Genomic DNA, 115,659 nt, shown 5'->3' on the forward strand with positions numbered 1-115,659 from the left:
GGTTACCCCAGCCTAATTACGGCGGATGTTGGGCGACAGATGCTGGGCCCCACACTAACAGTAGTAGAAGTGAAAACTGTTTATATATATTTTTATATACAGTCGGCCTTTTTTCGGTATTCGCGGAAGCCGCTGTGGTGGTCATATTGACCTGAGGGACTCAATCCGGGTTCGATTCCCCACCGGTGCCACAGTGGTTCCCAACTTTCTTATTCTTAGTTACTATAATATAAGCCTTGTTACTATACTCCAACAAATCAACTGGAAATTAGAAGAAACGACTAATAGACATTATGTTGTTCTTTCAGAAAGCATCGCCTAGAATCACTACCATTACTAAACCACAGATGCACCTCGTCCACATTTTCTAACGAATTGGTACATGTTGGAATGTACGTGCGAGTTGTGAACCACGTTTGTACTGTGTAATAATGCTTGTTATGTGTAGTGCTGCCATCAATTTTTCTGAGTGAAATGCAATGATTGAAGATTTGTACTGTTGTAAGTCTGAGTCTGTTGCTCTCTGTGGTGAGGTTTTTTAAAAGAAAGAGCACCTCGCATTCACCCCTTGAAGCTCCACAGAAAACCAACTCCTGCTGAACACCACTGTGGCAACGGTTGGGTTCGAACCTGGGTCCTCGCGTGAGTCCGTCACGATGACCACTCGATCACCACAGCAGCCGCCTAGAATCACTACTACTGAACCAGGCATGCACCTCGTCCATATTCCTCTGCGAAATTTCTAACGAACCGGTACATGTTGGAATGCGTGTGTATGTGTAGTGAACCTGCCGTGAAGTTTGTTTCAGTGTAATGCTGGTTGTGTGTAGTGCTTCCATTTGCCATCAAGTTTTCTAACTATGAGTGAAGTGTAATGATTGTATTGTTGTAGGCCTGTTGCTCTCTGTGGCGAGACTTTTTATCGGCTCGCATTCGCGCCTCGAAGTTGGGAACCACAAAAAACCAACTTCAGCCGACCACCACTATGGCGACGGTGGTGCCTAGAATCACTAGACACCACCCACCCCCACTTTCTACTTCTTCCACACAAAGTAGATACTGTAAAAATGAGATGCTTAAAACAAAAAAAATTAAGGGTTTGGGTAATTCACGGATTTTCCATATTCACGGTCACCCCTGGAACGTAACCTCCGCCAATAAGGAGTGACGACTGGTATAACAAATACATAATTTTTCTTTTTTTGGTAGTAAACTAGTTGAGCTTCAATTGATTTAAGAGAGAGAGTTACCCTTGTGGGATTTTTCTTTCATTAATTTTGAATTTTCATATACGTGCTGGGATTATATCTTTGAATGATTTCCCTTTTTTAATTGATCAGTTCTAAATTTTCATCAGTTCTCAGATCATTACGCCCTAATTTAAATTAATTTTGAAATTATTTCTTTCATCAATTTAAAATTTTCTTAATTTCTGAGAGAATCTCTTTATTGATACAAAATTTTCATTAATTTCAGTGGCAATAAAACATTCAATTGTGAGTACATTTTTTTGAGTGGATATTTTTCAGCATTCTTCTATACTCTGTGATGATTGCATGAACCTTTGGATGCCGATTACCCTCTCCCACAAAATATGTATATATAAAGTCTAGGCTGAGTAGCCTCGAAATTATTTTCGCACCGGGCCCTGCCCTCAATAAATAATGATTATACATTACAATGAACGGATTCATTCCGCTTCCTGCGGTAAAGGCAGGCTCTCCTAGGAAAAGGTTTTCTACGGTGCGCTCAGCGTGAAATCGCTGATTGGTTAAAATCCTAAAATTCATGTTTTTTAACCAATCAGCGTTTTCACGCTGCAGGTAACCTGCTCCTAGAAAAACCCGGCTTAAGGGTTTGAATCCCATATTTGGAGGAAAACTGGCGATTTGCAGTCGTCAAACACTTCAATGTTTTTTTTTCTTTTCATGTCGGTGCCTCTGCGTCAGCTGAGGCAATCACGCATTTTGGAGCCCCATGCAATGTAGGAGGAGCAGTTGGCGGATGAATTCGGTGCCTTTCTGATTCAGTTCCCGGTACACCAGACCCGCTTGCTCCCCCCCCCCTCCCACCGATTGCGGCCCTGCTTGTACGCATTTTTTTGCGGCTACACCATAGTCGTAAACTTTTATATCTGGCCCATAAAACTAAACCTATATATTTTCCATCATATTTATTTGCACGGTATTGTTCGCCGTTCAACTTGATTGTTCAGTTCCCCCGAACATTTTATTCTATCGTCCCTTTACTAATGGGCGTACCCAGCAGCGAGGAGTAGCTGCCACCCCCCTAAGAAGAGAAATTAAAGTGTAGTAATTGGTACACAGCACAGACGTATCAGTTTAGTATCGGTGAGTTGCCCCCTCCTAGTTCAGATCCTGTGGGTTATCCTAGTTCAGATGGTACGCCCTTGTCCCTACTTCAGAAACTTTTTTTCCTCATCATCAACAACTTTAAAGATCCCATATTATAGCAGTTCTCAAAAATGTTTCACCCGTGGCCCCTTGCCCCAGCATAAGCGGTAGGGGACAACCGAATTCCTCAAGAATTTGTACTATTAGTATAAGCTAGAGTTGAAAAATCCGCTTCCCCCAGTTCACTATTGATCTTCACCCTCGCTCGTAGATCCTGTATCAGCTCTTATGTTTGTCTGTCATAGATTACCTCTGCAGCTCCCCAGAATAGTTGAATGCATGCATAAAAGAACCGATTTCAATGCACAAACATGCACACATATTTCTCCCAGGGGCCAGAGAGACACCCCCCTCCCCCGACCATTGCCCACTTTGGGAAGCACTTCTCTACTACATGCACTATGCCCTCCACAAGGGTGGGGCTGAAAGGGATCTAGCCCTGGGACAATTCCTATATAATTTTTTTTTTTCATGCTATAAATTCACTATAGAAGGCCCATGAAAAGGCTGGCTCACCAAAAATCCCATCCTAGGGCCCTGCTCTAGGATGTGTGGGCTATAAACATTTACCAAACGAATTTCGTATGCTAAGTAACTTTATAATGTATTATGAAACACGCAGAGTATAATTTTTATGAAATACCACAGTGAAATATAGGGGAAAAAAGTTCTTAATGAAACAAATATTTATCACACACAACATCAATAAGTTCTGAATACCGACCGAAAAGTGCACCTGGAAACCCACCCGAGTTTATTTGACGTCGACTTTCGAATCCTTCATCAGAGACTGTCGTAGGCTTTTAACGCTTTCCTCGGAAGAGTACTCACGTCGATACTCCTTCGGTAATAAGTACACTTCGCGGACGTCGAGATGCGACAGATTTCCAGCGTAACTGACGAAATACGCCAAGTCGTCCAACTTGAGATAGACGCGATGAAGTTGCACGAAACTTATCGGGTTCTTCGTCGACCCTTCCTCATCCTCGTCGACCAACCGCCTGAGAGCCTCGCCGATGTCGCAGGGAAAAAGATCTTCGAACACAATAGCTTTCAAACTCCGCAAGGAGTGTTTCCACTTCCGCAAAATCTCGGCGCAGACATCGCCTGGACTTCCTAAACTTGAGCGTAGGTATTCGACTTTCTGGAGCTTCCCGGATGATAATTTCAATGCTCCCATCAGAAAACGGTTCGGGGTATCGAGACGACGCAATCTCAACGAATTCCCGACGATCAGGTAAAGTTCTCTATCTGTCAATTCGCTGCAACAGGTGAAGGATTCCAGCATCTGCAAACCTGCAGGATCTTCGTCGTCGGCGCATTCGAAACTAACGTTTCTCAGGGTCAGTTCCTTCATCCGCGGACAACAGGCTTTGAACTTATGGATGTTGAACTTAAAATCGGGAATCGGAAATAAGCGGCGGTTCAACAGCTGCAGTTTCTCTAGACCGGGGCAATTAACCGCGACGTCCGTCGAATCTATACTCAAACCGACACCGTAGACGTATAGGTCTTGTAAACGCTGGCACTTACTGATGATCGCCTTGAAGTCGTCTCTCCCGAGCCGGCAGTGGTTGTCGATGACCATCAGGTTCCGAGTATGCGACAGCAAGCCTTTCTCGGCGAATTCTCGTAGATCTACTACGGAAGTTTCCATTTGCTTGTGGACTTTGATGTCACTCCACAGGGCAGGCATCAGCGCGGCTTCCCTCCATCTGAGGCAGACGTTGGATACATTGTCCAGCAGATTCTTGTTACCTTCGGACCTGACGTAGTACGAAAATATGCGGAAGAGAATTTCACTCGGGATGTCGTCGATTGTTGTAGGAGACATCGCAATGGGTTGGAAAAAGGCAGCGAATGATACCGGATCGACAGATTCAGAACGTGTTTTTTGATCGTCTGCCCTTCAGCTAAAGCGATGGTAATGCCTTTGAAACGCCTATCACTATAATATGAAACTAATGGCTGCATGTGGCTCGAGTGACCGTATGACCGACTGATTTTGCAGAAAAATTCCCATATTTTGCCTAATGTTTGGTCGTCCCACTTTTTAAAATTAAAAATTGCCCCGTTTATTCCAGTTTTCCTCAATGAAGATTACTTGAGGAAGATATACTGTATATCCGGGGTGTTCAATCTCTAGGAGAGTGCAGCCCACTTCACATTGATTTCAAAACGTATCCCGAGTCACTTGATTAAGTGATCTGGAACAGAGCCGCAGGTCACTCAAGTACCCTCACAGTGGTGTTCGGCTGAAGTTGGTTTTCTGTGGTTCCCTACTTTGAGGCGCAAATGCGGGCCGATCTTCCCGATAAAAAGTCTCGCCACAAAGAGCAACAGGCCTACAACGATACATTTATTTAATCACTAGGGATACGTAAATTTCATATTTACGAAATAACCGCGATAAATGCGAAATTTGTCAATTTGACGAATAAATGCTAACATTTGAGTTTTTACTACTTTTTAGCGAAATCTAGGTAATTTACGTTTTCTGAAATGGGAAAGTCGTAATTTTGTCCAGTACTTGTGTCCGTGCTTGAAAAGGAAACTACAAGCATCACTTCTTTCTCTCTCTGACATTGTGTTAGATGTAAATACAGTCAGTTCTGTTATAACATACCCCCCCCCCCTAGGTGATTCGAGAAGTGTATGTAATAACCGACGTGTATGTCATAAGCGAGAGGAGTTGAAATTAGTGAAAAATGCGAAATTTCTGATTTTAAAATTTTTTTCTTGTGAAATTTATGTATCTCCAATCAACACACTTCGCTCATAATTAGAAAAATTGATGACAGATGGTTGCACTACACATAATAACCATTACACAGAAACAGACTTCACGTTAGTTTCACAATACGCACCAATTCTTTAGAAGTTCCGCAGAGGAATATGGACGAGGTGCATTTGTAGTTTAGTAGTTGTAGTAGTAGGTCACTTAAGTGATTTGCAGATGTGCCGCGGGTCACTAATACAATTTGGGAATGTGCCGCGGGTCACTAATACAATTTGGGAATGTGCCGCGGGTCACTAATACAATTTGGGAATATGCCGCGATACGGTGATTTGTAAATATGGCACGGGCCACTTTAATGATCCCACGATTCGATCTGTACCGTGGTGTTACTTAAATATGCCGTGGGTCACTCATGTGAGCTGTAAATGTGCCATGGATCACTCATGTGAGCTGGAAACGGAATTTGGTGGATCCGAGGCCACAGCAGTATAAATTTATTAGAATATAAATGTGTACGGGCAGAGCAGAGTATACCCTGGAGAGAGTTTGGGGGGGGGGGGCGAGTGATCTCATATTTTTTATTTGTAAATGGATTTTGGTCCAGGTCAATTTGATGACAATCACCGTAAATAATCACCAAGGGAACACATAAACCACACATGCACCTCGTTCATTCCTTGGCGGAACTTCTAACAAACGGTACATGTTGTGAACCTAACGTGAAATTTGTTTCTGTGTAATGCTTGTTATGTGTAGTGCTTTTCTTTCTTTCAAACCGAGCACAACTCAGGTCTATCACCATCTATAGGTGGTTTACTATCTAGTGAGTTGTGCGGGAAGTGTGACTGTGTGTGTGTATACCTAACAGTCTTTGAGTGCGTATGTAACGTTTTTGATTTTTCAGTGCTGCCATCTATATTTCAGAAGTAAAGTGAGTGATGCGTTATGAATGAATTACATTTGTACTGTTTGTAGGTTCTTTGCTCTCTGTGGCGAGACTTTTTAAAGGGGAGATCGGCTCGCATTCGCGCCTTGAAGTTGAGAACCCACAGAAAACCAACTTCAGCCGACCACCACTGTGTCGACGGTGGGGGTATGTGTAGTGCTACTACTACTAAACCATACATGTACCTCGTCCATATTCCTCTAGCGAATTGGTACATGTTGGAAATGTGCGTGTACGTGTAGTGAAACCTGACGTGAAGTTTGTTTCTGTGTAATGCTGCCACCTGCCACCAGTTTTTTCTAACTACGAGTGGAATGTAATGATTGAATAATTGTATCGTTGTAGGACTCTTGCTCTCTGTGGCGAGAGTTTTTAACGGGGAGATCGGCTCGCATTCGCGCCTTGAAGTTGGGAACCACACCAACTTCAGCCGACCACCACTATGGCGAGGTATGTGTAGTGCTGCCATCTGCCATCAATTTTTTTAAGTATAGTTGAAGTGTGATGATTGAATAATTATATCATTGTAGGCCTGTTGCTCTCTGTGGCGAATCTGTTTAACTGGGAGATCGGCCTGGATCAGCTCGCATTTACCAAAGGAACACTGCAACACATCCCTGAGGACATGAAATATCGAGTGGCCGCGTGCCTTCAAGAAAACGGTACCCATGGCCCCCACATCCTGGAGCAGGGCCCTTAGGCTGTGATCTGCTGCGGGGCCCCGCCCACACTTTCACGGGCCCCTTTATGATGAATTTATACCTTGAAAAAGCAAAAAAAAAAAAAAAAATGGTGAAAATCATCCCGGGCCCCAGGGCCGGAGCCTTGTCAGCCCACCCCTTGTGGGGGCCATACGGTACCCACCCACTTTCAACACCTGCTCTAATCAAAATGAATGGAATTGGAACGTACAGTATAACAACAATCAAAGGTCAGTTATATATCAAGCAAATAATTGTGTGCATGGTATCTTTTGTGGTGTACCTTATTTTGTGGGGCCGGTTCTACTATATGAATCACACACACCCTGTACTTTTTATTAGATGCAGTGATGGAGAATTGCAGTATGGTTCAGAGCGAGCAAATAACATTCCTGCATGCATTATTAATAACATAAGAGAAGTGGGAGGAAAGGGAAAGGAGTTATATACGCCGCTGTCTTGGAAACCTGCACTGAAACAAGAGCCCACCCAGCTACACTCAACTCTATTGGATATCATTTTTCTTTTTTCTTTCGGTTTTTTTTTTCATCAATCATAAACCAAACCACGCATCCATTGCTTTTTTTATGTAGTTCTATTTCAATTTGGTGAAGGAAACAAAAAACTGGAGTAAGTTCACAAGTTACACGTTATTATGATTCAGTAATGGCATTTTCTGAAGTTTGATGATGTTCGTTTATTAATATTCTATGGGGTTCACTCTCCATAACATCGTATTGAATTTTTTTCTCTACAAAAATGGATGTAAATTAGCGCTTTTAGCATGTATTTAACTGATACGGTAAGCACAAACACAGAAATTTAATCAATTAGAATTTTTTTTTAAATTAGTTAAAACGCAGGACCGCCATTTCAACTTTTTCCAGGGGTGGGGGGGGGGGAAAGAACATATACTCCATACATGTATGCATGTATGTGTATATATATACCATTTATAGTATATTTTTTAAAGCCAAACCCCCCCCCCCCCCAAATGACTGGCCTGTTAAAATGGTTAATTAAGGATAAAATATACTGTTTGTCTTTATTTTACGGTTTTCTATGAAGAAATAAAATTTTGCTTAGCAAAGTTGAATAGTTTTTACCTTGAATGCAATATCTTCAATTTGGTGAGATTTTATAAATCTTTGAAAAGAGGTAAAATTTCAGTAGCTCTCAAAAAATGACACCGACAAGGAATCAATTCGTTCTAGATAAAGTAAAGTATTTTTCTTGTATAGTTGTATTTTGTAGTGAAATAACATGAAAATATGTGCTTTCTAAAATAACCAAAAAATTGAGAAAAGAAATCGGTATACAGTAAAAGCTCGCTACAAAACGATATTTTTTCAAATTTTGTTGCCTATAATGTGAAACTCCTCTCGATACAACGGTATCCTTGACTAGGATATAAACCTATATTACGATATTTTTTTGAGGTTATTTCGGAACTGCTACACGATATTTTTTATATTTTGGTCAAAAAATCGTCTTCAATGTGTTTTTTTTATTCTTCACCAGTTCTTTCGAAGATGTCTAGGGCAGGGATTACATTATAAAAGTTTTGTAAACGTGCTTTTATAAAACTTAAAAATTCAACCAATAAACTGATCGGTTGCATTTGCTCGAACGTAATCGATCAGCTTATTGGTTGTATTTTTCAAGTTTTATAAAAGCACTTTTAAAAACCTTTACAGTGTAATCCCGGTCTTAGGCTGGGATTACACTATAAATGTTTGATAAAAGACCTTTTACGAACCTTGAAGAAAAAAAACAACCAATAAGCCCATTGGTTACATTCGCTCGAATGTAAAGCGATGCGCTTATTGGTTGCATTTTCCAAGTTTTATCAAAGACTTTTTGCAAAACTTTTATTGTGTAATTTCGGCCAAATAGTATTATGATTTTGCACTACCTACCTTTTTAAAGTGTTAATGAAGTTGCCGTGAAGCTGTTTCCTGTGTGGTACACAAAACATCGATAAACTACTTTAAGGGTTAAGCAACTACAGTCGAGTCTATTTAACAAAATCTCGTCGTTCCAAAACTTCGTTTGCAATGACGGGATTACACTATAAAAGTTTGATAAAAAGAGCCTCTACAAAACTTGAAAAAAAAAAAACCCCAAAAAAAAACCAAACTAATAAGCGTATTGGTTAGATTTGCTCCAATGTAACCGATAGGCTTATTATTGGTTTCATTTTTCAATTCGTATAAAAGAACTTTTATTAAACTTTTATAGAGTAATTCTGGCCTAAAGAAAATTCGTTAAATAGGAATTTGTAAATTAAGTAATGAAACGCTTCAAGTAACAAACTGAAACTTACCTATCCGCTTTATTGACTTTAACACGTGCAGTATCTCAAACTGTAATCCCACTTTGTTTATCGCTCTTTTGCGAGATAGCGAACTTTACACCATTTCAAGTTGTTTTTATCGTATAACAAAAAATCTCTACAAGAAAGACAACTTTAAGGAGTTTTTCTCTCTTTCTCAGTTTACCATGAATACATTAACTGGTTAGGGGGATCATTCGAGTATTACGTCGGCATCTATGGGGAGGGGGGGGGGGAGGGAATTGCTGAAATTTGATGACAAGGGGGGGAAGGGGGTTTGGATAATTCTTACGTCATCAACCACCCTTTATGGAAATATGAAATAATCTTAATGGCATCTTACTCGATGCGCCAAAAACGAGAAAAACCTTCCCCTAGTTTGTGGGCACCTGAACTAACATTCCCCCTAATGATAAGGTCACTTTTGATTATATCTAAATGTTTCACGGATCCAAGTGATCTGGAAATATGTTTGGGCCGCTTAAGTGCTCTGCAACTGTGTCACGCATCACTCAAGTGATCCGTAATTATGCCGCGGATCAGTTAAGTAATCTGGAAATGGGCCGCGGGTAACTTGAGTGATGTAGAACCGCACTGGATGCCGCTTAAGTGGTTTAAAACTATGCCACATGTCACTCAAGGGATCTCTGAATATGCCATGGATAGTTAAGTTTTCTGTAACTGTGTCACGGGTCACTTAAGTGATCTGTGAATGTACCGCTTACTTCATTTTTACAAAATTAGGGGGGCAAATTTACAAAATTTGAGGGGGCAGGCCATATTTGGTCCGCGGACCAAACGTTTGGCCTATAAGCTTAGAGGGTGGGTCGCAATGAATTTCTTAAAGAGAAATTTTGAGTTCTTAGCCTTCAAATAGCATTTAAATTAACAGAAATTGATTATAATAACATAAAAAGGTATTTTCTTACAAAATTTTTGATATTCGGGGGGGGGGGGGGCGTACGTCTCTGATCCCATCAATATGCGTTAGGAGGCAGACCTGATGACGAAATTTTGCTGACAAGTGAGGGGAGTCAGAGTTTTGCTGTGTGTATGACTTTTGCTGACGGGGGAAGGGGGGTCAAAAATGGCTAAAAATTTGCTGACGTAATACTTGAATGACCCCTTATTCACCCCTGCTCACGACTCTGTGGTTGTTGCTTTTTTTTTTGAAACTTCGACAGATGAGAAGTCACGAAACTTTGCAAAAAAAATGAAAATCAACAAAAAAACACAACAAAAATTTAGAGGGAAAACTTTGTTATAAAGAAATTAGCTTTCGTAATATGAAAAATAAAAATAGCATGTAAATGTCGTTCAAAGTCAAGGTTCTGTAGAAAAGTTTTCGTCAAACAGAGAACTTCGTTAAATGGAAGAAGTTCGTTGAATAGAGATTCGACTGTAAACGAATTTTTTTCATCAACAAATCAGTTGCAATTTTTTGCTGTGAATAAACACTCTTAAATGCATTTTATGATGATACTAACAACGCCAATGCAGAAGAGACCTGTTGGCGGCACCTGATGATAATGCTACCTCTCGATATAATGATAACCTCTCTGCAACGATATTTTTTCTAGATCAACAGAGTATCGTTACATCGAGGTTTCACTGTAATTGGTTTGTTGACCATGTATTTCCCCATGTATATTCAAATATACAGGGTGTTTATAAGTACTAATGCGGCCTCCATCTCATCAACCGTTCATCGTAGAAGCATGATTTCAATTAAAAAATGCTTAAAATGTATTCAAAAATTACCCTGTACCAGTTGAGAGTGAAAATACAGTTTGTCAATTATAAAAAAAATCTAAATTTTTATACGGTCTGCCTGTTCTCTAACTTCCAATTAGAAAGCTATTGTCCTGCCTCTCCTTAAGCCAACAAAAAAAAAATACCTAGCTTCTAAGTGCAATATTCGCTGAGATATTCAAATTCAAAATCAGAGAAAATTTGAGAAAGGATAGCATAAAGAGGGAAAGGAGCGTTGTCCGTTAGTTTTTTGATTCTTTGACAACTTTTCTCCAATTTTTTGAATTAAAATATCTCAGTGAACATTTCAGTTAAACAATATGGGATTTTTTTTGTTTGGTACAAGAGAGCCAGGGCAACAACTTTCGAATTGGAAGTTAGAAGATAAGCGGACCGTATAAAAATTTAGATTTCTTTTTATTTTGTGACACAATGTATTTTGTTTCACTCTGAAAACTGGTAATTTTTGAACGCGGTTGTTTGAGCATTTTTCAAATTGGAATCATACCTCTACGACGGACGGTTGGTGAGATAAAAGTAGCATTATCTCACTTACAGGACACCCCGTATACGGAATTACAGAGCAGGCATCTTCAACCTGTTGCTCGCGAGCACCACGATGCTCCCTGAAGTACCCAGAGTGCTCGATGCTCTTGTCTGATTTGGTGCTAGCGAGCACTTGATCAACGTTCCAATTAAACACCATTGCATTCAAGGATTTAAATTAGTGGTTCCCAACGTGGGCGATGGAATGTTTCAGGGGGCGGTAGAAGATACGGGTATAACATAAGATCCTATGGGTTAGATTGCGTTGGGGAACGATGAGAGAAAAAAATTTCTGAAGAAGGGGGCGATGGGGGAAAAAAAGGTTGGGAAACTGATTTAAATCATCTTGATTTCACGCATTCGTATGTTAAACTTGCCGTAAGAGTGCTCTTTTTTGTATCACACGCACAGGCAGTGCTCGGGACTGGAAAAAGGTTGAAGACCTCTCTCTCTCTCTCTCTGCTACAGAGGGTTTCATCCGAAAAATTCATTCAGTAGAGAAATTCCAGACAATATCCTTTACAAAGGCCTCGTTTTCCCGAATTTTGTTTTTTATATTGTACAAATGAAGTAATAATTCTACAACGCTCTGAGCGGCATCGCGGTCACGTCGTTCATATTTTTTCTCGTAATAGGAAAGAAAGAAACGCTCTCGGAAAAATTGTACCAGAATAAAACAAGTAACAATTGTAAATTAAGGAGGGGGAAAAAATTCCTTATTTTTTTGGAAAAAACGCAGACTAATCAGTAAAGACTGTATTTCGGTGAGTTCCAAGATTACGCACATACATATGTTTTGGCTGTTATTAGTCATAAGCAGCTGTAGAATTTATTTGTATAAGGGATATGTATATGTTACCACCAATGCCCGAAATTGGCGACTTCGCGAATTCGCCAATTTCGTTAAATATTGACCCGGCCTGTTGGCGAAGTAGCCGGTGATCACTGGCCAAAGTCCGATAACAAAAGATATGATTCGGGATCATCGTCAAGTTGGCGTAATTTTTCGTGATAATTATGTCCACGTTATTTATAGCAACTCATCAAGCCGCAGTCATGATGCGATAATCATTTTTCTCAAAAATTTAGCAGTAAAAACTATTATGAAAAAACTATTATGTGTGTGTTTATATAATTATTTTTATAATTTTTCCTCTCAAATTTCACTTTTTTCTCTCTCGTTACATGGAGTTAATTCAATACAGCTGCTATATATATAGACATGTATCACACGTTGGCGATTACAAAAAAATGGATTTGGCATGGTCTTGCATCGAGCACATCGAGCTTTGGCCAGGGATCTCTGCACCTCCCAGAGATACGTCCAGCACCTCCCCAGCATGCCTCTGCACTGTTTGCCATAAACGTCATTCGGACCACCTAGCAAGTTTGCTACATTTTGAAACAGCATCTTATTTCGTTTCTTCTTATTTTGGGGTAGAGTCTTCCTGATTGGCTCACAAATACCGCATAGTGATTAGATGTGGGACATAGAAATCGATCGCCAATTCTGAGCCAGATCATTTCTTTTCCTCACAACGATGATGCAGGGAATTTTTTTCCCTCAATATTCTGAGGGAAAATGGACTACTTACTGACATCACAAGCAGTCTGCGGAGGCCTTCTATCTCTAGGAGGTGCTGGCTCGTCGCGAAGCGACTGTACTTTTCCGGGCTTCAGCAGTAACATGTATGTTCTCAATACATTTCAAATAAAAAAATTATCAATTAATTGGCTTACTGAACAGTCTGAATGATCTACTTACTATAACTCAGGGGTTCTTAACCTATGGGTCGCAGAGACTTCTGAGGTGAGTCTTTAAAATCCACATACAATGTGGTTAAAAATACACTTGTTGCTGTGCCACTGGTTTCAGGGGCATCGTAACGACGTCGGTGGCTATGGTCCGAGACCAAAACATTATTTCAGGCTCTTTTGAGCCATGATTTCATATATTTTTTGAGGAAATATGCATGGCCTCCACAAGAGTAGGGCTAACAAGGCTCCAGCGCTAAGGCCCAAGATGATTCTCGTTATTTTTGTTTTTTCACGTTATTCAAGGGTCCGTTCTATAATAAAAATTCACTATAGAAGGGACCCTTTAAAAATCTGGCCAGAGACCCTACTGCAGGATGTGGGTGAGGACCATGGAAATCTGCATTCAAAAACGCATAACAATATTACAGGTGGAAAAATGCGTACAAAAAAAATAGGAACACCCTCCAACGAAAATTAATGAAGATTCAGAATTGACGAGAATTTGATATTAATGAAAGAAAAACATAATGCCAGAACAAGTGAAAACATTTCCTTATTGAAATGGAACACGGAATGTAAGAATTAATGAAAATGAAGGATTAATGGAAAAAATAAAAGAATTAATGGAAGAAATGATTTCGGAAATTGAAAATTAATGAAAGAAATAATTCTAGAATTAACAAAAATTCAGCATTTATGAAAATAATAATTCCAAAATTTGTGAGGGTTTTCAAAAATTTGCCCCTCCCCCCATTTGACTCAGGGCTCTAGCTCATGCTAGAGCTTAGGGTCAGCATCGATGGGGGTAGGGGGGTTCGGATTCACTGACTTTTGTAACCGGAGCGGTTTGCAAATGCTGATTTATGGTTTTGCCGCCAGTTGGCTAAACAGTGCCCGAGTGGCGCAGTGGTAAAGATGCTCGTCTTCCACTATGAAGGTTGCCATCAAGGTCCATGGGTTCGAATCCGGGCATAGAACATCAGAAGCAAGTTCTTTACCTACCGAACCTTTAAAACCTCCAATGATCGCCCTAGGGTGATCATTGGAGCCTTCATTCCCCACCCAACTCCACTGGTTGGAAATTGCTTTATGGCGATATATGACCGGAGTTGGTGTGCGGCAAGGGCGTAAGATGTAATACTTGAATGACCCCTTAGTACGTTCTCCTGAAGATATATCCCGACTGATTTGCCCTTTTGTGGAGGAGGGGGAATGGTCCCCTACGACTTTGGACCCCTATATATACCTTGGCATGTACAGTACATACACGTAACAGCTAGTTAGAAGAAGGGTGGAAAAATTTGAATAGCACGCAGGCAATAAAACCATAATCCGTCTCTCTGCCTAGAGAGCGAGGAACTATGCCAGTGAATGACGAAACGAGTAACCCAGAGAGTTTGCAAGAATGTGAATGAACGAGAGTATGCAAGCGTGTGGATGACTAATAGCGTGATTTAGAACTGCGCAAGCATGTGAATGACTAAAATGCACCTAAGGAGTGCATAAGCATGCGAATGATCAGACGAGTGACCTAGAGAGTAAGTGTCCAAAAGAGTAATCTAGATAGTATGTGAGTGACCTAGTGTGTGAGAGAAAGAGTGAGTATGGAAAAATGACCTAGAGTGTGCGGCGACCATTGGAGTGACCTAGAGTGTGTGTGTTGAGCATGGGAGTGACCTCAAGTGTGCAAGCATGTGAATTCTTAAACGAGTGACCTAGAGAGTACCGTAAAGGGGGGGGGGGGTCAGTGAGTGACCAAAAGAGCGACCTAGAGTATGTGCAAGCATGTGAGTGGCCAAAACAGTTTGCGAGCATGTGAATGACCAAAAGAGTGACTTAGAGACACGGGAGTAGTTACAGGAGTGGGGGAGGGGCAAGCGGGTTATAACACAGGAAACGAATTCGAGGACTGAGTGGTCCAGAAAATCAGACTAGAAAGAGAAGGGCGGCAAAATTCATATAGCCCACACGCAGAAAAACCATAAATCGACCTCGGAGAAACAGCGAAAAGATGAGAAGTTTGTGGCAGTCACTGGATGTGACGTAGGGGGCTCATCTGCAGGGAATATGATATACTTCATGTCCACTCGTCTGCGTCACTAAAAATTGGTAAATGTTTTGTTTCACATTTTTGCTTTCTCATCAGGTAAGTGGTCAAAGATGGATGTCGATGGGAATCCACGGAGGGGCGAAGTGGAGATGGAAACGATTCAAGCAGAAATAGAGCATCTTAGGCAAAGATTCAGGCTGCTGCGTAAGTGAAAACTAAAATTTTCGTCGAAATCTCTTTAATGGCAGCCGAAATTCTCAAATCATGCGAAAAAGTTTTGAATTTACTCACAGGCGTAGAGTTATAGAAAATATTAACAGGGCTCAAACTGAAAATACGTATTTCTACAGATAATTATGGTGACCGTGAACAAAAATTTGAATTTTTTTTTTTTCCGTAGTCCAACCAAAAAATAACTTTTTCGCAAATCGCATTCAAATATATCAATTCCTTCAATTTTTATGAATTTTTTAACTATTTACGAATTTATGGGACATCCTGTATTACGTACTGTGTATATATGCATCTTTTCATTGTACTACAGAATCGGAAGAGAAAGCAGTAAAAGAGGCGCAAGAAGATATAATGAAGCAGAACACTGAACAGATTCGTAATCTTCAGAAAGATGTCGACTGGCTTCATGTTATACTGGAAAAGGGTAGACTGGTAAGTACAATTCAATTCAATTCGCCGACAATAGCCCCGGCAAATCGTCTAGGGACAATTTACTGCCGAATCCCTTTCGGGGGGGCTAATGCGGGTTTTTTATTGTTTATGAAAAAATATTTACAAAGCAAGACAAAAGAAAAATATTTACATGATATATACATTATATACATAAAGATTTCACGCCGCTATGTAAACCGACATTTTTCATTTTTTTTTTTTTTTTTTAATGCACAACCATTCATAGCCCTGATCACAGTTTGTCCCGGGGGTCTCTTGGGCCGTGACTTGGTCGCTAACTTATTGTTCAATGGCGCCGTGTTGCTGCCTGTGCTGCCAGTCTGCTGGATCTTCTCGTAGGCTGATCTGGTCTAGTTGTGTGGTTGCCAATGTCTATTCTCCTCCGGTGGAGTTTTTCAATGCCCTCTTTTTCGAGATAGCGCACGAGATTCTCAAGAGTTCGTGATTCTTTTTCGAGCCGGCTCATCCTCCTAAACCACTCCTTCACCAGCTCTTGCCTTGGTTTGATCAGGTGGAAGACTTTTGTGTAAGGGCAGCTGGTGGCATAGTGGAGTGGTGTGCCGACTTCTCCGCACATACATTTGTTGTTGTTAGATATTTTGAATCTCTCGAGGTAGCTGGGGAATGGTCCATGACCAGTAAAGAAAATGGCTTTCTCTCGGGACCATCCCACAGCCCTCCATCCGACTCGAGGTAGGATATCGTGAATCAGTCTGCCTGGGTGTTCAGGTTCGTCCCAGTCCTCCTGCCACATTTTTAATAAGTGACTTTTCAGAAGTCTTTTGGCATGGGAAGGGGGAAGCTTAATTAACATTGCGCTCTGAGCAGATTTGGTGGTTTTCTTGGCGAGCTTATCCACCAACTCGTTGCCATGGATACCAGAATGACCTCGCACCCAGTGCAGACTGACATTTCTGTTGGTGGTCAGGTAGTTGCGGATCTGTCTGGCAGGTGAATCATCCCCCCCCCCCCGTATAAAACGAAATCACTTCTTTCATGAAAAAAAAATATTATTTACAGAGAAATAATTTCCTACGCATAATTAAGGCGGGGGTTGGGTAGGTGCGCACAAATTTCACAAAAGAAAATGTCCTTTTCAATTTCTAAATAGAACTTTCAAATTTTGAACAGTTTTAAATGGCGCTCCAGTTAAATGCGCTCCAGTTAAAAGTATTTTTCAAGTATTTTAATGCCGTATAAACTGCTGGCATTCATTATTTATGACAAGAGTGCTCAATCTTCAGGAGAGTGTGGACCATTTCATTGGTTTGAAAACGTGTCGCCGACTAATCAAGTGATCTGTAAGTGATAAGAACTGTACCGAGGGCCACTTCAATGCTCTGAAACTGTTCCGTAGATCACTTATGTGATCTGTAAATGTATCGCGGGCTGCTTAAGTAATTTGGAACTGTGCCGCGGATAACTTGAGTGTTGTGTAACTGCACCTCGGGTTGCTTAGGTGCTCTGGAGCGGTGTGGCGGGTTAATCAAGGGATCTTTAAACGTGCCGCGGGCCACTTAAGGGATCTGTGAATGTGCCGCTTAGTTCATTTTTACACAATTAGGTTTGAGGTCACGGGCCGTGGGTTGAGCATGTATGATTTATGCTAATGTTTCTCTTTAAAATGCTCTTTTCTCAAATCTATGCTTTTGTCAAATAAGGAATTTTTTTTTCAAACATCACTTATTCAAATGTCTCGAAACTTTGGGTGCCTTTCAGCACTGAGGTGTTACATGCTTGTGAACGAGAGGATTTTTTTTTTTAATTACTTCAAAAAATTTTATGGTGCATTTACGTTGGAATTCCAATGCTGCCAAAGATGCTCACGAAATCCAACGACGGGTAAGGAGGCAACATCATGTTTGGGCCAAGAGAAAAGATAATAGTGGTCACGGAGCACGGCCCATTTCCGGTCTATCTGGAACGCTCTACGCGCTCAACTCACTGTGACTGCAATCAGAGGCGTATTATAGGTTTTGCCACCCTTCCCCCCTTTTGATCTAATTTTCTTCACTACTCTTACCTCGAATTCGCCACACTGTGCAACAACCAGCTTGGCCTCCCTCTTATCCTGCAAGTACACCCGTGTTTCTAAGTCAGTCTTTTGGTCACTCCCATGCTCACGCACTCTTTAAATCACTCATTTAGTCTTTCACAAGCTTGCACACTGTTTTGGTCACTGACATGCTTGCACACGCAGTAGGTCACTCTTTTGATTGCTCACTGACATGCTTGCACACGCAGTAGGTCACTCTTTTGATTGCTCACTGACATGCTTGCACACGCAGTAGGTCACTCTTTTGATTGCTCACTGACATGCTTGCACACGCAGTAGGTCACTCTTTTGATTGTTCACTGACATGCTTGCACACGCAGTAGGTCACTCTTTTGATTGTTCACTGACATGCTTGCACACGCAGTAGGTCACTCTTTTGATTGCACACTGACATGCTTGCACACGCAGTAGGTCACTCTTTTGATTGCTCACTGACATCGTTTCTTGCTGGGCCACTCTTTTGATCATTTACACATGCTCTAGGTCATTCTTATCGTCACTCACGCTCTAGATTGGCTTTCACACTCTCTAGGTCACTCTTTTGGACATTCACATACTTGCACGAAATCTACGTCACTATTTTGGTCGTTCCCAACTTTGAAAACTCACCTTTTGTTCCCTGTTCAATGACCTAGCCTCTACCTATCTTGGCAGAGGCAGATTTATTGAGTGAGGATTATACACAAATTTTGCCGCCCTTCTTCCATTCTACCAATTTTCCTGGCCAATCATTCGTCAAATCTGCCGGCCCTCTGAACTTACCGCCATGGGCTATGAGAAATACAACTTGTATTATAGGCTATGAGAGTTACAATATAGGGTGAGAGCTATAATATAGCCCATAACCCTGGGCTATGAGAAATATAATATAGGCCGCCCTGGTCCTATAGTAAGAGAAATATTTTGCGAAAGTTAGAAATTCCTTGCAGCTTTTTCTGCTACAGGGTTGATCAAACTTTTTATTCTTATTTAACGCTTTGTTCGCCCCCCCCCCCCCCAAATGCCCTGTGGGCCTCTTCCCACTACGCCTCACTGCAAATACGCCACTGCCTGCAATTGTGGAGCTTCAGGACCCCTGTGGCACTATGCAACTGTCCAAAGACGGCCCAGTTCAACTTTGGTAAGAAGCCCGAGTCTCAGACTGTAACCTAGAAGATTAGGACTCTTGGTATCACGTCTAACTGGTCTTGTCAGGTTCCTGGGAGGGGGAACTCGCATAGGCTGCATGACAAGACTAGGGGGAGTATACAAACCGAAAGGAGTTACCGTCACCACGTATGTGGCTTCAAGAGAGTGTAGGAGTCAGGTGAGGGAATACAACTTGCGGTCAAGACGACGTCGATCTTCATTAAAAGATCGGTCATCACGGCAGCGATAACAGGGCGTAATCATAGACGAGGACCTGCGACTACCGATGACGGTAATCGGAGGTACTTAGCCGCACACATGCACTTCATACATATTCCTCAGCGGAATTTCTAACAAATCAGTACATGCAGGAACGTGCTGTGTGTGTGTGTGTGAGTGGCCCAAAACGTATTTATGTTGTTATTCTCAGTGCCGTGTCTTAACGCATGGGCCCACTCGGGACCCGAACAAGGCCCGGGGGCCTCAAGTGCAGAGAGTCGTGAAAATGAGATCTAGTTAAAATTTTCGAAAGTAAGAATGCAAATTGGTAGGAAGGTATTTCTAGCCAGTGGGGGAGGGGGGCTCTGAAAAATCACTTCGCCCGGGGATCAGATCGACGATTACTGATATTTCCGTCTGATGCGGCTATGTTTCTTTGCTTTTAATACAATTTCGAGATACACCCTTCCTTCGGGAACACTTCGATATTCCTCCGAGATGTGAAGTGGGGTGTGTCCGGTCCCTCAATGTTCAACGATTATATAGTTATTAATTTCGTTTGTTGATATAGTTACAGATGTTTCCTACATGATAAAAAGTAATATAGGCGTGAAGTTATTGGAAATATTGGGAGGGGGGAGGGGGTGGCTCAAAATCATATATTTCTACAGTTATCATGGAGATTATGGCAAATATTGGGGATACTCGGGCTCATGGGGCCGAATATAAGTTTACGGCTACGAAAGATAAAAGCTTCTCATAAGATGAGAGTGTTACATAATTTATGACATAATTAAATGTGTGTGTTGATCCTGGGATTTCTGTTTATTAGTTGTTCTACGCTTTTTTCTAGTCTGATGAGAAAATCATCAAGAAAGCTTTTCACAAGTTCCCGTCGGACATGGGTCTGATCAAAAACAAGAGCGCCGACGTAAGTAAAAGTTTCATTTCAAATTTTATAATGTACAGTAAAAACTTTTCTGAGCCACCATTCGTCTCCAGAAAACCGACTTCTATACAGAGGTTGACTAATAAGCAGGGAAAAAAATTTGGAGTATAAACCCAAATTAAATTACTGTAATTAGAACTCTGCATATTTTGAACGGTTTTGATATTAGTTTCCGCTGGAAAAACCCTTTCAGATCCGAGAATTCATTTTTTGGATTTTTTTTTATTTGTTTTGCATATTTTTTTTCAAAAACTACAATAAAAACCTAAATTTCGGCAAACCTTTATATTTTTTCCAAATTTCATCTACAGGACCCACACAAATATGTAGTCTGGGTCTCAGTTTGTGGAATTTATTTATACAAACATCTCTCAACAGGCAAGAACTGCCCAGTTATAGAGATGGACAAGAGACGAGAAATACAATAAAATAAAAATACATACTCAAATGTAATGACCTATATTCAAACATTCAATAGTTACATATTATAACTCTTTTGAGAAATTCTCTTATACCTGAATTAAACATATCGGGTTTCACGGAGCATTGATTATATACATTACACATCTCAAAAATAAAGGACCGTCGCAAAATATTTGTTAGAAGGCAGATTTAGACAGGCGAAAAGTTCACCGAACAGACCTATTTTGGAACTGGCACAGAAAACTCTACAAGTTGAATATCACATGCATGGCCCCCACATCCTGGAGAGGGGCCGGCAATTCCATTGCAATTTTTGTTCACCTTGATGCCTACTAACAACCCTCTGAGTGTGTCGAGCACCATTAACAGAACACCCTGTGTATATCTACAGTCAGAAAAAAGCAAACCCCGTGTTTGTGCGTACAGGGTCTGAAAAGGTTATGGAGTGTACATTTCAGTAACGTAGTAACTTGATAAAAAAGGTAGAAAGTCAAAATATTCTGAATCGAATGCTGTAGCTAGCGTTTTGGTCATCGGAAGGCAAAACTTATTTCGCCACCCACTCTCCGTAAAAGTCGATAATTTCATTACTTTTCAAATTGCGTTTTGAAGTGAAATCTCTTCTAAAGTTTGTCACCCGCTCAAGATTGTTGACCAGGGCACATGTTCCCTCCCATCTAGTTTCGATCCTGTCTTAAAACATAGCCTCGTATTTTTTTCTCCGTTATTTCTACGGTACGGTCCATACTTTTATGACAGAACCCTGTCTTTCTCTCTCTCTCTTGGAAGGTGGAAGCAAGAGTACAATATCGTTATTAATATCGTATTTTTGCCTGTTTCTGTGTGTGTACTTTTGATTCATTTTTCTTTTTCAATGGCATTTTCAGGAGGTCATCGACATATTAGAAGACAGGGTTTTCGATCTCACCAAGAAACGGGACGAGCTACTAGCTGAGATACGGCAGAAAGAGAATACTTTCCAGCGTATGAAGGTAGATCTGAAAGACATCGAGAGGCGTTGCCAGTCTCAGGATGAGGACTGCGATGAGAACTTCGCGGAAGTAAGTTTAGAGATTCTCATTCAATCCCTTTCAATACTGAATCGAAACGTTAAATATGTATACGGGGTGTACAGGAAAATCCCGTTGATTCTAGAAGCATACTTCCAATTGGAAAAAAGTATCCAAATAACGTGTAGATCTCAGCTACGTCATTCGTATTGCAAGAGGTTAAAACTTTCCTATTTGGTCACCATGCCCAAAAAATCCAATTACAAAGTTGTTTCTCTGTCTCTCCGGAGCTTCCCCCCCCCCCCCCACGCCCGAAAAAAAATCCAGTTTCCCAGTTCAACAAAATCGCTAACAGTTTGCGAAAGAACGCATAACACCAAGGACTCTTAACCATTTTCAGTCGTGACCCAAAATCAACAAGATCAGCTTTGCGACCCATGAGACTGTTTGTTCTTCGAAATTAGTGAAACCAGTGACCCAATAAGTGAATTTATAATGGAATGGAAGTGGATTCAAACGACTCATGTAGGAAGCCCCTTCCAAATTAGGTTTGGGTCGTGACCCATAGCTTGAGTCTGGCTGTAAGTGAATTTGTATGACCCCTCTAGGAAGCTCCTGCGAACCAGGTTTGGGAACGGACCCGTAGCTCAAGAGCCCCTGACTGCTAGTGGATTTGAACGACCTATTTCGAAAGCCCCTGTGACCCAAGTTTAGGTCACGACCCATAGGTTAAGAACCCTTGGAATAAACTAACTGACAAGGCTTCTCTCTCTCTCTCTCTTTCCCCTCATTTTCAAATACAAATATCTCATCGAATATATTGTACTCAAAGATAGAAAATTTTTTTACTTAGAGGAGAGATAGGGCAACATCTCGCTCTAATTGGGTTTTTTAGGAAAGGGTGGCCAAATAAAAAGTTATTTTCCTTTTATTTTGATAACTCTGCATCCCCTTGCAACATGAATGACGTACGTAGTGTACACGTTATTTGGATACTTTTTCTCATTCGAAGTATGCTTTCAGCAGGGGCGTAGCCAGAAATTTCGTTCGGGGGGGGGGACCACTTTCATTTCGGGGGGGGGGGACCAAAGTGACAGAACAATGGATTTGGTCATCTTTTTCCTTTTTTCGGTCATTTTCTCACATTTCGGGGGGGGGGCAGATCCCCAAGTTCCCCCCCCCCCTCGCTACGCCCTTGACTTTCAGGATCAGCAGTTCGCGAGCTATCCTTAGATAAAGGGTCTCTATGCATCCTGTATTTGTATAAGGCACTACTGTATGTAACGATAAAGGGGAATCGTGTGCAATAAATCATGATTTTTTTTGTTTATTTCATTCGTAGAAAGTAGAAGACGTGCATATTGATTATGAAGAGGTGAAGACCAGGGTAGCGGAAATGCAGAACGTGGAAAGGTCTTATCAGAACATCTTGCAAAATCTAACCTCGGTAAGTTTCTCCGCATTGACTATAATTCTTTTTTTTAAGCGATATCTTTCCTTAAGGTGTCCTCTGACAAAATAAAAAAGACTTCAGTAATTAATAAATTATCGTTTTAATATATCATAAATTGATCATTAAATTTATTAATAATAATAAAGTATCAGCATTCATAATTCAAACAAGTGGAAAATGCACTGTCTAGCCGAAAGAAAAAATTCGTATACTCTACTACAGGTTTCTTCAACCTGTTTCTCACGAGCACCTGAAGTGCTCTGTGATGTCCGATTACATGCTTGCGAGCGCTTAATAAACGTCCTGATTAAACACCTAATACAAATTGCATTTAAAGATTAAAATAATCTTGATTTTTCATGCATTCGTGTCTCACACTTGCCGTAAGGGAGCTCTTCTTTTGATGATAGGTACAGGCAGTGCTCGCGATTAGAAAAAGGTTGAAGACCCTCTGCTCCACTACATACGTAAAAAAAATGTGAATCAGTGTTTGTAGCACTATATACAGGAAAGGTTCCAACGCATTTCTCTGAGTATGCACACATTTCTACAAGGCAACGTCCCCCAGGCATCTCTAATGACACTTACACCTGTACATATTTCAGAGACACGCTAGCATCTTACACATTGCATTCATCCTACACATTTCTAGGGCTGAAAGAACATCATGCGCATGCATAGGAGTAAGGGACCATTCAAGGACATAAGCAGAATTTTGGTTATTTTGACCTGCCCCCCATTAACAAAAGTAAGCAAAAAGATCTGCCCCCAATGTCAGCAGAATTTAGTAACCTGGGCCAAAACCTCTTAGACTGGTACTGGTCTCGACCTAGGAGGCATCGACCGCCTTCCCACCCCCTCAGAGGAATACACCGGGGGCGGGGGGGGCGGAAATAAGGGACTCCCCTCCCTATTGACAAAAATTATTTTTGTAAAAAACTTGAAATATATATTCAAGAAAAAATGACTTTATAACGTTATATGCTATTGTAATGAAAATTTCTATACATTTAAAATGTTTTTCGAAATTTAGTGTCCCAAGATTTTTCTGGAAGATTTACCCTGTACACCCCCTAAAATCTTCAATCCTCCAGTGTGCTCCCCTCCATAGGTATTCCTGCGTGAGCCCTCTTTCTCTCTCTTTGGATCAGTGGAGGGGGCGGGGCGGCTCTCTTTTCTTCTTCCACTGATTGGAAGCACCCTTGGAGAATAAACCTGGTCTTACTACACTGCTGAGGTGAGAGCATTACTACGTGCACGAGCATACAAGCGAAATTATTAATTGCATGCCGACATTTTCCTCACATTACAGATGATTTAAATACGCTGTGTTTTTTTAATTGTGATCATTGTGCCAACACCAGCTAAAGCAGAAGAACCTTTGAAGTTGTTTGATCAGCCGGGGCCAACACGCATTTTGGCGGCCCCTTGTAATGTTAAAAGAGAGATTAAATAAAGGATGAAATTGGCGCCCTCTCTGGTCAGGGGACGCTAGACACGCCTGCTCCCCCTAGCTTTGGCTCTGCAAGGGAGAGTGAGGGAAGATAATAATAATCTCGGCTGAAGGAGAGAAGCACGCGGTAGTGGGTTCATTGCCAAGGCTACTTCATGTTTAAAATTTAGGAAACTTTACTTTGTTGGACCTCTTTATCACTTATTTCTAGAGTAATCTGCACCCTTGTTTTCATAATATCCTTGTTGGATAAGGGAAGAGACGAGTTGAACCTCACATTCCTCTTAGATATGCCTATAGGCTCTTAATTTGATTTGAGTCGGTACCAAGTGGTGGCCAATTCAAGTGCGCGAACCACGCCCCCCCCCCCCCGTATCTCCGCCCATGGTTTGAGATCACCGTGTCTCGGCAGTGACATCTCATAAAAGAACGTGTCTATTGACGGATAAATATGGTCAAGCTGAGAGACTCCACCGGCTCAGAGTCTATTCTAGCTCAAGGATGAACACAACTCTAATCATATCATTTCCACTGAGAATTGCACAATGGGTACAGTGAAATTTTCCCATTCTATTTGTGATCACCAAGTTTATTTATAAAACTCATTTTCTTTCAATAATTGTGTACAGCTTTTTGAAAATAAATAAAAAGATATCTATCTACATACAGTATATATAGCGTGGAAAAAAGCATTTTAATGATTTCACTCGTTGATGTCTAGAATGTTCTGACTATGCCGATGAGGTTGGACCTGCTCGAAAGCGAATACAACAAGCAGCAGGCAGAAATCGAGCAGCTCCTCAAAAGAGAAGAAAGAGCTGGCGAATTCCGGGAGAAGGCAGTCACAAAGTACCAAGAGGTCGAAGCCGAGGCTTTTAGCGGTCGACAGGAGAAAGACAGGGTCGTCTTCGAACTGAACAGGGTGCGACAGCAAAAACCGAGTTTAACGTACGAAGAAGACATGAAGGTGATGAATTTTACATGTTTCTGTACATTTTTATAGTTACTATTCAGCATAGGCATGAACTTGTATTGGGCCTTAGCCTCCATAATACCCATAGAATGCCTTGAAACGCCTCGCACCAGTACTTTTAATAACTTTACGCTTATGGTATGCAGTCTAAAAAATGTTGTTCCCACTTCAAAATGTGAAGACAAATTGGCATCACCAGTAGAATACACACGAAACAAGCATAATTCTGACATCATAAATACGTTAGGCTATGCATACATACACACATGCAAGGGCGTAGCGAGGGGGGACTTGGGGGTCTGCCCCCCCCCCGAAATGTGAGAAAATGACCGAAAAAGGGAAAAAGATGGCCAAATCCATTGTTCTGTCCCTTTGGTCCCCCCCCGAACGAAATTTCTGGCTACGCCCCCGCACACACGTTCCTGCATGTATCGATTTCGTTGAAAATTTCGCACAGGAATATGTACGATGTGCATGTATACGTTTCAGTAGAAGTAAATTAACATGAGAGTTTTAATTAGTAGGAAAAAAAAGTAAAGCTGATCTCAGGCTATAGGGCAAGAGCCCCCGTCAGTATCCACCAGCATCTATCATGATGGGATCATCACTCGTATGATCATTTTTTTTCCCATAGCGACAACTTCTGGAAACATTTTTTAAATATATGAATGAGGCTTTTAGACGTCATAAATATCAGCATCACATTGATTTCTATGGGGATCATCCTGTGCCTGTCCCTCAATGTTAAAACTGCCGATTTTACCGTGCAAATGCGTAAATTTAGTAGTGTTTTCCTCCACATCAATGATGAATTGAATTCTCGATTTTCCAAATATTGGGTTTCTTACAGATACGAAGCTCAGAAAATTAAATATAAAATAATTAGCCGGACCCTTTTTCTGAGGTGGCTATCCATGCAATAAGACATATTGATTTCAACTTTTTATTAATATCTTTTGAAGCATGAAAATAAAAATTAATACGTCTCCGTATTGTTTTAAAATATTCAACTGCATCAATCCATATAGTTTAGGTCCTAAATTAATATGGACATAACATCCTAAACTTTAGGATGTTTTGAAATTAGTTATGGGCCCATAAATTACATTGAAGAAATTCCGCAGTTTTTATCAAGAATTTTTTGGAGCAAAAGTAGGCAGATCGATAACTTGAACAAGAAAATTTTCGAAAAATATCTATCATCCCTCAAAAGAAGAAAAAGATTCATTTCCACGTTTATTTAATTTAGATTTGTGTCTTCCATGAGTCACCATATTGGTTACCTTATCTACGGTTTGTATGTTCCTCAAGAAAGAGGGGAATATCAGGTGATCCAAAAAAACCTCATTATCACGTATAGGCACCCATCTTTCCTTTTCCCCTCACTTGTGTGACCGAAAATGCAATATAATGGTGACGCATATTTTGATAGCGTACTTTGAAGTTGAAATTTAATACAATTTATTTCACAGGAATATTAAACACTTTTAAATATAATAATGAGCTGGTTCATGCGACCGACTGGTCTCGAGACAGTTAAGAGAGTGCATTTATCTTTTGTCGCTTGCTGGAACCCATTGAGTCACCTCAATGGTTTTAAACACCAACTGATTTCGAAATATTGTTCCAGATAATTTTTCACAAGTTCTTGAAATAAGCAGAGGAGGGAAACCAAATCGTATTAATAATTTAATAATAGTCTTTAATACGCTTTGAGGGAAGCACTTTGCAGAACGTCATAAATGTATTCACAGTTTTGCAATTTTTACATGTATTTACAAGCAGACACACGCTAACCAGACCAGAGTTCTCTTAGCGCAGTCCAACAACTCTGTCTGACTCATCTCTTGATCGCATCATTTTTATAGACTCGTCGAACATTTGAGAAATAGAAGATTCCAGCATCACTTCTAGTTCCCGGAGAGTGGTGCTTCATGACGGGAGCAGACTTTTGCAGGAATGTTTTCGACCAATAGAATGATCTCTTTCTTCTTTTCCTCATGGCTTTGTTAACTTGAGGGGGTCGTCAGCAAATTACGCTACCGATATTTTCCGTAATAATGTTTTTCAATTAAAATGTGATCTACCTTAATTGCTTTATAAAATCAATAGAATAATAATTAGGCCATGACATTGGACAATATTCTCAAACTTTGTCCGTCAGTCGAGTCTTTGTCATCGATTTGTTACAATCAGCCATAACTACAATTAACATGAAACAACATGTTCAACTGTCTTTTGTTTTATGATTAATCTTCTGACTTTACTTTAAAAAAAAAAATTTTTTTTATTCACATATAGCGAGCATCTACCAAAACGACTCCAGCTGATGAGCTGAATAAAATGAAGAAAGAACAAGAGAGCCAGTTGAATCGGTACAGAGAAGCATTCGAGCAGATAAAAATAGCAACTGGAGTGACAGATATAGAAGTAAGTCACAAAGACACTTCATAAAAAAAAAAATCTTAAATATCATTCGTCATTCATTATAACCAGGGAAAAAAGCATTTAAAGCATAAAAAATAGTGATTGAATCCCTTTTTGAAATTTTTTTCTTTTCATAGGCATGTTTTGATTAATAACTATGTAACACGATTTTTGTCCTTGGTTAGTAAATCACATTTCCCAATGGCTTACAACTAACAAAGATTGAGCACAGCAGTTTTACACTTTAAATTTTGCTTTTATGATCAAAAGAGCTTATTTTTTGTTATTGTGGGAGGAGGGGGGGGGGGGTTGTCAAATACCTGGAAAGCAGGACTACGTGAGTTGTAAGGAAATATGAAAACATTATGCAATAAATGACAGTTCATCCTTTATAATTGCCAGTTACTGATGTCACAAAACTTCGATACCCAAGAGCGACCATTACCAAAAAACATGCCAAAGAAAAGAAATAGCTGATTTGAGACCAAAACTGCAGATATCCAATATGCTATAATCATAGTATTTCTTTATTTGGCATAGTACCATGTGCAATATTAAAATTTTTTCAAAATATTAATATTTTAGTCATTTCAACTGATTTTTAAGAAGCACTAATGCCACATTATACATAAAAATTGGTTACATTAAATAGTCTATCACAGTCCTATAGAAAAAAAACCAGCAGCAGTAAAACACATACAATTTGTTTCCTACATTTTCTATGATAAAAATAAAGAGGCTGGTTTCATTGGATTATACAGTAAACAACGTGGAATACGAAGAACTTCACAAAAAAGTCAAAGACTGAAAGAGAAACTTTGTGGAAAAACATAAAAATCAATACAAAAGTGAAATGTCTAATGTTTCTCCAAATGGCACATCGCATCCTCCATGCTCACCTTGAGAAATTCAAAGAAAGCATGGATGCTTATCTAAAAGAACACCTTTACCAAAGACTTCTTGATTTGGAGCATCTACATAAGAGAGAACACATCGAAAACATCATGGAGATTACTTTTAAGAGCTAAAACATGAAGACGAAGTGTATATGGCAATAAATATGAAAAAAAGTCCCATTGTTTTCTCAATTTAAAATTTTATTTCAACTCTGATTTTATTTTCTGTGAAACATACAGTTTTTTTAAATGACTATCAGTGAGAACTGAAATGATTATTAAACAAACATTCTAGTCACCCTATCAGCCAATGGTAAATCACAAATATTGATTCCCTCTTACCACAAAAGCAAAGGTAGAGAGGGGGAGGGGGGATAATAATTTTCATCATTATTCAGGCCAAAAGCAAACACAACACAGAAATAATAACTTTTACTCAAGGACAAAGAAAACGTTTTTGTTTGTTACATAGTGTAATAGGCCTAATATATTTTCTTTTCCCCCTTCTATCCTTACATAAAATAACTCTAGGATGCTGAGAAACGATTCGTCTCACAAATGGCTATAAAAGACAACCTTATAGACCTCAAAAACCGTTCACAGAAACTGCTCTCAGGCCTCATGAAAGCCAAAGAACGATTTGAATCCCAGAAGCAGATGATGCTTGGTGCCGGTCTTGCAAATCCAGAACAGTAAGATACTTGCCACTTACAACTTACTCTTTTTCCTGTCTTTAAAGCAATTCAATTATAATAACCATTTTCTTTTTTGATTATCAAAAAGCATTATTTTTTCTTAAAAAGTAACAGGAATAAGTAAAGTAAAAAACCTTTCAAATATTCAGTAGGTTATTTTTATAATAATCTACCTCTTTTAATTTATTAATGCGATATAATTGTTTATTGGTACCTAAATTCATTTGAGAACAATCTATTTCTCTTCCTACAAGCTACATCAATGGCCTTCACTGCAGCTTTTCACTTCAGTAGGGAAAGAATTCTTGAGTAAATTACAAGAACCTCGAGCATGAAAAAATTATTTTAATTGAGAATTAACGAAAAAAGTAACGTGTGGGATATATACCGCATCCTCGTCCTAAGGGAATGCTTTGTCTGAAGCTAGGACAGGTTCGAAAAAGAAATTTAAATTTTGCCAGTGAAATTTTTCTTTCATCTTTAGCTGAGGACTGAAAAAAAGAGCTTGACAACAGAATTCTCATTAAAGATGAGAGTGGCGTACTCTTTGGTCTCAACTAAGTTAGACAGTAATCAATTACCTGACTTCATTAGGTCAAAACCTATAAAAATTTATACTCTACCATGACAGAAATTGAAAAGTCAATCATTTTGGAAGGTACCCTAAAGGCAGTAACTACAAACTTGACAAGCATGCATATTCAAAAATATTGAACACTTATCGCAGAATGTTGATGAATATTTTGATTGTATAAGCGGTTTGAAAATTGAATGAATTTTGATTGTGTGCGCTTGTATAAGCCATGCTTGCTTGAGCAAACTGAAGGTATTTACCATGAAAGGTAGCTCTTCAGTGAGCTCTACTGTGTGTTGGTAATATTTATTGGCATTTTTCTTCTATAAACAAGGACAAATCGAGTGTATCATTGCCCCCGAGCTCGACATATTCTAAGTATAAACTGGTGCTTGTGCACGCATAGTTGTACAACATGGTATAGAAAGGGCAATTGTACATTCCCGTGAAACTGATTGAACCTGCATGCTTGTCAAGCTTGCAGCTACATGCCATCTTAATAACAGATACAGTAGTTACTAATGGAGCTGTCAATATCTTATCATACTTCTAACATAAGTAATTCTCAGAAAAAGAAAAATATCCATTTGATTTTTTGCAGCTCTCATCATTCATAACTTATTTTATTAATTTTTCATGTTAATGAAAACATGACTTGAAGTGATAAATGAATACTCCCTAAAGGTGTCAGTTTTTCGTTATTTCATTAATTGAAATAACTGATTAAGGTATTATTGCAATGAATGATGCAGAGCTATCTAATTCTATGATTAATTTAAACTATCATGACAGGTAAATACAGTGATAACTCTGCTAACCAATGACTTGGCTTATAAATTGTTTGACTAACAAAGATGGTTTTTTTTTACGTTTTCCTGCTTTGGCTAACAAATACGGATTCGGTAAACAAACATTTTAGTTGATATAGAAGCATGAGCCAACATGAAATAGCTGATTTGTGAGCTCAATTTTTGTATCAATCAAAATGAATATAATGAGTAACTGTCACTTGAGCCAGATTAATTTATTTCCATCTCCGAATCACTTCCCAGAATCACCATTTCTTTCTCTTTCACAAAGATTTGAAGTCATTTCGTGTAAAGAGAATGATCAAGTTGAGTGAAAATGCATTAAAAAAGCCTCAGACTAGCATAATTTCAGTGCATATTTAAGTCTAAATACTAAATTCTGGACATTCTAGCAACTTATCTTTTCCATCTGCATGTATGCAAAAGAGAACTGAGCTGACTATATCACATAGCCCACCCCCTCACAAACTTTCTTTTTTGACTATGGTTCACAAACGTGACTGCATAGCGTACATAGTTTAAAATGACAAGATGTTTATCTCAGCATTCGGTCAATTTAAATTTTTTTACAGTGCTTTTCTTGGTACATTGTGAAAGTTACTTTGAAATTTTATGCATTGCCTGTGGAAAAAATTAAATAATTTTCCATAGAAACCAATGGAAAATCACACTTTGGCTAACGAATGTGATTTTAGAATGAATTGTCTTTGTTACCAAGGTATCGCTGTATATAACCACAGCGCACTAATTTATCTAGAGAAGGCAAGTTCCAAATAACAGTATAAACATTTTCAAATTAAAGAGGATTTATTTACACCAAATTCAGTATTTTTAGTCTGTGGCTTAGTCCCTTTCTCTAACGCCCTTTCTCATTTCATACAGATTTCACCAAAAATACAATGCCTATTTGCATATTCTTGAAAATTGTCATTGTCATGTTAGTTCATGTATGTATTACCAGAAAAGTGAAAGATCTCAAATGTTGCTCGAGTTCATGTATGTATTACCAGAAAAGTGAAAGATCTCAAATGTTGCTCGAGTTATCTTCAGATTTCTCAACTTTTTGAGAGTAATGTATGGACATATGAGTTTTCAAATGAGAGTTACATCGGAAAGACTTTTGACAAATAGAACATTTAAAAGGTTTCAGTCCTAGGTGGACAAACTTGTGTCGTTTCAAGCTTGAATGGTACTTGAAAATTCGATTACACTGATTGCACTCTATCACTTTTTTAGCGGAATGCAGGATCGTATGGCTCTTTAAGATGCGTCTGTTGAGGAAAAGCTCCCCACAGATTTCACATCTAAATCTTCTCGTAGCTGGAGAATGATACTTCAACGTGTGCCGCAGTAAACTCGTTCTATATGCATATGCGCAACCACATTCTTTGCATTCAAATTTTTTGTCATATTCATGAACTTGCAAGTGACCAGTGAGTTGATATGGTCTGTGAAACTCTTTGCCACAAATGTTACATCTGTGCAATTTTTTTTCTGCATGTTTCAGTTTGTGCTGGTGACAAATTAGCTTGCTTGAAAATGTCGCTCCGCAAATCGTGCAAACATATGATTTCTGGTGCGAATCTGAATGGCGTTTAAAACCACTGTAAAAACGAAAAGATTTGCTACAAGTGGTGCAATGAAATGCTCTCCTTTTGGAATGGCTCTTCAGATGTTCTCCCATCAATTCCGGAGTCTCAAAATGACTGTCGCAAATGTTGCATGTCAAAAGATTTTTCTTACTCAAGACTTTAGAATGAGCCATAAAACTTTCCTTGTTCCAAAATTTCAGGCCACAAAATTTGCAATGATATATTTTCTGACAGAAGTGCTCTAAGCGATGGACATCAAGTGCTTCTTGTGATTCAAAGTTTGAACTACATAAGTCACATGAATAATGTTTGTGTGTTAAGTTTAAAGAACTGTGTTGTGAGTCTGAAGGTTTGAGCAGCGAATCACTGTCACCATCTGATGTATTGTCACTAGGATTATCAGCATTGTTCTTTTCATTCCAGTCGTAAATATCACTGTTAGATGATGAAACTGTGGTCTGTGATGAATCTGATGAAGAGAAGAAGCCCAACTCGGATGAGTCACTTTCAATATGAACAGAATGAAATTCCATCTTCTTATTGATAATAGTCACTCATTCACTTTTTTTCCCAAAAGGTCAATATCAGCAACTTTTCCCCGAAAAAAAATAATTGCATAATAATGTACCCAGCCTTAAATAGTGCAGTGAAGAAGTCTCTTTAAAGAGGAAACACTTGCAGAGTGCAAGAATAATTCACTAATTCAAGGTGGAGGTCTTATCAGCACAATGAACCTACAAGAAAAAAATACTAACAGTGAAAAATAATTTAGAAGCTTATTTTTAGACATTTTACTGTGTAAATTATATTGAATTAAACTTGCGAGCACTGAACCCTAACATTTCTTCGATGTGCATGAACTTGGAATTCAAGTAATGATTTCACAGGTGAGGTACATATACAGTATAAGTATGATTATGATGCAATAATGTGAAAACTGTAATTTACCAACCTTAATGAGGGTCTAAAACTATGTACCTGAACAATCATTATCATCAGTTTTACATATAACATTTCTACCAGTGAGTGAGTCTATTTAAATAGTGACAATTAGAAATTTGAAGAAATTTGTTTTAACCTTTTACCCTCATGTTTTTATGAGAATACAGTCGAATCTCATTATAATGAACTCCAAGAGACCAAAGAAATCACTTCGTTATAAAGGGATTTCAGGTTTTTGCATTGTTCCTATGTAAACTTATCTGGGAGATTACAAAAGTGTTTGTTAAAACATGATTTTTTTTTCTTTGCTATAATGGTATTCATTAAAACAGGATTCGAGTGTATAACCATTTGTGTATAATACCTATTGCAAATATCTTTATATAGAATTTAAAAGTAAGTATTTATAACCAGTATTCTATGCATAACCTTTAAAGATGTCATAAACCCTTGCTCTGAAGCTAAAATTACGTAGGTCGTTTGATAAGTAAGGTAAATCTATATGACATTGCAGCACAATCATTTTCAAATTAGTGCAACTGTAAATATCATCACGCTTCAAAACCTGTCACAAGAAATTAGAGTACAAAGAGCTTTGAGGTTTATTTTTTAGTGTTATTATAAGTTTGAGTTGTAGCAGTTATTCTGGAAAGTATAATACAAATAGTGTTGTGCAACAAATTTTTTTTTTATCTTAAAGCTGAATAGGAATGAGTTCATGAGGATTCTACACCATCATTATAAAGACCATTTATATATTTTTGGATCAATGAATTTAAACAGACCACATGTTCACAGAAGAACAGCGAGTGCCCTGAGTGTCTAGTTTAGGTCACCACCTTGGAAATTATTGGAAAAGTCTATGGTATCGAGATGGCAGATAGAAGTTGCTTGAGATAACTGATATTGTGGGCATCCCTTGTGAGCAAAACTTCGTCATCAGCTCTGCCCCTCTGAATCCTAACGCATATTGTATTGGTGGGATTAGAGACGTACACGGAAGGGGGGGGGGCATAGATCAAAAATTTGTTTTTTTAATGCAAAAAATAATTTTTTTTAATTGAAATTTCAGAAGAAAATACCTTTATATGTTGTTATAATCAATTTCTGTTAATTTCAATGTTAGTTGAAGGCTATGAACTCAAAATTTATCTTTAATAAATTCATTGCGACCTACCCTCTAAGCCATATAATGGTAAATCGTATAAACACCCTTGGCCCACGGACCAAATATGGCCCTGGGGGTTATCTGATGCGGCCTGCCCTCCTCAAACCTAATTTTGTAAAAATGAACTAAGCGTCACATTTGCAGATCACTTAAGTGATCCGTGGTACAATTCCAGAACATTTAAGTGGCCTGTGGCATATTTTCAGATCACTTAAATGACCCGAGACACAGTTGTAGAACACTTAAGCGATCCGCGACACATTTAGATGTCCTTAAGTGACACGTGACGTCGTTTTAGAGCACTTAAGTGGCCCCCAGTGTCGTTCTACATCACTCAAATTACTCGCGGCACATTCTCAGATTATTTAAGTGATGCGTGCCACAGTTCCAGAGCACTTAAGTGGCCTGGACACATTTCCAGAGCACTTAAGCAGCCCGGACACATTTCCATATCAATTGGATTCGAGAAACACATTCAGAAATCACTAAAGTGCTCTGTAGGGTACTTATCAATGGGGCAGGGGGGTGTTACTTCAAGTTCCCACAAACTATCGAAAGGTTTTTTTCGTTTTTGGCACACTGAGTAAGATGCCATTAAAAATATTTCATATTTTCATAAAGGGTGGTTGATGACGTAAGCATTATCCAAACCCCCTTCCCCCCCGTCATCAAAAGTCAGCAAATCAGAAACCCTCTCCCCCATCGATGATGACATAATACTTGAACGGCCCCTAACCCTTGAGACTTTCAGAGTTAGTTTTTGGCTGTGGGTGAAACATGTATTCACCAGCATACAACAGAGACAAAACAACAACAAAAACAGTGGATGAAGTTGAAACGGCACCAAAAAAGCAAAGGCTGTTTTGTCTACTAAAAAAAAGATAACCACATTTTTTGGGGATTCTCTCAAACTTTGCAGAAATCTCTCATACACTAAATTCTAGGGATTTGACCCTGTGCGACTTTTTCCTGCCCCCCCAATATTTAAAGTTTTGCTTGGTGAAAGAATTTTTTCATCAAATGAAGAGACCATTGCAGCTGCAAATGATTTTTTTTTTTTTTGAAGAGTTAAAGAAAATATATTTTTCTGATGGGATAAAGAAATTCTAACATAATTGAAGAAAGTGTGTGGAGCTTGAAGGAGACTATGTTAAAAATAAAATAGAACTTTTCCAAAAAAGGGAGGGGGAAACACCTATTTTACCTTACTTATCAAATGATCTTCGTACTCTAATGACTAGGAAAGAAAAATGATAAGAAAGAGGTTTTGCCATCGACCGAAATAAGGATTTTGATCAACCTGTTTTAGATAAAAATCCAATTAATTATAAACAACAAACATGCATGATTGCAAAATGCTGACTAACTGCACCTAAAAAACTGCAGTCACATCCTCTTTGTTCTAGAGGTCTACATATAAGTATGTTTAGGTTTAATGGTTTTTAATGATTATTTTTAAATATGTGACCTGAGGTACACATGTGTACCCAACTTAAATGGTCATAGTAAAGATATTGAACCAAATTAATTTATTTACTACATTTTTTTTAATGAAATTTGCTTTTTAAGTGGCATTTTGACATACAATAAACAGTAATCGATCTGAAAAAAAGTTTTTTAATAGCAGTTTTGGTTCAGGGGCGAAGAGGATAAAGAGGATACATTCTATTAAATTTAAAAAAAAACTTTACAGAATTATGCTGTATGTTATAAGCAGTGTTGTTCTTCTTTCTCTCATTAAATAAACACTAATTATGTGATTTGTATTAGGGCAATCGAAGATAAGCTGGCAGATTGGGAAACAACTTATGAAGAACAAAGTAAAAGAAAAGAGACAGCCTATGTCGAATGCAAGCGTGTTTCAAGAACTGTGAACGATGTTAAGATATCTTTATGGCAGTTATTGCAGCTGATGGAGCATCATTTGTATGGGGTATGAAACAGTTTGACTTCACTAACATTTTGATTTGATACACTTTAGCTATATACATGTGATATAGCAATGCCATTTTTTTTATAAGCGCTTCAAAAAATGATAATAAAAATTTGAAAAAGACCTGAGCCTGAACCATTGAAAAAACGTTTAAACAGTGGATGGTCGTTGCAATTTATTTTGTACTGCAAAGAAACAATGATTTCTACTTGGATGACTTTTCAAAAAGACTCTTAACTGCCTTCTTTTTTGCATCATGGTAACATTGTCTCCTGAGATTATTTTCCGGCTCGAGATTATTTTCCATGGTTTTGAGCTAATTCAAAATTGAGAATTTTTGTACCATTTTCTTCGCAGTGGAACTTCTGTCTTTACATCTCCAAATAATCCATTCGTTCATTTCATGATATTTATACATTTACTATTGAAATATAGAATAAATTTTTTTCGTGTCTACTCGAAACGAACACACACACATCCACAGAAATGAAAGTTAATAAAAACTAATTATTTCCTATGGTATAAGCAAAACTCAGAGGAAATGACTTCAAAATATCTCAGATGAAACTTGTTCTGACTACACTGCACTTTTATCAAGTGTCGCATATTATAATAGGAAAAGAGAAATTGACAACGTTTCACTTGCTGTCCGAGTAAGGATAATCCGGCTAATAATAATTTAGATGAAGCCACTGCCATGTTAAGATATCAGGGAGTGACGGCCTGTTTTTCTAAATTGGAGTGAGGGCAATAGAATAAGAATATTTATCCCTACACTTAACCCCAAAAATCTCACGCATCCTATCATTATTATTTTCCTAAAATGAACTGAAATCCAAACAATGCCACTTCAATGTAATTCAAGAAATATAGACAATTAATTACAGGCAGAGTAAAATACTTCCAATGGTAAAAAACAAATTCAGGGATTATTTGAAAATTGTAAAGATGCTTTTCACAGCAGTCCCGCACTGACTATGCTTTAATATAAGCTTCAGTGCTGAATTGACTAGCTCAATTTATATCTGTGATGCGTGTTAAATGTTGTGTACAAACTGAGTGGAATGTGGAGCCTCTCACATCCGTATAAAAGCATATATCTGCAGCAGTAGATTTAATAACAGCTCAAATGTAACTAAAAACTTGGCAAAAGATTGAGTATCATTTAGACATCAGCTTAGCCACTAATGGTGTTCACGTTAAGCTTCATTAACCTGCAAATTAGCTGACAACAAGGAGTTGCCCTCTTTAATGCAACTAAAATTGATAAGCAATCATGAGTAGTTATGTCATTATAAACAATTAGTTTTGGGTACTTTTAGCCCCTGTCAGTCCAAAAAACTGCCCAAACTTGTCACCAACACTATCAATCTAAAAAAACAACTAATAACATTCTTGTGTCTTTCATAAGTGATTGTGACCTTTTATTCCGTTTTTTTTAATTAGCACACATCTTCCCATTTTGAAAGTGATTAGAAAAGTTTGTATGTACTACACAATGCATAATGGTTCTAGCCTCCTATTACACTCAACAATATTTAAAAATGACAATTTCAATAAACCACAGGAGATGGTTTTTTTTAGATAACAGTGACTTGATTGGTAATTTTCTTCTTCATTAGTATGACATGATTCCTGCCTCAACAATGCCTGATATACAACTGCCTGATTTGGTGAAGCTTGTGAAAAATATGCTGGAAAAAATTATGGATGACTTGGAAAGTCGAGACGTCAATGGTTTGATTTGTCGCATCAAAGAAGAGCAGGTGAAGATTTTAGGAGCTATATAAACATCATTTACCACTCAAAAACTACTTCGTCCATCTTGTTGCAAATTATTTCTATGACAAAGGGAAAAAATGGAATGTCTTCTAATCCCCATCTTATTTCTGCCACAGACTTATTGATTACGCAGTACAGTGATACCTCAGTTAACAAATGCTTTAGCTTACAAAATTGTGGCTAACAAAGATTTTTTTTTTACATTTCACTGCTTTGGCTAATAATGATATTCGTTTGCACCAATTATGAGAATTACTGTCACTCGAATTCAATTAACTCATGTCCACATCAGAATCTTTTTCCAGATATACCATGATTTCTCTTTCTGAAAGTTTTCTAAGCATTTCATTTACCCTTGTCAAAAACGGGATAAAATGAAAGATTCAGCTAATAGAAAATGCATTGGAAAAAAGGGAGCATATGCCTTTCAAAGCACGCCTGCTTTCAGTGCTAGACTCTTAGCATCAAACTGAACAGTCTGGACTATCTAGGAATTTATCTTTTCCATCTGAATGTATGTCACAGAAAAATGAGCTGACCAAATCACAAATAGATGGGACACCAGCAAACTCAACTGGGTTGTGTCAACACCAGCCTTTAGTAGACTAAAGCTGGTGTTGGTTGTGTACATTAGTGTAAAATAAAAATATCATCAGTGTCTAATCTTGTTGTAAATTCTAATTTGTTTAATTTTGAAGCTGTTCATTTTAGTCTTTGGTCAGTTTTTTAGCAGTACTTGGAACAAATTAAACTATTTTCCATAGAAACCTATGGGAAATAGTTATTTCGGCTAATGAATGATCACTGTATAAATCTGTGACAGAAGTGAAATAAGTGAAAGACTTAAGAAATTTTGATTGGATTTTGATACTTATCAGAATTGACAGAGAGCAGAGAAATATTTATTTTTCTCACAGTTTAACATATCTCTGCATTTCCTACATTTATAACAACAACAATTTGCACTTGAATACAGCTTGCTGTATTAATATATGTCTAAGCAATATTTTCAGAAGTTATGGAGGTTATATTTGTATGTTGAGATTATAATCTTTCAAATGCCTGACAAACCTCTGATTGTAAGAAGCCATAATGCATTTGGGTACATGCAGGTTTATTTATTAATAAAGAAAAAAGATTGAAAATATCTTTAAATAGAGTTTATCACATTTATTGATGTGTTTATTATCTTGCAGCCTTTCATAAAGGATCTAGAGAATGGGAGTCTTGCTGAATTATCTGCTTTTAGGAGATCAAAGCTCAAACCAGGAGGTATCAAACACATTTCAACTGTTATTATTATCAGCAATACTATGTGCATTATAAAATTACAAACAAAAAACTCTATTTTCAAAATTTCTTTTTAAGCAACAAGAAAATATTGTAGAATCATGCTTCACAACTGAATATGCATTAAGACAGGGCTGGACAAATCTCAGATGCCAGGTCATCATGGCAACTAAAATATTGATTTTGGCACAAACAATTTTTGTTGTTTAATTATTAAATTTCAGGCTGAGAGCAGCACAAAATGTTTGGAATTAATAGCAGCATATCTGCCAATGTGAAAGAGGGTCATTAAGCCTAGAAAAAGATAAAAGAAGTATTATTTTGGACATTTTTCTTCGGGTAAAAGTTTTTTTGATGAGGATTTTTTTGTGATTTGTCCAATCCTGCTTTAAGATGTGCAAATCTTCATTATTGGAGTCATTATCTCTTGCTCAGATGGCAGAATGCTATAAGTAGATTTTTTAAAATTTCACAATGGGAAATTTGTAACTAATATTTTGCCAAAATGCGATACAGTGGCTTTTTGAGTTATTACAATTTGCCTCCATTGCTTCCTCATAAACTGAAAGAGAAAGACAAAATTTGCCATCTTAAAAATTTTAACGAATGAGAACTTAAAATGCAAACCCATTTTTTTGGAAAAAGTGAAATAACATTTCGCCATCAAAGCACAGATCTGTAATGAAAGAATAAACTGAAACATTAAACTTTCCCCCCAACATATAATTTTATATAATAACTCATTTACTGCATCCCCCTTTGCATTAGCCGGCATACTGTCTGATTTCCGTTGGCCGCAAAACAGAGTGCTGCCCTGCGTCGTGTCGTGAACGCGTCTCAATTTGTGCTTTGCCTAAAACGCAACGGCACCAGCTTTTTGAGTGTTGGGTCTGGTCCATTCCCAGCATGCCAGAAAAAGTGAAGTAGAATAAGAATCACAGCATGCATTCAGTCTAATTCAATGGATTTTTAGTATAAAGATATTTAAGAATTTTTCAGAATTTGTAACTCAAATTTCCCAGCATGCTGGCTTCCCTCTATGTTTCCCAGCATGCTCACTAATGTGGAGAAATACAGTAAAAATAACATTTTTTTTGTAATTGCTAGAATCTTGGCACACCTAAAACATTCTGCATTGGCAGGGGGGGGGGGGCTAGGGCAAGCGACAAGGCATCCCTACCTGGGGAGACATCAAAGTTTTGAAGAGAAAGTACGAGAACTTAAAAGCATTTATAAAACCAACTTAAAAGCAACTACTAAGTAATATGCTTTTTCTTTAAAGTAAAATTTTGATACAAGTAAGGGTATGGAGGGGCACATGCAGATTTTAAAAGGTTAGATCAATAGTTCTCGAAGTGGACATCATAGTAAGCTGTTGATATTGATGTATGCCTGTTCACTACTTCGGTAATTCTATTTTGGGTTGCCATGTGTAAACTTCAACCAAAGCAAAAGAACTGTGGAAGACAAAAATTTGAGAACTACTGGCTTAGAGGGAGTTACTGCAACCAAGCTTGAAAATGTGTAGGGTGCAGCAGGACTTGACAAGTTCCTGGCTCCAGGTTGCCATGGGAACTAAAAAAATTGGTGTTGACATCTAAAATTTTTGGTTTTTAGTTTGAGAACAACACAACATCTTTTAATGCATATCATTGTATCATATCCGGTCACTATGTCCTGGAAAAGTTGAAAGAAAAATTACTTTTTGGTGTATTTTCAAGAAAAAAAAGTTTTTCTGGTGCCGAGAATTATTATTTTTTGTAGTAATATATCAAGTGTATTTTGACTCATTGTTATAAGCCACAATTCCTTAATCTTCACAGCATATAGAAATGCTGGAGAATGCCATTCAAAAATTTCTGCTCTATAGTTTATTAATTTATATATCTAAGTGCTGTACTAAAAATTTATTCCCACAGAAGTGGAATCAAGCAGTGACGAAGAAGAAGAGGAGGCACGAAAGAGAAACATAATGGAATCAAAGAAAGAAGATCGCAATTATGCCACTTTGAGGGAAAAACAGAAAGGAAAAGGCAGAAGTCTCAAATTGTAACATTGAGACTGAAAAGAAATGAGAAGGAATATAAATAAAAAGTAAACTTGATTCTGACGGAGTACACAAGCATATCTAAGGCTTGAATATATGCTTCATACATCATACAAGTGAAATAGCAATTTCTTTCTGATTTCTTGTATTATAAATTATTTATTCAGAGTTGATGTAATAAAATATTAAAATCACCATAAAAAAGAAACCGATTTTAATTTCAATTGCTTTGTTCAGTCTTATGAGCATGATCAATACAAACCTTTAACCTTTTTAATTTTTACAAGTAAATATAATTTGTTCATTATGAGGTTGCATTAGGTCTATGCCATTTTGTGATGGAGCAATTAAATCCTGATGCAATTTTGATTTCATTCCGAACAGCTACACAGGTAGGCCTTTCACTAATCCCTGAACTGGGAACTTACTGATTTTGAGCAGGAGCCTTCCCATGACATGTACGGCAAGTGGCCAACTGAGCTCTTTTGTAACATTGTGTATGTGTGTGCGTAATGCTCACGGGCATTGATAAAATATAAATGTGGCTCGTGCTGTGTCAACGGTTGAAGACTCCTGAATCATTAGAATGTGATAACTACTTGGTTGACAGATAGCTTGACTTTAGACTCCTTACATAAAGTCTATTAGCCTTTTTTTTTAATTCACAAAGTTTTCTGTAGAAACTTTTATCCTATGTTACACTCTACTTAGTCCCTTCACATACAGGCTTTTGGCAACACATTTGAATGATACATATATAGTTGAACTACCAGGGATGGATCTCTGAAACTGGTATCTTTGTTAATATTTAGGAAATAAAGTGGGAGGAAAAAAAAGTGGAGCAGGTTCCCCTTTCTCCTACATACGTGATACTAATTTGTTTTACTCGCAAAACCATAGTGAGAGAGAAAAGAAAATAATATTAAGGTAAAGGGGGAAAAATCAATTTCTACTCTTAAAGTTACCAATAAAGTATACATTTTGTCCATCTACTCTAGGCTGAGATATCTCGCCCTTATATAGAAAAAAAAAAAGAGAGGTTACAACTTTAGATTTCCTTAGCTAATCCCATATATTTCTTAAAGCAACTCATGGTAATGAAATAACTTACCAAGCTACACATTTTAAAAGATAAAAAAACGAGAAAAAAAAACCTCTTGCATAATATTTTTTATACCCTGGCCAATATTCGGGGTTTCTTACAATGCCAAATAATTACAAAACATTTTTTTAATTGGCTCACTCACCCCTTCCCCCCCATGTGCAGCTACACATGTAGATCATGCCTATATATACAGCCATGCCTATTCCTTACCAAGGTTGTATCAGTTTTGACTGAGGTTGGGCTAAAACTATTTTAACAAGCCTGGCCAGTTTTAACCACTTAAACTCAAACCTTATAATTCTTTCCATTAATTCTTAAAGAGTAGTTTCATGAGACTGCCTCAATAACCCAATTCAATTTACAACTGAAGAAATAAAGTATGAATATTTAAATGTAGATTAGTATAAATACAAGCATGTCAAAAATAAAAAAATAATCAATACAAATCAGGGTTGGCAAGATTTTGGACATTATAACATCAAAAACCAGAGTATTTACCATGTTGTCCAACAGTCCATATCTAATCACCAGGGCTAGGATTTTTATGACCTAAAAACTGTTTGAATATGCTCCATAAAAAATTCAATTATGCCCTAAAAAAAGCTAAACTAGGCCTTAAAAAAACCTAAAAACATGCTTTTATAAATAGGCTGACCATATTTCCTCGAGAAAAATACAGGAAATTAAAGGAAATATCCAATCACAGTTAAAAATTATGACAAAGGTTCACAAATAAAATTGTCAACACTTGCTAATATCACCAAAAAAATCATGAATCATTGCCAAAAACAATGTCAAAGGTTAGTAAAATTGCCAATTACAAAGCTTATGGAAAAAAATCCTTGTTCATTGTTATGCTGAAATATATAAAAGGATGCTCCAAAATATGACTCAAATTCTGAAGATCATGAAAAATGGCCTAAAATAGCTGAAAATCATGAAAAAATATCTCAAAACCCCTGATAATCATGAAAAAAATGCTATATTGTGTAAAAAATATTAAAATATGCGAAGTCATAGAAATCCTAGCATTACTAATAGCTGTATCCAGGTCATCATGGCAACTAGAAAATCGATATTGGCACCTAAAATATTCGATTTGTGATTGCTAAATTAAGAGTCCAAGGATGACTCACAAAATTTGCTGAATTCATCACATAACTCCTTTGCATGTTGAAAAATTTAATCAAGTCCCAGAAAAGACGAAAAATATTTACTAAGAAAATTTTTTTCTTAAGCAAAAACCATGGTTAGGTCCTAGGAAATTTGGCTGTCACCAAGATATTTTTTTGATTTTGCCTTTTTTCCAAAACGTCCACCTCATAGCCATACAAGAAAATATGGATGAAGTTAGAATATATATGAGCAGATAAAGAATGGTGTGAAATTTAAAAAAAAAAACAAGCTAAATAATGGAAAAATTGATTGCCGTTCATTTCAACCATTTGAAGATGCTTATGGTAACCCATTCGAAAAGGTCTGAACCGATATCTACCAGGATGGTTGAAACAGGTTACTTATTTCAGTTTTCAGAATCAGTCTTTACTTGTTAAAAGTAAAAACTGATTTAGATTTAAAATGTAATATAAAAGAGAAACAGTTAAAACTATCACTACATCAGTTTTAAAAGAATTTCAATATATTTGATAGTTTTAATCACTTTTGGTTAGTTAAATCCATTTTAGTCAGTGGTTTGGACAAAGTTCGTTTTGGCCAGCTAAAATTACAACCCTGTTCTTTACCAAACAACTGCTCTATCCATTTTTTTTCTCCGGACACAAAAATTGCCTTGCTTCTTGTTATTTCCACAAGACACGTCTGATAATGAAGTAACTCGTTCATTCTATCTTAAAATTTAAATATGTGTTCAAACAATAGCATTATAATATGATTTCTTTAAATTTAAACAATTCCTTAATCATTTTTTTAATGTTTTTACAAATTAGATGTCTTTCACTTGTGTATAAATATTCTGAACAGGGACTATTGCAATTGTTTCTACTTCTCGGAATTGCAAGTATTTTAAAGTCAATGAGAAATAGCAATCAGAAAGTTTTATGTTTACAATAAAAGTTTTGTATTTTTCAACTTAAATAATTTTTTTCTCATAATAATGTAAACCTGATTATTATTATGGTTTTTTATTTGTGCAACTCCATGAAGAATTATACAATGCTTATTACTTACTTAACAGAAGTAGCTGGTTGAGTTAGATCATATATATTTTTATGTTTACTGCAATGAAGTGAAAATTATATTATGACATACTTCTTAAATCTTAAGACTTGCGGGAATAGCTTATTCCTTCTGTAAGCTTGTCTTTGATGCTTTCAATATCAGCGATTAAAGAGCTCTTTAAATCTTCTAACTGTTGTTTTCTCATCTCCAGAAGCTCACAATGTTTCTCAAGAGATTCAAAGGTTTCAGAAAATCGCTTCATCTGAAAAATTCAGCAATGAACACCATAACACAACAGATTTTTTTTTGACATGAAATATTCTTATAATATATAATATCTCAATACAAGAAAGTGAGGAAAAAAAACCAATGCAGAATTATTTGTGATAAAATCATGAAAAAATGTGAGATGGACAAAGCTGACAATTGAGCTATCAAAATTATGAACATAGACTAGTTTAATTAGTTAGTTTAGTAGCATTAGTTCAGAACTGCAGCAGTCATTGAACTATTAAGTGAAGGTCAATCAATTATAAACTGATAACTAGAGTCAAGGATGCCCATGAGCAACTGAGTACAGTGTAATTTAAATTTCTATATCATAAGCCAAGGGGACATATCGTTTTAGAGGAGGGAACACCCCATTAAACGACTTTCACATTTACATGAAATTTAAGTTTAGCCTTGATTCTTTTCTCTATATTTTAACGCTAAAATATTTTATTTATCTGTCACACAACTTAAAATACACAATTTAGAATGGAATCCCAAATTTTGGGAAAAAATTCATTTCTATTATTAGAATCCTAATTTTTTTTGCAGGTGGCATAAATATGCAACTGAAATCATCTTTCATGAATATAGTCACCAAAAAGCTACTAATTTGAAAGGTATTGTCAGCACACAATAAAACATATAGGCCTAAGCTTTCAATGGGCTGACAATAATTTTAAAGAGGGCACCGAAAGTGAAAATGACTAAGTAGAATTAAAAAATTGAGGACATTGTTTTGGCTGTGTTGATATATAGTGTGTAGCATCTTTTATTGCAGCGGTTCTCAACATTTTTTGAAAAAAAAAAATCCCGTGGTGGAGCCCCATTATGCCTTCTTGCCAAATTTACTGATTTTAGGGTAGTGCAAGCGGAGAATAGCTGTTTTATTGCATCAGTTGTTGGCGACATTCATGCTTGGTTGGGCAAATTGCTGTTGGGGGTTGGCAAGAATGGTGTTGATTAAGCACATAACAAATCACTGATAGATCACAAGGATACCACTACCATGTGTGTTCAAATCAATTCAAATGATTAGGCAGAAATGTTTTTGATTTTAAACAAAATTCAAGCGCTAATATAAATGAAACAGAAACTCCGGCAGTCAACAATGTTTGGTATTGCTCGAGTGATGAACATAATGTTCACTTGGATATGTATAAAGACCATACGTCACACATTAAACAAAAATGTCCAGTTTTTTGGTAAATCTCCAATCACCCGAACTGAGGGGGAATGAGCTATATTTGAATGATGATTGTGTGGTGTTGCTGAGCATTACCATTCAAATGATTGGTGTTGCTTTAGCAAAATGAGCATATATGTTCTTGCGTTCCTGAACAGAAACAAGGAAAGAGAATTATTGTGCATATAGAGCATCAATATGCTCGCAACTGTGCTATTATTCAAAGTTTAAAATTGTATTATATTTTCATTGATTCTATAATAAAAAAAAGTTGTTGCCCTCACGGCTATATAGGCTTTTCGAGGGCTATCCACAGAAATATCACTCTCCTTCGGCTCATTTTCAGAAGCTTTAAGTTCATTCTCACCTACAATCGAGAGAAAAATATTATAATCTTTATGAAAAGTTTACTGAAACAATAAAATGAAAACACATGGAGAAACATCTAAACTCTTGGAGCTATGTATAAAAAACATCGAAAATTTTACCAGTAACTACATAATTTGACTCTGGTGGTAAAGTTGTGAAAACCGTGTCATCATCTTTAGCGACCTCTATATCTTCCAATATCATACTTTTATTTGAAATAACTGGTCTAGCAGGTAGAGATTTTTTCTTCAAGTACATGCTAAACAATAACTAAATTAATTGAAGGAATAAATCAAACTTGACTTGAATGATTAATGTCCTCTATACCACTAAATAAAAAAAAGAGCTAATCCACAAGAAGTAAATATGGACGGCTATGACCCTGAACTATTAATTATAAACAATGTGATTTGATTTTTTTCTTTGGATCATTGGATTTTTTCTTTCTTTAAAATCATTTATTAAAAACTATGCATCAATTTTGAATTAAAATGTTTATAAAATACACATATCATACTTACAATTCTCTTTTTATCAGTAAATTTAAATGTGCTTGCTCCTTACGACCGGATCTCGCAGGAATAAAGTCCATAATCCCGAATAGCACTGTATAACTTTTCTTGCCATTTATTCAGAACACATATGAGCTGGCTTTTCCTTGATAAAAAAAATACCCGGTCCTAGTTAATACAACGTGGCAAACAAGCGCGAAGATCTGGTAAAAATACAATGTTGTATTATTAAAATATTGTTTAGAAAAATTCAATTTGTTGTTGTAAATAGTTTGTTCAATGAACGTACTTTATGTCCATTTATTTTGTATTTTACTTTCAATCCCATATGATCTTTATATAGCATATTGAGATTAAGCAGTGAAATATTTCTACTTGGCATATTAGAGTTATTTTTATTTTAAAAAATAATGAATTTATGAACATTTGTGTTTTTTTTTAGCTGTAGAAGGCCTTAAAAGATGGCCCGTGTAGATCAAAATGAGGTTATGAGAATAGCTGAGGATGTAGCTGATCAGGTTTGTGGTTTGTTTTATTTTTAAAATCAAACACTAATATAGTTTCTTAATAGAAAAATAACGCTTTTTAAATCAGTTCAATGACGTTTTGTGAATGTTTTTGTGGTTTGAAATGTACTCCCCATGGGAGTCGATCTTTGTGGGTAAAAATCACGTGCGTAAACTCGTATTAGGATACTCGACATGTGTTTTCATGTATGAGATAAATATGTCCTTAAAAAGTTCTGAATTTAGTGACAAATTGGAAAAATTATTAGTTTTATACGCGATTGGCTCAGCCTGTATTTGTCTGTGCATGAAAGGTTTTTTTTCTGACTCAAGAAAATTGGTGACAGAAGTCACTGATAGGTGGCATTGACATCCAGATAGATCAGTGAAGAACAACTGATGCACATAGCAGGTGATAATGAAATGGTATTGAAGCTGTGTTTTCCTAAGAGCTGAATTTTAGTGCTATGTGAGGGTGGGGGATGGTTAAAAACATGAATTGCGGTTTGTTTTTTTAACCAATCCCCACCCTCGCACTGTATGTGGCACAAATAAAACTTTGCTTTTAGAAAAACAGCTTTACTGTCACTTTTATTATAGTTCATGTAGGGTCATCAAGTGTTTCATCTGCCCTCTGGCTAAACTGTACATGTTCCTCATACACATTCCTTGGCAGGTTTTCTAACTAATCGGTACATGGCAATGTTTTATGGTGTATGCGTGGCTGCGAAAGCAGAATATGGTCAAAAAGTAACAGCTATAGTATAATCCTCAGCCAATCTTGGCGACTTTTTTCAGCACCAAACACTGCTGACAAAAGTTGCCAAGGTCGTAACTGACTTAGGATGCTGGGGAAAAAATCACCAGCAAAGAAAACAATAACGGAAACCAACAAGTGTAATAATAATGAAAAATATCACTTTCTAGACTAAACATCAAATTAACATAAGGCATCGAGACTAGAAATGGAACATTTTAAACTAAATAAAAAACTCTGACTCTCTTTGAAATAAACAATGGTCAGAACAGTCCTTTTGCATAAAAAACAAATATTCTCTTTTAAAAATATGATTCGACTCTATAACAAGCTGATCAGGGCATAAAAGTCTCTCTAAGAATAAAAATTAAAGGTATAGCCTCAAAGATGATGATAGTCCAATCTGTACACTCCAATGCAGAAATCAAGCTGTATATACCGCACACGCGGAACAAAGAGAAAAAGATATCATCTCAACAGTTTTCAAATCATTGAAAACGCATCTGAAAACAAAAGCAAACACCCAGGGACATCTATGGGGGGACGTGTCATTCGAAAGGAAAGAAAGAATGCTCAATGAACATTCTGGAAAAATGATCATTGCCCAGAATGATCATCCCAGTGTCATTTTGTTGGCCTTGGCAACGTATCGGCGGAAAAAAGTTGCCAAGATTGGCGGCAGGTCATACTATAGCTGTTCTGAAAACCGCATTGTAGATTGCAGAATGTAGTTCTCGAGAATAATACTCTCGTCTTATTTATAATATAATTATATGTAATATCCTATAGAGAATGTTTTCTGGAAGATTAATTTTATCAATTACTAGGGAATATTCTTATCGAAAGTAATGAGAATTATTCTCAAGTTGTTTATAGTTCTTCTAGAGAATATTCTCGAACTAAAAGTTGTCATTATGAGGTGATTACGTCAAAAATTGTTTTCTTGTAAATGTTTCAGGCAATAAAAACTTGATTTATATTTCATAAAACAAACAAAACTAGTAAAAAAAATTTCATTATTTAAAAGAAAAATTAATATTCTTGATTATTCTCTAATTTTTAAATTTTTATGAGAATATTCTTGTTCTTCTCACTTCACATCTCTAACTGTATGGAATATTTACCATAGAACATTTCCAGTCGGCTAAGGGTCTCTAATGTAGACACCTGATATCTTTATGCTGTCTGAGCTGTGCTCGTTTTGTGTTGGTGATGCTATCCGTCTCTAATGTTTTGAACTGAAAATTTCAAATGCTGGAATTTTCATGTTATGCAAGTATCGTTACCTGCCTCTTGAAGATTTGTCGCTACAGGCTACTTACTGCAGAATGTAGTCCACTGTGGTTGTTCTCCCAGGGTGAAAGAAAAATCTTGTGGTGAGGAGTTTGTGGGCTGGAAAATATTCCATAATGTAGTCTTGATTTGTTAAAGGGTATAAGAGATTTAGGATTTTAAACGTAATGTTGTACAGTGGAAGTTAAGAACCACACATCTGTGTAGAAGGATATTGTCTTATGATGCATCTTTGAATTCTGACGATATGGTTTGATAAGGCTTGACAGCTCTAAGGCCACCAACACGGAAAAGTATTGCCAAATCCTAAAACAGGTAAATAATTATTATTTATCACAATTTTTCTTGAAAAAAAAATTTTGTGGCTCCTAAAAAATTTGACTGGTTGCTACATCTTTTTGAATTGCCAAGCCCTGTTAGATTTAATCAATGCACTTGAGATGCACCAGCCCTATGACCAGAATATACGTGCATTGATTTCAGTCAGTAGGGGATAGTAATCTTGAATGTAGTAATTATTATTATTTACTGTGGATGTGAGCGTGCATAAGCTCAAACCACATGTTTTGCAGCTTCATGAGCATAATTTGTCGTAGTGGCTGTTTCAAATGCTGAGCTATCATATTTATTTTAGATTCTATAAACTGAGCACAGGACTATGCCCAAAAAAGTTTAACACTGTGTGTGGTTCAATAATGCACTCATTTTTTCTAATGGCTTCCAGGATATCTTGAGTTCCGTAGTTACGACATGATTCAGTAGAAGTTGAGTTTTCTCCATGGATGTAGAAGAACACGTGACTGCATGACATGCACTCTGCCTTAGATGGGCAATGATAGTGAATTATCTAGTTGATAAGATTTGAGTATAATTCTGTCGAAAGTAGTAAATGAAAACATACAGTGCTGTAGATCAGTGTTTCTTAACAGCTGGACCCTGACAGCAGTGGAGCTGTGACTAATTCACTTTCATTTTCCCTATTTATATCCCATTAGTTGTACTGAGCCTTTCACTCACAAAAAAAATAAAAAAATTATCTTGCCACTGGCTTACAAAGGTTGAGAACCACTGTTGTAGTTGATTTGATATTATATTGATATACACAAGAAGAATTGGAAATGGCAACAACTAAAAAAACTGTAGCCATGCACAACCTGGTGTGAATGTCTCTTTATCTTTATCCATGGATGTATTAACATTTGCCCTGGAGTTTTGCATGGCAGGAAAATATGATGGAAATTTATAGAATAGATGTCTGTGGGATGTTGTGCAAGAACCCTTGGGTTGGGAAAAAAATATTAAATTCTGGGGTATTTTGAGATTATTACTACTATTATCACTTAACCATATAACAGTTGAAAATTTGAAAACAGTTTTAAAAGACTAGGGAATTTCTAAAGTATATTGAGTCAAATGATATGGCGGTTGCATACAAAAGCTTGAGTTTCCAGGGGGCTGGATTTAAATTATGGTATAGGAAACACTATTTTATAGATCAAAACTTGACAAATTCTTGGCCATAAGAGGTAAAAAAAAAGGTCCCTTGGTATTGGCGCCTGAAATGTTCTATGTGAAATCACTGAACTTGACCGCAGCAAAAAATTGCTACTGCTCCCCCCATCAAGGGGTTAGTGCACCAACCTCTCGATGAGTATAAAAAACAAGCCTGCCGTTCGGAATCGGCAATAAATTGTAGGTCCCAGTTTAATTAGCCCTTGTGTGCAGAAAATGGCCGTGGTGCGACAAAAATGATCAATGAATAAGAGAGTGAGGAACACTGAATTTTAAAAATTTGTTTCAGCTTTTCTACTAACATGGAAAGGAGTTCAGACTACCTACTTATATCTCATTGAGACAGAGTGGGGGGGGGGGCATGATTTGGTTAGGAGGAAGTCTTACAACTAGTGAATTCATGTTAGTATTGATTAAAGTAAAGATTTTTCGTTTTTGTAATTTTTTAGAAAACTTTGCATGAAACTTTTTTTGACATTGAACCTATTTTACAGATATTGCGTCATGGCAAGCACATTTTGCCAACATTAGCTAGACTCTGCTTAGTGAGCACATTTCTTGAGGATGGCATCCGCATGTGGTTCCAGTGGAATGAACAGAGAGACTATATGAGTGCATCATGGAACGTGGGGTGGTTTCTCGCCACAATATTCGTGGTTATTAACCTGATCGGACAGTTGGTTGGATCCATAATGATTCTCGCCAGAATCAAAGTAGTGGCTGCATGTTGTGTAATGTTCTTCATTGTGGCACTTCAGGTACAATATTTTTTTAAATATTACCGATTTTTATATGTTTTTGATGCAGCAAGACCTCATTATAACATCACTTTTAATGCCATAGGGCCTATAACATCACTTTTTATAGGTCCCTGCCAGCATAATTAGTTAATTGGGATTTTGCCTTATGAAGTCATTTTTATTTGGTCCCCAGGGGTGACGTTATACTGAGGTCTTACTCCAATATGGTATGTTTGTGTTTATATAATATTTATTAATGTATTTCAGTATAAAATGGCAGCTTGTGAAATTTCTTCATCTATAGTATTGCAGAAAGAAACAAGCCAAAAGGCATCGATTTGATGTCGAAAATTTGTTTAGGAATCAATGTTGCAGTTAGTGCTGTGCGTGTGCACGCTTGTTGCACCTGCCTAGTTACGACACTGGTTGTAGATTATAGTTTAGTTATATTTAGTTTTTTATTACATGTGTTAAAAATAACGTTGACCATTCTATAAAGTATCTAAAATTAGATATTTTTATTTTATTTTGGTATCCACATTTTCTTGAATTTTGTTTCTCTTATCATGTGAGTTTAGGAGAGTCTTGAAAAATGGCAAAAATTGTGCTATGTAATTTTTCATATGTTATAAAAATATTTAACAAAAAATTAAAATAGAACCACAATTGGGTACAATCGAGTATACCAAGTACCAAAACCTACTAAAACACTATATAGAAAGAAGAAAGAGCTCAAATTGACGCTAAAGTACCTAATTTATTCTTTATTGAAAATCAATTTAACATTAAAAAAACTGAATCATTTAACTTGGGACTTAAAAATATTTATTGCAAAACGATTATGAAATATACGGTGTAATTAGATATAGAAAGTATAAAAAAAATTGTGCAGTGTTCAATGAATGTATATATGTGTAATGCTTATATTGCATTGTATTGATGCTCACAATTGATAATTTAGTTATATAACTATGTGATCTTCACAATGAATACTTTAACTTTATACAGTATACTGAAATCATAAATACATGAATAAATATACATGATGTGCCTAGTTCTTGTATAAGCTGTTGCTTAAAAGATATTCAAAATTCTAACCCTGTAGACCTGCTGGAAATACCTTCGGGTCCCTTGAGGTCACAACGTGTATGTTTTTTACATTTATTATGTTTGTGTTTTGTTATATTTAAAAAAAACTTGTTTATAGCTTTCAACTATTTTAATGAAATTTTTAAAAATATTGATTTTGTTATTGTATTACGAAATTATGAGTCTGTTTCTATCGTATTCAATATTTTAAATGGGAATAAATCCAAATAATTCGGATTTAATTAAATTGTCTCTTAAACTGGGATTACTATCCTTATTATTTCTTGCATGTTTAGGTTTTTTGTTATACATTTTCAATTCGTATAATTACTGTTGATTTTTTTTCAGACTGTTGCATACAGCATTCTATGGGATCTTCATTTTCTTCTGAGGTATGTTATATTTATTTTTTTGATTCTCATGTTTATGTTCACAAACTCTGTAAATGATTCTGTTTTGGAATTCTTGAATTATGATGTTAATGAAAGTGAATCATTTTTTTTCCTTTTTTTGAATGTTTATTTGTCAGGAAGTGAAATTTTTCCACTTATTAATAAATTGGTTTCAATGTAGTGAAGTAAGGTTTATGGGGGGGGGGGAATATTTCAAAGTGATTACAGAAACATATTAATTTGAGCTTTCAAAAAAGTTAAAAACATGCACGACTGCTAACAGACTTCTTTTTAATTAACACTAGAACAACGGGAATTTCAAACTACCTAGAATGGCGGTAGCAGTCATTTTGACGACTGGGAAAAAATGGACAAAATTATACATTTTTCTTTATTGAAACTTCTAAAAGTATTCAGCCAGTTCATACAATTGAGAAATTTGCAAATAGATTGCAGGCGCTAAATGAAAAAACATGAATAGTCACCAAATCCTGCGCAATTTAGAACGTGTATACTTAAGACAGCTTTTTGATGCCAATCATATTGTGCACTGAATGAATTCAAAATAAAATTTCATAATTGTTGGCAGAAATTTCCTTTGTCCGCGATTTCAATTTTGTGTGTGCATGTTACTGACGACCTAGATTTTCACTGCCAACTGTAGAATTATTTTTGCTCAGTCAAAAGCATGATATGCTGCGAAGTAATGGCTCTTCCAAGACCAGCAGGGCACCTAGGCTGGGATTTTTGGTGGAGGCCCCAGGGCCTCTTTATTTTATAGTGTGAAGAAACAAAAAATGGTAAGAACCTCCTCTGGGCTGGAAAAATAGTGAAAAATAAAGATTTTCATCATGCTACATTGCTCTTCTACTGCATTGCATTCGCTGGTACAATGTAACATGAAGAAAAGAATCTTTATTAAAATCCATAAAAACACTAGAATGGAATAACTCACGAGATGACAAACTTTTTGAAAAGTTTACCTCTTAATGGTACAAAATGTGTACTTTAGAAGAGCAAACCCCATAATAGAATATCTGTTCTCCCATTGTTAATGTTCATATAAGAAGACTGACCATTTCAACATTTTTTGCAATCATTAGTTATGAAAATATCTTAAGTGGTCAAAATGACCGCCGCCATTTTAGGTAGAACTTCATTTTACCACGAAAGGAATTTAAGAGCCTCAACAAGATGAAAAAAGTTATGAAATTTCAAGTACCTGAGATAAACCGTTTTGATATAATTGAATGTCAATGTAGGTTGGCAGTCAAAATGACCCCTTCCATCGTTCAAGTGTTAAAAAAAGATGTCAAATTCGGAGACACTAAGTTGAAGAAAAATCTAATTTTTGTGTGTGTGTGTGTGTGTGTGTACTGAAATCTGCCTAAGATGGCTCTGAATGAGATGGAAACTTTTTTGAATCAAAATTTTGTTCCATCAATCAATGTTTGTTCCATCATCAATGATCAATGCTACATTGTGCACCTTTTATGTTTAGGAAACATGTCTTAAATGGAGTGTTATTTCAGCCTCTTGACATTCCGTTCTATACAGGTTCTTTTATATCATTACTTTGGACTGGGAAAGTAACATATAGAACATCTATATGCAATAATTTCTTCGAATATATGACAGAAACATAACGAAAGCATAGTAAAACCTCTTTATACTATCTGCGTCTTTCATACAATCAGTTTTTGATAGCTCTGGCTGAAGAATGGGGCAATTAATGTTGACAGCACTCATATACCATCACTTCAGTGTGAAAATGAGTTTTCTCCCCCACCATGAAACAAATAATTTTTTATATATTTTGACGATTGGAGAAGAAAGCCAGTTTTGTCTCCTATTGTGAAGCTCGATCAAAATTGGTTTAAAATTTTCTTAATTCTCAAAAAAAGGGGTGTAAACACATCAATGCTATACTCCTCACCTGAGCATTATCTATTCTTTTATTCAGTCTTCTATTGGCTGCGGTTTTGTTTTCCTTGTTTTTTTCTCTCTGATGAGCATTATCTGATAAAGTAATTAGTTCAGTCATTTGTCTACGTGTAAATGTCAACTGAAAAAAGCTCTTGCATCATCTTCATCTCTTTTTTTTTGGTGTAAAGTGGGACTTGACAAATTCCATGGCACCATAGCGACTAAAAAATTGGTATTGGCACCTAAAATTTTCTTTGTGTAGTTATTAAATTTCAGGCTCAGAGCAGCACAAAACGTTAAATAAATATAGTTTATGTAAATGGAATTTATAGCAGTATATCTGCCAACATGAAAGGTGACTATGCCCCCGAAAAAGTCAAAAGAAGTATTATTTCAGACCTTTTTTCTTCAGGGAAAAATCTTTGGCATCTAAAACCTTGTTCTGGCCTAGATTTGTCCATCCCTGGTGTAAAGAGAATTCTCTGTATTTTCATTTATTGTCATGTTCAAACTTTCACAAATAAAAATGGTAAATTATGAAAAAAATGTATATATTTTTGCTTGCAGGATAATCTGTGAAGGTAAAACAATAACACACAATAGACACATTTACTACTATTACGCTCCTTTCACATGCTACGGATTCGTCTGTACAGAAGATCAGATTTAAGGAGACATTGCATTAATGGCTTGAGCAATGAGATGGTATCTTCCACATGATACAGACGAGTCACTGTCTGCTACCAGTACAACACACTGCTGCTGTGCATGGTGGTCTACATGACTAAATGCATGCTTTCATACGCTACGGGTATTCATTTAAATGGAGCTACTCTGTAATAAAGCAGAAAGCAATTATCTCAGTGCAGAGGATCTTTCATATTGCAGATCCTTTGTACAGATGAATCCGTAGCGTGTGAAAGGAGCATTACAGTGAAACCTGTACGAAATGAAACATCGATAGACTAAAATAATATTTTGTTTCAAACAGATTCTCGTTTTACAAAGATGCAGATAAAGCACTAATCATTGAACAGGCTTTATTTTGATTCCGTTTAACCCTTTAAGTAGCATTGACAAGATATCTCGCCTCCTTAAAGGCCTTTTATTTTAAAATTGACAAGCCCAAATATTTTGCAAGGTTGATTTCTCAATGCGACATTTTCCTTTTCCCCTTGCTTTGCACATGCTGTAAATTAAAAGAAAGCCTTGTTAGGAACCATCGAGTCAATTTTGACTCCTGGTGACTCTATAGATCATGGCTCTGCATGCTGGTTTGCCATTCACATCATGTATTAGTTGTGCTAGCTTCATTCTAGTGCTTTGCAACACCTCTTCTATCCATCTGGTGCTTGGTCTGCCTCTCCCTCTTGTTCCCTCCTTTCTTCCAAGTATTACTATTTTTTCTAGTGAGCCTTCTGTGCACATTACATAGCCAAAGTAAGAGTTTCTGTTTAATAAATGCTACTTCTAGTGAATAGTCAATCTTGACTTGTTCGATAACCGATTTGTTAGTCCTTTTAGCTGTCCATGGAATTCTCAGCATCCTCTTCCAGCACCAAAGTTCGAAGGAATCAATTATCAATAAAGAAATCCTTCTCAGTTGCAAAAGATATGGCATTTTAGAGGGGTTTTAGCAATTTCTGTTATGCCGCTTGAAGGGTTAAAACAGGTTTCCGTCTCAAAGTTTTAGACAGGTTTCACCATACTTAAACATACGGGCTCAATACATTCAGTGTTGTAACTTAACGACCAATAGCTTGCCGAACAATTTTTCAGAGGACTTGTAGCTAGATTCTTTAACAATTGGAATTCTAGGAGAGTTAGATTATTGTTATGAAACATGTAGCTAGACCATACCATAAGGTAGAAAATCAAATTGGATATCTTGACAAATTGTAAATCTAGATTCTAGCCAAATATTTTAAGATCCAAGCATATTTTTTTTTCCAAAACAGTAGTCCAAAATAATGGTTATTTCAACTTTTCTTGGCCATAATGACTCTGTTCCATGTTGCGAGATACACTGTTATACAATTAAAGATTTTTATGTTTTTCTCATACTGTAATTGAGTAATAACAAAGACTTTCAAGCGTCAATGCCTATTTTTTTATTTACCATGGGGACCTGGGCCAAGTTGACACATTGCGAGCCACATTTGGCATTTTAATGAGGCCCTCAGGTCACTAAGCTATACTACACACATTTCACCAAAGAGCTCTTCAGGTGATCTGTTGAAGACCCCTGCCATATCGTCATAGCCTTCAACAATTTTCTACTACACAAGTATAAGAACTGAATTTGAGTCTGTTAGTTTCTGTATGCTTCTGAGGGTTAATTACTGGCATAAGGTTCTGTAACATTGCAATGTAATTTTGATCACAATTTTTTTCCCCTTTTCTATACTTTGTGATACAATTACAGTAGGACCTAGATTAACCGTTTTTGGCTTTATCCAACAAATTTATCTTGAATCAATTTTATAAAATTAGGTGCAGTAAAACAATGAGCATTGATTTTGTGTTACATTAACCCCCTTCTACTACTCAGGCAGCACGGAACAATATCCTTAAACGTCATGCAGATGTAAATGACATTGAAAGAGTATTTTTCAAATTATTTGCAGTAATCTCTGAAATTGAATTGTAAGGACCTTACAGTGCTTTACTTCATGATATAATGTATTCATTCAACGTTTTTAGTTCTTTGCACTGCAATTTGAAATAGTTTTTATTCTTGGATATGCTCAATAGTGACATATGAAATAGTTGCTTGGGGGTATTCTTATCAAATAAATATAAAACTAGATTATATATATAATAAAATAAGATCCCGAATAGCAAACACCACTGCAAACAATAATGCAACAGCGTGTCACAAACTAACTAAGCAGGGGTGCAAGAGCTGCGCCAAAACGGTTTTCTTGCTACATGGTGCACTGAATCCCTGCGCATTTGCTGCAATTCTTGTTTGTGGTTTGCGGATGTACCGCTGATGCACTGTAGTGCGTCAAATATCCAGAATTTAGGAAAAAGAAGCATGAAAATTTTGTTCACAGGACACGTTCTTTCCGAGACACTAAAAAAGATACGGAGGGAGAAACTTCAATTTTTTTTTTTTTACTTCCCACCATCTACCACAATCGCATTATCTCGTGACCTTGGCAAGTACTTCTACTACCTTGAAGTATAAAGTCCTATACTGCTATTGGTTAACCGAAAGGCTATCAAAGTCCCTGAATGAATATGTTGAATTTTCCGATTTTGGAGACAGTTTTTTCTCCTGCGGGCTATATACTGGAGAACTTGAGAAACCGCGAGACACCCAGGTTCTGTCGCAAGAAGCAACGTAAGCGCTACTTCAGCCCCCTGGGGGGGGGGGGGAAACCAGGGCATCTCTGGTAAAACCAAAATTTATTGACATGTCAAAGATTACATATAGTGCAAGGAAATCAAAAATTATGTAAATTGAAGAATCAAACTAATCAAGTTAAAATCAAAGTGCAACGGGCACGAATAATAAATAATCATAGAAAGTTGTATAAAATCATATCGCAAAAGGCGCAATCAGAAATTTGATTGATCAAGGATTGCGGGTTATATACTAAAAATAGCGATAATTTTGCAGCTGCCAACCTGCGTTCAAAGACGGCATACATCTAAAAGGGGATTAGTTTACTCGTTTAAATTACCGACATTTTTCGAAGATGGTTGGGGAAAAAATGGGATCTGTAAAAACTCCAGCTAAAATATTCATAGTTTTGTCATCTAGTCACTATGCTGTCGTGTGGTTGTCGTCGGCGGTTGCCGATCATGAAAATTTCACATTGCGAAAATCCGGATTTGGTGAACAGGAGCAACTCGAGGAAAAACATTTTTACCCATGCGGAATCTTCTTGGCACTACTGACAACTTTTTTTTTTTGGTCACAACAAAGCTTTTTTCACCCTTTTAACTCCATTTGGCACCCCTCCTAGAGCGCCGCCCAATATGGCCGCATTGTCTGCCACTGCATTGGTGGGGGAGGGGCATGCTCTTAACAATAGTGAAAAGGAAGGAGTTTGTACTAGGAGCATGCTCATTTTACATAACTTCTGTGAGATACCTTTTTTATATTAATGTCCTACCTTTCCAAAAGATGTTGTTGGAGAGAATGCAACGTTTGCACCCTTTCTTGTTTTTCGCTCTCCCTCTCGTGCATTGCTGGGATGGTACATTGCTCCCTCACATATTGCTGGGATGTTGCTTAACATTGTAGCACCAACAAAACTATTAATTATGTGTGATGAATGGGTTGCATTACAGTGAAAGAATTACAAGAAGTCAAATCAGTTCAGGGAATAGATAGATATTGGGCAGACATATTCAAACTTTGTAACCTTGAAAGCACCCCAAAGTTCAAAATTTTGCCAGTTTTGGTGAAGGCTTTTTTATCTTTAGCACATGGTAACACAAACTGTGAAAGAGAGTTCATTGTTAACAAATAAGTCTGTTCGAACATTGAAAAATTTGTCCATCCAATGCTTTAATGGAATAAGACATACAAAATCCTATGTTCAAGGGCATGAAAAATTTGAAAAAAAATTGTCATTGAGATGCTGAACTTCTGAAAGCGACTCGTGATTAGTAATCTATTAACATGCTATTAGGTTGAGAATTTAAGTAAATAAGGTATTTTTTTATATTTTTCTCGTTTTTTTGCATTTTGCTTTTAAATTTAATAATTCCTTTAAATTCTGTGAGAAGCTAATTTTTTTTTCACGGAAACCCTTATTATATTCTGCATGCACTTTTTTTGCTATATCAGGATGAATAAGATTTTGGTGTTCAAGCAGCAGATATTCTTGATGCCTAGGTTTTTAGTATGCATGTTGCTTAATTTGAAAAGAGTCTAATAATTTTTATTCGTCATTTCAGTAATGCATGTTGTAGTAGAAACAGAGATAAGATAATTCAGAAAAAAATTTTAATTTGTAAAAAAAATTTATTTAGAATTATTTGTTTCAACCATTTTTGGCAAAACTTTTGGCATTTCACAGAAAAATTACTTATATTGCAGATATAGTTCGTTTTTAGTTCTGCTCCAATTTCAAAATTTCTGCTCCAAAAATGAAATTTGCTGCTCCGAAATAGATGAAGGACGCTTGCACCCCTGAACTAAGACAAAACTATATATTTATAGGCTAATATAAAATTTTCATTCCTAAACAATAAATGGTTAGAAATGAAATAGAACCTCATCTAAATGAAATACTTATACCAAGTGCTGAAAACTATTAAACGTTATTCCAAAAGAGTTATAATATACCCCGGCCCAAAAATAATGAATCTAGAACCACACAATTAATCATACAAATAATAACATGAGATCCAATCAGTTATATTCTCAATCTATATATACAAAATTGATTTTCTGTCTGTGTGTGTGTGTATGTTCTCTATACAAATCTACAATTTTAGATCGATCGTCGCCAAATTTTGCATATATACCAAATGGGACCCGACTTGAACGATAGACTACTTTAAAATTTCATCAGACCAGGGCAAATGCCCCAAATGGGCAAAAAAACTGTCCGGCAACAATGGTTTTTGGGCCTCAACAATCACTTTCCGAACGTTTACTTTGGTTACCGTGGTTCCCTAGCGACGAGTTTCAGACGTGTTTATGTCTTTACAATGGTTTGTCACTTCTTTAATGCTGCCAGTATATATTTACAATAGTTTATGCCTTTATAATGGTTTGCCACTTTTTCAATACTCTCAGTAATGAGGCTTTTTGAATAGACGTCATAATCATCACCATCATCGCTTTGAGGGTCAGGAAAAGGGTGATCCTCATAGAAATCAGTATTAAAATTGCTGATTTAACTGCATAAATACGGAAATTTAGTGGGGGGGGGGGGGGTTCCTGCCACATCAATAATTTTAAAAATTAAATTGAATTCTCGATTTTTGAAATATTGAATTCACTTGGAGATACGAAGCCCGGAAAATTAAAAATATGAATAATTTGGTTGCCGGATCTACTTTTGAGTTGGATATCCATGCAATAACATTGATTTCAACTTTTTATTTATATCTTCTCAAGCATGAAAATTAATGTCTCCGTATTGTCTTTTGATATTTATTTGCATAAATTAATATAGTTTAGGATGTTTTTAAAATTAGTTATGGGCCCCGTAAAGTGCATCGAAAAATTCCACAGCTTGAATTAAGCATTTTTGGAAGCTGAAACTAGCAGTTGGATAACTTGAAGTTCAGGGGGAGGGAATCGAAATACCTAACACCCATAAAAAAAGGGGGGGTGCTATTCATTTCTATGTTTCTTTAAATTTAGATTTGTTTATTTCATGAGTCGCGCAGGACGTCACCATATTGGTTAACTTAGACACGGTTTGCATGTCCCTCAAAGAAAGAGGGAGATATCACATGATCCAAAAAGCCTCATTGAAGAAAACCCGAGCAGCGCTGGGTATTGTAGCTAGTATATTTATATTCTCAATAAACACTAGCCCAGAATCCATACTGCAATAATGTATCGTAAAACAACACAAATAAAATTATTCTGTTTGACAATTTCATTTGAGAATGGCTTGATATTTTCAGTTGGGTGATTTGATATTTGAACTGAAAATATCAACCCCTTGTCAAGTGAAAATATCAAAGTGAATGTTCCTTTTTAATTTGTAATAAACAGTAGTAGGTTGACCACATTTTATCAAATATCATGATATTTACGAACCGTGCTTATATAGCTCATTTTAATAAATTTTAGTTAATCTCTTAGCTTGAAGTAAAGTTGTTTTTTTTTTAATCCTTGTATGATTTTTCCTCTTTGAATTTTCAATTTGATTATTTCATTCTCTGGTTAGTTTGTTTCCACTGTCATTTAATTTTGTGTTTGATCAGGGAAAAAATAATTGACCATTACGTATGTTACACATCACAAAAATTTAGTTCGTTTCATTATTTTCATTCATATATATATATATATATTTTTTTTTTCAGGAATTTATCATTGGTTGGAGCTCTGTTGCTTTTGATAGCCGAGAGTAGAAGCGAGGGGAAGAGCTTGTTTGCCGGAATACCCACTCTCGGAGACAACAAGCCTAAACATTACCTGCAGCTTACAGGCCGTATTTTGCTTGTATTCATGTTTGCCACTCTGCTTCGTTTGGAGTTCAGCATCCTGAATATCATCCAGAATATTATAGCGTCTGCACTCATGGTACTCGTCACTGTGGGCTTCAAGACGAAACTATCTGCTTTACTCCTGGTATTGTGGCTGACATGTGTTAACATCTATGCGAATGCCTGGTGGACAATACCCAGCTACAAGCCGATGAGAGACTTTTTGAAGTATGATTTTTTCCAAACAATGTCTGTAATTGGGGGCCTCTTAATGGTGGTATCCCTTGGGCCTGGAGGCGTAAGCATGGATGAACATAAGAAAAGGTGGTAATGGGTTTTTCCCCCTTGTTTCATCTTTGCTTTAAAAAAATTGTCCCGTTTTCCAGAATATTAATTGAAAAGCGAAAAAAAAAACTTGTGTGTGAAGTGAACATGTTTACATTAATCAGTCATTGTTTTTATACGTGCACACACATTGATGGGAAAAAAACATTTTAACATTTAGTTGGTCATGGTTTTCTGTAGGTAATTCGTGATTATTTTCAAATGTATTTCTTTGTCATGTGAAATCTATTACACACGCGCGCGCGCTTAACTTTTCTTTTTTTAATTGGTCCTTTTGGAACGTTTTGTAAACGGTATTGTTTTTATTTTATTTTTAATACAAGCTCATACCTGAAACAATATATTTAAATTTATGAAAATACTCTTTTGTTTGCATTTGTAAGTTTGTGTTTCTAGCACCACTCATAAATTATTTTTTTTATGCTCCCCCCCCCCCCCCTCTGAATACAAAGAAAGGCTGTTCATGTGCATGTAGCAGTGATTTGTCTTCAAATTAATCTCTCCCTATCTTTTCCCTTGTAATTGCCATTTTGATTTATTATGGGGATTTCGTAAGTCAGTTAAAAAATGTAACGTAACTTTTGTTTTCACAGCATGATTCATTTTTTTAAAAAACATACTCTGTGTAGATACTTAACTGGTACTTATAAATTTATATTAATGTGCATCGTCTGAGATTAAGTATGCTATTGCATATATGCATGTCATTCGTGTGACACAAATTTATTGTCGTTTTATTTGAATGTTGTATTGTTTCCCTCTTCTTGAAAAACTGAATGAAACCATTCATTTTCAACTACAAATAGTGTTGTTGTGCTGGGAAATATGATGTACACAATTTTTTCAGAAATCTCAATTTTTTTTCTATTCAGAAATTATGTGCACAAGCTCTCTTTTGAAAAAGATTGAAATTCCTTTTTTTTCCCCTTCAAATAGGCATATGTTTATGCAAACCTCTTTCCAAAGACTATCTCGAGATGTTCCCCCCACGTGATCAAAATAGTTATCTTTTTTAGGTTTATTTCATTTAAATAACTTTTCTAGAAGGTTTGTGTATCGAAAAATAATTTCTTCATATGAATCTTTCACTATGCGTGATGTCATCAGAAATGGCTATGTGAAAATGTTTATTCGATAATTTCTTGGCATGTTAAATTTAATATGTGTGTATTCAAACAGAGTTAGTGTATGATGGTTTTCTAATTTTTGTACAGCTAATTTTTTTTGTACAGAAATTTGGTGTTCCTGAGAAAAATATTTTCATTTTTGAATATCCATCACATTTTTTTTTTCCTCTTTCAGCATCTTGTCTTATATTAGTCAAAATTCAGTGAGAGATTGATTTGCCAAATGCAAAGTATTGCGCCATAATGTGATATGTGGGTGTTTTATTTGCATTGAAGTCTTTCGGGTATATAGTCTTAAATGTTGATCTTGCAAAAAAATTATTTGACTGAGGTAAAAGGCAAGAACATTGGTTTTTGTGTAGAATTTATTTTTATTTTTTTGCCCATTAAAGTCATTTTGTGTGTATAAATTTTTTTTTCAAGACTTGCACAAAAATAACGTAACATAAATACCATCCATTTCAAAATACTGTGTGTGTGTAAATTAATATTCTATAAATGCGTTTTATTTTTTTTTTTATTATGATTAATGACTATATTGATGTTTTAACTATAATTTTTTTTTCCATTCCATATTCTTTTTGGCTTGTGTTGAATGAAACAGACGTGATTATGTCTTTTTGATTCCTATGAATTGTATATTCTAAAATAAATAAAACTTTATTATATGCATTCAATATATTTGGTACTGGTTGTGTAAAGCTGTTTCCAAATAAGTTTTTTTTTTCTTATAACTACAGGAAAACCTGTTTTTAATTGAACCTTCATTAAGCAGAAACTTGTTTTCAACGAAAAAAAAATCTTGGTCCTGTGATTCCAATGCCAAAATACACATTTAAAAACTGGATTTAAGGGCGGAAATGGAAAAGAAAACGCATTCTAACCCCACGCATCTAAATGTGTATTGGCAAAAATTGATCAGTTGTATCTTGTTTTTCCACAAAAAAAAAAAAATTATTCTCTCACAAAATTATTCATCTTAGAATTGGGTTCACAGTACTTATTTTGATAGGGAAAAGGTATATTTTCACAAATTTTTCATCTGCTCCCACAGTTTTAAATAACATGGAGCAGTAACTCAGTTGTGTAGGGGAAGACTATATCTTGGAATGTTATTTTTCAAACTTTTTTCTCCCAAAAGTCAGTTTTTACCAATAAATATCTCGCAAAATTTATTTTCAGCATCTGTATACTGTGTGAAACATCAGGTGATACTTCCATTTATTTTTTTTATTTTAATCATAAAATAACATTCAGAGTTTTGAAAAGGCGAATATGTTCCAAGGTACAACAAAAGGTCTTGTGCCTTGAAACAAGGTAAAATTACAAAGACAAAAAAATATGAATATAACTGAAAAAATTATTCAAGTATTTTTAATGTAAATTATATATTGAAATCAAATCTTGCAAACCAAAAAGTCTCTGTTGAGCTTGTAACGGGACATATAAAGCATATACACACGATCCTGCCAATTTTGGATTTTGAAAAGCTGGATTGACGCTTGCTTTTTTTTTTGATTTGACAGAATGGCGGCAATTTACACAATGCTTATGAAGCCGTTTTTTTTTTCGGGTACATTTTTTCCCTAAATAGAGGAATTTTTTACAATCGGGTGAAATTCGGGAGATATAGGAATTTTTAGTCCGGGAGATAGAGTAGAAATTTGGGAGACTTCGCAGCTACGTTCTTGAAATGTGGACCCCCTCAGGTTTAATGATTCCAAATGGTTAATTATTTTTTTCAAGTTAATACCCAAGGACATATATGCGTACCTAACTCAGATGGTCCTACTAAAGATATCAATCCAGATTAATTAATTAGATTTTTAAAAAAAAATTCTTTTTAAGGGTAATTTTGACAGACATGAATGAATGAATGCCAGAACTTTGCCACTGGACTTATTCCATGACCGAGATCTCTTCCTGCTTTTCGTGGCGGAGTCAAACACTTTATTTTGTGTAAAAAAAAACACAAAATTTTTACAACATATTTCCCCTGGACAATTGGGTACTGTCGCAATTAACAAATTTTATGGTGATTTCAGATGAGATGGGGTTAAGAGTTAGAGAAAAGGTTCTGGGTTTCATTAAGATGGATAAATATACACATATTAGGATGGAGGTATATTTGAAAAGCAATTGGAGGGAGGGCCATCTCATGTTGCCTTACACTTGTCATATTATATACACAGGATACAAAAAAAAAGAAAACAAGAATTTTATTTCGAAATATAAAATATCCATCGGAACGAGTCATCTTTAACACCTTATTGGTGAGCAAATGGGTTTGATAACTTGCGGACTAGAAGCCAGCATCAGTTTTATTGGGTTCAGTTCACTCGCTCTGGTGGGTTTGATGAAAATACACAAAATAGAAATATGTGCGGGGGAATATATACAATTCATTTTTTGACAGACACAATAAATTAAAAAAATATATATATATATTTTTTTTAATAGCCAGTTTTGATTCAGGAGTGAAAAAGATAAGGTTCTGATAAATACAGTGGAACCCATCTAATGAATCAGACAAAACTGTCATTTTTGTTTGTTAAATCTAGGAAAATCATCATATTGAGGCTGAAAAACACAAATATACATGGAAACTTTAAAAAAAAAAAGTTCTTCTATAAAAAACTGGGTCAGACTGCATGTTTTATCTTGAGAGAGATAATGTAAGATTGACTAATTTGTTTTATAGTTTGTGACAGTGAGCGTAAGTTGCGATCAAATAGGTCGAGCGAGTTATACGAACCAAATAGGCAATAAATTGTTACATAGCAACAGTATTATAAAGTTTCATTTCTTATGATGACAAAACAAAGAAAAGAAAACTATTCTATTAAATCATGCATCATCGAATTGAGAATAATGAAACAGAGAGAGAGGCCTGGGATTTTCTTTGTCTTTTAAAGCAAGGGTGCAACCACCTCTGATTTCCAAAAGGGGTTCGTAAAAATTAAGTATATCTTCACAGAATGCAATAAGTACACCAATTTGCAGTGTACTCATCAGGAACCATGGGCGGAGATACAGGGGAAGGGCATCCCTCCTCCTCCCCCCCAGCATTAAAGGTGGAGTCGACTGACCTAATGTATATATATATATATATATATATGAATTGACATCATTGTGCCCGTCCAGACTCCCAAGTCTATCGCCGCCTATGTCAGGGACATATACTAAGGGCTTTTTAGAGCCTTTTTGCCTGCCTAATTTTAGTGCCTAAACTTCCGGCTCTAGTTATAATGCTGATAGCTTCTTTTGAAAACTGTGCAATAGTTGTTTCTGATGTTTGGTTAATGTTCGATAAGGTGGTCACTGCCAACGTAGCGACTTATTTTTCGCACTAAGCAAATTTATTACATGAAATAAATCTAATATGCAGTAATGTGCAATAATCAATCAAAATATGCAGGAAATGGAAAACTATGAAGAAATTATGCACAAAAAATTAAATCAATGAAATATATATGAGCACAATTAATTAATGTTGTTTGATAAAGGGTTAGCTAACATCAATTCAGCTATTGTGGTTGGCAATTTTGGCATAGAAAAAGCTGCCATTTTGGCGCTGACCATGCTTATGGAAAATTAACCAGATGTTTAATGCCTAAACTTTCACGGCTCTAGTTATAATGCTAATAGATTTTTTTAAAAACTATGTAATAGCTGTTTGCGACAGATTTTCATTGAATTTATTTTTTTTTATTGCTATTATGTGTGAATGACACATGTATAATCTATTTTTTCTACATCGCATAAATCGTCAATGAACCTAACCCATCCATTCAAGACTTTTTAGCTGATTTGCTGGGGGTTTCCTTCGGTTTCGCAGACCTGGCGAACTGTACAACTAATGGTTTTGTATGTAGCACGTAACCATTGCATTCCCTGACAGCAGAAATGGCTTGCTTCTCGTTAGCTAAAGTTATAAAAGCTTGTCCTTTCATTCTTCCCTCTTTCATGAGTCTAACATCGAACATGTTTCTTTCAGACTCTGAATTTTGATCGACAAATCTACCAAAGACGTATCTCAAGTCCTTTTCATCAACCTGGCGGGCAAGGTTTTTTATATATAGCCGGACTGATGGTTCGCCGGGAGTGTAATTCTTGAACGCTGATAGAGTTTTCATTTCGTGATCTGATATCCTTTTCCGTTTGAGCTCCCGTGATGATATGAACTGAGAATTTTTCCATTCATCCTCAGAGTTTTCTTCTTCCTCTTCTTCGATTGCAGCAGGTTTCATTTTATCGACTTTAGTTGCTACTTGAATAGAACCGATATTTTCTTGTATTTCTTCTACGAAGTTTTCTGGTTCTTTCCTATCCGTATTGAGGTTTGGTTTGATGTTGAAGTTAATTTTTCTTTGATCGGAGGTGGGCTGCAATTCAAAAACATCTGATGGCTGAGCGTGAGGTTCGCTACTCTTCGTTGCTAAATAAGATGTGGTCGCAAGCAATTGGTGGAGCTTTGGTTTCTTTTGTCTTTTATGAGATTTGTTAGCAGGCCTTTTGGCAGGAGCAACTGCATCTTGTTTAAGTGTTTTTTCATCATCTTCGCTTTCTAACTCGGATTCCTCTTCGGAGCCGGTATCCATTTCCTCGACCATATACTTATCGCCCAAATACTCTCGATCTACAGTGCCCTGGTGGAACGGCAAGAGTTGATCCACATTCATGGGTGGCATCAGCGTCACTGGACCGAAAGGAGCTGGTAGGTTCATTTTATTCATCAAATGCAAGACTTGAGTATAAAATTTTGGCACCGCTGCGAGAGTGTGGGATATGTTGGCGATGATGGACGGTGTTGGAGGAGGGTAACTGTACTTCAATAACGGAGAGGGCAAATAATCTATACCCAGAGCCGGGCATATCCCGTGAAGACTTTTGGCGAATACCGTGGATTCTTGGCTTAGTTTTTCTTTCACAGAAACTTTCGCGGGTCCTTCGTTCTCCTTCGCTGGCTTGAAAGTGGGGAAATCGCTGTGCTTCGGGAATTCTTCTTGGTGTTGCTTCTTGGCGAATTCCACGACCAGTTTTTTGTTCAAGATTTCTAGCTGGTGCAGTTTCGACAAAGCATGCTTCGCGAGTTCATTGTTTTCGAACGTGGCGAACGCCGTGCATTTGAATTTACCGCCATCCGGCATGCATCGAACCTTCTTCGCACCGAATATTTTCAGCAGCTCTTCCCGATCTTCAACGCTCAGTTCGATCGGCAAATGTCTCACAAACAAAACGCTAGCGTCAGTTTCCGTCATTTTTCGTCGATTGTAAACATGGACGGCCTTGACGCTCTCATTTTCTCAGAATGTAAATGCAGTGAAAACATGTGGATATGTCCTCTCATATTATCGAATTCTCGACACATCAGTTATATTTCATCGTGAGTATTTATATAATTATGAGCAGTTTATGACATTTTTTTGTGGTTTTTTTCCCTAAGTTTAAAATTTGACCGTATGTATTTTTGTGGTCACAGCCGTTTGTCTTTGTTGAACTTTGTGTACATTTTTCGATCGCGCGGACAACTGATGCGATCGTGGTCATGGCTGGTGCTAGGATATTCAGATTGTTTCGTGTGATTTCTTGCCGACTTGACTAATTATTGGCCTCTGTAATTTTTCTGAAAGCTTTATGACAAAATTCTTTTTCACTCACCATAGCTCAGAGTTTTCACGACTGTAAATATAGACGGCTTTGACTCATTCATTTACTCGTGAGGAAAACACGTCAATATTTTTTTTGCTTATTATCAACCTTCAACTCTTTAATTACATAATATTGTGATTATTTATCTCTTTCACAGCAATTTATTATATTCCCACGAGTTTTTTCCTCGTTCAGAATTCGATCCCATAAAGATTGTGGTTAAAGCCGGCGCACTCTTCGAACACTTTGTTTACATTTTTCGATGTTTTGAAGGACAACTGAGCCGATCGTGGTCATGGCTGGCGCGAGAATATTCGGATTGTTTCGTGTGATTTCTTGCCGAAAGTCTAATTTAGTCTCCAAAAATACCATCAGTATCTCATCATTTACGCTACTAAATCACAATCGAGGAGTTGGAATACTGCCTGTATGTAATAATATCTCTCTTTCTTTCTCGGATAATATCAGCACTCAATTTGAAAAACCTCGTTATTAATGTGTGTCCGGGATATGAAAGTTTCAAAAATCCCTGTGCCTCACTCAAGTTTAACTTTGATATGGGGGGGGGGGGGGGGAGAGCCCTGGGCAAAGCATGAATTAAAGGAGGACCTGCAACCAGGATTAGAGATGTGTTTGGTTAGTCTGGGAATATATATATATATATATGTCCCACTTGGCCATGCGAAAATTAGTCTCCGATCTCTCCCAGTAACTGTGAGCTTGTGTATTATACTCATCTGTGAGTTCCCCACATCCAGTGCCGTCTTAACGCATGGGTCCACCCGGGCACCTCAAGAGAAGAGAAGCATGAGAAAAATGAAAAGTAGTTAAATGTCTCGAGAATTTGCCAGGTATGGCCTCAGAAAAATTCACTTGCGTGGAGGCCCATGATGCTCTTAAGACAGCCCTGCCCGCATCTCCCCCAATTGAGAAACACCCAAGCTCCATCACACAAGGTGATTTCACGCTTGGTAACCTTTTCAGGGAGGGAGGGCCTCTAAGAAAAAGTTTGCCTTAAATCCCAGAGAAGGCATGCTACGGTCCTGGTCATGCTGACCATCTTCTTTGACTTGAGTATTGTGGTTCATCACGAGTAGGCATTACTATCACTAAGAAGTACTACCAGAAGAATCTCTGAGTCGCCTTCATGATGCTGTGGGGCTCAAATGACGAACCTGTGTCTGCGAGCAATGGGGCAGCTCCATTGCGATAACACCCTCAGCTCATTTTTTACATTCCGGTTCAGCCTTTCCTGGCCAAATACAATAGGTCAGGCTCCTTACCCTCCCGCCATAGCTCTGTGTAGCTTCTGACTCTTTCTCAAGCAGAAAATACTCCTGAAAGAGACCAGATTTCAGTCAAACAAAAATCTGATGGAGCTCCCTCGCACTTTTTCACTCCTCTGCGATATGCCAGCAACTGCAGCTTCTGTAGGCAAGGAAAAATTCGAGCATATGCATTAGCATTGTCTACACACATGCACCAAACCACTTTCCTATCGTCATTGTTTTAGGCATGAAAAATTATGGTTGACACTTTTTGAACAAACATTGTATATATTTTTGACCTCATGGACTTTGTAACAACCCTTGCTGGAGCTCCATTAACTCGCTGCAATGTGAGGTCCATGCAGGAATGCTGTTTGAATTGGTGCTCCCAGAGTTATGGAAAGACCTTGTTGAATTCATCTTCAAAAATCAGACCCAGATGCATTCAGAATACTCTCTATAGCGAGAAACAACTGCGATCTCCAGCCTGGGCTAATCAGGCTCACTTGATCCCCCTTGCAAAGTAAATTGGATACATTTGAATTGGTCATTGAATGTTATTTGATACATTTTTTAACGTTTCACACATCAGTAATCTGTAAACATGCCACAGGTCAATCAAGCAATTTATAAATGTGCCTCTGGTAACTTGAGTAATCCGTGAATGTACCATGGACTGGAGTGATTCAAAACTGTGAAGCGTGGCAGTTAATTGATCTTGGAATGTACCACTTAGTTTATTATTAAAAAATTTGGTTTGAGGTCGCGAGCCACATCAGATGACTCCGAGGGTCATATTTGGTCTGAGGGCTGGGCCATGGGTTGAGCATGTATGATGAAGAATATATTTCGATGGCGAAGTAATTTTAGAACAGTGTTTCTTAATCTTTTCTGTTTTAGGCCCTCTTCAGATCATATTTTCTTCTCTTAGCGTCTTGTTTTCTCCAGCGTGCCTCACCCTCATCCAGGAGAGCGATACCCTGTCTACTTATTGGCATGAAGGTTTTTTTTCCAAGTAAATTTATAGTGAACAAAACATGTTATGAATAAACTTGATCTCCTGATGCCCTGGGTTTGTTCAGTTGTTCAGTGAGCTTCCCCCCCCCCCCCACCTATCCTAATTCTGTTTATGCAGGGACGTTTCAATATCATGCCCCTCCTTTCCCCCCAACATTATTAGTTTAGTGAGAGGAGTCCTGTCAAGCAGAGTGGCCTGAGATAAAAAAATCTGTACCCATTTGGGGGAGACTTTTTTTCCCCTCCCGCAGACTTATGCAAGCACTTCTCAATGAACAAACAAAAAAAAACCAGTTTACTTTAAGTCTGATAAAACAGATCGCAATGATTTTCATTTATGTTCAGTTTTGCAAAGACTTATTTTGCTTTCATACTTTCAGTCAAAGAAGATACAGTAAAACCTGTCTTTAATGGGAAAAAAATTGTGGTCCAGTGATTTCAATGACAAAATACACATTATAAAACATGGATTAAACAGAACCTCTGTCTAACGCAGGGATGGAAAGAAAAGTTTTACCCATTAACAGAAAATTTCACACAAACACTTCGACTGTTTCACGACCGATTGACCAAAAGATTAGTTCTATCAAAATTTTTAATGCAAGGACTGCTTGCCAATCGGAATTCAACTTCACCCACCCTTAGATTTTGTAAAAACTGTTACCGTACTTGGGGCTGTGGTTTTTGAAAAGCCACATGTAGTGATAACAAACTGCAAAAATGGGCATTTTGCCTGAACTTCTGGGCCCTAATTATGGGATTCATAAAGAAGAAAAGGCTCAAGATTGACTATTGAACTGGGAATGATTATCATTTATTGTTATTTTATTAGCTTCACAAGGGAACCGCTTTTATTTGCTAGTATTTGTGTTTAAAAAAAGAAAAATAACAAACATTTAATGAATAATTCGAATGTATTGCAATTAAAAAATTTATTTAATAATTTTTTTATTCGAAAGGATTAATATTCCTGCTGTTATTAATATTATTTATGTTTCATTCATGTCGATGAATACGAAACAAATTGTTTTGTACTTCAAAAACAAATTATTTACATGTATCCATTATAGAAATCGAAATTTAAGATAATAAACATCAAATATAAACTAATTATAGGACTCGTACTGCCATCCGTTAGCAAGACATCCAAACATGAAAAATCTGATCGATATATCTGAGTTTTCAAAATTCGTCAATAGATGTCAGCACTAGTACCAATTCTGATCTCAAAATAAAGGCGCTGAATTCAAACAGCGCGGTTTTCGCGTTAGCGCGTCGTAATTTTTTTTTTAAATATAATTTTCTATAAAAATGTTTTAAATAATTTTCATAAATTTTTTGCATTTTATAATTATTTATTTCAACAATAATTTCGATTTATTTTGTGTGAATTAATTAAAATTTTTTTGTTTTATAATTTTCATTGTTTTGTTTTATAATTATCTTTTACCGGCCGAATTAAGATTTGAATTGATTTTCAAATTTTTTTTTCTGTTACTTCCTGTACTAATTCTTTAGTTTAGAAATATCAACCATAAAATTCATGAAAAAAAAAATTTCTTGCATGTTTTCTGAACTTGTCCATAGAAACATTAAAATCAAAACAAAAATTAAATTTTATTCTTTAAAAATAGGTGATTTAAAAAAAATTTAATTTATGGCATAAAGTGATGGAATGAATGAAATTTTTGTTTTGTAAATTAAGTTTGGAATCTCATGCATTCAGGAAAGAAAAATATTTCTTTTTCAATTAATAATACCGATGTTACGGATTGGAAACATTGGCCATTAAAAGGTTAAAATCGATAGAGAAAAATCACACAGCTTTTTTTTCCTTTTTGTCATGAATTTGTAATTTCATAAAATTTTGTGTGTGCGCGTGTAAAAGAATCACTGCGGAATTGAAGCTCAGAATGTGCTCGCAGAAGATGCTTAATGATTTTCTGAAAATGTTGTATAGTATTACGTCAACATTCAAGTATTACGTCAGCATCGATGGCGGGCTCCCGATTTGCTGACTTTTGATGACGAGGGGGAGGGAGGGTTTGGATGGTGCTTACGCCATCAACCAACCTTTATAAAAATATGGAACATTCTTAATAGCATTTTATACTCGGTGCGCCAAAAACGAGAAAAACCTTTCGCTAGTTTGTGGGCACCTGAACTAATATTCTCCCTAATAATAAGTCTCCTACAGATCCACTTTAGTGATCTCTAAATGTTTGGCGGATCCTTCAAGTGCTCTGGGAATGTGCCACGCATCACTCAGATGATCCGTAATTATGCCGCGGATCACTTAAGTAATTAGGGAATGCGACGTATGGGTAGCTTCAGTGGTGTAGAACTACACTGGGGGTCGCTTAAGTGCTCTAAAACTATGCCACATGTCACTCAAGGGATCTCTAAATGTGCCACGGATCGCTTAAGTGTTCTGGAACTGTATCGCGGGTTACTTAAGTGATCTGTGAATGTGCCACGGGCCTACTTCAGTGATCCGAAAATGCGCCGCGGGCCGCTTAAATGTTCAGGAATTATGCCTCGGGTCATTTAAGCGATCTGTAAATGTGCCGCTTAGTTCATTTTCACAAAATTAGGTTTGAGGGGGCAGACTACATCAAATAGCCTTCAGGGCCACATTTGGCCCGCGGGCCAAGGGTTTACTATATATATCTTAAACGGTGGGTCACAATGAATGTCTTAAAAAGAAATTGCGAGTTCTTAGCCTTCAAATAACATTTAAATTAACAGAAATTGATTATAAGATTAAGGTTATACATATAAAGATATTTTCTTTCGAAATTTTAATTAAAAAAATACTTTTTGCATTACAAAAATAAACTTTCGTCTGGGAGGGCGCGCACGAGCCCCCCCCCCCCATGCCCTCCTCCCGCGTACATCACTGATCCCACCAATATGCGTTGGGGGAGGCAGTGCGGACGGGGGGGGGGTCAAAAATGGCTAAAACTTTGCTGACGTAACACTTGAACGGCCCCGAAATCAAGGACATGGCTTCCTTATCCCTTGCCAGCAGGGGCGGCTCTTGGACAGTGCTGCCGCTTACGGGGCGATGCTGTGGAGGGGCGGTGAATGCCAGGTAAAAGAGGGGGAAAAAAATTAGATAAAATATTGTTTCTATCTTGTCCTCCGTGAGAACAACTCAACTCCCATAAACCGCATTTAAATACCCACTCCTTCAATTTTTATGAATTTTTAAACTCTTCACGAATTTATGGGACACCCTGTACATAAAACTGCCATCACAATTGACGCGAATGTATATTTTCATTTCAGACATGTAGTCAATCATACTCATACAGGTGGCGCACCAGTTCCGCCGGTGCCACGGAAGAGGGCGAGGGGTCGACCAGCGAAAGAGACGTGCTGGTGTACCGAGGTCCCCTGCGCAGGAACATCAAAGTCGTCAAGTACGTCTCGCTGGTGACGAGCGCCGCCGGGTTCACGCTGCAGCCGATGATCCTGTACGACCTGGCTCAGACGCACATCGCCCTGGCCGCCGGTTTCGGGGTCGTGTCCAGCATCTTCCTGTTCTCGCCGTACCTGCTGCACCTGCTGATGAGGCGGTACGTGATCGAGCTGAGGTTCGATCCCCGGACCAGGATCTTCACGGCGCAGACTTTCAGCCTCTTCAACAGGATCGTCGAGAGGAGGTTCACCGCCGAAGACGTGTCGGTGCCGACCCTGCCCGGGATCCTGAGCTCGATGCTGGTCGGCAAGACGCCGCTGTTCGTCGACGCCAACATGATCGAGGATCCCGACGCCTTCTCGCACATGATGGGATACGACAAGCCTTTCGACCTGTCGCTCGGTCCCGAGAAGAGCAACACATGAGATCCGATCGGATCACGTGTCTCTGATCTGTAATCTAGGATAGATTAAAATTGCGTTTCATAGCTTCTCACGTTCTTGTGCAAATGTGCTTCATGTCAATCATCTCAATAAAACATACATGGCCCATGGTCCTCGGAGTCATCAAATGTTGCCCGCGATCTCAAACCTACTTTTGTAAAAAAAAACAAATGAACTAATGAAGAAATGAGAGCGGCTAGATCACTCAAGTGACTTGCTTGTCCCGCTGCACATTATCAGTTCACCGCAGTACAGTTTTAGAGCACTTAAGTGACCCGTGGCACAGTTCACTCATTCACTCATTCAGCCCGCAGCACATTTACGGGGCTCATTTACAGATTGTTCAAGCAACCTGCGGGCCATTTAGATATCGTTTAAGTGACCGGTGCAGTTCCATATCACTTGAGCGGCCAGTGTCATGTTCTTAGATCACCGCAGCACAATTCTACAGCAGTTACGTAACCTGTAGCACAGTTCCAGATCACTTAATCGACCGACGGCACTCTTACAGGCCACTTAAGTGACTCGCGGTGCATGTACGGATCACTTAGGGGACCCACGGCACAGTTCCATATCGCTCAAGTGGCCCGCCGCTTATTTACAGATGACTTAAGTAACCTGCAGCACAGTTCCACGTCGCTCAACCTAGCATGGCCTATACGGGTGGGGCGGAAAGGGCTACAGCCCCAGGTGATTCTTGTAATTTTTTCCTTTTTACTCTCTATGTAAATTCCCTGTAAAAAGTTCTGGGGAAAGTGTTTGGCCAACAGATCCCGATGCTAGATGTTGGGGGGGGGGGGGGCACGGAATTCTAGATACCGCAGCGTGACTTATTGGTCCTCGGGCTTCATCTTCATATAAATTTTTATTTTGCCCGCAATGTTTGAAACGTTGAAGACCACTGCTCCCCCCCCCCCAAATGAACGTTCTTAACGTAGGGCCATTTGGTTTCCTTGCGGTCCTGGGATATTATGCGGGAGCACTAGTGAAAATCATGTAGAAGTAGGTGATGTGATGACGGGTAGGACAGACTACTATGAAAAAAATGCACATGTGAAGAAATAAAATTTTAAGTGAAATAAAAAAAGTAGGAAAATATGTGTCACACTGTGTACAAAGCTGAATTTACAAAAGGGGGGGGGGGAGAGGTTAGCGGGCTAAATTGCCCAGGGTGACAAATTTGAGGGATGGGTGGTCAAGAAAATTATTATAATGGGAGCACAATTTGTGTAGCCCACAGCGGTAAAAATCCGGCCTTTGTCTAAAGAGCAACATAAAAACGTTACAAGCATTTGAGTGTACAAGAAGTGAGTGAGTGATATAAAGAGTTTGGGAGCACGTGAGTGACCTAGAGGATGTGCGAGCATTTGGAGGTGACCAAAATAATATTTTGAACTGTGTGTGCGTAAGCATGGGAGTGACTTAAAGAGCGAAGGACTAGGTCAGTGAGTGACCTAGAAAGTGTGCAAGCATGCGAGTGACCTATAGAGTGTGTGAGCATAAGAGTGACCCATAAAAACTGACCCCGAGAGTGTGTGAGCATAAGAGTGACCCAAAAAAACTGACCCCCGAGAGTGTGTGAACATGGGAGTTACCACAAAGACTGAACCCGAGTGTGTTTGTGTATCAGCATGGAAGTGAGCTAGACAGCGAAGCACCAGGTTAAAACGAGCAAGCAAAGAAGTGGCCTAGAGAGTGTGCAAGCATGTGGGTGACCAAAAGAGTGACTTAGAGACGGAAGCATATTCCCGGGGGGGGGGGGGAAACTATTCCCCTGTTGGATGGTTCCGTAACTAATATTTTCATTGCGAGACAATTAGTCGCATATTTCAAAATACAGTAGTCTGCTTGTGTGTGTGCAGAAATTTTGGTCCATAGACTAGGGGAGATATAATCCCGTAATGCCCCGAAAAGACCATCTTATTCTATGACCACCCCCCCCCCCCTGTGTATTTCTCCATGTCCGTTGTGCAGCGCCTATTTGGTTATTCTGTCTGGATAATGGCGATTTGCTGCCAGTGCAAACAATGGTAAATGGAGACGAGGAGGAAGCTAGGATCCATCTGGGAAATTAATGGATATCGCGATGATGAAGCCCTTGCATAAAAATAGATGCCGGAGGTGATAACTCATGTTTCAGGTTAATGATGGGGGGCATTAATGTGAAATTATTTTTAGGTTAAAGGAATCCATTATCAATCTCGCACACGCTGAGTTCTTTGACGGGTATTGTGAATACCCTCCGCATCTTCGAAGTTTCAGTTCAAAGAAGTACTGGATTATTTATACCGTCACGTGCTACACACGTGGAAAGAATGTGCTCACGTGCACCTGCCCCCGTTCCTCTCTGACTTAAGCAGACATTCGCAAAGAACTTGTGGAGGACCGAATGCATTTATGGAATTTGCTGTAGCAATCTTTATGTTGCTACCATTAATGTACAGGATGTCCCACAAGTTTGTAAATAGTTCAAAAATTCACGGAAATTGTAGGAATTGATAAATTTGGATGCGGTCACGAAGAAAATCTTTTTGTTACGGAAAAAAACTAGTTCAAATTTTGTCGATAGATAGCGCTGCACGCAAAGCAAATAGCTGAAAGTATGCAAATCAGAGTCCTATAAAATACAGGATTTCACAATGAATATCTCATCGCTGAATTTTCCAAATTTACTGGCGCTTACATAATGTTTTCGTAGTAATGTTGACACAGGTGGATAAAGCACTATTGGAGGTGTTTTGCCTCAGTCGAATTTTGTCTGCTGAAGCTTTACGAACGTTCGGACACAGAATAGATGCAAGAAAGTTTCTGGTCAAATCACTCCAGCCACTCATGTACCGCCTTCTATCGCCAAAAACTATATATATATTTTTTTTTCGTGCTGAAATCCATATCGCGTCCCATACTCTAGGGCAGTGTTTTAAACCAGCAGGCCCTTTCATCAGTGAAACTGGGCTGTGAGTAATTCATTGTTTCATTCCCCCCCCCCCTCCCTCCCTCCCTCCCTCATTTATTCCCCATTAATCGTGTTCATGTCCGGGCATTTCACTCAAGAAAGAATTCAACCGGGCCGCGGGATTCTTCAGGTTGAGAACCACTGCTCTAGAAAACCATTGATTACTGAAACTTTTTTCATCCGTGGCGCGCTCCCTTTCCCAAGAAATCATTCTTTTACGTCTCTCCGTTATCCCAAGAAACAGTCTTTTCCGTAACCTTGTCTTATATTACGTTTTTTATCTGTTAGAAAATTCGGGTTTTTTTTCCCTGTAATTTATTACATTAACTAGCTGACCCGTCGCGCGTTGCTGCGATCTCAGAAGAAAGTAAATTCAAGGAAATTCGTTATGATAACATTCAATTTACATTGTGTCCTTTTTATTGCAACTTATTCATTTTCATATGGAAAAAACTTCAAAGCATCGTTTTAATTCCATTTATTTATTAGAGTGCTTGTGGATACACGGTATTTTTTGTTTTTCCGTCTGGTGCGTACACGAATAAATCAGAAGGTTTTCTGACGCGTGAGCTGGCCACATACAGTTGTCGATGTGAGAAGCACGGATTCTCCAAATCTAGCCCACCCACTTGCAGCGATTGCCTTTGTGGTTTGTTGATGGTCATTGCAAAAGCGAGTCACACCGGAAACTGTAAACGTTTTAATTCCAATGGCATATCTGTTGGGATCATTGGAATACTTGGCTTTCAATTTTTAACATTGAATAACGATTCACATTGAATAGTTCACATATTGATTCCAGCCGCAACAACGCTATAAATTCGTTTCTTCGACACTTGACTGAATTTTTTGACGTTTTTCATGAGTTATGTGTGTTCACGAAGTAGTATCAAATATAAGCACGACATGCTAATAACACGAGGTACCAATGTAAACAAACCACGAAATACTCTCTTAGGTAAATAGTACTATTTTCTCCCAATCGAAATGGAAAACAAATACGATCGCTGGTCGGAAAAGAAACTTTCATAATGCGAAATTCGTATGACTCATTTCTGTCAGGGGATGAGGCGTCAAAACATTCGTACGATTCCATATTTTTTTTGGAATTGAAAAATTTAATTTTTATCATCATTTTAATTTTCCTGGATAATCTGTCAACATGTTGTAATTTTTTCCCCCCATCTCGCACCCCAAAAAATGCTCTCCCGTACCCATAGGGGTAGGTACGCGCACCTCCTGTTGAGAACCACTGCCCTATAATGATCATTAGTGCGTGGGGAGCTATTGACTCAATTGCCAGACCTATTTTGAAAGGGAAGAAATGCAAATGAGTGACGAACTACTACTACACCAACTCTGGCCATATCGCAATTTACTGCCATTAGTGAGATTGGTTGGAAGTGAAGGCGCTGTCTATCGGTGGTCGCCTCGAATTCGTTAGGGAAAATATTTTATCTATATCCTCCCTTGGGTTCGAACCCGGGACCCAGACAACAACCTTCACTATGGTAGACCAGCATCTTACCACCATGCTACTCGGGCACCGAGTGAGCGACGAACTGTCAACAGAGTCTGATTTCCACACAGGTAAGTGAAGCAGTAGCCAGAGGTCTCATAATTTGAGGGAGGAAATTCAAACAACACATATTCACTGACTAATCGAACATCTTTGACCCCCAGTCACGGGGGAATCCAATACCTGCTTCTCCTAGTACACTTTTGCCCGGGGACCGAAGCGCTTGCGTTGCTTCTTGCGGCAGAGCCTGGATGTCTCGTGTCTTCTCGTTTTCCAGTACACTTTCTTAACAAAATTGGGTCCTACACATCACAGATTTTACTCTGGAACCTACAGATGTCAAAGTTTTGTGTCGTATCTTTTTTAAATGAATAAAATATTTCACTCATATAATAAGGGATGAGAATATATAACTTTATTTAACTTATATGTGAATCAAAATACACGTAACACATGCTGTGAAGTACAGGAAGATATACAAAGCTGGGAACAATTCACAATTCCGATATGAACTTCATTATTATAAATCAAATACTCTTGAATGCAAATTCATTTTTTCCGTAAGCAATAAATAAGTTTGATTATGTTTTTACAAGAGTCTCATCGAAATCACCAACAATTTTCTGTTTTATTTCGATCGCGAAATACAGTCAATTCTCCAAGATCAAGAATGGATTCGCACACGTCACGTAACACATCGGATGATTCTATTCTTTCTTTACAACATACGTGCTCAACCAACACACACACCCCTAAAGGAGAATCATCTTCTCTGAGGGGTGGGTGACTCGACTCGTTACCCGTGGGCCAAATGTAGCCCGCGAATTCAAACCCAATTTTGTAACAATGAACGAGAGTTAGAGAGAAGTGCACATTATCAGATCACTCAAGTCAAGGTAGTAACTGGACTTTTTCGAGGGCGGGGGGGGGGGCAATTTTTCCACCCCTTTCACAATAAAAAAAAAAGTCTATGATCTATTAATGTTCTTTGTTTTCCTCAAGATTTCCCGCCCCATCAATATTGCTGCCCCCCGTCGTCCCCTTCTAGTTCCGGCCCCATTTCAGTAACCTGCGGTGCAGTCCCACATCACTCAAATCACCCGGGGCACATTACTAGACTATCACAACGCACATGCAACTCGTAAGTATTCCCATTCTGTAAGTACGTAGTCGAGACGGATTTTTATGGATTTTTGCCGCCCTTTTTTCTCATTCTACTCTAATTTTCTTGGCCGATTGTTCCTCAAAATTGTCGCCCGGGACCACTTATCTCCCGCCCCCATTGAGTGATCTGACCAAACCACTCGGGTGACCTCAAAATATGCCGTGGGCCGCTCGAGTGATCTGAAAATCGAACCACTGCATCGAACCACTCAGCTGATCTGAAATCGTGTCGTGGGCCACTCGAGCGAATGTGCCCCACTCTGTACTCGGAAATGTGCCGCGACTCATTTAAGTGATGCATAAAAATGTCGCGCCCTTCTTAAGTGACCTGTAAATGTGACGCGGGCCGCTTAAGTGATCTTGAAGCGTGCTGCGAGCAGCTCAAGTGATCCCGAAGAGTGTCGCGGACCACTCGAGTGATCTGGAAATGTGTCGGCCCGCCACTTGAGTAATATGCAAATGTACTACGTGCCGCTTAAGTGATCTGGATATGTGCTTTTGGCAGCTTAAATGACTTGGAAATATGCCACGGCCACTTAAGTGACGTGATAATCTTTCGTGGGACACTTGGATGGTATTTGTTGATTTGTCGTGGACCACATCAGATGACTGCGAGAGCCACATTTGCCCCGTGGGTTGAGCATGTATGCTTTAAAACTGGCTTTTGGCGCCGAAGACGGGACGAAACTGAGAAAAACTTTGGATACGACTTGGCAACAAGACAGCATACTAGCAACCCTGGATGTTTCCAAGTGGGGGAGTAATGTGGCTTCCCCCACTCTTTAAAAAGGAGGCGTTCCGTCCATTCTCATCCTTGAAGAATGGGAAAAATATTCAGTTTTATGAGCGATTTCTTGTTTTCTGTGCAAAAAATAGTGGCGTTAATGTCTCCCTGCGAGCATTCGTTATACATATTGGTAATTATTATTAGCTGAGAGATAAAAAGATGAATGAAACAAAAAATACTATATGAAAAGAATATCGAAAAGATAATAATAATTACACGAGTGATACACAAACAAAGAGAAGTTTATATTTTTTTCCCCCATTCCCTTTCGAAATGTGGATTCAAATCCACCCTCCGGTGAGTTTGTGGAAGAGGTCCTCGTTGAGAGTCTGGGTTCTGTCTTTGGCTCGCATCGACAGGAAGATGTACCCGCCGATGAACTCGTGGACGACCTTGCAATCGGCCGTCAGGCAGCTCAGGGCAATGTTCTCTTCCTCGAACTGGACTCGAACCTGACGCACTTCCCAGTTCACGTTCCAGGCTTTCATCGTGTTGTACCTCCAGGTCTTGATGTGGTTCCCGCTCGACAGGTCCATTCGCATGAGCCGGTTGTGGGCGACGCCTAACAACTCCTGTGGGAGAAAAAAGGGGAGGTCCGAGTTAATTTCGGCCTGTCCACGAACCAAGGGTGTCCGGAGAAGCGTTCTATATATATATATATATATATATATATATAATTATAACCAGAAAGTTCCTTTGGAAAGCTTTGTTCTACAGTGTACTTACGTCTCTCTTGCCGCCGGCAAATCTGACGATAAACAGAGAAATTCCATACTCTGGTAATGCTTGCCAAGCCTTGATGTAGTTCATCTTCGCTTGTAAAAGATTCAGGTCTTTCACGTTGGCGTGAGCTTCCAATATTCTCTGAATTATCTGTAGAAAATAATTCTAATTAACATTAAATATTGTACATTTTTCTTCAACTAAGCACATGAAGATACCTCATACTTACTAGCGAGTAGAAAAACTAGCCTAGTGGGGGGGGGAGCGCTTGCTGCTACTAATACTTATATGCACCTCGTAAAGATTCCTCTTGGAAATTTCTAACGATTTGGTTACATGCACGAAACGTGTTGTGTGCATGTGTATATATGCAGGGTGTAATTAAACTGAGGGGTCAGAACTGTAAGGGATGATAGAACTCGCCAAAACAAAAACAACTTTCACCATATAATTTGGGGTCGGAAAGCAAGCGACGAGCCGCGAGAGGGCACTTTATCTGAAATGGATGAGATGTCGCCTTTCGCTGAATCCGTCATTCGGCTACTATTCGTCGGCAGAGATGAAGCACTATTCAAATGCGGAGAAGGCCGATATGCCCCTTATTTACGAGGCTGCAAACAGCAATGCCGTAGAAGTGGTAAGACTTTACCAGGAGTGATTTCCAAACAGGGCAGTACCCAATCGAAGATTTCAACGCTTGCACAGGCAACTCGTAGAGACGGGCTCGTTTCTCTTCCAAAGGCATGACACAGATCGAGCAAAAAGAGCTTAAGAACGGTAAATCGGATAGAGGCAATCTTTGATGCAGTGGACTCTCGGCCTAAACGAAACACGCGAGCAATAGCTTGTGACCAAGGTGTGGACCATATGACGGTATGTGTTGCGTGAAGAAAGGTCACCCCCTGCCATCTCCAACGGGTGCAGGCCCTAAATGAAACGGATTTCCCACAATGTGTAACATCAGTACACTGGTTCCTGCAACAGGCTATACTGCAGCCACAGTTTGCAGCATCTGTCCTGTTTACGGACGAGGCTACGTTCACATGCAGCTGGTGGTTGTTCATTTGAGCATTTGTTGTAAAGTTTTCGATAATAAAGATGCTTTGTCTTTTATTATTCGACTTTACTGTGTTCTCCATTTTCACCATGCAGGTGTCCTCTAGTGGCTCACCCCTTGCTTTCCGGCCTCACATTGTATGGTGAAAGTTGTTTGTTTTGGTGAGTTCTATCACCCCTTACAGTTCTGACCATCAATTTAGTTGCACCCTGTATATATGAGTGGCCCTAACATGTTTATGTTGTTAGACTTAGATTTGTTTCCTGTTGTGTTGGTGCTGCCACATGCTTTCCATATTTTGAAGTAAAAATGGCAAGTGCCTGAATTTTCATGAAATGTAAATATCGTGTTGAAGGTCTGTCTGCTGCCGAAAAGAGTGTATTTTAGTAGCAATTATAAGGCAATATACGTATAAATACCTTCTGCATCTTGAGTTTTTTTGCGAAACGTGGTGCGACCATATCATCGGGATTAATGTCGATCTGCGACGGCGTTATCACTGGAGCTAAGGCGGGTTTCTGCATGTCCAGGAAGTCTTGGATGGACTTGACTTCGGTGTCGTAAGTGCTGTCGGCCATCGTTTTACCTCTGGCGGCTAAACGACAAGCTGCCATCCACTTGGAGTATTGCTCTTCCTGTTCACAAAGAAATCAATTTGATTCAGGAAATAGCAGCGTTTGAAACGATCAATAATTTGAAGGCGTTTTTCGCAGCAGGAAATGAAATGTCTTACGGAGTTGCATCGGATCCAGTATTCAGTCATACCATCGTGATGCGGAACTTCGAGACGTATCCCGTATTTACCATGAGTCAGATTTACATCGGGAGTCACCTCGCTGCCTATTTATGAATAAGTGCAAAATCAGTTGAACATGATCACACTAAGCACACTAAAGCATTTTCAATGCCTATGAAACATTCAAACATCCATTGAAGAAAATTGTAGAATTATACCTTGCATGTAAAAGTGTGTCTGATTTGGTCCATGCTAAACCTAACCTACCTTTCAGAGCTATCCTGTGTGCTGGAGCGTCGTCTCTTGACTTGTACAAGTTCAAATTAGTGTCTTTCAATGTTATGTAATACTGTCGAAAACCTTTCAAGGTGAACTTCTTGGGCCTAGAAAACACAAAATGTCATAAATTTTGGTAGAGTTAATTCATTCGCACATTCGTAAAGTCGCACTCGCCGCCTTGGCTCGGTGGGCGTGGTCTCGGAGCTACTGTGTGACGTCACTGCTCAAACGCTTTTTTTTTTTAGCAGACAACACTGGCGCACGAAACGTGTGATTTTTTTTTTTTTTTACATTTCAGCTGCTAATGTCCAAGCGTTTAGCAAGAAATTTAGATTATCTTTATTTTGACGAATCAGCGATAAATCTGGTCACCTCGTCCTAACCTTTTAACACGTTAGAAAAAGAAAGGGGAGAGGAAAAAAATATATATAACAGAAAAACTATAATAGATAAAGGAGTGTTTAAGGAGTCTATAACAGAGTGTTTTTAATTTTAGAGTCTCTTTCACCCTCACGTGTTCTCTTCTCTTTCGCTCTTACATGTGTATATAAAGTAGAAAGATACATCATATGTGGGTAAAAAAAAAAACCACTCTCAGGAGTAAAAAACGGGGAGGAAAAAAATTTTATAGAGTCTCAAAATAAAGCTTCGCGATGGTGAAGAGGAGAAAAAACAGAGAACTTGATTGAATTTATTCCGCAGGCGTTTGGACGCAATATTACGTCGATAATCGTAAAGAGGGATATCTCGTTCATGGTGTTATCTTAGTGTCAAAGGTATGCACGTGTGGTATTTTTGTAATCCATACGGTAAGAAACGGATTAAATCCAAGAAATAGTTGGGGGGTAAGTAATAATATCTTTTGATATTTAAAAGCATCCGAAATAATAATAACTTCAAACATTTTATATTAGGTTTTTTTTTTTTTTTTTTCTTCCCTCGTTTTTATGTTGCAGTTGTACTGCTTCACCAAACCTGGCCATATCGCTATATTGCAATTTACTGCCATCAGTGAGATGGGTTGGAAGTGAAGGCGCTGTCTATCGGTGGTCGCCTAGAGTTCTTTAGGGAAAATATCTTATCTATATCCTCCCTTGGGTTCAAACCCGGGACCCTTATAACTACCTTCACGGTGGTAGACGAGCATCTTACCACCATGCCACTCGGGCACCTGCAGTTGTACTGGCAATAATGAAGTGCAAGGCTTTTTAAAAGCTAAACTTAATTTAAATGAAAACAAAAAGATAATCAAAAATGATTAGAAAGTTGAGAAGAGATAATTGAAATTATCTGTCTAGAGAGTTGGAAGTGACGGCCATATGGACGTCAATTTATATCTTATTTTCCAGCTTGATTGCTTATACTGAAAATCAATGAGATTGGTATATTCTAGATAGGATAAACTCAATTTCAGATTCTATCACATACAAGACAAGATTATTCTTTGATTATTTACATAAGGACAGTGTTACGATTACGGACTGATTATCTGTGGATGATGCTATGATCACAATTTTTTATTCCAGATTCTTAATTGTATATATGTATAATGTTGTTTGTTATTTTCACATAAATTAATAAATTTCCGGATACACCCATCCCTTGGGAAAGCTTCGATATCTCTCCGAGATGGGTGTGTCCGGCCCTTCAATGTTCAATGTCTCGAGTTGGCTTTCAATCAGCCCAATAAAAATCAACTACCGTAAGTGATTCAACTGAAATATGGATCCGAGAAAAATATTCTCAGTGGAGTTACCTCATATAAGCAAATACAAAATTTCTTACTTTAAATGTTTAAATGGACAAGCCAATAAATGCATAAATACTAATGGCAATGTGATCGAAAAGATAATTTTGGAAATAATTCAGTGAAGTCGGCAGTACAGCGATTGCAAACTATCGTAATTAAGAGGGTAGCAAAGCGGGTGCACTTGGTGCTGTTTGAGCAATGACGTCAAGCATGAAGTCATCTTGTACCGACTCCAGCGCTTCATGAAACAGTCCTTATTATAGTGACCTGGATAGCGGATTAGTCAGCCTGGTGTTTCAATCACCACCACACTGAAGACATTTCTAGTATGGTATTGTTTCAATGAGCTCTAATCAAAGCTGGTTAAAGAGTTAACCAGCTTTAAGCATTTTTTCAGCAAACGTAAGCAGATTTTCAGCCATTTTTGACCCCCCCACCGTCAGCAAAACACTGACCCCCCCCCCCTCGTCAGCAGCTTAGAATATTTCATATCTTCAAAAAGGGGTGGTTGATGACGTAAGCAACCTTCAAACCCCCCTCCTCCCCACCCCTTGTTATCAAAAGTCAGCAAATCCCAACCCCCCATCCGATGCTGACGCTGACGTAATACTTGAATGACCCCTAATGTAAATGAGCTTAAACCCCCTGATTCCACATGCGATCGAACCACGGATCTTTTTCTTTCCAATTTCTTGTGACTTACTTGAATGACAAGACATCGGCGAGTTCCGGGACACTCATCATGTCGGATTTGTTTCTGTTGATGATGGCGCCTTCCAGAGAAACTTGCAAGTCCGTCAGAGCCGAATCTACATCTTCGTTTTCTTGATATGGATCAGGTTGCGGGTAACCTGCTTGCAAGTTCACTTGGACCTTTCACAAAAAGAAAACATATAGTAGTTGATAATAAATCCTTTTTGGGAAATTGACGTAGATTGATTGGACTTCTGTAATCAGATACTATTTCATTACAGGAAAGTTTCAGAGTCGAATAATAATGTAACATGTGAGTGTGGAGGAAGCACTTGTTATATTAATCACCTGCAAAGCTGCGAAAAGCATCATCTCCTCTTCGGTGCAATCGATTTCTTCTGATAGAATCGACCATTTCGCCTGCTCGTAGATTTGATTGATACGCACTGCATCGTACTAGAAATAATAGCAATAGGAAAGCTATTACATTTCATGTCAAAATTCGATTGTATATACAAGTGTTTCTCAATCCTTCTGAAAACAAGAACCAGTTAAATGTCTGGAACAATTTGTCGGACAACTTTTGTCCCGAAATTTTTGAAATTTTCGTTGTTCCGATTTCTTTATACGTTTGTCCCGTTTTTTTAACGATACTTATTTGAATTTGTAATATTTTACTGAAGTCTCGAATACACACACACCGTTTTCATAACAAACTGTATGATAATTATGGCAAAAATTACAAATATTCATCTCACATATTTGTGATAACCGACCAACCAAATTTAGTTGGCCCCAGTCATTGAAATAGACAGGACAGTGAAGAAGAAGAAAATATACGTGTGTATATATTACATACGCATTATATACTCATTTCTTTTCTTAATCAGTCTTCCCTTTTTCCGATTCATCTTCCTGTTTATTTCGCGAATTTCCTCCGACTCGAATTTCCGCAATGACAGATATCATAAATCAGCGTTTCTCAACCTCTGGTCCACGATGGCACGAGTGGTCTGCATTCAGACTTGATATTTTAATTGCAAATGAAAAATTATTCACTTCTTGTTACTGATATTAGTATAATATCCATAGGTGTTCAAATAAAAATTACACATTCCTACTCGTACTTAGATTCATCATATCGCATCGACGAAATCGCTGTCCTAACTGCGGTACATCAATGATTGTAATGGGGGGAAAAAAATACGACAATGTTTTTCTAACTACCGCTAAAATTGCCGAACACGGGATTATCACAAATCACAGTAAAAAAAAATTACAAAATACACACATTTAAATGCCTTAGTGACCATATCTCATTGATAACAATACGGGAAACTGTTACCTTGAATATGGTAAAATACGAAGCGTCGCCAATTATCACCAAAAACAATGTCACAAGTCGGCAAAATCACCATTTGTGGTTAAAATTGCTGAAATACAGTCGAATTCCGTTTTAACGAATACCGATATAGCGAAAATCTCGTTTTAACGAACACGTTTCTAATCCTCCTTATGAGTTTACATAGGAACAATGCAAAAAAACTGGAATTCCTTTATAACGAAGTGATTTCTCCGGTCTCTTGGAGTTCGTTATAATGGGATTCAACTGTATAAGGAGAAATTAAGGGCTACCGGAAATCGCGAATTCACTTTCATTGCCTGACAAATATGTGAGATGTATATTTATAGCAAAATAATTTTTCATAATATAATAAATAAGTTATGACGATTATCTTCGTTCACAATTTTTAGTAAATACAGTCGACGCTCGTTATAAAGACCACACGTTATAGCGACCATTCCATTACAACGACCAGTAGGATAAGTCCCAGATGTTTTTATAGAACGACTATTGTATATGTTTTACATTCGTTTTAACGACCCTCCCAATATAACATCCGTTTTCGAAGAGACGAAGGGGATCATTATATCGAGCGTCGACTGTATTACGAATTCAAATAAGCATCCTGGAAAAAAACGGGACAAATGGATGAAAAAATCGAAACAGCCAAAAATACAGGAGGGACATAATTGGTCCGTCGAATTGTTTCAGACATTTCACTGGTTTTAGACAGGTTGAGAAACGCTGCCATAAATCATTTAACTCAACCAAAATGACGATACATCAGAATTATTCTAATTAATTATCCACAGCATTATGAAAAGTAGAATAAGAAGAAAATGATAATAAATATAAGTAAACATATGGATATAATGATGATAAAAATAGAATCATTTAAGTTATTTAGTGTACGGGTCATTTTAATTCTAATTAAAGACAAAAAAAAATTTCAAACAATTAGTTGGCACAAAACAAATTACCTAACCTAAAGTACCGTCAGCAGATAAAGGGTTAACACAAAATAAATGTCTTCTTGTGTATAATTTACAATACATGCTATTTCTTTAAACGGTTTTAATTTGTCACGTTCGAAGTTGAAACGGTTGTTCTCGAGTGAAATACTGTTGACATAACAGTTACTCAAATATTTCACAGGTGGTGCATTCTAATGAACTCACGGGGACGGGCGAGTCCCAATCAAAAAAAAAGAGTTGGAGGGGAAGAGTCGGCATTAAAAAAAAGACAAAGAAATACTGAAAAGTTTCACAACTAATGAAAATTCAGAACTAATGAAAGAAATTATTTTAAAACTAATGAAAAATTCAGAAATAATGAAAGAAATTATTTTAAAACTAATGAAAATTCGAAAAGAATGAAAAAATTATTGCACAACTAATGAAAGAAATTTCACAATTAATGAAAGAAATAATTTCCCAAATAATGAAAAAAATTATTTCACAAATAATGAAAAAAATTATTTAACAAATAATTAGAGAAATAATTTCACATCTAATGTGTAAACTCCGAAATAATAAAAAGATTCCAGAAACGACGAAAATTCGGAATAAATGAGAGTCTCCAATAGCTTGGAAGCTCCGTTGGCCCACCCGTTAACCACCCTTCAACTCCCACCGGGACATACATGTCCCATACAGATTCTAAAACTGGTAGAGAAAGGGTTAAGACATCGAACCGACTACATTCTGTGTTGTTGGTACTAGTACCAAAAAGCAGTGCTGTCACCTCTTGGTCCAACCGTTATTTGTGTTATCATCTTTATGTTTCACTTGAACAATCCATACTGAGGAGAATATTCGTACCTTCATATTCAGGTCATAAAACGAGTAGAACTTGAATCTGAGCAACAGCGTGTCGAATTCTCTTATGTCTTGCTCCATCAGTGACAGCGACGAATCCAACCACCTAACAAAGAAAATAACAAACAATTATTTCGTAATTATTCATACAGGAAAAAAAATAATAATTTAGTTTTCGATTCACACAAGAAAAACGCGCATATACTCATTGTCAATAATTTTTGAAAAAATCATGGTTTTAAAAATTTATTTGTCATCACAAGTTATCATGAGACTGATTGAATGTCAAAGCTATACCGTACGTACCCAGTATTGAGTCTGGCTCGCTCGGCCAAGCTCTTTGGACGCAGGACTCCCTGTCTGGCTTCTTCGGACGGGCTTTTGGGGCTGTGGGCCAAGGGAGAGTCCAGTGGACTGACGCTCACGCCGTCCAGAGAATAATTCAAAAACGAAGACGAGCCGTTGAACATCGCCAAAGTTGGTGAATAGCTCCGGCCATCCGTCCACGACTACAACAATCATAATTATACAATCACATGCAAAGGTATTTTGTAATCAGGAATTTCAAAATTTTTAATCTAACTCTCGGCATTTTTTTTAAACTCATTTATGATCAAGGACGAAATATTTCGCCCAAACGCCAGTGGAATATATTTACACACAATCCAGTTCACTGTTTTCTTTCCTCTCTCCTCATCATCGTGAAGCTTCAGCCCTACGAACTGAAGTTGTTTCTTTTCCTCCCCGTTTTTTCTATACTCCTGTTAGCGATTTCTGTCCTCCCCTCATATATAATGCATCTTGTACATGTAAGGCCGGTATTACACTATAAAAGTTTGGTGAAAATCCTTTCATAAAACTTGAAAAATGCAGCCAATAAGGCCACCGGCTGCATTTTCTAGAATGTAACCAATAACCTTATTGGTTAGATTTTTTAAGTTTTATAAAAGGGATTTTATCAAACTTTTATAGTGTAATACCGGCCTAAGAGCTAAATAGAAGATGTAAGATGAGGGTAAAAAAAGAAGATATCTACTGCATACTTCTCTGATTTACATATCTATTATACTGTGTTTTCCTTTCCTACTTATTTTTTCCTTCCTTTTCTAATTTGTTTTTTTCCCCTTCTTTTTCTCTCTCTCTTTTATATTCTTCCTTTCCTTCTTCTTCTTTTAATTAACGTGTGGTAAAGTTAGGACATTTACTAGATTTACCGCCGATTCGTCAAATAGAGATCACCCTAATTCGTTGCCAAAGGCTTGATCACGAAGGTTAAATCTTGGTCAAAATTCAGAATTAAGGAAAATTTATAATTGATGATAAAATAATTATTTCAGAATTAATGAAAATAATGATTGAAGAATTAACGAAAATAATGATTGAAGAATTAACGAAAATAATGATTGAAGAATTAACGAAAATAATGATTGAAGAATTAACGAAAATAATGATTGAAGAATTAACGAAAATAATGATTGAAGAATTAACGAAAATTCATAGTTAATGAATTAATGATTGAAGAATTAATGAAATTAATCATTTCGAAATTATTGAAAAATCCAGAATTAATGAGAGTTTCAGAACTTTTAAAAGTAATCATTTCAGAAATATTACGAATTTAGAATTTTCACAATTATTTTAATGGGGAAGTATAGAAAATTCAGAATTAATGACTTGTCTTGTCTACGCTCTTGTCTGACTGAGTGGTGACAAGTGCTAGTCGCCTGGATACCGAATCTTCTAGTATCTGCGTAACATCAGTATCCCCGAGTGAGGAGGGCCTAAAACAAATGGGATGAATCTCATTTTCTGTAAATTTCCACAGAGGATGACCGCGAAAAATCTTGGCCCGGGAGTTCGTTAATGATACCAAGGTTGTGGGAGGAGGAGGGTGGGGGTGGTTCCACGACTTCGCGTTAATGACTTTTTAATTGCCGTTAAATTCTTGGTACAGAAATGTGAATCTTAAATACACACACGCACCAAATTCAAGGCTCCGGATGATCCGGTGTTATCAGAATTGACGAATCCGTCAGCTTTGCCGTTGACGGCATTGTTGTTGTTGTTATTCGCCGAGTTCTGGCTGAGGTTCATGCCAGCTGTGGGCTCTTTGCTTCTCTGTCTGGGCGTGCATCCAACGCCACGAGGATAATTCTTCTTCAACTGCTCCGAGACGAGAGGTCGACACAAAGACAGCTCTTCTGGGTGCCTGATACCTATTACGAAAGGATGATTAATCAAGATGGAAGGAAACACGGGATAGTTATTTGAGCACCAGAGCAAAATTTGTTCGGCTACAGTCAGTCGCTAGCTCAGTGTCGCAATCAGCCTATACAGACACAATTATTTTCAAGAGGATTTTAGAAAACTAACGAAAAAATAAATACTATACCCAATTCTTTGCATATCTTGACAACTGCTGAGAAGGTCTTCGAAGAGAAATCCGCTTTGATGTCCAGGAAACGGAGATCCGGAAGCTGCAACCGAAGGAACTTGTGCATGGGCGTGAAATGCAGCAGAGCATCCGCCTGTACACCACATTGGTCGAGGGTGGATTTCGTGCGGCACAGCCAAGTGTTCTTCTTCGGCCACCACAGGGCATGGTCGGACCAGTCGATAGCAACGTCTGGGAATGTAACAGAGAGTGTGTATGAGTGTCAAAAATGTGGCCCTGAGAGAGTCAGTCAGTCAGTGCTCACTGAATCACACAATGAGTCCCTACGATTTATTGATTAATTTTCATATCGATCCGTCCGTCCCATTCAGGTTGCATGGAAAAATTCGCATTTTATGAAGGTAGCTAGCACAGCTTACGTCACCACATACCAACTCCGGCTACGTCGCTACACTGCAATTTACTGTCGTTATAGAGTTGGATTGAAAATGAAGGCTCCATCTCTCGGTGGTTGCCTCAAACTCCTTAGGAAAAATGTCTTGTTATCTATATTCTTTCGCCGGGATCGAACCTGGGACCTGACGGCAACCTTCACGGTGGTAGACGAACAGCTTGCCACCACACTACTCGGGCAGGTTTCAAGAGCTGGCTGATGCGAAGATGAATTCGGGAAAGAAAATTCAACTGCCTCCTTTTACATGGTACTTACCATATGGTACCGTTGGAGACACTCACAAAAGCTGCCTTTGAACCGCGTGGTGGTCTAGCACGCTCACCTGGCAAGCGAGACGATATATGGGTTCATTTCTCCCCGCAAAGACAGTTGAATTTTCTTTCCTGAATATTGACTAGTTCACATCAACTAGTTGTTGAAACCTTCGTATGAATATAGCGGGAGTGAACGACCTAGACCACTAGACTACAAAGCCGTTTACCCCGTAAAGTGAAAGGACGTGGGTTCGATTTCCCGCAAAAAGGCAGTTGAATTTTCTCTCTTTACAGAAATTCATCTTTGCAACAGCTGGTTGTTAAAAACCTTTGTATAGCGGGAGTGACATCATCTTTGGATAATTCGCATTATGCTAGTCATAGTATGAGTTCATGTCAGTGCTCTTCTTCTGGTGCTTAGCATACCTTAAATCATACGCAAACTAATTAACTGCGACTTACAGAGGGTAGTAAGTAATGAGACATAAAAATGATTCATAAGAAGTTTTGAGTCAGCATTTTGAAAGCGGTCGGTAATACCAGTCATTAGTAAGGCCTCGAGTGTCGCAGAGAATTTTTTTTTTTCGGATTATATCAAAAAACAAGCGTTTTCCTGTGTAAAATATCCGCCGCGGCACTTGAAATTCACAAGGAATGAATACATAGGATGATTATGAGTACAACGATACGCACTTTGAGGGGAGATTAAAATTGACATTAAAGCGATTTTTTTTTTATTTTGTTCAAGTGACGCATTTAGGTTCCAGTGGACTATTTAGGGTCTATATTGGACTGATATGAGGGTTTTTGGATCATTGATATTTCCCTCTTTCAGTGAAGGATTTGAGGGACACAAATCGTATCCAAGGTAACCAACATGGCGACTTCCTCGGCGGCTCATGACAGAAACGAATGTAGATTAATGAAATGTAGAAGTGAAATCTCTGTGGTTTTTTTCCTTTGTGATCGGTGTTAAATATTTTGAAATTTTTTTTTTGAATTTTAAATAAGTTATTGTTCTGCCTGTTTGTTTCAAAAAATGCTCCAATTGAAGCCGTAGAATAACTTTAATGTAATTTATGCGCCTCCCTCTCCCATCACTAATTTTAAACGTCTCGAGCTATATGAATTGATGCAGTGAATATTTTGAGGTTTTTTGCGTAGACGTCATAATCATCATAAGCATCACTTTGAGGGACTCACGAGATTATTACCATAAAATTAATGTTAAAATTGCCGATTCTCTATTGTAAAAATGCGGAAATTTAGTTGAGTTTTCCGCCGCACCAATGGATTTGGAAATTGGATTGAATTTTTCATTCTCGAAATATTGAGTTCGCTTAGAGATAAGAAGCCCAAAAAAATCTATATATATAAAATTGATTTTCTGTCTGTGTGTGTATGTTCTCTACACAAATCTACAATTTTAGATCGATCGTCGCCAAATTTTGCATATATACCAAACGGAACCCGACTTGAATGATAGGCTAGTTTAAAAGTTTGTCAAGCTGGGAAAATGCCCGAAATGAGAAAAAAATCTGCCGGGCAACAATGGTTTCCGGGCCTCAACAATGGCTCTCGGAATGTTTACTTCGGTTACCGTGGTTCCCTAGCAATGCGTTTCGGACATGCATATGCTTTTACAATGGTGTGTCACTTCTTTAATGCTGCCAGTATTATGTATAATAGTTTGTCACTTTTTCAATCCTGCCAGTAATTGAAGAAAACCCGGAAAGCGCCGGATATTATAGCTAGTTAAATATAAAATAATTAGCCGGGCCTACTTATGTGTTGGATATCCATGCAATAACATTGATTTCAACTTTTTATTTATATATCTCCTCGGGTATAAAAATGAAAACTAACGTCTCCGTATTGTTTATCTTTTAATATTCAACTGCATCAATTCATGTAGTTTGAAATTCTTTAAAATTAATAATGGCGCATAAATTACATGGAAGAAATTCCGCAGCTTTACTGGGGCATTTTTTGAGACAAAAACAGGCACATCGATAACTTATTGAACTGAAAAAAAAAAAAATAATAAGATTCATTTCTACGTTTTTTAATCTATAGATTTGTTTCTTTCATGAGTCACTGAAGTCGCCATGTTGGTTACCTTGGATACAGTTTTATATATATGTCCTTCAAACCCTTCACTGATTGAGGGAAGTATCACGTGATGCAAAAAGAATCATTAAAAGACAATATGGAGTCATTAATTTTCATTTTCACATTTGATAATGCAGTGAAACCTCGCTACAACGATACTGGATATAACGATAAATCTCTCTGCAACGATATTTTTTCGAATCTTGTTTGGAACTGCCTATAGTCTAAACTCCTCTCGATACAACGATATACTTTATTATTATAAATCCCGATTTCAAAATTGCTACAAAGATAATTTTCAAATTTCACTGAAAATCACCTTCAATATAGTTTTAAATTCTTCACCAGTTTCTGTTCTTTCTAGGAGGATTAGTAACATGGGTATTTTCAAACGTGTAAAGTTATTAAAAGGTAATTTATATAGGAAATATTGGGAGGGTTCAGAGTTTATTGGAGGGGGGGTCTCAGACCTAATACTTTTATAGGCTATTATGGAGAAGGTGGCAAATGCTAGTGGGGGACTCAGGCCCATGGGCTGGATACGATTTTATGCCATATGGGCATTTTACACTACCCTCCGAAGTTATTAATGGAGTTGCCGTAAAACTACTTTCTGTAGTACACAAAAGTATTGTAAAGGAAACTACTTTACAGGGAATAAGCACCTTACGGAATTTTATTCATCAAACTAATTAATTACAATTTTTTGCTGCGAATAAATACTTATAAATGAATTTTTTATGGTGGTACTAACAACGCCAATTTAGAAGAGATGCCAACCACAGCATAAATTTGGCGCAATAATCCCTTTACAACGATATTTTGCTTGGTCCGCGGAGTATAAATGTATCGAGGTTTCACTATGTGTAAATAAAAAAAAAAGTTGAAATCAATGTTATTGCATGAATACCCAGTTCATAAGTAGGTCCGGCTAATTGTTTTATATTCTATTTTTTTAGCTTTCTAAACGAACTCAATATTTCTAAAATCAAGAATTTAATTCATTTTTTTAAATTATTTATGTGGCGCTAAATTTCCACATTTCTACAGTGGAATCGGTAATTTTAACCTTGATTTCTATGGTAATAATCCTGTGCCTGTCCTTCTAGTAATGTTGAAGATGATTATGAGACATCTGTGCGAAAAGCTTCATTATGTCAAAACAACACTAGAGCTAAAGATAGAAAATTCCTTATCAATTTTTTCTTTCTATTTGTTTTTTCTCCCAGTGAAGTACAGTTTGGCTTGCAGCCACCTTAAAGTACGCCCTTCTGGTAAAATATCCATCTTACCAAAGCTAGGATTACACAATAAAAGTTTTATAAAAGCACTTTCACAAAACTTTTATAGTGTAATTCCGGTTTTGGAATAATGTACATAAAAATTTTTTATTCATCATCTCTTACATTCCACGTGGTTATTCATCGACCCATGTCACACGAATGCTATTCTTTCATTGGTTAGAAAAAATTATCTTCTATTGAGAGTAATTTATGCCGAATATGGATTTCAGTACAGTATATTTCGGATGTCGTACTCACCAAGATCTTCGACCAGTTTCAACATCAGACCTCCGATGTGTAGATCGCCTTTGACATTGACCGTTCTTTCGACTTGTAGATCGGTGACGTAAATGTGCAGCTCCCAGGAGCCATCGCCGACTAAATAGCCGTCGGCAATCATCCTAAGGATTATAAAAATAGAGCAATATTTAACGTATTATTTCTAAGATGAATATAGGAGAGAAATACGGTCTATATCATTTAAGAACCTATTACCAGGGACGTGCCGTTGGCCACAGGGGCCCAGAAGCCAGTTTTCATATAGGATCTTGATTGTAATTTTATAATTTTATACTCGAACTTTATACTCGAAATATTCCTGTCTGAGGGGATGGAGGTAGGGGAGCCCCGGTTATTCATAATTACCGTATCCCCTCGCATGCCGAGAAATTCGAATTACAGATTCTGAGAAATTCTTATATATCTTTATAATAAAAATCCATTGAATAGGCTGAATGCATACTGTAATCCAAATAAAACCTTGCTGTTTCCGGTATGCCGGTAATGGAGTAGACCCCAACATTCAAAAATCTGGAGTTTGGCGGTATGCCGGCTAATGAGGGGGAATACGGCAATGAATGAATGAATTAAAATCCGGGAGGAATACGGCAAATATACGGCCCTGCGTTTTACGAGCATTCAATTCCTCTAAGTCGGTGTTTTCCCCAACCTTCTTGAAGTCGCGGACATCTTGTTGAATTACAATTTCGACGCCCCTCCCCAAAATCTAAAATGAATTGGTTTCTACAGTTTTGCAAAAAAGAATTAGTTTATTTATTACAATTTCACACAGCACTAATTGAATCATTCGTGCAGTATGAGTAAAAGAAAATTATTTCGTGGATCCCATGCAAAATAATCGGGGGCTCCGCAGAACACATGATGAAGAAACTGCTCTAAATTTGTCAAGAATTTGTCGGTCAACCAATACACTTATCGGTTTTATTTGCTCGAATGTAACTGATAAGCTTATTGGTCGCAATTTTCCAGTTTTATCAACGATTTTTACAAAACTTGAAAAATACCTACCAATAAGCCGATTGATACTAAATAAGCCTATGCATAGATTACACATTCAATTCGAATGTAACCGATACGCCTATTCGTTGAATTTTTCATGTTTTATGAAAGAACTAAAGAATTACACTACAAAAGTTTGATAAAAGAACTTTTACAAAACGTGAAAAAAAAAACCAACCAATAAATATATTGATTATATTCGCTCGAATGTAATCGGTATGCTGCTTATTGGTTGCATTTTTCACGTTTTATCTCAAAGAGCTTTTATAAAGCTTTTATAGTGTAATACCGGCCTGAAACTTTTATAGCATAATGCCGGCCTAACAAATTTATAAAAACAAATTGTGACTTTCTTTGTGATAAAATAAATAAATATTTATTATTATGTATTATTCAATGTAAAAAAAATTGGGGTATATTTTATTTTTATTGTAAGCGTACTGTGCTGGCGGTACTTGAAAGTACCAGGCTACTTAATTCGTTGTGAACTAAATAACTTTTTTTAAGGAAAAAAACCATATTTTTTTCTTGTAAAATGATTTAACTAAAATGACCTACCAAAAAATTTGCATGTTAATTATTTCATTTTTTTTTCGTACTGAAAGGGTTAACTTCATATCTTGTTGATGTTCTCGTTCAAGTTCGTTTTCGGACTTGAAATTCGGGATTTCGGGTGAAACTCTGGAATGGGTCAGTACAGCGCCATATTTACGGGGGGGGTGGGGGACTGAAAGGGGGCTAAGCTAAGGGCGCTGAGCTTGGCGGCACATTTAAGTAACTGATTGTCAATAACATTAAATTAAAACGGGAGAAGGGCAGCAAAGTGATAAATCCGCCTCTGGGCCATTCCATTACTTCCTAGAGATACAGGGATGCATCTAGGAGGTAATGGCCAAGTTTCAACCCGGCGAGAAGTTCTTATGCCAGTGCTATAAGGTCTGTGTGATATCACCATACCGTATTGTGACGAAAATTATGTAAATAGTCATAATTTTTACTTTATTATGCCATTTTTCACGGTGAGTAGTACAAATATCCATTATCTTATGTAAAAACGAAAATAACGCACTTTCCTGTAAATCGCGCAGAGTTGGCGACAAACTAAGCCACAGCGCCAATATTACATGACGTCACCAGAAAAAGAAACCGGCGGAAATGTACTGAGAAGGCTGGAAATTTCTCGAGGTTTTGCTATCTTTTCTCCCTCGTATATATACGCTCGCCAAGTACAAGTTGTACAGTCGATTCCTGTTCTAACGAATACCACTATAGCGATAATCTCGTTCTGATTCCCAGATAAGTTTATATAGGAACAATGTAAAAAACGAATTTCTTTGTAATTAAATTTGGTTATTATGAAGTAATTTCTCCGGTCTCTTGGAGTTCGTTTTATAACGGGAATTCAACTGTAGTTGTTTCGGCGGTTAATTTTGCCGCCGGATGAAATCAATGATTGAGAATTTAAATTAAATTTAAATACCAAGGATTTAACTGATCAATAACGTCGAGATCGGGGGGTTTTACTCTTGAAAAAGAGCATAATATCTGCTATACTAGGTTTTTCGACCATCTGGTCTGCGGATTTTCTGCCTGAACACCCACTAACAAGGAAAGGGCCCCAAGCCAACACCTTCTAGAGCAAGGTATTGCCCAAGCTGACGTCATAAAAACGTTGTGAAAAAAATACCCACTGATTCTGCTCATGTAAATGTGCACAAAAATATTTTAAAAAAATCCGGAGGAATTATTATGAGCCACTTAAAAAAACTTGTAAATATTAATATTTTCAACGCCAATACAGGCCGAAAAGGAATTTAAAAATCCCGCAACCCTGGAGTGACGTCATTCAAACAATACATGATCAGGTACAGCACAGAAAAAGAAAGAGGAAAGAGAAATAACTAGTGTTTTTCTGGAATAGAGAAGCTGGAGGAAAAAAAATAAAGGAAAATGCTAGTGAAAATAATTTTTTTACAACTAAAAATCGCCAAGAAGCGCGAGAAACGATGAGTAGCAGACCGTTACAATTTTAAATAATTTTTTGTGGCTTTAATAACTGCATTCCGCCACAAATTTTTATTTTTTTTCATCTGTTTCTGGGTGAGGTCAATGTAATAAACTTTTTTCATAACTTTTTGAGGACGACACTAGAACACTTTCCTTGTAAGATCGGGTTTACCTAATTCCGTGGTTTCGTTTTCATGGTTGTTGAGAGTTCCTCCTCCCAATTCCCCACGTTGTCTAAAGATAAAAAACAGTATAGAGATTAAAAAAATTAAGTTATTTATTTCATTAATACTGGAATCATTTCTTTCATTAATTCTGGAATTATCTTTCATTAATGCTGGAGTTATCGCTTTCATTTATTTTAGAAATATCACTTCATCAATAGTGAAATTATCTCTTTCATTAATAATGGAATTATCTTATCGATGCTGAAATTATTTCTTTCGTTCATTGTTTTAAACTCCTATATATGAAATTAGAAAATAACGGAGATTCCGCCGAGATATTCAACGAGTCACGTGATCTTCCAACAAATGATTTTGGCGAGACCATTCTTAGCACTGCCAAAGCGGAAACCGTTGACGTCATACTCCCTCCAGTAATATAAGCTCGATGGAGGCTACCAATGCCTCTACTTCAGCGCCTTACACCACAGTGCGTGAAATAAAGAAGGCAGAGTCGTGTCTCCAGTGGTGTAAACGGTGGTATGCTTGCCCGGAATGCAACAGGGCCTGGGATCGAGTCCCGATGGAGACCTGATGATGTTTCTTTCTGAGTTCACCTCAGCATATTATCGCGGAAATACCTGTTTCCTTTTCTTTTTATGTAAATTATGGAAAATTATTATTTATTTATTTTTTTCAATTTGGCATTAATTTATTTTATAATTTTAAAATTGTGCCGTGGACCCCTGGGGATACAGGCTCCCCATTTGAGAACCGGTGGTCCAGATGAAAAAAAACAAAAAAATGTGATTCTCAAAGATTATAAGATAGACTTGTCAGTCTCTTCGTGAAAGGCCACGATATTATTGTTTCACACCGGCCGCAAAAGACATATTTTTCACATGACGTATCTAAAAACCGTTCAAATTTAGAACAAAAACTTTGTTAAGCATACGACACATGTAATCAATGTATTTTCTTTTCTATTTCACGAGATTCAACACCTTTATAGGCCTAATCATTTGGGGGGGGGGTCACGGAGCGATTACCCTCCCCCTGCTTTAAAAAATACACTATATATACATGCATTGAGTTTATGTTGTTTGCCCCCCTCCTCCCAGCCGGAAAAAAAGTTGAACTGACGGGCCTGCACCTTTACTAGCAATGCGGCAGCATCCTTAGCACCTGCCAATAACATCTCGTAGAAGACACATAAATTTGACATTTCCGTCGAATAAATCACAGGATAACACATTTTTCACGTGAAAATGAGATCATTACGTACCTGACATCGATGGTCTGCAGTAATCCACACGCACTAGGCAACAAAAAGTATCCAGCAGTTGCGTAAACGAAGTTCACTGAAGAGATGGAGGTAGAGGAGGTTGGGCCACTCGAAGCGAAGCCCTAACAACTCTTGAAAGGAATCAAGTTACACAGACGAAGCAAGCTAGCAGCTAGCTTTACCACCACTACCACACCAACACCAAAGTTCGTTCCCAAACAGCCACGGAGAGAGAGATGCCAAAGGGTGACTCTCAAAAAAACAACACGCCTCTATCTCTCTTTTTCAAGTTTGCGCCAGTAAAAGACCTTTTTTTTCGCGAAAATGTATACCTCGAATTAGTGGAGGGAATCGAAAACCGAAATGAGAATTAAATTCTGAATTTTCCCGACGTCACGGACACGACCGTCAATTTCGGGTGACCGTACCTGTGGTCGGAAATTGCGAAAAACCGCGTCGAAATTTCACGTGTATGAGAATAAAAATGAGGCTGCAACGCACGTGGGTGACGAAGTGAGCGGCTCTCTCTCTTGCCAAAAATAGTCATGACAAGAAAACCTTTTTCCTCTCTTGATGCTGCTGCTGCTCAAGGCGAATTCGGAACGTGACAATTGCGCCTGCGCGCCAACAATATAGGCCAAAGCTACTTTTTTACAACACTGGGAAAACGTTGAACACAACACGTTTAAGAAAATAAAATAATTTGTTTTTGGAAGAGATATTTTTTTTTTTTACTCCTCCAGCATCTTTGCTGTGATGTTCGAGGCCGCTCCTTCCTCCCGGGTCAGTTTTTAAATTTGGGCAACATTGACAAACAGATGTCAGATGGGAGAGGAGGATGTCGTGGAATGTTGGGGCGTGGTAGAAATTAGTGTTGTTGTTTTTCTTGTCCAATAATGTTATGATGCAGGGTACAGTCAACTCTTGGTTTACGATCTTAATTCGTCGCAAACAGAAATGTTTGCAAACCGAAATAATTTTTCCCATGGAAATCAATGTAAAATGCATTAATCCGTCCGTTCCTGGGACTTTTAGTGTGAACTTTTACTGTGCTGCTCCTGTGCGCAACCAATATGGTTGTCATTGAGCCAACACTGAAATAATTACCATAATTGGAAAGAGATGAAATGCAAACGGAATGAAAAAAATGCAAGGGCAAAGTCTGGTTTCGTGAGCATGTATCATCTATAATCTCAGTGTCAAAGCCCTCAAACTCAACCCTGGCGCAACACTATCTGGCTACACAATATACTCCAAGGTAAACCGATGGTTGTGTAAGACACTTGCTGCCAAGCATTGTAAATAAGAACTATGCAATGTGGGATGGTAAAATTATGTTTCCAGAAGTGATTGTTTGGTCTACGTCAGATGGAAAACATCTTTTTGAAAAAGTTCTTTTCTTCAGATCTTCATAAAGTTAGAAATGACCTGGTGATCCATGGGCAGGATGAGAGGAGCCATATTTGGTGGCGGGAAATTTACTCTGATGAAATGTATAATTGTTCAGCCAAATTCTGTAGGGAAAAAAAAATATTGCGATCTCAGAGACTTCTGAAATATGCTTCCTTTGAAAGTTTTGTTTAGACCGTTTTGCGCGTTCGTAAATCGAGATTAATTCGTAAACCGAATCATTTTTTGTTGGTGGTAAACCGAATCATTTTTTGTTGGTCGTAAACCGAATTTTTCGCAAATCGAGACGATCGCAAAGTGAGTGTTGATTGTATACTCATCGTCGGTCGATTCCGCGCTGGAAGAGATTTTTTTGGTCTTGCCTGGAACACCCACACGTTATGTGGCTGGTAGTGTGGTGGAAGAGGTGGACGGAGAATTTTAATTAGAAGTGATTATATGTGTGGCATGACGGAAGTGAATGTGTCTCAACACTCTATTGAAGGTTACGATTATGAAGTTTTTATTTCGCATGCTTCTCTCATCGTATTATTTTTCTAAATGCCGTGTTTGTTTTGACGGACTCCGACTGACGGAAAAGATAAATCGTTTTTTATAGCTCAATACTGTTTCATATACAGCCCGTATCAAAAAATTTAGGTGATTAAAAGAAAAGTACTGTGTATGGATGCACGCGCTAACATAATACAGCCGCATCATGAGCTGCATTTTAGCATCCATCGTCATACACACATCAGAATTACTGTCACTCAAGCCTGATTAACTCATGTCCGACTCGGAATCTTTTTCCATATGGGCCTCCGCTTCTCTTTCTGAAATGTTTTGAACCATTTCATGTAAAATGAAAGATTCAGCCAATAGAAAATGTATTGGGAAAAAAGGAGCACGCGTTCTTTTAGTGCAAGACTCTTTGCATCAAACTGAACAGGTTGGACATATTCTAGGAGTTTATCTTTTCTTTCTGCATGTATAGGATTCAGGCACAGAAATGATCTGACTGAATCACAAATGGATGGAGACATCGACGCACTCGACTGGATTATGTCAACACCAACCTTAAGTAGACTAACAAGGAAAGGGTCCCAAGGTGACGTCTTCAAAAAGTTTTGAAAAAAAATTACCACTGATCCCTACTCACATAAATATGCACAAAAATATCCGGCGCAATTATTATGGGTCTCTCAGAAAAAATTGTAAATAATCAATATTTTCAACTTCAATATAGGGCATAGGCCAAGACCGAATTTAAAAATCCCGCAACCCCAGAGTGACCTCATTCAAACAATACACGATCAGTAGGGATATGTAAATTTCGCAACAACAAAAAATTTTTTAAATCGGCAATTTAGCATTTATTCCCAAAAAACCCCCTTCGAATAGAAAATTTTGCATTTGTTCGCTAAAAACGACTCATTTTTTTAAAATATAATTGCAGCTTTTTTTTTAATTATGACATGTATGTAATTTAAATTAAACTGCCCTTGAAAAGTTGAGAAATACCAACATTTTTTTTTTCATTTTTTACATTTACTACTACTACTACTTAACCGTACTTGGAGCTCGTGAACATTCCTCAGGAAAATTTCTAACGAATTGGTACATGCAAGAGAATGGCGTGTGTATAGAGTGATTCAGAAAAGATAGGAAAAACTTTAAGTACACCACACTTGATAGTACACACACCAGTGCAAATAATTGTTATCAGAGAATGCATGGTCTAATATGAAACGCAAATCCCGGCCTTAGGCCGGTATTACACTATAAGAGTTTGGTAAAAGTCCTTTTATAAAACTTGAAAAAATGCAACCAATAAAGTCACTGGTTGCATTTTCAAGAATGTAAGCAATAACCTTATTGGTAAGATTTTTCAGGTTTTATAAAAGGGATTTTATCAAACTTTTATAGTGTAATAACGGCTTTAGATAGTTTCATTCTAACACCTCACAATGGCTGATTAACAAAAATACAAAATTTTAGCTTAAAGGAGAAAAAAAAGGTCCCATTGTAAAATAGAATAAAAGAAAACGGAACGATTGAACATTTTGCAACCAATTAACAGTTTTGTTTGAGTATACACAACTACAGGAAACCCAGAGTTGAAGTTTTCTTGCTTTACCGATACTCCCTTTATCATACGCCCCGTTCAACCAAACGGGACGTGTGATCACCGTACTTGCTAACGACACTTTCCGGATATAGTTATCAGTCGGTTATTATTATCAAAACCACGCGTCCCGGTGTGATCACACTAAGCGGTGTGGACTGCAGAGAAGGCCTACAGCAGTACATATACACACTGCCAGTTCTTTACTTTCCTTTGCGGGTCACACGAAAGAGCAGGTGTGCCACGTGGAATTTTTTATGAAGTGCACATCTATCGTGGTGAGCGTCATTGTGGGTGGAAGCGTAATGAGACATGATCTTATTTTAATTTCAAGATCTTAATCTGATTAAAAACGCTTCAAACCGCAACTGAAAAAATAATAAAAATGGCAGGAGCGCTTTTTCCAAATTGCATCTTCTGCCCACGAATGTGTTTATCTATTAACTCCTCCGCGTGGTTACCTGAGGTTATGGCGGCAGCTATAACAAGTGAGCGAGGAACAAGTATGAAAAGGGCTAGTAAAAAGTGATGACGAGTTTGCTTTCGTAGCTTCCTCATAGACCCAACCCTGGGGGTTGGATATTTAAAAACAAAATCGAGTGGGCGACGGGCCAACATGGTAATAATGAGAGCCAGCAGCAGCAGCAACCTACAAGCTTTTGCCAAGACAGAGGCGTTCATGCGAGAGATTTAGGAACAAGTTCATAGCAGCAACTGCTGACAACGTAGGCACACAGGGGTAGAACGGAAAAAAGAAAAACTCGTCGAACAATTGGGTTCTTCAAATCGAGATAGAAATTTGGGCATTGATCAACGATGATTCTACCACGAGATCTATCCCAGTGTTCTTCAACCGGTGGCAGTCCGCAAAACATTTCGTCTCATCTATTCGTCCGCATCTTTGGCTACTTTTTAAAGATGATTTTGCACGGAATTTTTTTAATTATTTGCCATAAATACCCTTAAAAACACCATATGATGGTCCCCGTTCATCAATAGGATGTACCCACATACATGTACCCCCTCCGTTCCCTTCTGAGATGGTGATATAGCAACTTTAACTGCCTTTTGTCCACACTTTACAATTTTATACAATAAAACCTGCAAACAATAGCCACTGACGGGACCAAAATTATAAGCCGTTCTGTTCATTACGAATATTTAATTGACAACATACTTTAATAACTTTTAAATTTAATTAAAAAATTTAATTTTTTTTAAATATTTGAAATTATTTAAAAAATACAAATATTTAAAATTATTTTAAATATTTATTATTTTTTCAAATTTTTAATCTTTCTTTAATAAAAGTACTTTTTTTTAATGTTATCCACGTACGGTGTTCACCCAGGGCTCGATTAAGACGTTTGAAGGCCCTAAGCACTTGAATAGTTTTGGTGTGTGTCCCCCCCCCACGAAGCCTACAAGTATATTTTACTCGATATTCAGTCTATAAACTGAAAAAAAAATGAAATTTTATATTTCAGAAGTGACTAATCTAAGGATGGAATTTCACTCTAAAAGGTTTATGAAAGTTATTTTATAAAACTTGAAAAAAGCAACCAATAAATTTATCGATTGCATTCGAGCAAATGCAACCGATCAGTTTATTGGTTGCATTTTTAAAAGAATTATTATAAAATTTTTGTAGCGTAATCTGGGCTTAAGGCCAGGATCACACTATAAAGTTTTATAACAGATCTTTTATAAAAGTTGAAAATTCAACCACTAAGAGCATCAGTTGCATTCAAGCAAATGCAACCGCTGATCTTATTAGTTGAATTTTTCACGTTTTATTAGAGAGCTTCTACAAAACTTTGAAAGTGTAACCCCAGCCTAAGGCCGGTATTACACTATAAAAGTTTGATAAAATCCTTTTATAAAACTTGAAAAATCTAACCAATAATGTTATTGGGTACATTCTAGAAACTGCAACCGGTGACGTTATTGGCTGCATTTTTCAAGTTTTATAAAAGGACTTTTATCAAACTTTTATAGCGTAATACCGGCCTTAGGCTGGTATTACCCTATAAAACTTTGATGAAAAATGTAACCAATAAACACATCTGGTACATTCGAGCGAACTTAACTAATCCGCCTATTGGTTGCGCATTTTTCAAGTTTTATAAAAGGACTTTTATCAAACTTTTATAGCGTAATACCGGCCTTAGGCTGGTATTACCCTATAAAACTTTGATGAAAAATGTAACCAATAAACTCTGGTACATTCGAGCGAACTTAACTAATCCGCCTATTGGTTGCGCATTTTTCAAGTTTTATAAACTAATTTTTATCAAACTTTTATAGTGTAATACCGGCCTTAGGCCGGGATTACACTATAAATTATATGAGACTATACATAGACTATTATATAACACTATAAAGTTATATGAGAGTTTGGTAAAAGTCCTGTTATAAAACTTGAAAAATGCAGTCAATAAGGTCACCGGTTGCATTTTCAAGAATGTAACCAATAAACTTATTGGTTAGATTTTTCAAGTTTTATAAAAGGGATTTTATCAAACTTTTACAGTGTAATCCCGGCCTAAGACAGAATTGTGATGTGAATATTTCAAAGCACAGATATTTTGAAAGTCTCCAGCCCTCCCCATCTTTTACTACTTGCAAAGTCTTTGATATCTCCTGATTTTTTTTTTTGGAGCATCGAATGTTTTGGATGTTTTTGGAATTTTTCTTTCATATTTTTCCGAAAAGACAGATTTTTTTTTTCAAAATCTTTTGAAAATATTTTCTCTCATCGACTACTTGTGAAGATCGAAATGAAGGCATCTTTATACCCATATTCTATGGGGCTCTAGATCAGTGGTTCTCAACCGGGGGCCATATGGCCCCCTAGTGGTACTGGGATACTTCAGGAGGGCCACAAAAGAAAATGGAGAAAGGGACCATGACAGGTGGTTTGGAGAGCTGCAGAGAGCTGAGATGGAAAATTAAGAGGTGTGAAAAAATAGAGCTTTTATGTTAGTGACTATACACTTACAGAATCCAACAAAACCACCCATAACACCAGGGTCGTCTTAGGGCATGGACCCACTCGGGTCTCACCGCCTACAATTTGCAGCAAGTTCCCTAGGATGGGGTTTTTCGCAGGCCCCCGGCTAAAATTTTTCACAGACCCCTCCTCTATATTAAATTTATAGTGTGAAAAACAAAAATGATGAAACTATATCACGCCCCGGACTGCAGCACTGTCAGTCCCACTCTTGTGAGGGGTCATGCCCGGGGGTCTCATGTCCATAAGTGGCCCCACCTTATCATATTTTGTATAGTACAATAAATTTTGAAAATAAGTACGAAATATGTGGGCTGCTTATTTCCAGCTAAGTATGGGACTACCATAGCATTACTTTGCCTAGGGTGCCCATGATGTTGAGACTGTCCTATATAGAACTCGGACTAGCGAGAAGCTCAATAAATTCTAGGCCAGTGGTCTGGAGGCCAATCTTATTTGCAAAATTTTCGCTCAGTATAATTTCACTGAAAAAATCAATTCAATACGTATAAAGGATCTTGCTTCTATATGAGGGTCGTAAACTCTGGGTAAGACAGGGGAGCCACGAGAAAAATATATAGTTCAAAGGGGGCCACTGGAAAAAAAAGGTTAAGAAACACCGCTCTAGATTAAATCACCAAAGAATGCCTCTAGGCACTGAATCAGGGTGAAGGAGAAAAATAATTACAAAAATTGCGAAAAAATAGTTTTTATGCACGAATTTCGAACAAAAGATTAGTGCTCGGAGCGGATGCGGGTCCGGAAGAAGTTTTAACAATTGGAATATACTGCGCCTTTCAGACGAGCCGAAAAATCTCCGCACCTAGGAAATGTTCATGCGGGTCCGGACGTCGTCCGCATGTGTCAAAACCTAAGTGCGGGCTCCGCATCCGCACATAGAAGTTTTGACAATAGGTTTATTCGGAGCTATTCAGACGATGCGGATGCGGAGCGAATTCGTCCGCATCTTTGGCTACTTTTTGAAGGTGATTTTGCACGGAAATTTTTAATTATTTGCCATAAATACCCTTAAAAACACCATATGAGGGTCCCTGTTCATCAAATACGATGTAGCCACATACGTCTATCCCTCCGTTTCCTTCTGAGATGGAGATATAGCAACTTCAACTGCCTTTTGTCCATATTTCACAATTTTATACAATAAAACCTGTTAACAACGGCCACTGACGGGACCAAAATTATAAGCCGTTCTGTTCATCACGAATATTTAATTGACTACATACTTTAATAACTTTTAAATTTAATTATTACATGAATGTCGCTCTCCACTTGTTAATACAAGATATGCAGAAGACTGGATGTTGTGAAGATATTTATTACTTGAGATGTTAATTTTTTTTAAGGAAGGAAAAAAAAAACGCACATATACGCTCTAGTGAAGGAAAATCTCTATCTCCTCTGTAGCTTAGTGGTCAGAGCACTCGTCCGGCAAACGAGGGACCCGGGTTCGACTCCCGGTAGAGGCAGAGATGAGTTTTTTCCTTCCTTAAAAAAAAATTAACATCTCAAGTAATAAATATCTTCACAACATCCAGTCATCTGCATATCTTGTTTTAAATTTAATTTAAAAATTTTAATTTTTTTCTTTTTGAATTTTTAAAATTATTTAAAAATATAAATATCTGAAATATTATTTTATATATTTGTTATTTTTTTAAATTTTTTAACTGTTAATTTTTTTAAACTTTAAAAAAAATACTTTTCATATACAACGTTATCCACGTACGGTGTTCACTCAGGGCCGGATTAAGACGTTTGAAGACCCTAGCACTTGAATATTTTTGGTGGTTCCCCCGATACCTACAAGTTTATTTTACTCGATATTCAGTCTATAAACTGAAAAAATGAAATTTTATACTTCAGAGACTAATCTAAGGATGGGATTTCACTCTAAAAGGTTTATGAAAGTTATTTTATAAAACTTGAAAAATGTAACCAATAAACATCTGTTACATTCGAGAGAACTTAACTGATCCGCCTATTGGTTGCATTTTTCAAGTTTTATAAACGAACTTTTATAGTGTAATCCCGGCCTAAGACAGAATTGTGATGTGAATATTTCTAAGCACAGGCATTTTGAAAGTCTCTACCCCTTCCCTTTTTTACTACTTGCAAATTCTTTGATATCTCCTGAATTTTTTTTTCTTTTTTTTGGAACATCGAATGTTTTGGATGTTTTTGGATTGGATTTTTCGAACATTGGATTTGTTTTTGGAATTTTTCTTCCTTATTTTTCCGAAAAGACGGATTTTTTTTTTCAAAATTATTTTGAAAATATTTGAAGACATTTTCTCCCATCGACTACTTGTGAGGATCGGAATGAAGACATCTTTATTCCCATATTCTATGTGGCTCTAGATTAAACCACCAAAGAATGCCTCTAGGCTACCTATGGCCACTGAATCAGGGGCGAAGGAGAAAAATAATTACAAAAATTGCGAAAAAACAGTTTATATGCACGAATTTCGAACTAAAGATGCGGGCGATTCGTCCGCATCTTCAGCACTCGTTTGAAAGGGTATGCGGACCCGCATCCGCGTCCGCTCCGTGTGAAAGGGGCCTAAACCCAATTGTCAAAACTTCTATATGCGGATGCGGAGCCCGCACTTAGGTTTTGACCATAGACTAAAGATATAAATAGACCGCGCACGCTATTCATAAAACTTGTCGAAAGTGAAGAAAAGATGAGCAGTATTGTCGGGGGAAGAACAGGTTCTGCGCTATTACATTTGGCTCGTTTTCGCAGAACATAGTGATTTCGTGTTAATGCTAGGATGTTGCTGTAACGAAATTTGACTCGATCGAGTTGATGAAAACTTTCCTTCATTTGTTCAATGAATTTCATTCATTCTTTTGTAAAATGTTTAGGGAATGAGGGATTCGAAAAAAAATCAATTCTATATAATATAAACAAATATTGAAAAAACGAATTTTTTTTATTTTCCAAAAGGGATAATTCCTAATAACTTTTGAGTTTTTAAATCTTATTATATAACCTATCTCTTATATATACAGTCTATGTCATTTATATTTTCAAATATTCTCTTCTCATTCACTTTGCCACTTTTAATTTCGAAAATTTATTTTAATTAGGGGTTATTAAAACATAAAAATTATCTTCCAAGAACATTAAAATTACTCTAATCATACATTTATCTTGAGTATATAATTATAATGCATCATATTATTTTATGTAATGTAACACATTCACACTCGTACCATATTCAGTCATGAAATATTTAAATAATAAGTAAAAGTTTCATTTCCAACATTCTTGAAAAACCTTTTATAACCTTATCACACAAAAATGTAATATTATATTATAATAATATTTCAGGAATAAAATGAATTTTTCAAGAAAATTGCAATACCTCATCGTCAGTACTTTTCTAAATTATAAGAAATGAAATTTCGTGTAGCGTATATATGTAATAATTTAGAGTACGTAAATGTATGTTACATGTGACATATGTGTAACCTCTTCACTCCAGAAGTATACATATGTGAATCTTCATTTTTTTTAGGCGTTAAGTAGTTTTTAGAATGATTCTTTCTTCAAGTTAACATCTGAGGTACACATAGTGACGTCAGATCTTAACTCAGACGGTCCTAATAAAGATATTGACTGAATATTAATTAATCAATTAATTAATTGATTTTTCTTGTTTGAGGGCAATTTCACACATACAACGCAAACACAAATTAATCAATAAAAAAATTTCTTTTCTGTAATAGTTTTATCTCAAGCGTGAAGAGAGGTAAAAATACTATTTTTAGAGGTAGTTATACATTTTTATGCAAAACTGCCATTGTCTAGAGGGTGAGTTTTCATTACATTCTATTTAAATAAAATATTTGCCATAAATTCCTCATTCTGAAAAGCATATTTTCTTCAAGTTGAGCGTAACTCGAATAAACTCACTAGCTCGCCAAATCTTGCAGAGATGTATATTTCAGTTAAAAGTTAATAAAGCTCATTACTTCAATCATTTATTACCAAAAATTCTATTAAAACATTTAATAATGGCTCATGACATTTGAATTTTACCAAAACTTGGAACTTAAATTGAATTAACTCCAAAATGGAATCGTTAAAAACTGAGACTACGTCAGAAATCCACTGAATTGTCAATTTAATATTCAAATTTTTAATTTATAAGAAGGGGAATGAGCAAAAAAGTATTCCCTTGTGAAAGGATACTGGTCTCCCTTTCCTAAACCATTCAGAACATCCTAAAGCTGCGCAAGTGTTGGCCATTCTAATCAAAAATAAGACAGCGCGTGTAGATCGTCATACGAATAGCCATAAGGAAAGCATTGAAAGCGAGATTCCCTGACCAGCCTTTTGACCGGAGTCACGTGACTCCGGATCTTTGCTTCACATTGTAACCCATCACTCGCTCTCTATGTTATTCTTACTCTGTGGTTTTGACACATGCGGACGTTTTCCGGACCCGCATGAACATTTCCTAGGTGCGGGGAAATTTCGGCTCGTCTGAAAGGCTCAGTATATTCCAATTGTTAAAACTTCTTCTCCAGTCCCGCGTCCGCTCCGTGTGAAAGGGGCCTAAGATGGGAAGCAGGGTGTGTCCGGTCCTTCATGTCATATCCCGTCAGCCAATCTGCAAATCATTTTTCCCTTTTGTTTACTTTTTGCTGGTCCACTACTTATGTGTTTACTCGCAATATTATTATTTTCATTTAGGGGTCCTACTGAAACAAACTCCTCGTGCTCCACAGAGTATATATATGCCATGAGGCTCATTATTATTGTTACATATTATTTTATACAGGCGGCAAATTATTGTACTTATTTACTAATTTTTTCCCTGCCCGCAAATCATTTTTCCTTATTTATTTATTTTTTGCTAGTTCTTAAATTATCCCATCTTTTTATTAGTTTTTTTTTCTGGTCAACGTGCAGTTACTTAAAATCTCAAAACTTTTAGGCGTCGTATACATGAAAAAATAGAGGAATTAACTTTTTATACAATCCCCGTGTGCTCAGAAACCCAGTTAAAAAGTTGTTGCCCTGTCTCATCAACAAAAAAATTTCACGTTTCCTAGTGCAATATTCACTGCGATATTCGAATTTGAAACGTTCGACCTTTCACGTTTCCTAGTGCAATATTCACTGCGATATTTGAATTTGAAAAACGGAGGATATTTGGGAAAAACATAGCTCTAAAAATGCGGAAAAACCATTTCACTCACATTCAACGGTTTTCCTCCCCCTCAAATTTCCTCCTTTTTTGAATTACAATATCTCAGTGAATATTGCACTTTTAGAAGTGGATGTTTTTGTTGGAATCAGAAGAGACAGGGAAACAACTTTCTAGATGGGTTTATGAGCCTACGTGGACCATATAAAAAGTTAATTCCTCTATTTTTTCATGTATACGATGCCTTAAACAAGTTTTGAGATTTTAAGTAACTGCACGTCACACATCATCTTAAAACTTTTCTTAATTGAAAGTATGTTTCGAAAGTCAACGCTTACAGAGTGCAAACAATTTGAGACAGCCTGTATATTTTGCTTATCAGCGAATTATTTCTACTATTTATTCATTTTCAGTCAGTCTGCAAATTATTCTTATTTGTAAATTTTTAGCCTGCCCGCCAATTATTTTTCCCTTAAAATTTATTTTTTTTTGTGCAGATCCTTAATTATTCCCCCTTTTTATTCATCTTTTGCTAGTCCACCAAAAACTACTTTTCTTATTCATTTATTTATTGAGGTCCGCAAATTTTTCCTCCCACTTCTGCCTGTCCGCAATAACTTCTTTCCTTTCAGCCGGCCCACAAAATTGTTTATCTATTTTCACTGGTTTGCAAAGTATTTTTCCTAATTACACATTTATTTTCAGTATAAATCAACAAATTATTCTTCGTATTTATTAGTTTTTGCCTGCCACAAATCAGTTTTCATTATTTTTTGCTGGTCTGCAAATTACCTCCCTCTAATTTATCTTTTGACGGTCCACAACTATTTCCATTTATTTTTCACCTGCCCAAAAAATATTCGTCTTATTTACTTTTTGCTGCTCCACAAATCATTTCTGCTGGTCCACAGGTGTTCAGAAGTAAAATAACACTGATCTATCCCACAAAATATGGGTGTAAATGTATTTGAACTGATTTAAAATTTATTTATCCCCTACATTTAAATTTTACAACGTATGCATCGCTAAGGTCCCGATTTCCACCTGAGTAAATCAAATGAGGCATTTGCCAGGGCCCCAAAGAATTTGAACAATCCACTCTGACTAACCAAATACCTTTGTAAACTGCTCAAAACAATAAGGAAAAACGTAGTTCTATTTGTGATTTTTTCAACATTTTAATTAATAAAATATTGACAAAGAATATTGTTAGGTATTCACAAAGAAATGTGCCATAAGATAGAAAGTTGTGTCACAGAGATCTCTGTGAAGCAGGCTTGTTTTTTCTGCGAACATGTTTTCCACTTCCCATATGTGAGCGAGCAATGAGTGTGTCAGTAAGTGAGTCAAACCAAGTAAGTGAGTCAGTAAGTGATAGAATGAGTGAATAAGCTCACTTGCTCAATCACACATTCACTTAATCATGGACTCGTTTGCTTATTCACTCATGTCAAACTGTTGTTGGTATTTTCCCAGTGATGAATTTTTTTGGTGAATTTTTCTCGGGGTGAATTGAGTGACAGTGAGTTTCCTGACATGGCTACTCGTACAGGTGTCAGGAAAATGATCACAGAACTTTAAAGGAATTTGCCTTTAATCACATCTCTTAAAGGCTTTTGCCATAACTCATCAGTAACTATGAGATATCTCACTTCCTTAAAATCCTCTTATTCTGACAATTTTGAGCCCCAAAGAGCTTTGTGAATTCCGCTTCTCATAAGGACATGTTTTCTAATCCCTTCCCAAACTGTGAGATCAACTGCCAGCGGGTAGTCAGCTTTTGCCTTTCTCCCCCTGTCATTAAAACTTTAAATGTGTTCGAAATATTTATTTATTTTACACTTCCCTTTGAGGTAAGCAGTATAGGAATATATGTACAG

General features: G+C 37.3%; 7 protein-coding genes and 1 non-coding gene across 9 annotated transcripts; 4 read left to right on the forward strand and 4 right to left on the reverse strand.

Moving 5' to 3' along the window:
• The first annotated feature begins 25,347 nt into the window (after window positions 1-25,347).
• LOC149087749 (uncharacterized) lies at window positions 25,348-41,946 on the forward strand. Its single transcript, XM_089231642.1, has 7 exons — window positions 25,348-25,587; window positions 27,895-28,023; window positions 29,448-29,608; window positions 36,467-36,629; window positions 38,252-38,395; window positions 39,608-39,683; window positions 41,621-41,946. Exons 1-7 carry the CDS (start codon window positions 25,354-25,356, stop codon window positions 41,752-41,754), a joined length of 1,041 nt encoding a protein of 346 aa, XP_089087768.1. The 5' UTR covers window positions 25,348-25,353; the 3' UTR covers window positions 41,755-41,946.
• Window positions 32,019-33,119, reverse strand: LOC149087750 (uncharacterized). Its single transcript, XM_089231641.1, has one exon. It carries the CDS (start codon window positions 33,117-33,119, stop codon window positions 32,019-32,021), a length of 1,101 nt encoding a protein of 366 aa, XP_089087767.1.
• Window positions 33,183-47,231, reverse strand: LOC149087751 (uncharacterized). 2 transcript variants are annotated; one of them, XM_089231643.1, is made up of 4 exons: window positions 46,976-47,231; window positions 46,772-46,854; window positions 45,122-45,293; window positions 33,183-33,320 (listed from the first exon to the last, which is right to left on the reverse strand). In XM_089231643.1, exons 1-3 carry the CDS (start codon window positions 47,112-47,114, stop codon window positions 45,132-45,134), a joined length of 384 nt encoding a protein of 127 aa, XP_089087769.1. In that variant the 5' UTR covers window positions 47,115-47,231; the 3' UTR covers window positions 33,183-33,320; window positions 45,122-45,131. The 2 variants fall into 2 exon arrangements, with proteins under 2 accessions (XP_089087769.1, XP_089087771.1); XM_089231645.1 differs by lacking the exon at window positions 33,183-33,320 and adding an exon at window positions 43,358-43,446 and having other exon boundaries at window positions 46,976-47,215.
• Window positions 47,232-47,466: 235 nt separating this feature from the next.
• Window positions 47,467-64,887, forward strand: Surf4 (Surfeit locus protein 4). Its single transcript, XM_089231647.1, has 5 exons — window positions 47,467-47,574; window positions 47,811-47,886; window positions 51,931-52,194; window positions 53,614-53,657; window positions 62,592-64,887. Exons 2-5 carry the CDS (start codon window positions 47,830-47,832, stop codon window positions 63,043-63,045), a joined length of 819 nt encoding a protein of 272 aa, XP_089087773.1. The 5' UTR covers window positions 47,467-47,574; window positions 47,811-47,829; the 3' UTR covers window positions 63,046-64,887.
• A 1,493-nt stretch (window positions 64,888-66,380) lies between these two features.
• LOC149087753 (RNA-binding region-containing protein 3-like) lies at window positions 66,381-69,694 on the reverse strand. Its single transcript, XM_089231648.1, has one exon. It carries the CDS (start codon window positions 69,445-69,447, stop codon window positions 67,978-67,980), a length of 1,470 nt encoding a protein of 489 aa, XP_089087774.1. The 5' UTR covers window positions 69,448-69,694; the 3' UTR covers window positions 66,381-67,977.
• Window positions 69,695-69,826: 132 nt separating this feature from the next.
• On the forward strand, window positions 69,827-76,042 carry LOC149087754 (transmembrane protein 70 homolog, mitochondrial). Its single transcript, XM_089231656.1, has 2 exons — window positions 69,827-70,265; window positions 75,415-76,042. Exons 1-2 carry the CDS (start codon window positions 70,134-70,136, stop codon window positions 75,970-75,972), a joined length of 690 nt encoding a protein of 229 aa, XP_089087782.1. The 5' UTR covers window positions 69,827-70,133; the 3' UTR covers window positions 75,973-76,042.
• Window positions 76,043-80,858: 4,816 nt separating this feature from the next.
• On the reverse strand, window positions 80,859-102,634 carry LOC149087755 (unc-112-related protein-like). The gene is made up of 13 exons (XM_089231646.1): window positions 102,070-102,634; window positions 97,573-97,715; window positions 93,209-93,442; window positions 92,800-93,032; window positions 91,123-91,325; window positions 90,820-90,922; window positions 88,003-88,110; window positions 87,665-87,834; window positions 85,200-85,315; window positions 84,930-85,036; window positions 84,616-84,831; window positions 83,143-83,289; window positions 80,859-82,988 (listed from the first exon to the last, which is right to left on the reverse strand). Exons 2-13 carry the CDS (start codon window positions 97,712-97,714, stop codon window positions 82,698-82,700), a joined length of 2,070 nt encoding a protein of 689 aa, XP_089087772.1. The 5' UTR covers window position 97,715; window positions 102,070-102,634; the 3' UTR covers window positions 80,859-82,697.
• Window positions 102,635-110,011: 7,377 nt separating this feature from the next.
• On the forward strand, window positions 110,012-110,083 carry TRNAA-GGC (transfer RNA alanine (anticodon GGC)). Its single transcript has one exon. It is a non-coding gene; the product is annotated as a tRNA-Ala (tRNA).
• The last annotated feature ends 5,576 nt before the right edge of the window (window positions 110,084-115,659 follow it).

Source organism: Pholcus phalangioides, unplaced genomic scaffold (assembly GCF_987345545.1).
Source record: "Pholcus phalangioides strain wild (caught in Gottingen) unplaced genomic scaffold, Ppha-v1.0 ptg000004l_1, whole genome shotgun sequence".
Taxonomy (NCBI): domain Eukaryota; kingdom Metazoa; phylum Arthropoda; class Arachnida; order Araneae; family Pholcidae; genus Pholcus; species Pholcus phalangioides.

Bases quoted from the DNA above. Each gene is read 5' to 3' on its own strand.
- LOC149087749 (XM_089231642.1), top strand. From the start codon at position 25,354: ATGCCGATGAGGTTGGACCTGCTCGAAAGCGAATACAACAAGCAGCAG. The intron at 25,588-27,894 runs GTGATGAATTTT...ATTCACATATAG, and splicing joins CGTACGAAGAAGACATGAAG to CGAGCATCTACCAAAACGAC. The intron at 39,684-41,620 runs GTATCAAACACA...TTATTCCCACAG, and splicing joins ATCAAAGCTCAAACCAGGAG to AAGTGGAATCAAGCAGTGAC.
- LOC149087750 (XM_089231641.1), bottom strand. From the start codon at position 33,119: ATGGAATTTCATTCTGTTCATATTGAAAGTGACTCATCCGAGTTGGGC.
- LOC149087751 (XM_089231643.1), bottom strand. From the start codon at position 47,114: ATGTACTTGAAGAAAAAATCTCTACCTGCTAGACCAGTTATTTCAAAT. The intron at 46,855-46,975 runs GTAAAATTTTCG...TCTCGATTGTAG, and splicing joins GTCAAATTATGTAGTTACTG to GTGAGAATGAACTTAAAGCT. The intron at 45,294-46,771 runs GTGAGGGCAACA...TGAATTTTTCAG, and splicing joins CTCGAAAAGCCTATATAGCC to ATGAAGCGATTTTCTGAAAC.
- Surf4 (XM_089231647.1), top strand. From the start codon at position 47,830: ATGGCCCGTGTAGATCAAAATGAGGTTATGAGAATAGCTGAGGATGTA. The intron at 52,195-53,613 runs GTACAATATTTT...ATTTTTTTTCAG, and splicing joins TCTTCATTGTGGCACTTCAG to ACTGTTGCATACAGCATTCT. The intron at 53,658-62,591 runs GTATGTTATATT...TTTTTTTTTCAG, and splicing joins GATCTTCATTTTCTTCTGAG to GAATTTATCATTGGTTGGAG.
- LOC149087753 (XM_089231648.1), bottom strand. From the start codon at position 69,447: ATGACGGAAACTGACGCTAGCGTTTTGTTTGTGAGACATTTGCCGATC.
- LOC149087754 (XM_089231656.1), top strand. From the start codon at position 70,134: ATGGCTGGCGCGAGAATATTCGGATTGTTTCGTGTGATTTCTTGCCGA. The intron at 70,266-75,414 runs GTATGTAATAAT...TTTTCATTTCAG, and splicing joins GAGGAGTTGGAATACTGCCT to ACATGTAGTCAATCATACTC.
- LOC149087755 (XM_089231646.1), bottom strand. From the start codon at position 97,714: ATGATTGCCGACGGCTATTTAGTCGGCGATGGCTCCTGGGAGCTGCAC. The intron at 93,033-93,208 runs GTATAGTATTTA...CTTTCGTAATAG, and splicing joins CAAGATATGCAAAGAATTGG to GTATCAGGCACCCAGAAGAG. The intron at 87,835-88,002 runs GTGATTAATATA...TTTTTGTGAAAG, and splicing joins TGCTTTTCGCAGCTTTGCAG to GTCCAAGTGAACTTGCAAGC.